Source organism: Patella vulgata, chromosome 1 (genome assembly GCF_932274485.2).
Source record: "Patella vulgata chromosome 1, xgPatVulg1.2, whole genome shotgun sequence".
NCBI lineage: Eukaryota > Metazoa > Mollusca > Gastropoda > Patellidae > Patella > Patella vulgata.
The window spans coordinates 91332390-91476568 of record NC_065879.2 but is presented as its reverse complement, the minus strand read 5'-3'; the positions used below and the strand labels follow the sequence as shown (position 1 = coordinate 91476568).

Sequence of the window (144179 nt, the reverse complement as noted above, 5' to 3'; positions counted from 1 at the left end):
TTCACGCGTTTCGCAACATAACGTCGAGAATTCATGAGTCGGCAATCATACGGTATTATCTATGGTTAATTAGATGGTCAGTTGATAAGAGTTCAGGAAATTGTTCATTAACAACACTGGGGTACGAGTGTTGTATTGTTTGTCGTTATAAACCAGATATTTTAGCTCACTGAAGCTGTACGTTTGCTGATGTTCGGCACAGTAGAAGATCGTAGACTAGACGTAGAGACTTTAGGTACAAACAATTTTTCACCCGGTTTCTATCGGCTGGACTGTGACCTACCAAACGCCCTCCCCCCGGAGTGATAAGAACATACCCTTCGTATGTCCTGCGTGTCGTAAAAGGCCACTAAAAGGATCCCTGTAATGGGGCAACGTGTTCGCCGTGCTTTGCAACCCGTGTCGGTGGAGAGTGGAATCCTGGTAATTGTGTGGGGATTTGGCTTGCGAGCCCTTTCTCTGCAACATATTGCTTCGGCCCACAATTCACCTAGACGGGAGGTTAGAGTGGCCCACTTTGATCAATCGGATTTGGCCGTATTTAGCTGACGAGTAGGCGCATCCTTCCCATAAGTCTGTAATGTATGTATTGCAGCTCTACCTTATTGTCCTGAGTGCCTACTCTAAAGCAGCGGCTTGAGTCAACTGGATAATTCTTTATTTTGTCTAGGTATATCCCTGTCTGTCCTCTTCGGGCGTATGCACTGGATATCCGCGCAGTAGCCTGTTTTCATTGTCAACGTTTGGTAAAAACGTGCGTAAGGGGAAAGCGGTGTGTGCTCGATGTGGACAAGATGGTCACGAAAGTACCTCTGGTCAGCTCGACCACCAATATGGAAGAAAGAAAAACAAATTCAGCAGGTGAAAACAGAAACAAATATACCATACCCTGAAGCAAGGAAGCTGGTTGAGGCTGCAACCCCAACATTTGCAATGTCTTTTGCAAATGCAGTAAAGCCGAAAACCGCTTCTATAGCTTGCCAAACGCCTGCTGAATTTCCAGCTACGGCAGAAGATACCTCGTTGAAACAAAAACCGCTTATTCCTACAAAACCCACAATTATTACTCTCAAAACTCAGACTGTTGATAAGTCTGGGGAGTCTGCGAAAGAGGAGATTGTGCCCCCCACTCCTCTACCAAATGGTGGAAATCCACACAATGAACGTTCTGATAAAGACGTTCCTCGAAAGTGAAATACCTTCCGTAGTAGGAAGGGTGACGAGGATCCTGTCGGAACCTATAACAAGGTCGGGATTCAAGACACTCTTACGGATGTTATTGTTGAAATTCATGACCCCAAACAACATCATATAAGTCCTGTTAAACCTCCCTGAAAATGGCAAATTCCATTTTTCAATACAATTGTCGTGGTCTTAAACCAAATTTTAATGAAGTTCAAATCTTAATTCAAAAATTTAATCCCTTAGCTATTTGTTTACAAGAAACTTTTTTTTAAAGAATTCGGATGTATTATCACTAAGACATTTTGTTGCCTACCATCATTTTGCTAATAGTGATGGTAGAGCACACGGTGGTGTTTCCATTTCCCTTAATGGAAATATTCCGCAGAGTAAATTCGCCCTCAACTCGCCTTTACAGGCAGTAGCAGTTAGGGTGACTCTGCATATTCATATCACACTATGCTCTGTATTTCTACTACCAAGTTTACATCTGAACCCCAGGGATCTTGATGACCTCGTTGCGCAACTTCCTCTCCCGGGAGTGGTCATCATTCACTCCGGGGAAGTCCGTATGATAATAATAGATGTAAACAAATAGTGGAATTTATTAACATTAATAATTTGTGTTTGTTAAATGACGACTCGCCTACTTATCTACATCCAGCAACTGCTTCTTTTTCTTCCCTCGATCTCACCATTTGCTCTCCATACCTGTTTCAGGATTTTATGTGGGGAGTCAATGAAGATCTCTGTGGCAGTGATTACTTCCCGATCTTGATAGACAATAATGGACCCGCTCCGGTTGAAAGGCCGCAGAGGTGGAAGTTGCATAAGGCTGATTGGGCTCTTTTGATGCTAAGGACTTAGAAGATGCAGATGAACCCATGGCCTTATTCACTTCAATTCTTCACGATGTAGCTGAGCAGGCGATTCCAAAGACCACGACTAAGCCAAAACGTTTCAATAAACCATGGTATAATAATGATTGCAAATCCGCTCTTAAAGGACGTGATCGTATCCCGAGACGATTAAAGAACCATCCTTCCATTTAGAATATTGCAGCATATCAAATGATCCGGGCGAAGGCCCGTAGAACCATACGCCAAGCAAAGAAATCTTCATGGCAGAGTTATGTCTCAAGGATAAATTCCCGTGTCACTTCCAAATCGGTATGGGATAGGATTCGTAGGATTAAAAGGTAAAAGTAGTGCATTATCAGGAAACCATCTAAATGTTGATAATACCACCTTAACAACATTTCCTGATATTGTTTCATTTTCAGAGGGCATTAAACATCACGAAGAGAAAAGACGACTGAACTTCAAGTCCCGTAATGAAGAATGCTACAATAATAATTTTTCTATTGCAGAGCTCCGTGATTCGCTTAAGCGAGCTCGGGAAACTGCAACTGGTCTAGATGAAATTCACTACCAAATATTAAAATTAATATTATTAGATCTTTATAATCGGATTTGGGTTGATGGAAATTTCCCTCCTTCGTGGCATGAAACCACAATAATTCCCATCCCTAAACCGGGTAAAGATCCTACGAATCCTACCAATTATCGTACAATCGCTTTAACTAGCTGCATTTGCATAACCATGGATAGATTGATCTATCGAGGTCTTGTTTGGTACCTCGAGCCCAACAACCTCATTACAGACCTCCAATGTGGATTCCGGTCCCAAAGGAGCACTCTTGATCATCTCGTTAGATTTGAAATGTTTGTCAGGGATGCTTTCATCCAGAAACAACATTTAGTTGCTATATATTTCGATCTGGAGAAAGCTTATGAAACCACATGACAATATGGCATCATGCGCGACCGGCATAACCTCGGTCTGTGGGTAGCTTACCTATTATCCTTAAAATCTTCTTAGCAGTAAGGTGGTTTAAGCTACGTTTGGGATCAATTTTCTCTGAAGGGAAATGGGAGTTCCCCAGTGAAGTATATTATCTCCCACTATTTTTTCTATCAAAATAAATACCATACCAACGTGCCTTAAACGTGGGGTCGACGGCTCACTTTATAATGACGACTTTCAAATGTGTTACTGATCGACAAGTATGCAGACAACCGAACGTCAGTTGCAGCTTTGTTTGACTTCTATTCAACGATGGGTGTAACATAATCAGATCATCTAATAACTGTGGATTGGACTTCTTTAATTCAGCAAGACGGTAACAAACATTAAACTACACTACATGCAGAACAACCAATAAATATTATAATATTGTAATCTTTACGGCCATCGTCTTAATTCACGTCTGCCTCCATGGTTCTAACTCACTGACTTCATCAGAAACCTAAACCAATTTATAGGTGAGGTATGAAGTTACATATTATTGATATTGAATAAAAAGAATTATGATGACAGCTGAATACTAATAAATAAATAAATTAATGGTCGGCGGGTTCTCTTAACAATAATCATATCGATGTTAGAAACAGCGGTTAGGTCAAAAGGACAGCAGAGATTTCACCCTTTGTTACATTTTCCTCCAATGCCAACAAGTTTGTGAAACAAACAAACAAAAATATAATCACCCAATCTTCAAATGGAAAAAAAAACGTATGTGAAAAGTTCTTCTATAAAATTGTCATTACAAACTATTCATCTACGGAATACAAAACGAAATAATAAATACGCATCACAGCAACAACAGGACCAAGGATCTTGTCAAATTGCTTTTACTCGAGATAAGCGATTATGAATATTTTGAACACATATATTATCTTCAAAAAGATATTTTCTGTTTTATAACGCATCAAATTTGTAAATGATTTATCTTCCTATACAAAACAAATAACACAAAATCTACCATATTGCTCTTAATCTGAGCCAACTCCACCTCTGAGGCTAATACATATTAAAAATCTTCCATAATGCCCGTCTTCATTAGCCCAGGTTAGGAGCAGAACAGTAGGACGTTAAACTCCATTTCATTTCATTTCTTCCATAATGCTCTTAACGTGAGCCCATAACCCTTCCGCTGGGGTTACATATTCCTCTCTTTTAGGAATTCAACATAAAATACGTCCCATTGGAAGAAATCCACTTTTTCGATATGCTAAGTTCAATGCCTTGTAGTGCACTCTGTGCAGTGGTTGGTAGAAGATTGTCGAGCTGATTATGTTCATCTACCCTCCTATCGGTATTCTTTGTTTTTGTTTTGTAACGCACGTAAAGAGGGCGGTAGAGAGAATTCAATATCATGGTCAAAAAGACTGCATGTGTGATTTTCTAATGTATTAAGCCTCGAACTATATCTAAAAGCCACCTGCTAAGAACATTTTCAGGGGGTATACGGGCCGGCAGTAACGATGAGAGGCTAGCCTCCATCAGACATCGTTAAACTATGTTACTACATAGTGAACGTATGCAGAAACTGTTTCTGGTGTAAACCATGATTATAGCTGATTTGCTCAAAATATAACTGACTGAAGTGACGAGTGATAACAGATACACTGATAATTCCCTCCAACACCAAATGGGAGGATATCTGACAATTTATAAAAAGAATTGAAGACGAAGAAATATAGAAAGTCCGTGCATTGCCATGTTTTTATTAAGTATGGTCTTCGAAGGAATTATTAGTGAGCAGAAATTCGCCCTTACATCTGTTATCGAGAGAGAGAGAGAAATGGGGTTTAACGTCCACACGACACAAACTCGGTCATTTCGGGACTAATATATGTTATCACTCCTCACTTTAGTCGGTTATATAGGTGGATAACTCGTGTTTTCTTTTGCGTTCGTCACTTCCAATTGTTGAAACTTTAATAACGCATCTATCGTAGTAATGATCTCTATGTTAAAATTATATTTGGAACGTGTTTAACGAGTTCTATCAGATATGTGATAATGACTGACACCAATATTGTCCTTTAATAGATGAACATTTGGTGGATAATGTCGATTATTAGCGGCGATTTTAGCACTGATTTTAATTAGACGAGTTCTGTTCAAACGGCGCATCTTGCACGCTTTAAATTTATGAACATTTTAGAGCGTACAGAGACGTCTAAAAACAATAATTTATTGTTTACCTATGACAGCAAGATTAACGTTGAAAAATTTGTATAAGACCATGTGTTAAGTTTCAATAATCTACTTGAATATACACTGTATTATTAAGTGTGAGTCGATTCATGATGGAGATAATCTTTCTGATGATGCACCTGTAAGTTTGGATAGTGTTATGATTACCCTAATTTAGACCCCATACATCGTTCTCTAAAATGACATGAAGCTAGTCAAAAGCAAATTGAGTACAAAAACAATGTCGATGTTTTATTATCAAAAATTAGTATCCCTACTGATGCTTTACATTGTAAAGGTATTACTTGTTCAAATCATAATGAAGCTTTAGAAGAACTTTGATGTACATAATTGATATATTTTTACTTTGGCGGGGACATAAGCCTCACTGTTAGTTTGTTTCATCAACAAATGCATTGCTTGATGTACATAATTGATATAATATTACTTAGTCTTTAAGTGGCATTACTTTAATAGTTATATGTCTTGTGCAATATATGTCTTGTGACCTACCCTCATTTGTTTAATTCGCAATTGATATACTGTATATACACACATTTTACTGCTTTTGAATTTAAATCGATCATTTGTTTAGTCTATCTTTGTTTTTACACTAATAACTTACGGTTGTTTTTATTTGCTGTAAAATGTATGGTTAGTTTGCTAATTATAACAAGCAAATAATAATATTGCTGTTGTTTCCATACCAGTGCATGTGTTTATCATCATTTTATAATTCCCTTATATATTGTATTTTTAAACAATAACTACTCATTTCATATCATTATTATGTTTCATACCTGTATCGGCAATATCATCGTTAAAATCATACGGTACACTGTAATCAGACCATCGTTCTGAAGGGATTTAATTCAGTGTCCAGGGACTAGGGGACGAGTATTTGTGTTAAATGTATCAAATAGGTTTAGCAATTACCTAGTGTTTATTATAATACCATACTCGAATCTTACTGTATGCAACTTGCTTGCTATATGCTGGTAATATAATATATATATGTTTATTTTGAATACCGATGAATACATAATTTGTTGGGTATGGGGTGTAGACAATATGCAATTGTGGTGAAAGTGATTTTCAAATGCCCGAACCCACTTGAACCCTAGCTTGTCTGTTAGACTACAGATGGATACAACCCACACTGTATTTATACGGTTCTTAACTCGAAGTTGAATTCACTCACTCCAACTATATAGTCATACATTAGTGTTACTACCTGCCACATATTTTCAAATTTATTAAAACAAGTAAAACGACATTCACAATGTGTAACATTTTATCTTCAAATCTCATAAAACTCAAAACACAAATGTAAACGTGGAGTCTATTTGGCTTAAATCGTTTTTGTTTTCATACATTGCTCTTAATTTCATACGTTGCTCTTAATGTCATGCGTTCGAAAATACCCTTAAATTGTTTGTTTTCATTAATTTTACCTTGCTTTATTATTATTACTACATGCTATACTTGTAAGCCTATAAACCGATTAAACAATCTAATTATGTATGGTTAAAAATCAGACAGCTAACTAGTAAAGAATATGATAATGTGTTGTTAATAATATCAGATATAACTACTAAAGATTATATATGGTTAATAATTAATATCAGGCAGATAAGTAGTAACACATATAATTATATATAATTAATAGCAGGCCGATAACTAATCTAATATTTAATGCCATATGGTTAATATTTAATATCAGGCATATAAAAATACTAGTAACAAGCCGAAGGCAGCATGAAGGGTGTGTTAATTATTTACAGTCAAAACGGATGTAATATCGGTGTCGATTCCTTAAATCAGACCATTTTGGCGCCATAAAGCATGTTCATTATGTCTTTTTGACTTTTACAATCGACTAAACAAAATGGTTTTAGTGTCGGTGGAGATTTCCAAAACAACTTACATTATTCAAGTTATTTTAAGTCACAGGCATTTAATTAAAAATGGTTTTAAGTTCGTAATGTAGCTTATTTACCCTTTTCAGATTCATTTTGTAACTGACGTTGACGTAACAACGGCGGAAGTGACGGTGGTTTCCCCTATCTAGTCGTTCGGAAGAGTAGTCCATAACGCCGCTGTCCGGGAAATATTCCACTCGTAGCACCCTGCATGGCGTATATCCGTCTTCATTATCCCAGTCGGAGCAGAACAGTAGGGCGTTAAGCCCTATTTCAATTCAACGCCGACAGTTCGGCAAATACATAAATATATACATTATTACCCTGTTGCATCCCAACCTGGAAGATAAAAATTGGATAGTTCTTCAGGAAAGTATCGTAGAGATTTATATCCATATTAGCCACTAGCTCGCTAGTCTGAAGGTCGCAGGTTCGCTTCTGGTGTTGGCCGGGCAAGTTCAACCAGATTTTCTGGCGTGGTTCCCGTTGTCTGTGGTGCAGGACTGAGGGCCTGAAAAGGAAAGCTGTCTAGTCATTCGGATGGGATGAAACACCGAGGTTCTATGTACATATTGGAGTGCACGTAAAAGAACCTTGGCAGTTGGAATTGGATAGCGCCGCTGTCTGGGCAAAATTTCCCTCATAGCACACTGTATGGCGTATGCCCGTGTTTATTAGCCCAGTCTGAGCAGAACAGTAGGACGTTAAACCCCATTTCATTTCATATACCCACTAGCTCTACTCACCATATTTTGATGTCAAGCAATGTTTTGTTATATGTTAAGGCTATGGAGCGAAGAGAGAAAGAGGGTTTAGCGTTTTTGCACAATTTTCTTTCAAAAATTGACTTGCGCGTCATTAGCAGTGTGAGGAAACCCGAGACAAGCCACGAGGTTGGACGTGTCACGTGGAAGCTTGACTCAGTGATAGACTTTATAACAGACAAGAATTGGACCCCCACCCACATTAAAGTTATAAATGACTGAACACATGTATCATGAAAACAAATATATTATTATTCAAGACGAATCTTCAAATGATCAATAGTGTAATGCTTTCAGAAAATATGTGATTATAACTATTGACAATTCAACCTTTTTAATATCATTGTGACACGTGTCAAATATGGCAAATTATAGCTGTTAACCATTGTGATAGATCTATTTTTAAAATAATAGTTCAGTCTGAATACAATTTACTATTGACAAACAACTCGCACACCAATAAAGACATGTATTCACAACTTTAACAAAAATACATTTTATTTTCTCTTTATGAAAAGATCAAAGTTGACAAATTATTTTTCAATAAAGTTTTAGTTTGTTCGATGTCATGTTTGTGGTGGTAAATATGTGCCTCAATATTTCTCCGGGAATAGAAGTTTCGAAGAATTGTGTAATCTCGGAGAATATAGTTTATTGAGATATGAATAATACAATAAAGGTGGCCATTGTTAAATTATACCACACTCTATGTGAGTAATCTACTGATGAATAGTAGTCATTCGTTTGATGTTGATATAAATCAGTTTATGTTTTTCAAGCTTTATATATAAAACTAAAAAGAACATCGTAGGATGTGATCTGCATTTAACATTGACTGTATCTGTCAACAGTTTGTTTTGTAAATGAAACAATGAGGACGTGAAATGTTTTATGTTAACATTATCGGTCTAACACATTGTACAAAATTTATACATCTTAATTGTATAGTTTGTTTTGGGGTGGTTGGCGTAATTTCATTATTTTCTAGTGGAAACGACCACATTTCGATCTTTTAAATATAATTTTTTTTGGGCTGTTGCTTATGGGTGCTAATGCTGAAGTCTTTACAAATTGTTAATATTCTAAACATTGTAAGGCGCTGGTAGTTTGATGTGAAGGTGTAGCACCGGCATCACATATACCAAAAGGATATATCATAGCTGTGAAGCATAATGTGCAATTTCCAAATCATCTATTCAAACCGGTTTAATTGTTTTAGCACTATAGAGATATCATTATAGCATCCAGCACTAGAGCAAAGGTCCTAGTACACACGATACGTAATGCCTTCTAATCCTGTGCTCGAAATACAATTGTCCCAAGTCCCCGACAATCACATCTACCCGATGAACGGATTTCATAAAATAAGAAAGGCTGTTAAAGAGGAGGGTGCTAATTCGGAACAATGTCTTCTTCTTTTTAGGGCTGACACCCGACAGCCGTTTCCATATTTACATCATCTTGGTCGGCCAATCGGTTATTTTTATTCAAAAGTTCAATATCGTTAAATAAATTGAATGGACTGAAACATAAATGTTATTAATTTTACTTGGGACTGAGTTTTGAGAAAAGTTTTAGTGGGGTAGGGAACGTGGAGACTCATCGAAAACAAATGCGTGCTAAAAGTACGGTTGAACAGGAAACTCAGAGAAAGAGGAATACAAAGGTTGGACTTCGCAAAAAAAGAAAGGGGGAGGGGTAAGGTTAGACCAATAACCCAGCTTCTTTTACGCCCGTGACAATAGATACATATTGATTGTTCATGACACATGGAGCTGCATGTTACCGTGTCCTGTCCTAAGACTTGTACAATATTGATTACTGGAATTTTGAAATAATATAATTAACATTCATGAAAAATTAAGCGAAATATCTGGTGATCTCCGAATTTTCTAATTTATAAAGGGAGATAACTATCTTTGTTAACATTTCTTGAGTTTGTTTACCCTGTACACAATTATTTTTCATAATTCTTAACATTATTTTACCGAGCGTAATCTCTCACCCGTATTCCAGCACCCGGATTCGAGATCAAGTTAGCAGACATATTGTCTCACCGTATACCAGCACTCGGATTCGAGATCAAGTTAGCAGACATATTCTCTCACCGTATTCCAGCACCCACGTAGCGCCAAGAAAATAATTGTTACCTTTATATTAGAAAATAAAATTTTAAAACATATTAATGCAAAGTATATATGCAATAGATCCCCAGATCACACCCCAAAATATAATATTACCGTAAACATACTAAAATATCGTACACTAGGCTAACTGAGCATGCCAAAGAGGGTTACGTCCATATTGCATCCTAGCGCCAAGAAAAACCTAGATATAATTATCACGAAAATAATTGTTACCTTTATATTAGAAAATAAAATTTTAAAACGGAATCAAGAGATGAATAAACTACTAGAATACAAAATTTCAGAAGGCTCCTATGCTGGCGTTTCGAGATATATTACTGTAAACATGCTAAACATATGGGGGAATCGGGTTTGGGGTAGGCTGACTGCGCACGCAATAACTTCTAAACTAGCTTTGGTGGCTTCAATATCTTTATTTCACTAAATCGCCAGATGCATAAAGTATGCACATGCCGAATTTCATTAACTTTCTATGTTGGTGTATCGAGTTATACCACCGCACAGTTCCTAGCACCCGGATTGGAGGTGGAGTTTGTGGGTTCAATAAACAACGAGTACGCCCACGCTGCATCACAAAATTTCAGAAGGCTCCTACGTTGGAGTTTCGAGATATATTACCGTAAACATACTAAACATATTGGAGAATCGTGTTAGGGTAGGCTCACTACGCACGTAATAACTTCTAAACTAGCTTTGGTGGCTTCAATATCTTTATTTCACCAACTGGATAGATTCATAAGGTATGAACCTGCCAAATTTCATTAACTTTCTATGTTGCCGTATTGTACCACCGTAAAGTTACTAGCATCCGGATTCGAGGTGGAGTTTGTGGGTTGAATAAACAACGGGTACGCCCACGCTCCATCAAAAAACGACCCAAACTAGCTTTGGTGGGAAAATGTTTTTTATTTCACGGAATCAAGGGATGAATAAACTATTAGAATACAAAATTTCAGAAGCTTCCTATACTGGCTTTTCGAGATATATCACCGTAAACATACTAAAAATATGGGGGAATCGTGTTAGGGTAGGCTCACTGCGCACGTAATAACTTCTAAACTAGCTTTGGTGGCTTCAATATCTTTATTTCACCAACTGGGGAGGTGCATAAGGCATGCACATGCCAAATTCCATTAACTTTCTATGTTGGCGTATCGAGTTATACCACCGCAAAGTTCCAAGCACACGGATTCGCGGCGGAGTTTGTGGGGTCATTAAACAACGGGTACGCCCACGCTGCATCAAAAAAGGATCCCAACCCGCTTTGGTGGGAAAATGTTTGTTTGTTTCAGGGAATCAAGAGATGAATAAACTATTAGAATACAAAATTTCAGAAGGTTCCTATTCTGGCGTTTCGAGATATATTACCGTAAACATACTAAACATATGGGTGAACCGGGTTGGGGTAGGCTAACTGCGCACGCAATAACTTCTAAACTAGCTTTTGTGGCTTCAAAATCTTTATTTTACTAAATCGACAGATGCATAAGGTATGCACATGCCAAATTTCATTAACTTTCTATGTTGGCGTATCGAATTATACCACCGCAAAGTTCCTAGCTGGTTTTGGTGCTTTTTGATGCAGCTTCGGCGGCTTACCCCTTGTTTATTGAACCCACAAACGCCGCCTCGAATCCTGGTGCGAGGAAATTTGCGGTGGTATAACTCGATACGCCAACATAGAACGTTAATGAAATTTGGCATGTTCCTACCTTATCCATCTGTCGATTTGGTTAAATATAGATTTCGAAGCCACCAAAGCTAGTTTAGAAGTTACTGCGCGCGCGATGAGCCTATCCTTACCCGATTCCCCCATATGTTTAGCATGTTCTCGAAACGCCACCATAGGAGCCTTCTGAAATTTTGTATTCTAGTAGTTTATTCATCTCTTGATTCCGTGAATCAAAATACTTTTTCCCACCAAAGCTGTTTGGGGTACTTTTTGATGCAATATGGACGTACCCCTTTTTGCATGCTCAGTTAGCCAAGTGTGCGATATTTTAGTATGTTTACGGTAATAGTATATTTTGGGGTATGGGGTGGGATCGGGGGGTCTATTACATATATACTTTGCATTAATATGTTTTAAAATTTTATTTTCTAATATAAAGGTAACAATTATTTTCGTGATAATTATATCTAGGTTTTTCTTGGCGCTAGGATGCAATATGGACGTACCCCTTTTTGCATGCTCAGTTAGCCAAGTGTGCGATATTTTAGTATGTTTACGGTAATAGTATATTTTGGGGTATGGGGTGGGATCGGGGGGTCAATTACATATATACTTTGCATTAATATGTTTTAAAATTTTATTTTCTAATATAAAGGTAACAATTATTTGCGTGATTAATTATATCTAGGTTTTTCTTGGCGCTAGGAATACGTGGGCTATCTTGATCTCGAATCCGGGTGCTGGAATACGATGAGAGAATATGTCTGCTAACTTGATCTCGAATCCGAGTGCTAGTATACGGTGAGAGAATATGTCTGCTAACCTGATCTCGAATCCGGGTGCTGGAATACGGGTGAGAGATTCCGTTCGGTCATTATTTTATAACCACCTTTCGGGTGTGTTATGTATAGTGCACGTGCCATGATTAATCTACATCCGATTATTGCAAACAAAGCTTCCGACACCGTCCATTGACTACGGATTACATCCGATTACATCCGATTATTGCAAACAGCTTCCGACACCGTCGATTGACTACCGGTACGAGTAGATATTCCCTGAGAATATTAGATTCGCGTAAGTCCTTTCTTTATACGTAAACCATATTCCCAGAGATTTTACTATTGATCTAATTCGCTAATGTATTTGAAAGTAAACTGTTTTCCCGGAGATTTAGATAAAGGCTGTATGTGTGTAAACGAGTAAGCCATCAAAACCATGTCATCAAACAAATAAAAATCTTTTGAAAAAGCTTTTGTCAACTTTGATCTGTTCATGGTTGGTGTATTGTGAATCATCATAAAAGATTTATTCAGAGTTGGCGTTCATTCAAATACGAATACCTCACATTGAATGATTATTATAGTTTATTATCGTGTTAAACTATTTATCTCCCGGATCCATGTAGCAAATGACAGAGTTCACTTATTAATGTACCGATATTCCCTTTAACAGAACGTACTTTACTTTAGTTATTATGTATAGATCCACCTAAATGGATAAATATTTTGTTACAATATACTCTTCAAACCCAATATCATAAAATTAAACTTAGAAAGTTCCCAGAAAATTTCAAGCGTAGTTAATTCCCCTTGTCAGTGGTGGAGTCTGACAAGAACCATCTTTGATGAAGAGATGAAGAAAATACATAATTATGAGGGAAGGGGGAGAGGGCGGAAGAGGCTGAAAGTGTCAATTAATATATCAATAGTATACTCAAAAACGTTACTGATCTCTGTAAGTTAGAGACGGAGATAATACATTAGAAGAGCTAATTCAGTAACCGCTAATATTTAGACTTGGTACCGGACTGTATGTCATACTATAGAGAACCATTACTTCATTTCAGAACTTAAAAAAAACAATGTCACTTTCTCTATTATAATTAAATGATGATGATATTTATATCTATGAATACTATACAATGGATAAGAAAAGACAAGATAAAACATCAGAAGAACTAATTCAGTAATCTGTAATAATTAGACTTGGTACCGCAGCTGTTTGTCATATTATTGAGAACCATTAGTTTATTTTAACTCACAATTACTGACTGTATTAGAGAGAGAGAAATGGGGTTTAACGTCCACTCGACACAAACTAGATCATTTCAATTTTATGGTATCCATAATTCGCTTACACGTAGGGGTCTTTAGCAGTGGGAGGAAACCTGAGGACCCGGCGAAAACCCACGAAGTTGACAGGTGACCCTACTTCTTGTCACCTAAAACCGGGGAATCGAAACCACGCCAGTTGACTCAATGACAGACCTTATGATACAGCGCGCACGTGCTCACCATTCCCCCCCCCCCCTCAAGAGCCCTTAGCAGTTGGAATTCAACTTTGCCCGGATAGCGGCGCTTCAGCCTATTCTCGTGTAGAGACTACATCAACTTTCGAGGCGAAAAGTCGACAGCACGCCAGCAAGCCAAAATCATAGGTCGCCAATATCTCCATTAATACTAGACTTTATCATACAGACATGTATTCAAATGTGACCTGGAATGCAGAGACTTGAACACATTTCGAGGCGAACGTCGATAGTACGACCGCAAGCCAAAATGATTGGTCGCTAATAGCGTGATGTGTTTATTTCCTAATTTCTACTTTTCGAGTTGCATTATGGCTTGTTATGCTTGTTGGCTCCTTTTTACTGACATCAATAAATACAAAATATGACTAAGTCGAAAGTCGGCTCACAAGCCAAAATGTAAGTTGAAAATAAGGTGTAATCCATGTAAACTGCACGCTACGCCGTATACGGCTATAATTATGATACATGGACATCACTATTTGCGATCGTCTGCTATACTACTAAGTACAACATATTGGCATTGAGAGGGAGATGAGTTGATACAGTTCTGTCTTTTATATTAATAAACAAATAGAATAAGTCGTGTTTACTACTTTATTATTGAATTCTGTGTATCGTTAATGTTCTAATTTTATTTTATCTCAGGAACTGAGATTTGAAATGCATAATGTTTATAAAGTACGAATTTAGTAATAGATTTACATATAAAAGATCACACCACATTTTAATCAATCCATACAAAGGACAGGTATATTTTAAAATTAACACTTCAGAGCTGTATCGGAAAAAAAAATATCTTTTAGTGTGTGCTTTTTATTATGAGGTTCCAGGCCATCCCCTCGGAATCATCCCTCTGAGCCCACCCTCTAAATACCGTCGTGGATAATACATTTTATATATTTTAGTCGAAGACGGGGTTGAAAATTTGAAAAAGATATAAAAGATCACACTGTGATGTGAATTGTCAATTTAAAAGCTAGGTCTTATTATTAGGCGATGAAAACAATAATAAGTACAGTATGGATCTGATAGACCATTAATTACAGTAAAATGTTATTGAAAACATTGATCTCATAGACCATTAAGAACAGTAAAATATTGATGACAAACTGGAGATTATGTACGATTAATAACAATTAAATATTGATGACAACATGTAGATTATGTACCTTTAATAACAATACATATTAATAATGACAAATTAATAAACTATTAATTACAATACATATTATTAAAGGCGGCAACATGGTGTTGATAAATCATTATTGACAATGCAACTTAATAATGGCAACATGGTGCTGATATTAATTACAGTACATCATATAAATAAATAATGGCAATATGGCGCTGATAAACCATTAATGGCAATACAAATTAATAATGACAGTGCAATATGGTGCTGATATAGCATTAATGACAATACTAATTAATAATCACTATATGGAGCTGATAAACAACACGGTGCAAATAAACGAAAGCATGATCACATGGTTTTAATTAATTATTAATGATAAACTGATAAAACATATAATACTAACTATGTAGACTACAAACTATAAACGGTAGCACATTGATGGTCAAATGTAAGTGGAAAAGCCCCATTTTGCAATTTGATAATAGTCAGTTTATCAGTTCCATATAAAGGTTCGTTATAATCTGATTATAAGTGTGCAATAAAATGAAATGAAATGGGGTTTAACGCCCTACTGTTCACCATCAGCCAACACCTGAAACGAAGCCGGGACTTCCAGGTTAGCTAGCAAGTGTCTTCCTCACTGAGCCACCATAGCTCGCACTTGCATTAACTTAAACCCCAGAACCCTGATAAAATACATGTAATGTTTTATTAATGACCGTTTGTTCTAATACAGTACAGAATTCTCAGCATTAGCACGCATTACGCGTATTATATATATTCTGTAGCAATTATATACATTTTATATAATTAAATGTAATTTAGAATACTTAAGCAATTAAATCCTGTTGTGGACAATAATCTTATATAAGCACGTGGTCCACATCTATACCAGGGAAAGTAATCATTCTGGTCCATGTAAAACCTATGCCGTTTTACAAAACAATAAAAACAATAAAGCAAAAAGCAGATACACCATTAATTACGATAAAAGATTAGAGATAATATGGAGATTATAAACAGTTAATAACAAATCAAAATTATAAATGTCAATACAAATTAATAATCACAATATGAGGGTGATAAATTATTAACTACAATTCAAATTAATAATGGTGGCACCATGGTGTTGATAAACCATTTAATGACAATACAAATGAATAATGGCAATATGGAGCAAATAAACGATTAATAACAATACAAATTAATAATCGCAAAACGGTGCTGATAAATGAAAGCATGATCAAGTAGTTTTAATTGATTTAATGACAAAATGATGCTGATAAATGAATGATGCAGACTATGAACTACAAACACTACAGATTAATAGCAACACAATGATGATGCTGATTATCAAATTATACATCTAATGTATAGCAACACAAAGATGGTAAAATGTGAGTGGAAAAGCTCCAATTTGAAATTCCGAAACAGACAATTTAGCATCTGGGTACAAGTAAGTTGAAAGATTGTCGTATGAACTTTTGTTAGAATCCGATTATAAGCGTGCAATAAAATGAAAATGAAATGAGATTGAAAGTTCTACTTTTCTGCATCGGCCAACACCTGGATCGAACCAGAGAGTTTCAAGGTTAGCGACCCCCCTTCATATTCACTGCGTCACCCGCTTGCAATAATACAAAGAGCCCGGATTATATAATGTTTATTGATAACCGATTTGTTATAATAATGTCTGTAATTTTCAGTGTCAATCGTTTAACTCTAATAGAGGCATTGATAATATTTAGTCAGTTTTGAAATGAAGTAATAGTGAGCTATAATATGAAAAACAGCTACGGTACCAAGTCTAAATTCGTTCTTCTCATGCGTCATTTTGTCTCGTAAATACAGAGATCAGTAATCATCGTCGTAATCATCATCACAATCATCAGCATACTCATCATCATAGTCATCGTTGTCACCATCATCGTCGTCACTATCATTGCCATTTTCGTCTTCAAGAAATTCTTTTAATGCCCTATTCATTTTATAGTATTTATAGTTATAAACGCCATTACCACGTTGATGCGCGATACCATCCTTACTCCGACCAACCCTCGTCCATGCTAAACCATCGTCCCGTCCATCGTCATCATCATCATCACTACATTGAGGTGCTTGCGGGATGAAACTATTAATATCCATGTGTCGATCATCATAAATAAAATCCTCTTCATCTCCAGAATCCAAAATATCATCATCCTTGAAAACATCATCAATACTATCGTGGAAATATCTTTTAGGAATGTAATGAATGAGACGGATGTCATCTTTTAGCTCTAAAGGGATATCTAACTTGTGAACCTTTCTCTTTATATCAAGTCCAATATGTTGTCTAATAACCCTTACACATTTTTCCTTCAGGGTTAAGCTGACACAAAACAAATTAAACCTATCTCTAATTGGTGAATGTAACGCCTCGTCTGTTGTCCTCGCCTTATCCTCCATTTTAAAGTTAACAACGGAAACAATTTCTGCCTGTGTTGCTCCGCTTCGATAAAGAAGTTGTCGAAGTTTATGTCTCTCTTCGCTGTTAAAGTTCCCTAAAGTAACATGATCATTGTAGTGATTGGTTTCGGTAGATGAAGACTGTAAATGTTGAAGGCAACAGTTTTCAGCAACTAAATACCGAATGAAGCTGGTATTGTGGTTTGATTGGGGCCATGGGAAGAGTAACATTCGTTGAATCAATCGGTTTCTCTGTCTGTTTGGTAAATTTAGGAGATACCTACAATCTTTATCTAACAGAAGTGTCAAACACTTTCGTCCAAAACCAAGATCAAGAAATTGTAAGGCTGATGATCCATGTTTATAATCGACAATATGACGATCCGCTCCTACATCTAGAAGTTTATTGATAATATGTGTATCATTGATTTCGGCAGCTAACATTAATGCTGTTTTACCATCGGAGTCTTGAATATTGACATCTCCTCCAGCGTTAACAAGGATATCTACACATTCATTAAATGCCTTGTAATTCACACGCAAATTGTTCTGTAATGAATCAGTTAACGGTATGTTTTGCTGCAAACGTGGATGTTTTTTGAATGCATTCATACGATCAGTTTGCGACTTTTCTTTTAGCTTTTCGTTGCTGACATTCCTCTTCAACTCAGCTATTTCCGCTTGTTTATACTGTCTGTTCAAATGCGAACAAGCAATAACAGCAGCGTGTAAAGCAGTGTGTCCTAATTTGTTCTGTATATTAACATCACATACACGACCTTGTTTGGTTAACAACTCTAAATATATGTTGTTAATCAAATACCCGGCAATAATAACCGGAGTGTTGCTTTTATAGTCTGTGTGATTTATGTCAACACCGTAACCAAACAGCCAGTTAAATTTATCAAATGTAAATTTATATTTCACTTGGGCAAGGAGATGAAAAATATTTTTATTTGTTTGATCAGTTGCATCTCCAACTGGTGACTTTAATCCAATATAATACTCAAAGATTTGTAAATTACCGAGTGTAAGAATATCATGAAGTAATTTAACTCCATTACTAACTATATTAGCACCAGACTCAACTAAAAGTTGGAAGATGGTAAGAGTAGTCCTATAATCCCTTTTTGTAGGATATAAGTAGTTCCGTTTAAAACAATATCTACATGCTGATAGACCATCATCATCAATACTATTAATGTTATCTTTATCACCCAATACAAGTTTAACGATGTCTGTGTCAGTAGCGTATTGTGCCGCTGTCATTAATGGTGTAATACCTGATTTAATCTTTTGTTTTACATCAGCTCCATGTTTGATTAATGATGATACTAGTTTTATACATGTATCTATATTATCACCATGATCTTGTACAGCAAGTGTTAAAGGAGTATCACCAAATTTGTTAATTCCATTAATATCAGCACCATGTTTGATTAGTGTTGATATTAGTTTTATACATGTATCTATATTATGACCATGATATCGTATAGCACATGTTAAAGGAGTAAAACCATCCCCGTTCATTCCATTAATATTTGCGCCATGTTTGAATAGTAATGATATTAGTTTTATATCTGTATCGATTTTATCACCATAATATCGTATAGCATATGTTAAAGGAGTATTACCATCCCTGTCCTTTCCATTACTATCAGACCCATGTTCGATTAGTAATGATATTAGTTTTATACATTTATCGATATTATGACGATGATATCGTATAGCAAGTGTTAAAGGAATATCACCTAGCTGGTTAATTCCATTACTATCAGCTCCATGTTCGATTAGTAATGATATTAGAGTTATACATGTGTCGATATTATCACTATGATATCGTATAGCAAGTATTAAAGGAGTATAACCATGCCCGTCCATTCCATTACTATCAGCTCCGTGTTCGATTAGTAATGATACTAGTTTTATACATGTATCTGTATTATCACCATCATATTGCATAGCATATGTTAAAGGAGTGTAACCATCCCCGTCCAATTTATTAATATCAGCTCCATGTTCGATTAGAAAAGATACTAGTGTTATACATTTGTCTATATAATCATGTTTCATAGCACATGTTAAATGACTATTACCGTTCCCGTCTTTTTCATTAATATCAGCCCCATGTTGGATTAGTAATGATACTAGTTTTATACATGTATCTATATTATCACCATGATATCGTATAACGCATGTTAAAGGAGTAAAACCTATCGCATCCTGGTGATTAATATCAGCTCCATGTTCGATTAGTAATGCTATTGCTTTTATGTTATCTGTATCATCACTATGATATTGTATAGCATATGTTAACGGAGTAAAACATATGTTATTGTGCTGATTAATATCAGCTCCATGTTCGATTAGTATTGATATAAGTTTTACACCTTTCTCTGTATTATCAACATGATATTGTATAGCATATACTAAAGGAGTATAACCATGCCCGCCCTTTCCATTACTATCAGCTCCATGTTTGATTAGTAATGATACTAGTTTTATACATGTATCTATATTATCACGATGATATTGCATAGCATATGTTAAAGGAGTATTACCATCCCCGTCCACTGCATTTATATCAGCTCCATGTGTGACTAGTGATGATACTAGATTTATACATGTATCTATATTATTACCGTGATATCGTATAGCATATGTTAAAAGGGTATTACCATTCCCGATCATTCCATTAATATCAGCCCCATGTTTGATTAGTAATGATATTAGTTTCATGCATGTATCTATATTAGTACTATGATGTTGTATAGCATATGTTAAAGGGCTATTACCATTCCCGTTCATTCCATTAATATCAGCCCCATGTTTGATTAGTAATGATATTAATTTTATGCATGTATATATATTATCACTATGATATTGTATAGCACGTGTTAACGGGGTGTCACCATCTTGGTTCATTTTATTAATATCAGCCCCGTGTTCAATTAGTGATGATATTATTTTTATACATTTATCTGTATTATCACGATGATATTGTATAGCACATGTTAAAGGGGTATCACCATCCCTGTTCATTCCGTTACTATCAGCTCCACGTTCAATTAGGAATGAGATTAGTTTTATACGTGTATCTGTATTATCACGATGATATTGTATAGCACCTGTTAAAGGAGTATAACCATTCCCATTCTTTCTATTAATGTCAGCCCCTTTTTCTATTAGTAATGATATTAGTTTTATACATGTATCTATATTATCGCCATGGTATTGTATAGCACATGTTAAAGGAGTACAACCTATCTTATCCTCCTGATTAAGATCAGCACCATGTTCGATTAGTAATGATATTAGTTTTCTACATGTATCTATATTACCATCATGATATCGTATAGCACATGTTAAAGGAGTAAAACCTATCGTATCCTGCGGATTAATATCAGCTCCATTTTCGATTAGTAATGTGATCAGTTTTATGCATGTATCTACATTATCACTATGATTTTCTATAACGCATGTCAAAGGAGTAAAACCTCTCTTATCCTGGTGATTAATATCAACTCCATGGTTGATTAGGAATGGGGTTAGTTCTATGCATGTATCTATATTTTTACCATGATGTTTAATAACATAATGTACAGACCCCATCAAATTCAATCCAGCTTCTGTTAAAACCTTGATACAGTTAAGACAATCTGATGTATTATCAGCGTTTTTTATACAATAATATAACGCCGTGTGACCCTCCACAGATTCATAATCAACCATATGTTTAATATTATCATTACTTAATAGAATCGATAACATTTCACCTGATTTAGCAAACATTAGAATGGAATAATCAGGGTCTGGTTTAAGGTCAGTTTCAATAATAGATAAAATATATTCAACTGTGTTTAAACTGTTAATCTTGATAGATTCCGTTAAAGCACTCCAATATTTACCTTCATTTTGAATTTGTAAACTTAATCCCTGAGAAAACAGATACTTGATACCTTCAACAAAATCAGATTTTATAGCACATGTTAGTAATTCCAATCTGTGGTTAATATCAGATTGTAACAATAGACATTTAGTAAATAAACATTGCAATAGTGTTAAATTCCCCTTAGCTATGGCCTGACTAGTCAATTTAATAAAGGCATAGCTTAATCTCCCGATATCATCAGGTTGCAGTTGATTTAGTAATGTCTCTATTTCATCCATGTTCTCAGATTCTACATTCTTCTGCAATCTAAAATAAACAAGTAATAAGTGAGAATGTTTTACGTGCCTAAATCCCCCCAATACCACCAATATTATCAATTTAAACAAAATAATTCACAATCAATGTACATAATACAACCTCCATGTTGTAATATACAGTGTTGTAATAGTGTATATTATAAACACAAATATGAATCTCTTTGTTGTGTAATTCAGGTATATTTCCTTAATAAAATAATATGAATTAACAACCCATGTTGTATTACACAAGAAGTTGAGTTTTGATACGCACCAAATTCAAACTCATTCAATAGTAGGGTAAATGAAGTTTCCTTATCAATCTTGTTCAGAATTTTAACACGTCCCACATGGCCAAAATTGAAGAAGAAAAGGGTATATTTTGTACGTTTTCAATGTGCTTTGAATTTCGAGACTGAATATTTGGAACAGTATATATCCTATCGACTCAAATCTTTCGTAAATTGATAAAAGACAAACTGACTGTGCAAATTTTGGAGTTTATGTATACTATAGTGACTTTGCAGAGTCTGTGGAAATCCTGAAAAAAATAGTGAATAGTGCATTTGTACCACATTTTGCCACCTGGTGGCACAAACTGTGTGAATCGTAGATTGCATGTGACGCGACATTCGTAATCTACATCTAAAGTTGTCTCAGATTACAACGTTAGAGAGTTCTACTCCTATTAGCAATGTGAGTTTAAAGCACCCGAAAACCCGAAAAAATTAACGAACTGATGACCCTTCTCAGAGAATTTTGGACCTAAGAGGTTAAAAAATCGGATTTGTTAGTTTAAGGTCACATACTAAAACATATATTTTTATAATGTTTTCGGGGGGGGGGGGGGATCATATTCCCACCATTGGTCCAGTTGATATGGAATGACCCAGGAGGATACCTCTAGCAAGGAAGATCTGATCTGTACGAAACAGTCCACGCATTTTAACTAAATTGAAGCACACAGATGGATCCCGATATGGTTTTTTTTCTAACACTATTTATTCAATAAATATTTACATAATATAAAAATAATATATATAAATCTGTGATCTGAAAACAAGCCGGGGCTTACATAAATTCATCTCCCTATTTACAGTGTTTGAAATTATAATCATAAATTATATAACGTTTTTTTAATTTACAAAGAAAAATGTACATGTAAACTCTCAATGTTGCTATATTATATCGGACATATCGTAGTTTAAGTACAAATGGGGTTAATATACAAAAAGTAATGTAATATAATGTAATGTAGTGTAATGTGGTGTAATGAGGGTAAGCGAAGCAATTATTTGATGATGTTGATAGTAGTGGGGAGGTGTGCGAACCCAAAATTGTGGATGGGAGAGAGAGAGAGAAATTCTGAAGTCTAATATCTAAAACGAGCAATTAAAACGGTAGATAAAACCAAATGAAAACAATAAGTATCATCATTCAAAAGGAGGTAAGTAGAAGAACCAGCAGGACATATTAATTGTTACCATTCGAGCAAGATGGTGTTAGTAGAATCAGCAGGACATGATAAGTATCAACAGTCGAGAGACAGTAGGTGAATACAGCGGGTGCTGTAAATAAGACCAGCAGAACAGGATGAGTATCGTCAGTCGATAAGTATCAGGACATGGACGGATTATCAATCAGGGAACAATAAATAAAATAAAATAAAATGAAATAAATGAAATGAAATATGGTTTTATGGCACGTCAGCTCCAACCGGGCTATATTGCGCCAAACATATGGTAATTATTTCGAGACAGGCTAAACTATATCACAGAACAAATTACATGCATAAATAAAAACAATATCACAGTAAGTAACATTAAAAATAAAATCTATCTTTTATGCATATAACTATCTAAAATACAAAAATGAAATGATATATAAATACAAATTAAAATTTACGATAAAAACCTGTCTCTTTTAAAATTCTAACACTTTCCCATATAAACCCGGTTGGGCAAACATATGATGTAATGATTGACAACGGTAAAAAATGAAATAAAGTAAAATAAAATCTGGTGACGGTAAGTAAAACTCACCATGACACGCTATGTATAATTAATGAGGAGACGACAATTTAAACCAGCAGGACAACACGATAAGTATCATTAAGACACGATAAGTGTCACCAATCTAGAGACCCAAGCGTCTCACAATACGTATCAGGACAGGATATGTATCATGAGTTATATAACAATAACTAAACCCACCATCACGCGATAGGTATTATCAATAAAAAAAAGACGGTAAGTATCATCTACGATAAAGGACGTCTATCAAAAGGTTGTAAATCAAACCAGCAGGACACGATAATCAGCAAGATACCGTAAGTAAAAATATCGGGACACGATATGTAACATCAATTACACCAGCATGACACGATAAGCATCGTGGGTCAGGAATCAGTAAATAGGACAGGCATGACACGATAGGTATTATCATTCAATCAATTACACAACAAGTATAATCAATGGAGAGAAGGTGAATAAAAAACCACATGGGTGTGGTAAGTATCATAAATGAAGAAGCGGTAGGTACAATCAGCATGGCACGATAAGTACCATCAGTCGAGATACACTGGGTAAAAACCAGCATGGCAGTCAAGAAAACAGGTAAGTATCGTCAATCAAGACAACAGGTAAGTAGCATCAATCAAGAGATGGTAAGTATGTGATTTACGCTATCTATATGAATAATTACATTAGGCGAATGTATACGAATTGTATGGCGTGGACATGAACACGTTATATGATACGTACTTGTCAAAATATATATGAATAATAATATCGTTTGTAATGAATTTATTTGCAAACACACTTAGTCCACTTCCTAATACTGTGTGAATAACAAAATGGGGGTTCTGAAGTCCAGGCTAAGTTGTTATTGTCAAAACACTCGTGGGAGGAAATTACCGTTTCGTCAATAAGTGTAACTGACCAATCACCTAATTAATTGCAGAAATCTAAGCACGATCTGCGCATGACATATCCGATACCATTTAGATTCTTTGGGAAAGACCCCGTCTGGATTGGGTAGACCCCGTTGATTCGTAGTGTAGGAGATCCATGGTGTAGTAGGATCATCCAGTAACTCGCCCTGCGGCTTAATGGGGTTTACATAGACTGAGAGACATGCCATTTGTATGTAGTCTATGTTCCTGGATCATAAACAAACCTTTTAGCTGATGATATAAATGCGTACACAACAAGTGAAGTTTAAAGCGAAGTCCAAGCCACAAAACAATTACAATAAAATACGTCAGAGACAAATCTAGACGATCACCGGTTAACAAGATGTGTGGCAGAGAATAAATCAGATGTCGGGTATGGTAAACCATTCGATGGCACGGCTTTCCCATATCCTACCTTCGACGGGCTGCATTCTACACCTCTGACCATGAATAAGTTCAATAATGAGCGGAGATAACAATTTCAATGACAGAAAATTTAGGATACAACTAGGTGTATAGTTCGACAATGGGCATTTTTTGCTGATTTTACACAGAGTGGTGAACCATTTTATTGCTAGATGCAATGTTAGATGTGCAAGTAATTCATAAGTGTCATCTATTTAGGAACACCAGCCTCAGTGTTTGATAGATACAACTAGATTAATGTCCAGTCAGTAGTGGGGGCCTGGGTACAGCGCCTTTGGCGCGCATGCGCAGAAGCCCTAGCAACGGCGTTGCGCATGCGCAGGTCACTTCCGGTGCCCCTAGCAACGGCCACTTCCGGTGATGATATCACTTCCGGTGATGACGTCATAAGATGACGCCACTTCCGGTGATGACGTCACTTCCGAGAGTGCGTCACTTCCGTTTCCGGCGATAACATCACTTTCAGTGATGACGCCATCCTTGGCAACGACCATATCCGGTGGAGATGTCGTGACGTCATAATGACGTGACGTCATAGGGTATTTCCCTGGGGGATTCCCCTTTTCTTTTGTCCATTCGCCCTTTCTTGGGGGTTTAAACTTTTTCTCGCCCTAGTTCCCTACCCTTTTCTCGCCCTTTCTCGGGAGTTAAACTTTCTCGGGGATTCCCTCGCCCTTTCTTCGGGGGACCCCCTTCCCTTTGCTCATGTTCTCTCGTTCTTTCTTGGGATTGCTCTCGGGGATTCCCCCTCCCTTTGCTAGTTTTCTCTCGTCTTTTTTTTTGGGGTGTTCCCTCGCCCTTTCTCGGGACTTGCTCAGTGGGGTTCCCTCGCCCTTTCTGGGGAGTTCACAAGCACGCTTTCACGAAAAAGACTTTTTAATAACATTTTTAATAACATTTTTAATGAATAGAACAATCGAACAATCGAACATTAGAACAAATCAACAATTGAACGTATTTACATTTTTGAAAAAGAACAACACGTTTGTCCACCCAAACGATTTAAGGATGGAAAATTATTTTGAGCCCATTGGTTCACCAGAACATCATTTTGCCGGGTATTGGTGCCAAACAATTGCAGGCACCGTTTCGAATGGCAGATAAAAAATAAACAGTAATGTCCACACACAAAACTCGTTAAACTCTGTAACCATCGGGGTTGATGGGTAGTGGGTCCGTAACGTTGACTGAAATCGGCAAAGGCTTGTCCATAGGTCTCGGGTGGGCATCCGTAAGAATAAAAAAAATACAAGTGTCCAGGTCCTTGACACATAAACACGGTCCAGTGGGTGCCGGGGTCTTGTTCGTCGTCGGTATTGACAATGTAGGCTAGAGGATAGGTATGGGGTTGCAGTTGGTACAGGTGATTCCGGGACCAGACGCCACCAAAGACGTCCGAATGATGACGCAGGGCCTCTTCCAATTGTAACGTGGATAAAGGACTACCAATCCATGATGATTTGGTGGTTACAATCGATTTCCAAGACATTGTCGTATTCGGCAAACATCATAAGATTGAGAGCGTTAGTGGGGGCTGCCGAGAAGCGTAGTTCTAGAGACAGGTTACCCGTGGTTCTGGGATGTGAATAGGCCCGGTCTGCTCCTCGGTCGTTGGTCAAATCAAAACAAAACAGCGTGTAACCCTTGATATAATCGTGGAAACTGAGATCCAAATCTTCTCGGGTATTGAGAACACCCACACGATTCATTAAATCCATGTACGGTGTGATGGCCAATTTATCGCCAAAGTTGAGATCGGCATAATCATCCACGACTATTCCATCTATGGTCAAGTGGAAAGGTGAGTTTGCCGTTGTATCGAAACGGGAGTACGGGGTGGTAGTGTTGACGGGGTGGAAGCACAGAACACTGAATGAGACCTTCGTACTGTTCCCAAGCTTGACTAGGTCGTGTGATGATGTTTGGTTCTTTGAGAGGAAATTTACCGTATTTACACACCCAAGGGTAAAGGGATACCACGTCCACGTATCGGATCTCTTCGTCGGGATGTTCGGCTTTGGCCATCAATTGACAGGCATTGGTTCTTCCTCCAAAAAAGCCAGCTCTGGGCGACAGGGGATCCGGACAAGGCCATCCCTGCGCTTCTAGACTGGCAAAGAATTCTTCCATCTCGGGATTACGACGACGTTCTTCGTTCAGTTCACATTCCCACATGACTTTGATCTCAGATAGTCCATACACGTGACGTAATTTGTAAAGCCGATCTTGAGTGTGTTGATACAAATCACGCATGGTTCTAGACGGATCATAGGGGTGATGATGTTTCACGTCTTGTATGGGTCCGGGGTAGCAGCGAGGACATCCGTGATAGGCACATCCCATGAATTCGTAGCCCGTGTTATCGTCGTAGCCATCTAAATGATACGCGCAAATTCTCACTTCACCCTGGTTACGAGCATGTCGAATCTGTGGAACGCGACTTCCCTCTCGCAACGCTTTGAGAGTCTGACCGTGCTGTTCCCATTCCAACCATCTCAAGGCTATGTTAGATTGCTGTCGCGGTCGAAACTGTTTCCAATCTTTTCCGGCTTCGGGTTCCTGCATCAGGGCTCGGGGAATGATGGCCACCGTATCGGGTTCCAAATAATGCGTGCGAAATACTTTATTACAGGCCAAAGCCAACGTGAGACTTTCAACAAAAGGATCGAGACCCGTGTCCATCATAAACAAGTCTCTGAAAGCAGCACCGCCGCGTTTGAGTACATCCACATCGCTCTTGCAATACGTCAACAGCTCGTGTTGAAAATCAAATGGTTCGTGTTTGTGTTGTTGGTACCAGGCGTAAAAGGCTTTACGTTCAGACACCCCCATGCCTTCAGGATCGTATTCTTCGGCTGGTGGATATGGACCCACGTACGTGTAATGGTCTGGCTTGTTAAAAAAGTGTGGAAAATAGCCTTTCTTCAGTTCCGTGAGGCCAAACGTCGTGGGTACATCTCGTAAAGGCATGGGTAAAAAGTTTAGCGAATCGACAAATTTTACGGCTCCCAAGGTCACTGTCATCACTTTTCCACCACTCATAACAACTTGCGGAGCGGCTATCGCATGGTCGTGTATCGTTTGCAACATTAGTAACCCATCGTATCCCTTAAAATTATGTGCAACGGCTATGATGTGTGTAGACTTGCGAGATTTTCTTCCTCCGGGAACTGTACCGTGTGCCGATAAATAGATGAACCATTTTCCGACGTCGTCCAACGTCCGAAATATCCATTCGCGTTGACCATTCCAGAAAGGATCACAGTAATCACAGGGGTCCGATGATGCCATGCAGAAATGACAACAGCATTGTAACACACACAAGTTTACTACATGTTCTCCCGTATCTTGACTGCATTCGAAATCATAAAATACAAAACGAGTCAATTCTTTTTCTTGGAGTCTTGCTAACTGCTGTGGTCGGTCCGGCTGAGTCATATCAATGGGCGATTTGAGTTTTTGAATAGAACACCAATGGTCTCCGCGTTGATGCCATTTCTTACAGATGGAGCACTCGTATTCCCCACACACGTGTTCGGCCAATGTCCTGTGTCTTCTCAGAATATCCCACTCTTTGCCGCACTGTAGACATTTCGTCCATCGTTGACAGATCGTTGGTGTTCCTGGTTGCCGGGGTTTTAGGTGCCGGTCATAACACATCTGATTCGGAAAACGTCGATGACATGTGTCACAGTCTCGACGAGTGGCGTCTTCCAAACACGGGGGTCCTGACTGTTGACAACTGTGACACATGGCATGACACTCGTGTAGATCCGGATGATCGTAACCTTTTTGACAGGCCTCACAGAAATAGTTTCTTTCAAAAAAAGCAGGCATGGAAGTGATGACGTCATAATGATTGGCGTGATGGTATAAATGTAATATTTTAGGCTGACCACCTACGACGTACTTGGTTCCTTTGAACATGAGTTTTCCAAAGAGTTGTCGGGAATAAACATTGATCTGGTATCCCTGGGGGCCCAGCACACGTTGGTATTGTTCCCAGGTCTCGGGACCACGACAGGCTTCGTAGGCACCTCCTACCTCTTCAATTAATCGGCGGGTCTTTCGTGTCTGCCAGCTGTCGGGTCCACAATGCTTGACTATTCTTTTTCTTTCTGCTTCCCATTCTGGAGTGTCGTTTTTGTTGGCATAGTGTTTGGCCACCACCAAAGCACGTTGGAAACAGAGCTGGTCCCGATTTTTAATCACCACGATGGCTCTCTTCCGTTTCAAATACTCTTCAAAGGAACTCATGTCTTTCTTTTTGATAATAGGCTGCCCACTTCCGGATCCATTAGGCGAGGCTACGTGACACACATGTAGTCTCAGGCGTTCGTCCATCTTAAATTCTTCGTTGGATTGTAATATTCGGGCCAACGGATCCAATATGTGATTTGGTCTGACATCTTGCCACGTTTGAAATGGTATCCATGCCGACGTCTTGAGTCCCGGGTGCGATACACTAAATCGTACAAAGTCGTTGGGTTGACAGCCAACCAAATTCCGAAGATCATTTAATATGTTGTCAAAGGTATCATATAAAACTTCTGGAACGTCCACTGGTGAAATTTGGTCCCAATTCTGATGAAAATCAACGTTGACATACAAGCTTTCCGTGTGAAAACGTCTGGAACGACGCTGGTGTCCTAAACGTAGAGTGTAGCCTGGTGTATTCGCCATTGTAGAATGCTATAACCAGTAAACGCTTGCTCCTTTATATAGACACGGTTGATGACGTCAATATAGAACATGACGTCATTTTAAGTATATGCCTACTTTTATAGCTTTTATAGCTTAAAGTGAGGCTTACAGTGAAGTCCGCGCGATTTCTTTTTTTTGCCTTGTAAAATTCTAAGAACAATATTATAAAATGTTTTTTGTCCAAAAAGTCAAGGCTCTCTCACAGGTCCGCGATAAAAGGACAAATAGGCGTGAGAAACCCAACACTTCAATCATGGGTAATTCTCTGAAGAGAGAGAAACGTCTGACAAGCCAGTGGCAGGGGGAGTTCCAGCAACTTCTCTCTGAGCAGTGTGCCGAGAGGTCGGCATGGGAGGCCGAGAAAGCGGCATGGCAGGCCGAGCGGCAACGGTTTTTGGAGGAGCGAGGGTACCTCCAAAAACTGTTGCGGCAGACCCGCCGTGAGCTTCATCGGCTGGAGGCCTTAGAGCTAGATGCTCACAGAGAGGAACTGTTGAACCTCTATCGGCTGCAAGCCGATGGGGTACTTCCCCTACCACCACCCCCACCGCCTTACAGTCTATACCCTCGGCTGTAAGGCAAACCGGCCATCGGCCATCCAACGGCCCTTTACAGGGCCACCCAAACGGTCCTTTTCAGGACCACCAACTCATTCAAAAAGAGTTTTCATATTCTAATAATAGTTCTATTTTGATTTTAAATAGTAAAAGTTCTATTTTGATTTTAAATAGTAAACAAAACCAAAAATCATATTAAAATCATATTAAAAAATCCTATCAAAAATCTTAATAAGATCCTATTTCGCCCATTCGTGGCCATATTTTAAGATCATATATTAAATTTTCTCGCCTAATATAGTATACATTTCAAATACATTTTAAATTATTTTAAAATCTGTTTTTAAGGAGGGATCATTGCTCTCTATGAGGTCCGCGCTGAGGGGGGGGGGGGAGGGGGGGCTCGGAAATTTCGATCCCGTTATTTTGCATAAAAGGCCGACCGATCGCGCTTTTCTGTCATTCCATCATGGGTTCTTATATTATGTTGGACGGAGAAGACTGGTTTGAGGTGATGGAAGAGGTGTTGGTCATTCCAGAGTGTGCAACACAAACTGTACCAGAAACAGAGATCGCCCTTGAGCCAACGGATGTTATAGTCGTGGATGATAGCGACGACGACGAGTGGTTAGTGGCCAGTGGCCAGACACCAGCACAACCCTTCGAGCCACTGGTCCTCTCTGAAGATCCATTCTGGGGATATACACCGGCCACTCCACCGAGACCATCAACACCCTTATACGACCCGTTTACTGGTACTTGGACGCTGAAGACTTGGCACCAAACCAGCACGCCATCCCATACCAGGTACCAGGACGAAGACGACGCAGAATTTATTAGGCGTATCTGCCTTGGGTAGGCGATTAACCAACCAACGGCCCTTTTCAGGGCCACCCAACTTATTCAGAAAGAGTTTTAATATTCTATTTTAATTTTAAACAAACAAACAAAAAAAACATCTATAGCTAAACGTGCTTACTTTGACGTCCGCGTTTGACGTCGTTCGGAGATTTCAATCCTATTTTCCAATCCTATTTTTTTTTCTTGGGTCTGTTTTTGAGAAGGAGGGCTCGTTGCTCTCTATGAAGTCCGCGCTGAGGGGGGCTCGGAAATTTCGATCCCGTTATTTTGCATAAAAGGCCGACCGATCGCACTTTTCTGTCATTCCACCATGGGGTCTTTCGAGGTGTTTGAAGACATGATATTGGGAGATTGGCAAGAAGAGACGGTAGCAGTCCACACGACGGAGACCCAGTACGAGGGAGACGACGAGGACAGCGAAGAAGAATGGATGTTTGGGGACGAGGAGTGGTTGGTGTCCGACCCATTCCTGGCCGAAATGGCGGACGACATGTATAGTTGGTTGTACGAGGAGACGTTCAGGCCGAACGTTTCCTCTACACCAGTTAGACCAGCCACTCCACCACCAACCGATATTTTCGAGCCCTTTACGGACATCGAAACATTGAAGAGGTGGTACCAGCCAGACTCGGCCACGCCACCATCAACACCCCGTAAACGGAAGATTTACGACGACGACGACGACGACGACGACGCCATGAGGCATGTCCGCCAACGCCTCGGTTAGACAGTCTAACCACCAACGGCCTTTTTCAAGGCCACCCAAACGGCCCTTTTCAGGGCCACCAAATCATTCAGAAAGAATGTTCATATTCTATTTTGTTTATATCTTTATAAGAGCCTTTACAAGAACCTTTCATAAGAAACTTTACAAGAACGTTTATAAGAACCTTTCATAAAAAAACAAAACAACTTTTATAACAACCTTGTATAAGAACTTGTCTCCTACATCAATGTAGACTACATCTATATCTCCCCTTAACAAGGAACACCCTTAGTATAGAATAATCGATGTCCTTAGTAACTAGTAGTATAGAATAATAGATTTACCACTGTACCCTTCTCCCATCCCTGAATTCTATTATAGATTAATGATTATACTATAACTAGTGGGGAATTTTATTATAATTTTCGCTAAATCCAACCTTAAATAGATATACCAATGGGCAAACACGAAAACTCAACAGGGATGACCAACATGGATGACCAAGGGAATCCCCGAGAAAAGGGAGGGGACTCCCGAGATCACCGGAAATGGTCGTTGCCAAGGATGGTGTCATCACTGAAAGTGATGTTATCGCCGGAAACGGAAGTGACGCACTCTCGGAAGTGACGTCATAACCGGAAGTGGCGTCATCACCGGAAGTGACGTCATCACCGGAAGTGACCGTTGCTAGGGGCACCGGAAGTGATCTGCGCATGCGCAACACCGTTGCTAGGGCTTCTGCGCATGTGCACCAAAGGCGCTGTACCCAGGCCCCCACTACTCAGTCGTCATTTGTTTTGGCAATCTCAAAAAATAGTTGTTGCTAGTTTTACAATTTATTGTTTTAACAGCGGGCACCGATTTTATCTGCTGTACTGGGCCGTTTACTAAACTTTCCTGCAGACCATGTAAAAGATAACTGTCCGCAAATAGGAATATGTTGGCACCTCGATACAGGCTCCTCACTCCAATAACCCTACAACATTGTGCAATATTAGTGGAATGATTGTGAAATTTGCGACATTCCATCTGGTATTTTTCACCGAGCTCGAAATCAAGACTATAATATCTCAGTTTAGCCACCTTTTTAAATCCTCCAATACCTGTTAGTTTCGGAATGACGGTGGGCTGCTCATTATCAAATGAGTCACTGCATATCTGACAAAGATACTGTATCCATCTGTGTCTCAACATTTGAATCACCTGGACGACTAGACAGCCGCCTTTGTCAGGCCCTTCGTACTGACATGGAGAAACCACGTCGGAAAATCTCGATAAACTGTCTCGGCCAATGCTGGGTTCAAACACGAGTCAGCGTATTACCCACATAGCCACCGTGGCTCCACATCACTTAAAGGAGGCAAGTCTTTAACTTAATACCATTCACAGTCTTCGTCATTGCAAATGCCAATTAATGGTAAATTTAAATCAACATTGATGTTATCTTATACCTACTGATATCCACTATGTAAGAGACAATGAAAATATTAAAATTGGCACACGAATCGCTTGCCAGAATGATTTCTAGCGCCATTTGTAATGAACCGACCCTATGAATGAGACTAAACATATCCCACAAGAGAATACTACCGATGTTGATTGGAATAACAAGACGCCAAAAAACTGCCATTCAATTTGGACTCTTCGCGTATTTCGGCCAACATAACTGATTAGAGATTAGAGTAAAAAAAACAGACGCACTAGAATGTAATACACATTCATCCGTGTGTGTCCATTTCTAGGTGCCAAAGAATATTGATTTAGCTTCGGTAACCACTAAACATGCACAAAATTGGATTCAGCTACCTCGAAAATGTATATTTTGATACCAAACTTGATCCTTATGTACAATTCGAATTTTCCCGCCAAAACTGACCCCGATTTTGAATGACCTCCCCTTTATTGGCACAGCGTCATCACTAATCACAAAAATGTGCATGGAAATCAATTAGGTTACCCCGAAAAACGTATATTTTGATACCAAACTCGATCATACTATGATAATTGGGTGGAAATTGAAATGTATAAGCCAAAACTGACGGCCATGTTGGATTTGTTTTTGCCAATTTGACCCATTTGGACACGGATTTCGGACTGAAAATTTTTGATCATAATATACGTCTAGACCGACCATAAACCGCAACTAATTTTATAGGCCGTGGTGTGAAATTTCTAGCTAGCTTGCTTCTGTTTCTCCGTCCCGACCATTTTCGGGTGAAAATCCAATTCTTCTAGTATTACTTTGTATTGTCACACAACTTTTATTTTATCAATTCTTTGACGTTTGATAGAAAACGTAAATTAAATATGGGCTTACTTGTCAATGTGCAATGGTATTTGAATTTCGCGGTGACTCGGTGTAAACAGATCACGTGACATAATTGGCCAATCAAGCATACACGACGAAAAGTTCAACAGGTCGTGTGGTGAAAGGTCACCTGCTCTTTGTTTACGTTTTGTTATTAACGGTACATGGCGGAAGGATAGCTAAAGTAAAACTGCATACTTCATGAACGTTTAGTTAAAAACACTGAACTAAAACCGTTCACTGCGACACGCTGGGAAACTTTTAAGGTATGTGCTAACCAGTAGATCAAATTAGATGGAAATGGCAGGCTCGTGCCAGAGACAAATGCCGATTTGCTGGACAAGGAACTCCAGGCAGGAATGTGCAGACAAAACTCTCACTGGGGTATGGTAGAGGTCACTACTTCTCACATTCCACGTTACCAACGTTAACAAAACTGTGTATGAAACATTATCACGATTCCAAAATTGTTGAAGAAAGTGATGTTTAGAAACAAGCAGCAAAAAAAAGAGAGAATAAAATAATAGGTCTGGTTAATTGGTTAAGGGGATCGGATCATATCTTACCATTTTCCCCATTTTCCTGCAAATGCAAGCTGATAAAGATATTCTCCTAAATGCATGACAACCCATGAAGAATGAAGAATTATTTCTGCCCTTGCATCACCAGTCAAAAAGGGGGCATATTCTGGCGCATTCCTCCCTGGTTGCCTGACTGTAGCGGTGGAAATTTAAACCCCTCTTGTTAAACTCTATTGAACAAATGACAGGGTTAGGGTCATTAGAGATCAAGAACCAAACAAAATTTTCAACGTGAATGTAAATCAACTTAAGCTGCATTATACTTTTACAGATAGATCAGTAATAGATGTACTTGTTACAAGTGAAAACTTTCGTGTATGGATTTGTGTATATTGTGCGAATATAAAAGTGACAGCCAAACATATGCTGACAGTGACATTGATTTTAATAGTGATGATGATATTGATGAAATTACCTGTATTACATATTTTAAATATGTTTTACTTAAATGTACTGTACATGTCAATAGATTTTCATATTATATTTTGTCACTTTATGCTTACTGTATGTTTTTATTTTACTTTTTTATTCTAATTATTTCCGACGGTTTCCCCTTGTCAGTGGTGCAGGCGGAGGGGCTGACAAGGCACAAGGACAGCAGCCTAGTCGAGGTCCCGTGTATACATTGGTGTGCACGTAAAAAGAACCCTTGGCAGATGTAATTCGATATAAACGTAGGCCCTAGTGCTGTGCCCAGGCAAAATTTGCCATATAGCACACTGTATGGCGTATATGCCCATCTTCATTAGACCATTTCATTTCTAATTCATTTTACGAGAACCATTTTACTTACGTAACTGTTTGTTTTTCTCTTATACCGGTGTGTACTTTTATTTACTGGTTGGTATATATCTTTTAATTTTGTACACTGTATATGGGCACAAGACCTGATCTCTGTGTAAATACATGTATTTTGTGAATATAAGAACCTGGCGGACTGAAGTGAACGTGATGTAGATCGAGGGGACAACTACTCCATTATCTAACTTAATACATAACATAAGACTATAAGATTCTTCAACGAGAATTGAGGTACATCACAGCAAGTATGTATGTTGTCGTCTGAGAAGCAATTTTGATTTGATATAGTGATATATTGAAACATTTTATAAAAAGAAAAAATCAACCTGAGATATCACATGACTAGTGAGCTCAGCTCACAGTCGTCTGCCACCCAGAGTGTTTATACAAAGATCAACCTAGCTAGTGACCTAATCATATCAAGTTAATTTGTTACCCGTAGTTAGTGTGTTAAAATAAAATAATGGGTAGACCTAAAGATATTAAGACGAAAGATAAAGAGAGGCGGGCAGGATCGTTAAAACGACCCCGTTCAGATAGTTCATCAAACTATGATTCAGCCAGTATAAATGAATTTCTTGACTCAATGATGAAAGATAATGTAAGTTTTAAAATTTTCATCTATGAACTTTTGAAGCGCGACCAAGCTAGGGGTTATCTAATTTCATGCTTACAGCCGGACTGTATTGAATCCATGTCCAACCGTATCCACCTGCTCGAAAATCGAGTTGATGACATGGAGCAATATTCAAGACGTACATGCCTCAAATTTAGTGGCATACCCGAACCACATACACATGATACAGAAGACACTGATAAAATCGTCCTAGATGTGATAAATAATGAAATTCTAAAAGATGACAGGTCACTAAAAATATCAAAAAACCAAATCGGCCGAACACATCGTGTTGGTAAAAGAAAGCAGGGATCCAACCGTGATATAATTGTTCGTTTCATAAGCTGATATATGGCAAAAAAAAGTAATTTAAAAAGTAGAAACTCGGACCCAAATAAACCGACAAAGTTATTTATCAATGAAGCTCTTACAAGAAAGCGTTCCTTTCTCTTCAAATCTTGCAGGGAACTTTTTAAAAAGAAAATCATAAAAAACTGTTGGACCTTTGACGGAAGAATATATGCTAAACTACTTAGTGAAGAGATAATCCTCATCAAATCTGAATAAGACCTTAACCAATTTCATAATCGTGAAACAGATATCCCGCATAATGCCACACGTAACCCACGATCCTTCTTGGATGAAAATTTACAAGGACGCTCCAATCACCGGACACCGCTTAACTCAGATCAAGAATTGATGTTTACATCAACACCTAGACATGGAGCTATAGGCAATCTTCCTTAGATAAACCACCTTATATGAGTTGTTAACGTTTAACTTAATGTCCTCAACTAGTCTTGTGTTTATTATACATGCATGTTTATATGATGTAATAGCATTAGTACAATTAATATAGACCTGTCATAGGAAAATGTCAACAAAGATACTTCAGCTATATGCACGCCTCAAACATTAGGTGGTATAAGATGCTCTACAAAGAGTAGGACATCTTCAATAAACACTTTATCCTCTAAATATAAATAAATGGCCTCCATTATTCGTGTGCTGTATGATATAATAGCATTACCACGATTAATATCAACGTCATGCATAAAATATTTTCGTTAGCAATACACACGCCTCAAACGAGAAGTGGTATAAGGTGCTCTTGAAAGAGTAGTACACCTTTCAATGAACCCTTATCAACAGCGTCTGTCAATTTGATTCCTAGCTGATATCTATTCTTAGCATTAAATCTGTTATTAATGGGGTACTTGGTTATAGCCATAAAAACCCTGTCTGTATGTAATGTTTTTTACTGATATATTTTATGCTTAATACAGATGATTATCTACATGTATAATTAGTCCCTTATAGTAGAGATAAAGAATCTTTTTTGGCTAAAATATTGTAGTAATCCTATATGAAAAGTCTTGGTACATATTAATGCATGTAGATAACTACCAATAACATGTCTATAAGATTATCACCCCATATAGCAATCATGAAACGCCGAAAAATATTACTAATCGAGGCGTCAGCAACAAATTTACTTATGTGCTGATATCTGCAAAATGTTTGTTCTCTTAATATGTCTGTAGATCATATTCCTCTTTGAGAATGTTATAAACTCCGATATATGAGTTATCCCCCTCACACACCGTGGACATGTGATGGTTTTCCATGTCGCATATAGTATGTGAATCTTTATTGCGTATTAAGCACACTTTGATTTCGCACAATGAAAATGAAACATGTACATTCAAAACTTATATGCAAGTATAGGGAATATATAAAACTTGAAAGTATATTATCGTATTTTCTTGGATATAAGAGCACTTCTATGTATTCAACGCACAGAGAAATAATGTATTATTATTATTATTATTATTATTCCTTACAATTATGTTCTCAAAAAGGGCTTTCCTTCACACAGATCTATTATCTCATTCATAGCTTCAAATTTGCTTATTTACTTTTAAATAATATTAAATGACGTCTATTAATCTTCTATCCATCAATGTAAGAGGAATTCGAAATGCCTTAAAGAGAAAAAAAGATATTTAATTGGTTACATGAACAATCATGCGCTATTAATTTCCTTCAAGAAACTCACAGTAGTGTTTGCGATGAAACCGACTGGCAAAGCGAATGAGCGGATCGCATATTGTTTTCACATGGTATAACTAACTCAGCGGGGACAGCTATTTTCTTGAAAAGTAACAACAACATTAATGTTATTAAGAGCCATTCCACGAGAAAACCATGTAGAAGGTTCGAAGGTGGGGGTCGGCCGATTGAGTTCATATTTACAGGGTTTGGTCGACCCATCGAGCCTACTCCACAGCCAAAATCGCCGATTTTAGAAATCAACCGTTTCTGAGATACAGCCCGATTACGTTTTTCGCCTAATTTTCGTCATTTTCCGGTCAAATTTCGACCATTTTGTAGCATTGCTATAGCCGTTAATCGACCAATGGCGAACAAAGTTTTGGTTGGTGATTATAGTCCGGGTCTCACCCTACCATATTATAATGGTCACCCAGTGCAACCTCTCTTTCCGTAGGTGTCATGACACTACACAAAATACGTGTCTGCAGACACCTGAATTATACCCTTTCTTCAAATTGCGATAACTCCACTGGAGGAGGGTTTACGATAAAAATGGAAATCGTTTTATTTGCAGCTTGACCTGTTCTAACAACATAAAAAATAAAATTGTTGTCAACTAACCTTCAACAGTATTAAATTTGTGTCGAAAGTGGCGAAATTCGTCACTTTTCGCGTCGAATTTCCGCTTTTTAAGTGTTGGGATTTCGTCCGTACATTCCGGACATGTCCTACGCTATTTCATCAATCTAGTCTTGAACAGAAGTCATTGCTTCTCTTTTGTAGGACTATTTATCAATCCAATAAGAGTGAGTATCAACCTTATCTACGTGATTACCTCGGTGGTTTCTCCATTGCCGGACAATTTAATCTCATTGATATCAACCGACAGCACGTAGAAACTAGTCCTTGATGTGACATATTATCCTAATAGTATATAGCATCGTATTAAACCTTTAACTTATTTTCCGTAATGAAACTACACCATATATAAGTTCCCATCTACAGTGGCACTTTCCTGCTATCTCGATTATCGCACACCATATACGGCAGTGCTTACTACGAAACTACTGTATGTGTTATATGTTAACGGTGTCGTACGCCATATGCTAAAGTTCTGTATGCCTTTTAGAAGCGATTTAACTATCAATGTAATTTTAAAATACCATTTTACGAAAATGATTTGACATCACCACCTTAATTCTCATTTCGGACGTCCTTCTTTCATTTGCTGCCCTTTAAACACAGACTCGTAATTTTGGAGGAACATTACTGCCGTGAACTTGGTTGAAGCAGGCACGGATCGGCAAATTTCATTCTATCGTACAACGAAAGCACGTAATTTTGTAGGAATATTACTGACATAAATTTGAATACCATACTGGAATTAAATAATGAATAAGCGGTTGCCATGCAAGATACGCCTACATTTTTAAAGAGATGGACAGAGAACAAGCAGGGGCCATCATCCAGTATGTTACAGTCCGACATGCGACAATATCAAAAGAAATGAAATGAAATGGAGTTTAACGTCCTACTGTTCTGCTGCTAACCTGGGCTAATGAAGACGGGCATACGCCATACAGTGTGCTATGAGGGACATTTTGCCCGGACAGCGGCACTACGGCCTACTCTTATATCGAATTCCAACTGCCAAGGGATCTTTTACGTGCACGCCAATGTGTACACGTGACCTCGGTTTTTCGTCCCATCCGAACGACTAGACAGCTTTCCTTGTGAGCCCCTCCGTCCTGCATCACTGACAAGGGAGAACCACACCGGAAAATCTGGATGAACTTTCTCGGTCAATGCAGGGATCGAACACCCGACCTCCAGGCTAGCGAGCTAGCGTCTTACCCACTTAGCCACGTGATCCCCCAATATCAAAAGGAACCAAGATCTTTGGGATATAAAAGTATATATAAAAGTTTCATCAAGATGAATAAAAATTGTGACATCAAGAGGGACTACAAGCTAAAAAAAACGCGTGATTTTTCGTATATTCAGGGGTCATAACTCAGGGAGTTACGGTGTGATATGAGCGAATATCGAACGGAACCGAGATCTTTGCAATATAAACATACATTTTAAGTTTTATCAAAATCGGATAAAAAATTATATTCTCTAGAGTGTCCACACTCTTGGAATTACATATTTTTACACTATTTGCGTATGAGGAGCAGCCATTTTGTCCAGCAGGTTCGGTCCGATTTTCATGAAATTCGAACTTAGTCGTCATTAAGGCGTAACGGTGATATATTGAAACGGTTTTTATAATTGGATAAAAATTATAACATCTAGAAGAACTTCAAGGTAAAAACGCGATTTTTCGTAAAATCGGGGGCCATATTCCACGAAGTTACGGTGAGATATGCGCGAATATCGACAGGGACCAATATCTTTGGGATCTTTGGGATCTCATCAAAATCAAACAAAAATTGACCTCGAGCGTGTCCACAACCCTGGAATTACATACTGTTAGACTATTTGCGTACGAGGAGCGGCCATTTTATCCTGCAGTTTCGCCCGATTTTCACGAAAATAGAGCTCCGCCAGCATTAGCGAGTAACGGTGATATATTAAAACGTTTCTTGAAATCGAATAAAAATTGTGACCTCTAGAGGGGGCTACAAGCTAAAAATGCGACTTTTTGTACAGTCATGGGCCATAATCCTGGACGTTAACGTCCGATATGCGGGAATATCGAAAGGAACTGAGATCTTTGGGTTATAAACACACCTTTTAAGTTTCATCAAAATCGGATAAAAATTGTGACCTCCAGTGCCCACAAGCTAAAAACATAATTTTTCGTAAAATCAGGAGCCATAGTACACGACGTTACGGTCCGATACATGCCAATATCGAAAGTAAGCGAGATCTTAGGGACATAAACCTATATTTCAAGTTTTGTTGAAGTGGATAAAAATTGTGACCTGTAGAGTGTGCATAAACAAATTGTGGGCGGACAGGGGCAACGACAATATACGTCCACACGAAAATCTGGAAGAATGGACGGACAGGGGCGACGACAATATACGCCCACACGAAAATGTAGGCGTACAAAAATAGTGAGGTGTTTCTATTTTTATTACGTGCGGATCTGAATATTTTGTCGACATTTTATAAAGAAGAAAACGATGTTTTGACATCACCAACTATTCTTATTTCGGAAGTTCTTCATTCATTTGCTGTCGTATAAATGAAGACACGTTATTTTGAAGGAATATTACTGCTGTGAATTTGAAGCCGAAGCAGGATCGGCAAGCTTTCATTCAATCAATGTATTACGAAAACACGTAATTTTGTACGAATATAAATAACATAACTTTGAATACCATAGAATAAATAGAATGAATGAAATGAAATGGGGTTTAACGTCCTACTATTCTGCTTCAACTGGGCAATACAGGAGAATTAAATGAATGAATACAGGAGAATTAAATATCAAAAATATCGAAGTGCAGTATTGTTATTACGTACAGGATTTGAATATTTTGTTGACACGTGATTTTTAATTGTGGTATAAACCGTCTGCTTAAATAACGATAAGAGTTATGCCACTTTACTTTCGGTAAAATGTCCGACAAGAAAATTTTTGAAATCCCAACTCTAACTCATTTGTTTTTCGATATTTTCGAATGAGATATGGTTTGTTGATGAGCAACGTGTGGACTTCAAATTGAATGTATCCTTGATGACCTCGCAATTGTAGGTCACGGCCAAGGTCAATTCGGCGATTTTCATGAAAATTGGGTCTGTTTTGCATAATTGTCGACTTTCATCATTTGAATGTAGAGTTGCAGCATCATCTGCTTTTATAACCAGCGGCTGCCAGACAGGATACGCCCACATTTTCGAGAGATGGATAGAGAACAAGCTAACAAGAAAGTGATTTTTCCTACAATCAAGGGCCATAATTCAGGAAATTACAATTCGATATGCGCATATATCGAAAGGAACTAAGCTCTTTGTGTTATAAACTTACATTTCAAGTTTCAACAAAATCGGGATAAAAATTGTGACCTCTATAGGGTCCACAACCTTGATATACCATATTTTTACGCTATTTGAGAACGAACGGCGGCCATTTTGTCTGTCAATTTTGGGGCGATTTTCACAAAATTCAAACTCAACTGTCCTTAGGGTGGAACGGTAATATAATAATACGGTTTTTTAAATCGGATAAAAATTATGACCTCTAATGGGTCCACAAGCTAAAAACATGATTTTTCGTACAATCAGGGGCCATAATTCAGGAAGTTACGGTCCGATATGCACGAATATCGTAAGGAACCGAGATCTTTGGGTTATAAACTTACATTTCAAGTTTCAACAAAATCGGATAAAAATTGTGACCTCTATAGGGTCCACAACCTTGATATACCATATTCTTACGCTATTTGGGAACGAACGGCGGCCATTTTGTCTGTCAATTTTGGGCCGATTTTCACGAAATTCGAACTCAGTCATCCTTAGGGTGTAACGGTGATATAATAGAACGGTTTTTTAAATCGGATAAAAATTATGACTTCTATAGGGTCCACAAGCTCAAAACGTGATTTTCCGTACAATCAGGGGCCATAATTCAGAAAGTTACTGTCCGATATGCGCAAATATCGTAAGGAACTGAGATCTTTCGGTTATAAACTTACATTTCAAGTTTCAACAAAATCGGATAAAAATTGTGACCTCTATAGGGTCCACAAGCTAAAAACGTGATTTTTCGTACAAACAGGGACCATAATCCATGAAGTTTCGATCCGATACATGCCAATATCGAAAGCAGCCGAGATCATTTGGGGATAAACCTATATTTCAAGTTTCGTCGAAATCGGATAAGAATTGTGACCTGTAGAGAGTCCACAAACAATTGTGGACGGACGGACGGACAGGGGCGACGGCATAATACGTCCACACGAAAATGTGGGCGTATAAAAATGACGTATTGAACTAATATTTCAAAGAAAGATTGTCCATTGATAAGTTCTTGACTATGATGACACCAAATATTTTGATAGAATTTGAAGGAGTAACGTTTTAAAGTGGGTTATATCAACCTTTTTTTTCTAAAAATCAGTTGAAACATGGAAATGGGTCTGTTTTGCTTAATTGTCGACTTTCATCATTTGAATTTAAATTTCTCATTTTTCATAGAAAAAAAAAATGTTTAAATATTCACGATCGACATTTTAGATCGAGAATTTGCGAAAATCCAAATTCACTGGGAGACGCCATCTTAGATTTGTAGACTGGATACCAAACCACACCGAGACTGAATATTTTGGCAAAGCGGGTTGAAGGGGAGCTGGAGTTGATATATTGACCCGTTGAATAACAATATAAGCGATTGAGTACCTGAATAATCCGCCGATGTATCCCAATAAAAACTGAAGTTTTTGGTAACTTTCGACACGAATTTTCATACTGTTGCAAGTTAGCTGACAAAGATTTTATTTCTTATGTTGTTAGATTGTTAGAACTGGTCAAGCTGCAAATAAATTGATTTTAATTTTTATCGCAAACCCTGCTCCAGTGGAGTTATCGCGATCTGAAGATAGGGTACATTTCGGGTATCTCCAGACACGTATCTTGTGTAGTCTCCTGACACCTATGGAAAATGAACTTGAACCGGGTTACCATGATAATGTGATCGGGTAAGACCCCGACCATCACGAACAACCAACACCTAGTTCTCCATGACCATATAACAGCGGTAGTAGTGCGACAAAAATAGCTAAAATTTCGCCTAAAAATAGCTAAAATTTCGCCTAAAAATGGCAAAAATCAGCCGAAAAACGTAATCGGCCAGTATCTCGGAAACGGTTGATTTCTGAAATCGGCGATTTTGGCTGGGGAGTAGGCTCGATTGGTCTACCAAACCCTATGAATATGAACTAAAACGGCCGACCCCCACCTTCGAACATCTGCATGATATTGCATGGTTTTCTCGTGGAATGACTCTTAAAAACCAATCTGATGAAAATGGTTATTTCAACATCTTAGTAATAAGTATCTATAATAATATCTCAGTTTTAGTCAATACATATAGTCCTATATCTGACAGTGACCAATACACTTATTATACAAGATTACTTAAATCTTTACAGCAGCTATGTGGTGAACTTGACTCGTTCTCAATGATAATTGGCGGAGATTTTAATAATATCCTAAATGTTAAACTTGATAGATATGGCGGAAACTACAAACTGAAACGAAAAGGCCAAAATGCCATTTTCAATATAATTAATCATTATAATCTCTTAGACATATTCAGAATTTTAAATCAAAATAATAAGCGTTTTACTTGGAAACAAAAGAAGCCTTTGATACAAAGTCGAATCGATTTTTGGCTCATATCGGAAAAACTCCAAGATTATATAAAATCATGTACAATAAAACCAACTTCTTTTACTGATCATTCATCAATTCATATACATATCAAAATAACTAACTATCCTCGCGGACCAAATCTATGGATTTTTAACTCTTCGTTAACAAAAGACAAAACATATACTAAATTGATAAAATCATCTATACCGATATGGAAAAGTAAATATTTTGACAAACAAAATAAAAATGGTTTATGGGACTTCATTAAATTTAAGATAAAGGAATTTTCTATAGAATATTCCAAAAAGAAACACAAATTTAAAAAAGCTATAAAAAATAGCTTAACTCAGGAACTGATCGAGCTTGAATCCCTTATCAGTAAACAGGAGCCTAGTAACAACAAAATTATCGAAAAACTTTATGATCAATATACCGAGGTTAAGCAATCATTAGACAACATTTACCTTGATGAGACACAAAGAGCAAAATTATTTCTAAACTTAGAAAAAGAAAGAAAGTGTGCTACTACAATAAAAAAAGCTCCAAAAATCTGACGATTCTATTATATTTGACCCCATTGAAATATCGGGAGAAATATTCTTATTTTATAAAAACTTATATGCGTCGAAAGATTCGTGTTTTGAAAGGGAAAGTAATTTTATAACAAATTTTAGGCCTGTAGGAAGGCTAAATGATTATCAGAAAGATTTATTTGAATTCAAAATTGACTACTTCGAACTTCAGAAGGCCTTAAACGCGTTTAAAATAAATAAATCTCCAGGAAACGATGGTATCACAATTGAATTTTATCGACATTTTTGGTCTGATATTTATGTATTATTATTAGGCTCATATAACTGTATCTTTGAAGAAGAATCTTTATCCGTAACACAACGTCAATCAGTTATTAAACTCATTCCTAAAGGTAATAAAGATAGAACATGCTTAACTAACTGGAGGCCCATTACGCTTGTTAATGTCGATGTGAAGTTGGTGAGCAAGGTTTTGACGAACGGATTAAAACCATTTCTGAACCAGTTAATACACCCTAATCAATCCGCGTTTATACCATGTCGCCACATTCATGAAAATACCCGTATTATTTCCGATTGTTTTGATCTTGCAAAACAAAAAAGAATAATAGGCTTTCTTTTAGCTATAGATTTCCAAAAAGTCTTCGACACATAAATCATGATTTTTTAATCAAAGCTTTATCATCGTACGGTTTCGGGCGTAATTTTATTAGATGGATAAAAACCCTTTAGAAGAATATCACCTGTTGTTTAATAAACAATGGATTTACAACCCCTTATTTTGATGTAAAAAGGGGTGTTCGACAAGGCGATCCAATGTCATCCAATCTTTTTAATTTAATCATAGAACTGTTACTATACGCTATTAGAGACGATGTAAATATAAATGGAATAAAATTTGGACGTAAATCCATAAAAGTTGTAGCTTTTGCTGACGATATAACGGCATTATTAAAAGATTTTAGCTCTGCGCGTCATTTGTTTGAGATACAGAGACTTTTTGGTTTAGTCTCAGGACTTATAATTAACGTTAATAAAACAGAGGCTATAGATTTAAACAGGTGTGATATGAATTTAATGCAAAAATTAAAATCAACCGGTATAGTTTTATGCGAAAAAGTCATAAAAATTCTCGGGATACATTTTTTACAAATAAGATAAATGAAATAGAACAAATATTAAAAATATGGGATAAACATAAATTATCTTTAATTGGAAAAATACAAATAATTAAAACATTTTGTATTTCAAAAATTCTTTACCCGGCAACTGTTAATCCAGTGTCGGACTCTACTATTCAAAAACTAAATTCAATATTTTACAAATTTATATGGAACGGACCTGATAGAATAAAGCGAGATATTCTTATACAGAACAATAAAAATTGCGGATTAAAAATGATTGACTTAAAAGAATTCCGAATATGTAATAGCATTTTTTGGATTAAAAAAATATACCAGTCACCCTTTCAAACATGGCTCATACCATATGAATTCATTATGGCTGAATATGGTGGAAATTTATTACCTGCTTGCAACTTTCCAGAAAAGCTAAATTTAAACATTCGTTTTTATAAAAACCTTTATGCCAACTGGTATAAAATTTACACAACACATATAAAGAACTTTGTCCAAGCTAAAAATCAAATTATTTGGAATAATACAAATATAAAGATTAATAATAAAATTATATTTTTAAAAGTTTTTTTTAACAAGAATATTTGATATGTTAGTGAATATTTTGATAAAATGAATAGGATCGATGCTCAATATTTAGAAAAACATCAATTTATCTTAAATGGAATAGAAAAATGTATTTTGAGGTATGTACAGGAACCGAACGAATTTGAAAGTGCGATACATACCAATTTTAATTGTAATTGTAATATAACTCCTTTGGAAGATATAAATATTAACTTTAACAAAATATATAATACCGGTTTTCACAACGTGGATTCAAAAGATATTTATGATAGCCGGATAAAGTTTAGCAGGCCAAAAGCCATTGCAGAATGGGAATACATTCTAAATACCGAGCTAAGCGATCTAGACGTAGAAAACACATTTAAAATAATAAACACTGTATGTCTTAGTACAAAACTGAGAAGCTTTGAATACAAATATCTCCATAGGATTATATTCACAAATGATAAATTATTCAAAATTAGAAAAGTAGATAACACACTCTGCACTTTCTGTGAATCTAATATAGAAAATGTAGAACATCTCTTTGTTTTCTGCCCTTTTTCACAAATAATATGGAATCATTTTCATACCATTTTAGATCGCAGCAATATAAATATAGATATAAAAACACATATCAAACATCTTGAACAGCACATTAGAAACCGTTCTCCAGTATTAATACACTTTATAAATCATGATGTTATTATTATTATTATTATTATTATATACAGTTTTCATTAATACTAGTGTTGTATGGTATTGTTGTGTACGAGGACATTTATATAATTGCATTTGTTTATTTTTTTAATTTCTTTCTTTAAATAAATGTAATCTTATACTCTCTTATAGGGGGTTGGGTAGCCGAATGGGTAGCATCATCCTCGGTTACCCACTGTACTCATTCCGTTCTACTCCACTTTTCCCTGGGTTAATCTATGGGGGAGACACGTTTTCAGGTTATCCGCCCTTGATGATTCTGCTATTTTTATCGACCAATCCCATAAATTGTTATTTGAAAAGGAACGTTATATATTACGTTAATGAAGACCAGACGTTCATATATACCATTCAAAAAAAGTAGGGGATATTTGATTTTTAAGTGTTATTAAAGTCACCTAATGAAACTGACGAAGAAACAAATGACAAAATGAAATGAAGTTCACATTCATCGATTTATTCCAAATGATCGTTAGACTAAGTAAGGCACAGACTGACCATTATAAGGGTAAAATGATACCCGGGGTCAAACAGCAAAGTTACCACAGCATCACAACCAAGTCAGTAACGGGTAAATCCTCCTCTGTTTGCCAAACAAGCATTGATCCGACGTGGCATACTCCTAATGAGACGTCTAAGGTCATTTTGGTCCAGATTGTCCCATTCCTGTTGCAACGCAGCAGCAAGTTCTTGGACATTGGCAGGACGTTGTTGACGTTGACGTAACCTCTGTCCAAGCATGTCCCAGACATGCTCGATGGGGGAGAGGTCGGGACTCAGTGCTGGCCAAGGTAATGTGGTGATGTTCTGTTGTTGGAGGTAACCTGTAACGATCCTGGCCCTGTGACATCTTGCGTTGTCATCCTGGAAGATGAAACGGCGGCCATGACGTCGTGCGAACGGCACAACATGGACTGCCAAGATGTTGTCCCGGTAGTACTGGCCTGTAACACGCCCTGCAACAACATGTAAAGCCGTTCTTCCAGCAACAGTGATGCCTCCCCACACCATAACAGAACCACCCCCAAATCGATCATGTCTGATGACGTTAACGTCTTGGAAGCGCTCGTTTCGACGACGCCACACCCTCCTACGTCTGTCCAAAAAATCAACAGTGAACCTTGACTCATCTGAAAACATCACATTGCTCCAGCGTCGATTATCCCAGTGTTGACGATCCCTACACCAACGACGTCTTGCCTGAATGTGATGATCTCTCAAACAAGGGATCACGCGAGGACGTTGGGCGCGAAGGTGACCCCTATGCAGTCGATTCCGAATCGTCTGGCCACTCACTCTCACACCAGTGTCTGTTTGAAGACGAGCGCTGATCTGATTTGCTGTGATGACACGATTTCTCAAGGCCAAGGTACGGATAAATCGATCCTGGGCTTGAGTTGTCGCCCTTGGTCGACCTGAGCGTGGTCTGTCCTGTACAGATTGTTTATCACGGTATCTGGACCATAGCCTGCTTATGACAGACTGAGAAACATTCATCGTCCGCGCCACAACCGCCTGTGTTGTGCCGATCTGTAGCATGCCAAGGGCACGTACCCTTTCATTTTGGGTAAGCCGACGCATATCAAAATTTGTTTTCTGGTCACTAAAACAATTAAACTGATGTTTCCACCCTGGAATTCAATGCCACAATGACTGTAACATTCAAAGTCAGAGTCGTGCAAATCTTGGGTTGGACACCCATGATGATCCCAAGCATCACCTGCATTCCATGCGGTAGCTATTGGTGCGTTTGGGCGTCACATGTAACTGGAAATGTTTCTTCTGTTAGGTTCTATAGTGACTTTTTTCGTAGTCATTTGCATATTTTAGTATTATGCCTCCAAAATCAAATATCCCCTACTTTTTTTGAATAGTATAATAATGTAGGGTCATTAGTTTTATTTAGAATCGTTCTTTCCCGAAATTTTATGTCCACGTAGACAAGTTATTGTGAATCAAATTACCAAGTATAACTTCAATAATAATAAACTTAACAGAATGACATATTTCAGACAAAGAAAGATTAGTAATAATAATAACAAAAGTCAAACATATAAATGTTATACATATTTGAAATCAACAACACATACTACAGATTTTGATAATACAATTAAATATAAATAAATTATAAATATATACATTATTTACATAAATCATTCAGTAAACTGTTTTCTGATTGGTTCGTAGACTGTAGCTTCATTCTAGGCCAGGGCAGATAATTTGAAATCGTGGAAACCCTATGGATTAACCCAAGGTATAGTGGAGTAGAACGGAATCAGTACACTGGGTAACCGAGGATGGGGTAGCATATGCGCACTGTATCATAAGACCTGTCATTTAGTCCACTAGCGTGGTTTAGATTCCACGGTTGTACTTGACAAGGAGAAGGGTCGCCTGTCCAACCTCATGGGCTTTCTCCGGGTCCCCCGGTTTCCCCCCACTGCTAAAGACCACTACACGCAAGCGAATTATTGGAATACAATTGAACCAAAATTACCTAGTTTGTGTCGAGTGGAAGTTAAACCCCATTTATCTTCCTCTATACTCTTATAATAAGTCTATTGTTTTCTTTTTTAAAAAAATAGTAAAATTGATGAAGGTGAATTATTATTAATTGTATCGATCAGATCACATGGTATTATTATTTTTCTTATTTCTTAACATTATATATAATTATAAGACCGAATCAGTATTTCAAGCATCAGTATTTCTCTTGGATATTGTTTCACTGAAATAGTTTTGAAGAAATACTTGTTCCAGAAAATAAAAGATTTATTCAATCATTGGGGCTATTTCCCAATTATTGACCATATTTATGCCACAGATCAAGGGTAAGTCGTCTTTACAGTGTCAATGCAACATTTAACAGGTGGTATTATCCAAGAATCCTGGCATATTTGCAGAAAATTCTCTCTGACAAATGTAAACAACCCAACGTGTTCCGTCTCATAAAAGGTATTCCCTGGTCTATTTAGCTATTGACCTATGACGATCTTTGCTTTTATGGTTTCTGATTGGCTTAGAATTTAATTTTTTCACCTGATTATGGCTACACGTGACAAATATAGTTCGAGACGTAATTCGAGTGCAAGACGTATTGTGCAATGCATCAGAACAGAAATGTATGCGACAGTGACGGCCTACCGGTTAAATTATGTAACAAAGCGTCAGATTTTCACCCGGAATTTGCAGGGACGAGATGAAACGATTTTCGGGGCTAAATCACAACCTATTATGCTATCTTGCCTGGTGTTACACAATTTGTAGATGTTATGGATACGTTATCATACCATATCTTGACACATAAAAGCGGAATTAATTAAAATATCCTTATGTTGACTATTGACACCCATGGTTGTCCAGATGGCACTCATTAGTCATTACCATAATATAAACATATAGCTGGCCCATGTTATGCAACGCGTTTTGTCTTGTAAAGCAATCTGTAATAAACATTTAGTCTGCTATGATACAATATAGCCAGCTGTATAATCTCTTCGATCATTCTTTGTCTAGAAAGGGATTATAAGCAGAGATGTAATTGATAGAAAGTGAGTTAAGATCGGAATTCGGTCATGTAAGTTAGCTGGGAGTTGGCACTCAAGGGTGCCAAGCCAAGCTAGGACCATGGCACCCTAAACACAAGCTAATTACGGAGTCTTTAACTATAAGACGTTTTGTACATGATATGTTTGAAGAACAATAAAAGTATCATATGAAGTTAAACCAGGTGTTATCATCATAAAGAACAAATAGTGTAGCACTGGACTAAAAATCGAATCTCATCCGCGATCATTTAAAAAATTATTGTACGATTCCTTTAATTGCTTTTTGATTATTTACGCAAAAGGCGAGCTTCCATTTTGATGGGAAATTCTGTCTGATTTTCCAGAAATTGGAACTCAGTTATTGTGTAACGGTAATATGTTTGAACGGATTATAAATTCAAATAACAATTTGATCTCTAGATCGGCTACACATTAAAAACGTGATTTTCGTACAATCCAGGAAGTTACCGAGATCTTTGGGTAATAAAGATATGTTGTAAGTTTTTGCAAAATGAGATATAAATTGTGACCTATTGAGGTACCACAAGCTAAAAAACACAGTTCTGCGTACACACAGGAGTCATAATGCATGAAGTTACAGCACGATACATGCCTGTATCACGAATAACCGTATCTTTGGGATATATTTTAGGTTTCGTCAAAATTGGATAACAATTGTGACCCGCAGAGTGTCCACAAACAAATATGAACGGACAAAAAGATGTCCCAATGGATAGTCCATTTGAAAATGTGGGTGTATAAAAATATTATCATGGAATATCTATCTGGAAACCAGACCCCAGCTACAATAATTTCATTCTTTTAATGCTAAATAGGCTGCTTATTTAGTGGTAGACAATCTTTGAGCTACGTATAAGCTATGTTTATTTGGCCATTTATTTTGTGTTTGCTGTTCGAAATGACACCAAGATTACGACGTCTGAAGCACAAAATGTCGTATACTGGAACATTCAATGTGTACACTGGAAATCAGGTTCAAAATTCAATTGTTCCTCATTTTCAAATGAGAATGTCGGTAATATATTACAATATATTTGTTTACAATACGTCCAAAAATAAACTAAATGAGATCAAAAAAATATTCGAGAAATTCCTAAATTTATTGATATAACTTATTGAAATAAGGATTGGGGAACCTTTCATGGCGGTCGCACTATATTCAAATCATAATTCACCACATAACAATAACTATCTTTTAATATTTGAAATAATGTGGGGGTCATTTCCTGTAACACAGTCTCTGTTCAGCATATGCATGTTATAAACGGGCCAAACAAACAACAAACATTGAAAATTGGTCCCTGATCTTCTTAACCAAATCAATTAATTTGGTGAAAATGTTTGCCATAATAGATTAGGTAAATATTTAACAATCAGTTCTGTCCCACAAGCCTGTGCGCAATTGTCCCTGAATATATCTGGTAAATTTACATTAAATAGAAATACAATGTATACATACTGATTGATTATAGTATATGTATGTTCTGTAATTGTGTCTGCCTCTCTTTCTTCGTTTAACCACTCTGAAAAGAAGTTTATAGTTTTTAAGTTTATATGTTTTGTTTTAATCGAAAAAACTAACTTGACAATAGTGTTGGATTCTTCAAAGCTTGTGTCAGATGCGGCGAGAAATTATTCACGGTGAAAATTGAAGGTAAGGGAAAATTTCTGTGAGCTGGGATTAGGGAAACACTACCGTGTTGGATTCACGTTTATGGTGTAATTAATAACTGAGCGAATGTTAAAAATGTGTTTGCTTAAAGCAATATTTATTAAAAAAATATCAAATATAACATGACAATTTTAAATATATGATACAAAAACAAGCAAAAAGCTCATATAAATTTGCTTCATATATTATTGCTATATCATTTACTTTTGATACTTCAAGAATATAATACAGTATGCGTGAATAAGTAACTATAAAAATGAATAAAGGAGTAACGGGTCGTTCTTACCACCACACCAACCCCCTAAATTGCATTAGTGATTCAGTTAATGTAAAAGACGTGCTGTTTTTTGAGGTCAAAACAGTGAGATAGTCTTTTAAGGAAGATATAAGTTGAATGTGTTTGTTGCACTGGAATCATAAGCTTATCCATTAGTAATGCACTTACATGGCAATAAACAAAAACTAATTATTGAAAATGGCCATAAGTTTTTCAATTTTAAAATATTATACAAAAGCCTGATCTCCTTTCTAGTCTGAACAACAGATTAAGTGGCGCCTGTTAACACTTTCGCAGACACAGGCTCTAACAATTTCCTGGCTTCAAAAGATGGGATGTAAAATCTTCCAGATATTATTTCATGTATATCCGTGTATCATTGGCAAACAGGTGAATATTAGGATCTAAATCATTCACGTCAGTCACACCATATTCCATAATGACTTTGTGATATATGCTCGGAACACCCAACATGAAACATGCTGACTTAATGGAAGATCAAGGCCCGTAGCTAGCGGTAGGGGCAAAAGGGGGGGGGCAGCTCTCCCCCCTTGAAAGGTTCGGTACCCCCGATGGGCGCCTTCGGTGCCGTTTCACCAATGGACGCAATACGAAGCCAACGACAAACGTGCCTATATTAGTATGGGTGCCATATCCCTGAGGGGCACCCATAATGACATGGTGAGACTTGATGTTCGCGATGCCCGAGGACTCCCAGGCCGGGTCAGTACGCAATCGAATATGCTCGAGGACTCCAAGGCCGGGTCAGTACGCAATCGAATAAAAATGGACGATGCGATTTTTCGCACAATCAGTGGTCATAATACACGAAGTTGCTGTCCGATATGCGGGAATATCGACAGGGACTGAGATTCTGGAAAACATACATTTCAAGTTTCATCTAAATCGGAAAAATTATGACCTGTAGAGTGTCCACAAGCTAAAACGAGATATTTCGTACAGGGGCCAAAATCAAAGAAGTTGCGGTCCGATACATGACATTATACAAGAACCGAAATCCTTGGGATAAAAACCTGTATGTCAAGTTTCGTCAAAATCGGATGAAAATTATGACGGACGTATAAAATCAATAGAAACCTTTGGCAAGCGTAAATTCCTGGTCCGTATCACGTATGCGTATCGATTTTGCTCGTGACGTGATCAATGTGTGTGTATTTATCATACGTACTAAGGCACACTTATACGGTAGTACGTATAGAACAGTTTTCATACGGAAAAGGGGCGTATAACATCGTCATATTTTTACCGCCTTTTTTGCTACTTTTAGACGCTGAAATGTCGTGCCATAGCGTGTTTATGAATCTATGTGTATCCTAGAACGCAAAGATGTATATTTGATGTGATTTTAACCATGATAAAGACTGGAATTTAATCATTTTTTTATGAGTTTTTCTTGGAATGTTCATATTTTTCCTGTCTGTCTGCATAAGGGTATAAACATTCTGAAATGATACATTATTGAAACCAAAAATTGCTGTCGAGTCGAAGTCGAAGATTTTTAATAAGAATGTTTTTTTAATAACTCAGCGACTGTCAAACGCCTTTACTCCCTCCAGGAATTTGTAGGCTAGGCACTTGACAAGTACTGATGGTGATTTTGGTAGATTACTGCCATGATGCTGTAATAGAACTAAACTCAGCTCAGTTACTCATGCTACGCGGCGGGAAAATCTGCCAAAACTCTAAAACTACATTGACGCAACGTATCACGTGACGATACGGATGGCAAAAAACCCACTTGCCAAAAGTCTCTAAGATCTCACGTACAAAGCCGTTTTTGCTTTTGTTATAGAGGGAATTAATATCTTTGAGTATATATTTTAGATTTGTGGAAACCTTGTTGAAAATCGTTGTCATCCCCATTAAATTCCAATTATCTTTCATTAGAATTTTCACGTGACGGTCGTACAAATGCACCATAGGCTTCCAAGCAGTGATTTGAATAGCTTGTGAACGATAAAAGTTTTAAAAATATAACCTTACCTTCAGTTTGTGTCTTCTGTAATTTTTCAGTGGTTTTCTTTGGTAATTTGCTGGTTCCTTCCACCAATAATTGTTCAGTGTCTTCTTTCTGTAATGCTTCAGTTTCTTCCTTTTGTAATAGTTCAGTTTCTTCCGTCTGTATTGGTTCAGTGCTTTCCTTCTGTAAATGTCCAGTTTCTTCCTTCTGTAATTCTTCACTTTCTTTCTTTTGTAATTGTTCAGTTTCGGCTTTCTGCATTTCATCAGTTTCTTGTGTTTGCAATGGTTCTATAAAAATATTACATACATATATTAATTATACCGCATGTGTTGCTGTAAAAACTATTTTTAGATTAGCTAACAATCTCCCGCTTTAACAAATGAGAAAGCCCGTTGTCTATATGAAAATGTCTTATGTTGTCTATACTCTTCATTTTAATGATGGGGCTATATCCAATATAACAGGGTCAGAGTACAATGAACGCCACAATAGAACTATGCATCACACATAATACATACAATTATGATACTATAATCTGGGCATGTCTATGGAACCAATTATCCACTAAAAGTGTACTCGTAGCGCTTAACAAAGTATATCTACATAAAGAGCCTTTGGCTCTCAGGTATAACTTGCTTAAAACACTTAAGTTTTTAAAAGTTTCTTGAATGACGATAATGAGGTGCAGTGACGTTAGTTGATATGTAACGAATGCTACATTTTAGAGATAGCTACTACAAACGAACGATAACTAAAAGTCGTCATTCTGTAGCTTGTTATGATCAACTGTAGCTACTTCAAACAAACGATAACTAAAAGTCGTCATCCTGTAGCTTGTTATGATCAACTGTAGCTACTACAAATATAGTGGCTCCAAGTTTTTCAATGGATTTTTTTCAAACAGAGTGGAACCCTGCTATACCTATCCACACAACTGTCAATTCCATAGAATCTTACGAACGCGACAGGAATAATATGTGTAAAAGCTGGATGTAAGAGTGTTTATATAGAGAATCTCCTAAGAGGCTTCTTTGATATCAAAAAATATTAACACAAGTTGATAAAGTAACAAAAAACCGATAAATATAATTCTTTGCTGTAGATTTCACTTTTATGGCGTAGTGATACATCATTTTTGACAGCAATTCAACCATTGCAAAGTCCTTTATATTGACCCAGTGTTTCCATCAAGGTCAATTGAATAATAATAGTTAATTTTTAATTTAAAAAAAGTACTTTTAATAATAAATGAACTGTTCTTTGAAAATAAAAAAAAGTAGTTCCTGCTGAACTATCGCAGTAGATTATGAAATATATCACACAAGCGATATCTACTGTAGAATGTATTATTGGGTGATAAAACGTGTTTCGCAAGTTATCTTTAACATTTGTAGTCCTACGTTTTGAGACATACTGGAATTATTATAGTTTGTATTTGTGGTTCTACTTGTGGTGCTTGTCAGTTAGCTAACCCAATTCAAATCCTACAACATTTGTCTAAACGTGAATATTCATTTTTTCATAATCTTAAGTTGAAACTGGAATTGATTGGCATAATGTTCTAGCTTGGCAATGTTAAGTAACATTTTGGGGTTTTATGACATGATTAGACCAGTTGGAACTCCATGATGGTCACTTAACTGGAAGAGGCTCTAGCAAGAAAAGTTTTTGTGAATGGTATACGTCTATTAAGACTTACGGTTGAAAATTACGTCGACTTTGATATAACGTTTGTAAATACATTATTAGGTGATTAACAAGATCATTATTTGGTGATTATTAATATCATTTAGTTACAGGGGAAAGTCATCAACTACATCTAGCTATACAAATAGAAAAAAACGCAAGGTAGACCAATTGTATTTTGTGGGTCGGGAGCTTTTATAATCGATTAAATGTGTGTCCGATTTTAATAACAATTCCGTTTATTGTCTACCCACAATTCTGTGAATCTTTTAAATAAAGTTTTAGCTACGATAATGCAAGACACATGTTCAAAAGGTGTTATTTATTAGGTTATTAATTTTATTTTCCGAAGTAGACCGTATTCTATGGCCAAACGATCTTTTGTTTTACACCACACTAGGCTAGGGTTGTCCCGGTGCGAATGTCGTCAGCCGTAGTAAGTTGCTGGATGGCAACGTTTGGTTATCTTTCGTTTAAAGTAGCCATACTGTTAAATATTGGAACTCGTTGCCTATCAACCAACGTCAATGCACCACGCCCATTATCGTCATTCATGAAACTTCTAAAACTTCATTGCACTATGGTTATTATTCTTTGTTTGAAGGGGGTGGATTGCTGAATGGTTAGCGCAGTATCATAAGTTCTGTCATTGAGTCAACTGACGTGGTTTCGATTCCCCGGTTATACGTGACAAGGAGTAGTTTGTGTCGTGTGGACGTTATCCCCCTATCTCTCTCTCTCTCTCTCTCTCTCTCTCTCAACTTAACCAGTTGATCATAACTAGTTACAGTATGACGACTTTTAGTTATCGTTCGTTTGAAGTAGCTACAGTTGATCATAACAGGCTACAGGATGACGACTTTTAGTTATCGTTTGTTTGATGAGTAAGTGGGTAAGACGCTGGCTCGTTTTGCTGGAGGTCAAATATATAATTATTTGACAAAGAAAGTTCAAATAAATAATTTAAATAAGTAAATATTATAGATAAATAAATGATTAACAGGTCGTCCTGCCCACCATACCAACTCCCTAAATTTACCAGTGATACATTTATTGTTAAAGAAATATTGTTGTTTGAGATCAAAACAGTGCGATGGCGTTACGTTTAAAGGCAGATATAAATTGTAACTGTTTGTCTCACTTAGATCATATGCGTATTCACTAGTAATGTATTTATAATATATATATAGAAAAAATTAATTATTGAAAATGACCATACGTATTTCAATTTATAAATATTTTACAAAAGTATGATCTTTTTTCAGGAACAGCAGATTAAGGGGCATGGGTTAACACTTTCGCAGATATAAGCTTAAAACTAAATTTTTGTCATCACTCCACCCAATAAGTAGTAAAATATTATGCCGCGATTGGCACCAAATCTCCTCGCTTTAAGTGATGGAATTTAAACTTCTGATGTCTTCTGTGTGCTAATTTTTTTACAAACAATATCACTTCAAGAAAAATTTGGCAAGGCAAATATCCGTGTATCTATGACATACAGGTAAATATTAGGACCTAAACCCGACCCTTGAGTCACACCATATTCCATAACGACTTTGAGAGATATCCTTGAACTCTTATCCAATAAACTAGACAACACACGGCATCGGTGTTTTTACTTTGGCTAGGCAATCTCGTCTACCGCCATCCCTTCCCACGTAGGAAAGGACGTTATGGTGCTACCTGCCATCTCCACCGTTAATAAACAAAAACAGAGTAGGTACAATAATAACATCCTTCGATACAAAGACTTTTTTGGTATCTCCGCATTGAACTTGATATTTTGCAATGTGGTTTCAACTTTAATCCGAATACTGATATACACTCGCAATGTCTCTTTGTTATTTTGTTTTGTTTTGGAGAATGTACACACTGTTCGACACCCCACTGGAAACATGAAAAATAATATCTTATTTATAACATCCTAATAAACAGTCCCTTTGATCTGATTTTTAGCCAAACGACGATGCGTGATCATAATATGGTGACAATCATATGACAAATCTGCATGCTTTCCTACAGAGACCAGCGAGCTTTTGAACCAAATTCACCACTTTCGGTTTTAATACAAAAACTTACAGAGAGAATAATTTTTGCCTATATTATTATTTGATGGAAACCTTGCTGAAAATCGTTGGTATTCTCCTTTAAATTCCAATAATTATCGCTCATTTTCATTTTCACGTGACGGTCGTACGTTAAAATGGAACACATCCGCAGAGATTTAAATAGGTTGTCAGCTGAACAAAATAAAGTTTACAAATATAACCTTACCTTCAGTTTCTTCCTTTTGTAATTTTTCAGTGTCTTTCACCTGTAAATGTTCAGTTTCGTCCTTCAGTAATTGGTCAGGTTCTTCTGTTTGCAATTCACCAGTTTCATCTGATTGCAATCGTTCTATAAAATTATTATATACATATATTAATAATACCGATTGTCATTCACCGCTATTTTGAAACATTTCTACTTTTTATTTTCGATTTATTATGCATAGTCATTTTAATAAAATGAAATGGGGTTAAAGTCCTACTGTTCTGCTCCGAACTGGGCTAATGATGACGGGTTCATTTTAATGATAGAAATACATTAATTATTACAGGGTCATAGTAACATCAAAGCCAGAATAGAACTATGCATCATACATAATACATATACTTATAATAATTTAATGTCCATTTCTATAGCGCCAAATCCCCACTAAAATTGTACTCGTTGCGCAATCATATGTTATTTATATATCATCTTTATAATATAACTCAAACAGTATCACCATATAGGGTTAACTGGGTGTGCTGCCCACCAAACAAGGTCAAGAAAATGTCCAGGTCCAGACGTTTGGTACGACGCTTCTCGATCACTAAGAGAACTAGATTCCTCTTCCGATGTTGCGTCAGTTAGGTACGATAAGCTCAGAACCGGACAGGAATGGAATGCGTGGTTTAAGGCCCATCTATTTGGTACGACGCTTCTCGATCACTAAGAGAACTAGATTCCTCTTCCGATGTTGCGTCAGTTAGGTACGATAAGCTCAGAACCGGACAGGAATGGAATGCGTGGTTTAAGGCCCATCTATTAGGGGGTCGAAGGTGGTGGGGTTGGGGTGGGGGTGTAATAGCATTTCTACACCATTTTAAAGTGCCAGGTGCCACGTACCGAAATCAATACTCCACATGATGATCCCCGACTGCTATGTATTTAATTTAGTGGGTATTTTAGAACTATGGTGGACAACTTTTTTTAGGTGTGGGGGGGGGGGGGGCATTTTTCACCCCTAAAGCAGCCGTGAAGGTCATTCATATCTAAGATGAGTGAGTCCGTCATTCGTATAACGTAATCGTCTGTTTTGTTGCTAATGTTTAATTTCTTGAGGCGAGCAAGGCTACATCAGCGACGCCGGGTCTTGCACCTTCGGTATCTTGCCGTTGGGCGTCGGGCACGATTTCGTCTGCACCAGAATCAAAGGTGAATGAGGAAATTACTCTTCTGGTCACGTTTGCTATGCATCAACAAGTCTGTACATACACTTCACTCTCGACTCAGTACTAGCAAAGATACATTTCATAATCAAAATCCTTTCAGCAGGATACATGCACGGTGGAAAGCAACAAATTTTGTTGCCATTTCCGTCCAACTATACACAGTACATGCAAGACTAGACTCTACTAAGCCCAAGACGCCTGGAGCTGGTAAACCCGTTGATCTGAATCAAGCACCCCACATTCAAATTTTGATTGCGAATAACCTAATTCTGAATAGTTGTCCCAGATTGAATTCGAAAAAAATATGCGAATTCGTTATTTCAGATTTTAGCGAGTGTGGCGCCTAAATCCGGAATAAGACTTTATTCTGAATACAATTCAGATTAAACCCCAGTTTGAACGCACCTTTAGTGAAACTATAGCCTGTTACAGTTAAGTGCCCTCGCGGGGAGGGGGGGGGCAACTTGTGCAATAATGTCAAAATTTGACACTGCCCATGCTAGAACATTTTGACATGTATAATTCCATTTGAGACATTTTGTTGATTTTTCAATGTTAATATTTTCGTTTTAAAATAGATCCAACTTCAGAAGAATAATTCTTCATTGAATTTTTTTTTAATTCAAGTTTAAACAAATAATGTAGGATTGTTCTTACTGGTTGATAAACAGATACGTTAACTGTTAAAATACCGAATGGAACTCAGTGTAACCTCAAATAGCTATATCATGTTTTTAGTTTTATCATATTATGGTAATAGAAGTCCGCAAAAACGAATGCGCAGTGGTGAATAATTTGTTTTTAGGGTATACATATTAGCTTTAAATATGAATACCCAAAATTAGAATTTTATTTTGTTTTTCATACCTTGTTTTAGTTTCTCAACAGCTGGGAGAAGATAACATGCTTCTAACGCGGCCGTTATTACAACTACAACATTTTGATCACGACGTTGTAAAATATCAACCAGTTTCTCTGCGCCATCAGCTGTGCTCTTCTTCTCGGCTACTTTAACATCTTCAACGTCGTTCTCGTCCAAAATACCTCCTTTAGAAAAATATTCTAGTAAACAGGACAGGTTTTCCGTCATTATTTCGATTAGACAGGTATCAATGCGTGTGATCCGTCTTGACGAACCTGAAATAATTTGTACCTTTGCTATAGCCGTCCTTTAAGTTAATTTTTTTTTATAAATGTATATATATCAATACACAGATAAATTACTATCGCAACGCCAGAATGTTATATGCACACAAGAGAAATTTATTATGTAAATAAATACATGCGAAAGTGAATTGAAAATTGTGATTTATTCTGTCCTCCATATATTTATAAATACCATTGATGCAGGATGAAGGCCTGACAAGGACAGTATCTAGTTGTTCTGGTAAGACCAAAATCTAGGTCTCGTGACACATGGTAGTGCACGTTGTCCCACTGGGCATTTCTATCCTTGGGGGTGTACTCCGAATGGAAATTGATGAACATTGGATGGCGCCGGGAACAGGTTCTCCCGTGTCCCGGGGAAGTTTATTTAGCAAGGTTTGGAGACGTATGGAAATTTCTATTTATTTTGATTGAACATTATTAGTTTATCCTATTATGTATTCCACCAGAGTTTATTCTGTAGTGTTTTTTAACACAAGGATTCCACAAGATATTGAACTTAGAAAACAAAATCATGGCTCTCTTCATATTACTTTGACAGTCCAGTCACATGACAAACAAGGGTTGATAAAATGGATTTTTACGGCTTAGTTAGTTCCTCAGGATTCAAATGTTTTTAGAGGATTTATTTGAAACAAACTTTTGATAGATATTTCAGTTTAAATTTCCAATCACACAGTTAGTATATTATTAGCAATTAATTACATGTCATGTATTTATTTTTTTCAGTTTCAATATTAGATGACATAGCAAATCACCCAGGAAAAGATCATACATGTGTATAATATTAATAAAATAAGTCAAAAAACACAAAAAAATGGAAGAAGTAAGAGCTGAAATGATAATTAGAACACATATGATTTCTGCTCGGTGTTTTGGAGGGGTAAGTGTTCAATTCTAATAGAAAAGATTGTCATTATGGTATTTTAGAATCTCATTATTGGCATAATATATCCTGGTTGAGCTGATGTGACATAAAATTCAATTCCATTTCAGTTTAGTAAAACTTTGCACGTACATAAGATAATCGTGATTCTACCTGAACATTAAGTGATGAAACTTAATGTATAGTTTGATTACTCGATACTTTTGAAAAAAAAATGTGCGTTTAATTAATGTGTCCTCCCTATTGGCTTGTTTTTCTTCTTATGGCAATGCCTAATATTCTGCTATTTCAAGTGTAGGGATTCTAGATTTGGAGACATAATACATGTTTGATCTGGGTGAATAGCTGCCCTATTATTTGACTTTAATCCTACATTTCAAGACATTTGTTCTGACTTCTGACCGATTTGAACATAATAATCTGCCTGGGTCTGTAACTGGACAAAACATGGCATGTTTTATGCAAAGCTGTAACAAAATAGAGACTCAGTCTCGATGTGGCAAAATAAATTGTTTATTTATACATTGTGACATTTGGAATGTTAATAGAAAACGTTAATTCCAATAAAATTGTGTTATATATTGACAATCCCTGCATAAGTTATAAAATGATGGAATTCATTCCTTTTTTTCAGAATCTTGGAAGAGTATAATGATGTATGATAACAACAAGGGAACTCAACGACACCTTTTGAATATTACACCATCAATTTAATTCTGGAAAAGAATGCATTTGACCTAATTTATTTTTTTGGGGGTGGGGGTGGGGGGTAATGTTAAATATATCTGAACACAATTATATTTTAATTCTCTCCAGAAATTTGTGTATAATATAGAAGGTAGAATTCAGTCAGAAACCAAAAAGTGTCTAATAGGTATTTCTGAAAACAAAATCTAGATCAAATATTACAGAATTACAAAAAAACCTTTACATTGCTTATGAGATCAAATAGGTTTTAATATCCTAGTTTTCTGTGTTATTAATTCTGCCCTACAACCTACTCTTATATCAAATATCAAATATTTCAACTGTTAAGGGTTCTTTTAACTCTTAGAACCCGAAATGCCGCAAAACCGGCTTTGACGTTGTAGCGCATATACCCGAAATGTCTGTTTTGCGGCTTGTGGGCGTGTCTACTGACACGCTTCCTTAACAGTAACAAAATAGCCAATCAAAACGCCAATTACCGTTTGCCCCGGGTCTGTTGTAAATAGTGACTTCCTTCCACTTGTTTACATTTCAGTTTTGCCAAATCTTTCGTTGAATTGTTTGTTCTAAACGACTAAATGCAACGGATGCACTAACTCTTATAACGAGCGATAATTGCGAAGATATTGATGGGTCGAATTACAGCAATGGAAGCGATTTTAAAAGTGAATATGCCCTAGATTCGGACGAAAATAACAAATAAAATGACAGCGATGATAATACTCGTACGTGTAATCAGTTTGTAAATAATGAAATGTTGATCTACAGTACATGGCCGGGGATTGAAATATTGGACTTAGGGCGTGGTCGCGATATTAGCAGAGTTCAAAAACTGTTGGCATGATTGGAACTCCAAGTTTATGGATTGGAGATAAAATTGAATAAAAGTTAAATTTTCTGCTTAAATATCATTGTTCCATCATTTCACACAATTATAAACATATATAATATAAAATTCACACCTAACATTTAGTTCCAATTAAAATGAAGTCACTTTTGCAAAATCGTGCTGTAAAGTCAGGGTAGGATATGCGTCACCCAAAATATTTTCAGGGTTCAAAGGGTTAACGGAACCCAGGGAGGGGGGGGGCAATGGTTAACATGCGCACATTGGATCAGAAGGTCTCTCATTGAGTCAAATAATTCAATTGTCACGGGTTCTTTAAAGTGAACGCAGTGGGGGTGGTTTTGATCCGGGCTTTTGTGATGGGGGATTTTGTCATTATATAACACAATTTTATTAATATTATTTCTGTTTTCCTGTTAACATTCAAAATGTCTATTTACTTTTGATTTGGTGGTATTAATTTACTTTTTCCTATCATTTTATGAATAAATAATAATTTAACAAAAATAATTAGTGTTACTTCATTTATCAGGTTAAACAGAGCAAAAGGAGTTTTGCTGAATGGGAAAGGTTGCTATACTGGATAAAAATTGGGGGAAAATACAACACAAGTTTTTGTTGATGGTTATACACAAGTCTGTTCGAACCCACACAGGTTTCAGAAATTTCAACACAAGTTTTAGAAATTTCAACACAAGTTTCAGAAATTTCAACACACGTTTTGTGTAGATTTTCACACAAGTTTCAACAGAAGTTTTTTTTTTTTTTGGCACATTTTAACACAAGTTTTGTGTTTCAATATTTAACACAAGTTTGTGTTGTTTCAACACAAGTTTGTGTTGTTAAATAGAGACACCTAACTTGTGTTGTTTTCAACACAAGTTTTATTTCAGTGCAGGATGAAGGCCTGAGAAGGACAGTATCTAGTTGTTCTAGTAAGACAAAAACCTAGGTCTCGTGAAACATTGGAGTGCCCGTTGACCCACTAAGCATTTTTATCCTTGGGGGTGTACTCCGAATGGAAATTGATGAACATTGGACGGCGTCGGGAACAGGTTCTCCCGTGTCCCGAGGAAGTTTATTTAGCAAGGTTTGGGGGCGTGTGGAAATTTCTATTTATTTTTATGGAACATTATTAGTTTATCCTATTATGTATTCCACCAGAGTTTATTCTGTAGTGTTTGTTAACACAAGGATTCCACAAGATATTGAACTTAGAAAACAAAATCATTTTTTTCAAAAACTTCTTCTCAGACTACCCTATATGCCTATGTTAATGTTACACAAGAAAAACAAGTTAATGTAATTATGGCCATTAATTTTTTAAGGTAATTATTATTATTATCTTATAATATATGAATTAAATACTATATGTCCATCCTCCATCACCTTATTGAATCTATATATATATATATATATTCCACATTCCACAAAGTTTTTTAACTCAATATCATCCACGGTCTTCGATATTACAAACACGACTTATGGTCAATTTAAATCAACATTGTTGTTTTTTTGTTATCAACATTGATTTGTTTTTGTTATCTTACCGTGAAAGGTTGGGCTTCTGATATCCAATATTTAAGACAAAATGAACATTTTAAAATTGGTATACGAATGCTTTCGAGCGCTAGATGTATGAAGCAACTCGGTGAACGAGACTAAACATATCCCATGCAGGAGAATACTACCGGAATATACTGGAATAGCTAGACGCCAAAGATTGCCATTCAATCCAGACTCTTCGCGTATTTCGCCGAATATAATCGATTAGAAATTACAATAAAAAACAACGATTGAATGTAAATCAGATTCATACATTCATGTAACCGTACATTATTTCATGCCTTGCGGCCCTTTTGTTTCTATTTCTAGGTGCGAAAGAATAGCGATTTAGCTCCTTTAACAGAACAATAAGGACATTTTGGACAATATCTGCCATCTTGTTTTTCAAATTCACATTAAATCAAAATCTCACACTGATGTACACACATAATTTAACTTTTAAACTTTGCTTTAAAATTATTAAAACTATTACTAAAATCGATGTTCACTGACAAACTGAACCTTACAAAGATATTTATAACAATAATCTAACTTACAAATGAGTGTATGAGTCTCGCAGTATTGGCTTCATCCGTGAACTTCGTGATGTTCCCATTGCAGAACAAAGTTTGAATCGCAACATATCCTCTACGTTAATTTGTTATCTTTCTCAGGCCATTGAATACCTTCCAGGGTTTAAGATAGTCATCAAACTCTAGCACTTTATTCAAATAAGGTTGTCGAATTTGTTTTATCGCAAACTTACACTGGTCAAACCTGCCATATTTTAATAAACGCCGACGGCCCGGCTGTCCAGTGAGAATTAATGAGTGGTTGACGGAATGTAGAGTCGTTGACTTTGATCAGACCGGTCATTAGCGAAGTGTTTCTCACCTTTGCGTATCATGATATCTTCAGTTATAAAAATATACACTTACTTTTAGATTCTTCTCTTGGTATTAGATGTATTTCGTCTTCTATTAAAACATAATTCATATTAATTAGGGTGTGTGTTCACTCATTGTTGGTTTTATATATCAGATAGACTGTTCCATTAATACACTATATATATAATTTAATAAATGTATGTTGAACTGTTGTTCACAATTTCGCCAACCAAATTTGATCACTTCTCAGACATATATGGTCTCTGGTAATGTCGTGGATATAGAAGTGATCAAATTTGGTTGGCGAAATTGTGAACAACAGTTCAACATACATTTATTAAATCTTGATACTGAATCTTTAGTACCAAAAGGAGATTTCGGCCATTTAACTTTTTTCCATTATTGTATATGACTTCCTAAACGTACCCCTCAATGTCATACCTGTACTATTTGTAACCATTTATGTTCGTTTTAAAGGAATTGACAAGAATAAAGGCTAAAATACAGAACTATACATCAGACATAATACATATCAATTATATAACATTAAACAGTTTTTATAAGATAAATATAGGTTAATTAAACTACAATAAGCCCACCTGCATTCCGTACAGCTCTATAAAGATGTCTAGTATGTCGTTCTGCAAGAAAATATATCAATTCAATACAGATTCGCAAAAAGTACACGATTGGGTGATGATAATTAGCTAGATCTGAGACATAGTGGTGTAAGAAGGTTCTTTCAAATATTCAGAAAGTAATATGAATAATTATGAGAAATGGCCCACAACTTTTTTCCAGTTGGCCGTGTAGGGAAGGGCGAAGTCCTAGAGTTATTCTCTCTAAAGAGACCAAACAAAAAGACAATAATTACTTAAGTATTATGGTTTATAACAGTAAACAGAAGATTGAAATATTTTATAGAAAGTATTATCTGGTTTCCTGCCACATTTATCCCAATTGGTTTTATCATTTAGGCCAGGTAGGAATTGCAGATCCGATATTAATGTTCGTAATGAAATACACATGTCAAATAAAGCAAAGTTGTAAACTACTAAAATGGTAGTGAGCAAATTACTTTCAAAGAAATGCATAATTATTATTACTAGATCACTTTTGAACACAGTAACTTCTAGTACACATTATGTATATTTTATAATACATATTTATTCATTAACATCAAGGCTTTATGTTTCAAATCAAATATTAATTGTTAGACATACAGGTTTATTTCATTTAATGATTCGTGCCATTAACAAGAACTGGTTGGTACCAGTACCTATTAATTCAGTAAATTACATCTGATGAACATAGTCAATCAAAAGTTTTACACCACTATGTACACATGAAATATTCAGATCTGCAATATTTTTTTTCCAAAATCACACAAACCCCTATCGTGCTTTTCACAAATTAGCCAAGCGTCTAGATGATAGCTCCATAAGCTAATTTAATTGTCGACAAATTGCTTTTGTCTTGATCAGTTGCCGCCATGACAGCTAACAGTGCATGACGCATGATAAAAATACATCAACAGGGGGACAGTTAAGGATGCATTATTCAAGAGCTAAATTTTCCTATCGCAGATCTTTTTAGTCGCAAATGTTTCATAAATTATAAATTTGACATTTATTCAAATGGCAAGCCCATAATCAACTCTCTAGAACATCATTGGTCGAGATAATTAATGGAATGAAACACGATCATCATTTAATAATTTAATTTAACATCAACATTTTGCGAGAGGAACAGGGAAAATCGATAAGGTTCGTCCTCTCATTGTCACATCGAATATGAGGGATTCTTGATGCGCACCAAAATCAACCTCATTCAATATCCTATATTATTTTAAGTAGCATTTACATTGGTCAGACATCGTGGCCTAGAGAATGTCGACAACCGTGATATTACATGCGTTTGCACTATTGTCGTAAAGGCGAGTGTCCATTTTGTCGGGAAGTGTCAATCTGATTTTCATGAAATTTGAACTCAACCATAGTTAAGGTGTCGCGGTGTTTATCTGAACGCGTTTTAAAATCAAATAAAAATGGTGACCTCTAGATAGTCCACAAGCCTATAAAGTGATTTTTCGTACATTAACGGTCTATAATCCCGGACGTTACGGTCCAGTATTTGTCAATATCGAAAGGAACCGAGATCTGTGGAATATTTTCATGTTTTAAACTATTACAACGAGAACTGTAGGCTCTTGATCCAAATCTTACCTAATTCCTCTGTAATGTAGACTCATAATCCGCACCCACCACCCATATTGCAACCCTTTAAAATTAAATACTTACTTCTCCTTTTAACCAACAATATTATGCAGGTAACTAATATTATAACAATAACCACAGCAAATGCTATACTAAAGATTGTACCAAGATGTAATGATGAGTTGGAAAATGTTTGGTCAAGCATGGAATTGTTTTCTGCAATTGAAAAGAGAAAGTTGATAACCGGTACAATTTAGGTTTATTTTAATAGGAAAAGTACATTGATAGTGGTCGATGATGATCATTCTCTGTCTAGACTAGTTCAGGATAAGCATTTTGATCCGTCGACGCTGTGAATCACGGTAAATTTTTTGATTGTAATTGAGTGATAGCGGTGAAACGTAGTGTGTCATAGGCGTTGGAGCGGGGGGTGGGAGCATCCATGCTTTCTGGTCATGGGGCTTAGTATATATATATATATATAAAACAAATAATGTATATTTTGTGAAAAACAAAAACATTTTAATTCCATACGGCAAAATAAAGTACCCGAAATCCCGTGGCTGTTTGGTCTGTAGTTAGTCTGGGTTGTGCGACAGTTTTCGTGTTTCGATCATTATTTGTGTGATATAATTTTTCTGGAATCGAAATATCCTACAACTGACTGATGGATAAAACATTTAAAATCAATGTAAGAAATAATGAGTTATATTGGACCATCTTCGAGTTATTGTATTCACGTTAGCGGCTGGGTTGAACAGGACGTTTTGTTCGGCCAATATTATTTCTGTTCCATCTCACCTAAAATCTTGAATTCAGGTGGGCCGCACAGAATGATATTGTGGTTCTTTCCAAAGTCACATAAATAAGAGTGTATCTTGCTGTTCTACTGTCGAGCCGGAATAGAAGGAAAACGCATTTCCGACCGTATACTTCGACAAATTTTTGGGGCGAAATGCTCGCTGCTGGTCGGGTCGCAATTCAGGAATCCAAAATGACTTTGGTTCGGCCATTACCAGTTCAGTCCACTCTCACTGTAAATCTGGGTTTTAGATGGGCACAAGATGGGATTTCTTTTCGAAAATCGAATAAATAACGCTATATCTGACTGCTTTTACTTTACCAACGGGTCGGAATTGCAAGAAAACGTTTTTGCGACCGTCTAATTTTTAAGATTAACCAATCCTCTCAAACGTCAGTGATCCACGAACTTATGAAAAATTAATTGTTAAATATTTTGACCTAAAATTACCCCACACATTATCAACATAATGATGGGTTTCGAATCATAGCCAATGACCAAACTATCGTTAAAAATCAATTCACCAAGCCTACTTTATGAGATGAGTAGCTATACGTTGTTTCCCAAATACAATACTGAGTCGGTTTCCCCTTGCCAATAGCTTAGGACGGCGGCCTTGATAAGGACAGCTGTCTAGTCGTTCGGATGGGACGAACAACCAAGGCTCCGTGTATATATTGGCGTGCACTTAAAAGATCCCTTGTTGGAATTTGATATAAGAGTAGATCATAGTGCCGCTTTCCCGACAAAATGTCCCTCATAGCACACTGTATGACGTAAGCGGGTATTCAATAGCTCAGTATTGGAGCAGAACAGCAGGACGTTAAACACCATTTCACACAGTTTTGGTTAAATGTAATTTTGAATAAAATCAATCTTGTGAGATATTTTAGATTTTATTTCAGCAAAGTACAGGACATGAATTTTTTTTTTCAAAATACGCCGCCATTTTGTACAGATATAATTAGTTTCACCTTGGTACTAATTACGGCAATATATCCTTGTTTAGTAGAGTCTATATTTACGTTCGTGAACTTGTTACCTTTATTAAGCAGTGAACAGGCTTGGCGCTATTGGACAACGGGCTTAGATCGGAATAAGAATAAAAATTCAGGACGTCTCCCTGGAACATTTCATCGTTATACGCAAGTGTAATACTAGAAAATATTCCTGCTAGTAAATTGCGAGAGACATTACACATATGACTTTCTTTTACTTACGCTACCAAGCATGGGCGATTGCTTAATAATAATTAATTTAATAAAGCAAAATTATAAGCATGTGACTTGCCTTTAAGGGTGATGTACCTCGAACTTTGTTGGTCATCAGGAAAGATAATGCGACATACATAGGTGTAATTAAAGTCATCTATTGATGCATTATGTAACGTTAGAGTAATCTTCCCTTCTATACCATTAGCCACGTTTCGTATTGATATATTAAACATAAATAGTTTGCCATCACTATATGATGTAGAGTGAAACGTACCATTTAACCAATATCCAAAGTTGATCTGTTAAACATAAACATGCAATCTACAAATTATATATACACTCAAAGCCATTAAAAACGCAATGGCATTTTCAAAGTTTATTTAGTGCAACAACTTTTAACATTACATTTGTTTTTACTATTATTTAACTTCCCGAGAAAATGTGTCCGTTCAATTAAGGTATGGGACTGGATGCGTTTCCGTATAAGAAAACTACCTCGACGGCAGTCATTATATACATAGGTAAGTGTTGACGAAATGAAATAGTAATATTAATTACACCCGGTTATCAAAAAGCCCACGAAATATATTTTTGGAAAAAATGAAATGAAATGAAATGGGGTTTAACGTCCTACTGTTTTGCTCCGAACTGGGCTAATGAAGACGGGCATACACCATACAGTGTGCTATGAGGGAAATTTTGCCCGGACAGCGGCACTACGGCCTACTCTTATATCGAATTCCAACTGTCAAGGGATCTTTTACGTGCACGCCAATGTGTACACGGGACCTCGGTTTTTCGTCTCATCCGAATGACTAGACAGCTGTCCTTGCCAGGCTCTCCGTCCTGCATCACTGACAAGGGGAAACCACGCCGGAAAATCTGGATGAACTTTATATTTTTGGAGTTGACAAAATGCTTTCGAATTTTGAGTAGGAAATATGTATTTAAGTACGAACACGGTTGACAATGAAATTGATATTTTATAATACTTCAGTGCGCACTGTCACACATTATCAAATCGAACTTTTTATTTTAAAGGACGTTTAGCTCTAACGTCTAACTCCATAGTATCTATAATATGTGCCCCAATTCAGTATTTGATGCACAATGTCATGGACATGAACAGTAGTACGTTAAACCCCATTTCATTATATTTCATATCAGTTCGAGAGATTGGGTTCTCTATGGTTTGTAACACCATTTGTAATGTGAAGGCTTGGTGTACGAGTCAACACAAAAGTAATTAAAATGACTAATCCACAACGACAAAAAACCCCCAAAAAACTGTTAGGATTAACCATGGACCAAACGATTGTAACCTAGTTTGACTAAACATACCTGATTGAAAATTATAATAAAACAATATAAAAATAAATGTAAATCAGTTTGTATAAGCCTAAATGTATATAACATTAATGTGTGCTTTCGACCACTTTTGGTCTATTATAAGGCACCAACAAGTTGAGCTATAAAATAATTATATATTATAAGGCACCAACAAGTTGTTCTAGCCCATTAAAATAATTAATTAATCCTACCCGATGGTTTGTGTCATTTGTTCGAGTGAATAATATCATATATACGGGATATATATATTTATAATACCATACAAAATGAACAGATTCTTGAGGTAGAGCTTTTATAACTGCTGTTTCACTGTACATATGTAGTAGTACCTGCTCTATAGTATAAAAAACCCAATAACAATACATATAAAAAGTGACTTAATGAAATGAAATAAAAAGGCGTTTAACTACTGGTCTGCTCTGACTAGGTTAATGAACACGAGAGACGCAATAAAACAATACGAATAAAATATGCTGTCAAGTTACGATTGTCATTTAAAAAAAAACACTAAGGTGAATCGGGTGGAACTACTTTTATCATCCATGCCCTTTTGTGGTTAACCAAGAATATGTTACAATATGGATGAAGGAATTCAAGATACAGAACGACCAGTACATCAGCAAAATTATCAAAGGATCATTTTAATACCCCATGTTTTGTTTGCATATCATTTGATATTCCACACTGAATCCTCAATAAAATATCAAAATAAATATGCTTTCATTGACCAGTAACCCCGACCTGTCACTTTACGAAATGAAAGTAACGGGCTTATTAAGCCGTGTTCCGGCCAACAGACACATTGCTTTCATCGTTACGCACGGCATAGGGTGACAGTAATATTATAAGCTTCAATTGAAACTTACTGTCCATTAGATTCAAGGGTTTTTCATACTTGTAGCAGTCGTCGTTGAATTGTAATTTGATCATGTACTTGTATTTTGTATCATCCATAGTTATTCCTCGCACAATCAATTTTACTATGTTCGTTCCATCGCCATCGTTGATCAGATGAATGGTCATTCTCTCATCAGTGTACGAAATCGTCTTAAAATCCTTATTCCAGAAAGCAAGATTTTGCTGTAAATCAAATGTTGATACAAATTTAGATCCCCAGAGAGAGAGAGAGAGAGAGAGAGAGAGACAATAATTAAGTTAATGCTGTGATTTCGGGAAATATAACTGTGGTAGAGGGGTGGGGTAGGACACGCTGTTCTTATGTTCTTATCCACGTCGCTATGAGTTAAATTATAGAAAAATAAATATGGTTCAGATTACATTAAACATGTATAGTTTCTAACGTTTAAAGGCTTTTTTTTAAAAAAGAAAAAAAAAACTAGTTTCAAATGTGGTGTTTTTAACTGTTATCTTATCTGATATATAGACTTATTAACTGCATAATGCTAACATGCGAAATACATTATCATATACGGATCCTTATGGCATTGCAATGTTCTTGAATTAAAACAAAATGTATTATTAGAACTACCTACCTCGATGTTGTTTTGTCGGTATAGCCAAATCTTTCTTGCTACCTTTTTACTAAAATATTTCCACATAATAGTGACATTTCCACCAAAAGCAACAGGTCTGGTATAAATGTCATTTTTCCAACGGAAATCTATATTAAAATAAAAAAAAACAGACGTCAAATTGGATGTGTTTCAAAGATTAAACATTGGAATATACATTTTAGCACTGAATTTAAGTTTAGCAGCGAATTCCTCTAAAATAAAGGAGTTACAAAAGAAAGGTAGCATACCTGTAATGGTGAGATTAATATCTTTATATTCATGTGTAGAACCAATCTGACATCTATATAACCCAGCATCTGCGAATGTAACTTTCCTTATACGTAATATCTGTTTACCATCAAGTTTCTTGTGGATCCTGTATTTCTTGCTGTTGTACAATTCTCCATGATTTACCTTTGATGATACAATTTACAGAACAATTTAAACTACATATAAAAGTGGAGTATAATTATAAGACATTTTCCATTATAATAATGGTACTTTTAAAACACCACCATCTTTTCACTAAAGAATTGATCAGGATCGTAAATCATCATAATTAATCTGCTAATGAACACATGCGCAATGTGTTACGAGAGACATAGTGCCCGGAGAGCGGTTCTTGTACCAGTACGCCAACGTGTACACGGGGTCTTGATTTGTGCACCACCCGAACGACTAGACACTGCCCATGTCGGGCTCTCTGCCACTGATAATGGAAGGCCATGTTGGAAATATTCAGGGAAAATATTTTCGACAGACACTTGAATCGAACCCCGGGCATTCTAGCAAGTGTGTTAAGTCCTCAGCCACCGTATAGATCTAACACCGGGGCTCAAGGTTAGCAAACCAACGTCTTACTCATTGAGCCACTGTGGCTCCCCGTTACGTTCTAATGAACGAATGCTTAATATAAAAGTTTCATTAATAATAATACTAATAAAGTCACTCATATCGGGGCACACAATTTCTGATCGCGTCGTGGTATATAAATGGCTACCATGTTGGCAGACATACAAATTCTTATCGTGTCATTTACTATCGGGTTATTTACCATCCTAGGTTTGACATTAATGATTTGTTTACTGCTGATTGTCATTACCAACAAGTTAACTAACCTTTCTAATAGATGTTTTATAATTTGGTTTATCTAATGTCCAGATCAGCGAGGCGTCACACCCGACTACAGGTGAACCGGGCTCTTCTGTGGTGATATTCTGAGACCGGTAACCTGCATCAAAAAACTTAAAGCTATATATAACGGTTCACACAAAACATAAATCAAACAGAATAAAAAGATATGAAGGGTTATTTACAGGGACAAAATAAAATGGCAGAGTGCTTCTCTTCTGAGACCGGCAACCAACGTCAACCATTTTAAAGCTGTATATGCTGGTACGTATAGATAAAAAATCAAGCACAATCTTAAGATGTGAAAGTTCATTGTCAGACATGAAAAAAGCTGATGGAAGCCCAAGAACATTGATACAAATGGCGTGAAATTCTGGAAATCTCACACATGAAAACAGGAAGGCAATTCGAAAAACTGAGGGTCAACATTTTTATTTTTGACTTTTGTATCCAAAGCCCACTATGCTCTGGTGGAAAATACTGCGTTCACCCTTGTTAGTGTCGGGACTAGTTTGTAACAAGATTGTTTCACTTTATCGTGACCTTAAATCCACCAATAAGGTATTTCTTCTGTGAAAGGGTATTTGGTTTATTGATTAATACTATTTAAGTGGCATTTCACCATTGGGAAACACATCAATAGAACGCCGCTTTTATTCTAAAAGCACAACGTTTCGTAAAGTATACGATTGTTGCCTAAACAAAATGAGTTCTGTTATTAATATTGATTCAATTTAACTTAATATATATCATATTTACCTTGTAATAGTAAGCAGAATAGCCAGATATATGAGCCACCACTACGTAACATTGCACTTGGAGATACCTTTAAGCCTAGGTGGTGGCTTCGGTCCCCATCCTAATCTGTTATAAATAAGAGAGATAGGGAAGTCATATTCAAAGGGAAAGTGTTGTTGTTAGAAGTCTTAATTAATGTTATAATTCCATGGTCAAACCGTTTTACTCTTGGATATATTATAAATATGTGGTTGCTATTCATTATTGATCATTGTTTGATAACGATAACTGTAAGAGTATTGAAATGCATGTAATAAACCAAGAAATAGTAAATCCATAAAGTTGGTTTATTATGAATAGTATACTTCTACTTCTAAATTTGAAGCCTTTTTTGAATAAGCATATTTAAAAGATTGTACGGAGGGGCTGGTACGAATATCAGTATTATAACCGACGGGTTTTAAACCATTCCACGGGTTTGAGGCTAAAAACGAAAACGATCTTTCAACCTTGGGTTGAGACGATAGATGTCATTTGAACTACGGAGACTACGAGCATTTGTTGGTTTTTCAATTAGATGACACAAATAAGACTGGTCTAAGCCATGGAAACATTTATAAGCAGTTAAAATAATCTTAAATCGAATACGATATGGAATGGCTCGTCAGTGAAGTTGTTTAAGTATGGGAGTGATATAATCACGCCTTCTTGTGAGGGTAATAAGCCGCGCAGCCGTGTTTTTAACTTTTTGTAATTTGTATATTAATTGAATGCCAAAAACAATTAACAGGTGTAGAGATTTGTTAAGGTTCGATATCACAAAATTGAGGCATTCAAACAAGTTGAATACCCCATTTGTAGACAAGGCAAAGACCACCACCCCAAGACGCACGGGAAATATGTAGAAAACTGTAGCCTGCTGGAAGTATACCCGAAATAGTCACTGAATCTGAATTCTGGCTAAGCCATGTTTCAGTAATCGAGCACCGAATACTTATTCCTCATCAAAATAAAATCATTGATATCGCTGGTTTTATTCCTAAGATTAATTAATCCAGCTTTTAAATAATTGCTAGTTTGATATGAAACTGAAGATCTGGATATTGGAACTTTAACTAGGTTGTTCAGTCCAAGTTGACCCCTTGTCTTGGCTGGATGCTCTGTCAGAGATGAGTACAGGAATACCATGGATATTCTTTCGTCAATATGGTGAACGGATTGTTTAATATTATTATTATAGATTTGGCTATTTAATTGAGAGTTAATCCAATTAATTTTACCTTTCAAGTTGATACTATTGACAAATACACAAAAGTAAAATGTTAATTCATCATAAGAACTACCATAAAAGATGCAGCATACAGTTCCAAACTTTAGTACTAACATTAATCCAATTAAAATCCATAAATCAACACTAAATACAAAAAAAAACTTGGAAGAGATCTGAGGAGCTGTATACACACGCGAACTCAACTCAACTATTATGTCGTGGAAAAATGTTGGATTTCCGAAACAACTAACCTATTCTGAATTGAAAGGGCACAACTGTGTGATTAAACGGAATCCAATCCACATTTTAATATACCAACACATCATTAAGTACTGGTGGTTGTTCTATGGTCAAAATTTTAAAAAATTCTAAGGGTCCACAGTCAATAGACCACAACGGTAAAATATGCATAACATAATAGGGCTGATAAGGTATACATTGAATAAGTTATGTTTACAAAATTTAAGAAACACGCACAGATCTTGAATTTCTTGAAATACGTTTTATTGGCCAAGAAACCTCAGACAACATAACTTGGGCTCAGTTTAAACTTAATTCAGTTAAAGTATCATCACTTCCATCTATATCGAGTGGCCAGAAATAAAAAAAAACGAATACACTATTTTAAGTGGAATAATTCAAAGACTACAACACATGTATCATTTGTCATTCGCGTCTAATATTCTGATAGAGGATAACTTCAATCCAAATTGTGGGCTAATGTTAACCCGTCGTCCGTCCGCGCCGAGGGTGCAAAAAGCTGCCTCGACAGATATTGGATGTTGGGGTGGGGCTGCTATACGCATCGTCAAAGCGATCTAATATGGCCTAATTCCAATTAACCCAACATTCGTTTACAGTCCATAGAGAGGCGACGTCAGGCGAATATTCGGCGCGTTAATACAGCAACTTCAATGTGGTCAAGTGCGCTGGCCTCAATTTCAAATAAACAATCGTTTAGTAGTCGCGGGGTCTAATGGTTTAGCAATCGAAATCCCAATCTTTGCTGACCTGAATTCAAATCAACCAATTTGACTGTCGGAGCTGCATTCACAAATTATAATCTATGCCCGGGAAACGTCGCACAAAGCAGAGTGGTTCCGGACAAACTGTACACCATAGCCAACTTAGTAAAAATTAGCGGTATTCAATTAAAAGAAAAGTATAAATAGTATTTTATTAGATTTCGGATTTTGTTTTCACTTTAACCGTCTGTCGAAAAGTGGGATTGCTCGGACACGAATCATAGGACAGATTAAGATAATTAATGGACAATATCCCCTTGCGGAAAACCTTATGTAAACGCGACAGAAGCTATTGTCGTTGCCCCTGTCCATGCGTCCATAATTTCTTTGTGCACGCGCTACAGGTCACAATTCTTATCCGATTATGATGAAACTTGAAATATAGGTTTATCTCCAATAGGTTCCTTTGGCGTTTACCGGATCGAAACTTCATGGATTATGACCCTTGATTTACGAAAAATCACGTTTTTAAGTTGGGGACAGTCTATGCATGTGAAATGCATGTTTATAAATGTAGGTTTTTTTCCCAGAAGATCTCGGCTCCTTTCGATATTGGCATGGATTATGACCCCTGATTGTACAAAAAAAAAATCACGTTTTTAGCTGGTAGACACTTTAGAAGTCACAATTTTATTTTTATCCAATTTAGATGGAACTTGAAATATATGTTTATAACCCAAAAGATCTCCATTGCCCTCGATTACGGCCCCGGCTTAACGAAAACACGCGTTTATAGCGTGTGGTACCTTTAAAGATCACAAATTTTATCCTATTTAAAAACAAAACGTTAAAATGTATCTCCTTTACACCATAATGATGCTTGAGTTAGAATTGCGTGCAAATCGGACCGAAACTGCCGGACAAAATGGCCACTCTATGTACGCAAATAAAAGTATGTAATATCAAAGTTGTGGACATTCTAGAGGTCACAATATGATCCGATTTTGATGAACCCTAAACCATGTGTTTATGTCCCAAAGATCTCGGAGCCTTTCGACATTTGCGCATATCGGACCGTAAGTTCCTGGATTATGACGCCCGATTATATGTGCAATTGTGATGTCACAATTTTTATCCGCATTTCGTGAAAATCAGACCGAAACTGCCCGACAAAATGCTCGCAAATCGTGTAAAAGTATGTAATGGTTATGGACTCTCTAGAAGTCACAATATTTATCTGATTTTGATGAAACTTAAAATATATGTTTATATCCCGGATATTTTGATTCCTATTGATATTCGCACATATCGGAACATAACTTCCTGGATTATGTCCCCTGATGCCTGTTTTTTGTCCATCCTTTGCAAAATCTGGGGGTATCTTGCATTACAACCGCTTGTTAACATAATGTAATAGTTTTTAAATCTTATAACCCCTCATGTTGTTTTAAAGATTATTCTACAGGCTACCTTAATTAGATGAATTCTGTTATAACCTGTATTGGAGTATAGACAAGTATTGTGAGGGTGGCGTCTTTAGTTACAGACAATAAACTTTAATTGGTGTTTAACTAAATTGGTTTTTATAAACTAGTTGCTATATGGTGTATTCCCGCGAAGGCGCAGTTACAGAGCGTGACCAAAATTAATCCTTCCCGCGAAGGCGCAGATATGGACGTGTCGGCTTTCATTTGAAGAGAGACATGCTGTTATTAGGACCCAATTATCGGTGTTAAAGATTTTATGAATTTATGTTCACTCTGAATTTTATTCACCAATTGACAACTAATGATGAATATCATCAAATCACCCAAGGAGTGTTAACCTATTCGCTCACTAACACAATCAGTGTCATTTTAAAGATATAAAATCCCGTTGCACTATCCGAAATTCAGATAATATTCTACAAAGGCACACGCACAACTTGAAGTCAGCTTTGTACCTACAAATCGCGGAGGACGATATCTTTGCTCAGGAAAACACCCAGAAAACACCATTTTATACTGAATACCGGAAAACACCGGAAAAACACTAAATACCGGAAAACATCCTAAATACCGGAAAACACCCTAAATAGGTTACCCGGAGCTTCAACAAAACCAATCCCTTCTTTGTTTGACGAAGAACTGGGTAAGCTTCGTGGCGGAGAATGGACAGATGATTCTAAAATGGTATGTATTTCTTATCTGATGCTAAAATGTTGGTTAATTAGTTACAGTTGGGATTATGAAAGTGTAAATTCTTATCATAACAATCTATAACACCATTTTTACGCGAAGTCGTCGAAAACGACCTTTTTTAATCCGTTATGGTCAATAACTGCGCCTTCGCGGGAATAAACCTGCTATATATATATATATAATTGAAATTAAAGATGGCAAAATAAAACTACATTTTTATGCTAACGTTTTCACCGCGATAGCATAAAAATGTAGTTTTATTTTGCCATCTTTAATTTTAATTATATATATATATATATAGCAGGTTTAATTAACTATTCTTTAGTTATAAACAATAAACTGTAATATGTGTTTAACTAAATTAGTTGCTATAAACTATTTGCTAGGAATGCATAATGTAGCATGAAAGAAAGACATCAAGTAGACCCCTCATTAACCTGCTATACATGTAATACAGTGTTTGTTTCATTTAAGGTAAGTGTATTTTTGTATATTATTTGTTTTAAAACTATCGATGCACTCCAGCGAGTAAGAAAGCTTTTACACCTACCCCCCCCCCCCAACTTAGGTAAATATTAATATGTCAATTTATTTTAATTATATGTTTCTTATTAGAATATATATATATTATTAATACTTTATTTTATGTAATTATATTTTTAATTGTCTCGTATAAATATGATTATGAATAGATATACATCCAATAGCTTTTACAACTTTAGCTTTTACAATATTTTGTTTTCAAATTTATTGTGAAGCTTTGAGTTCATCCAATGACGATCAGCGTTCCAGAACCTTCCTTTATGGATTTATTTCAAATTTGATGTGACGCAATGAGATCATTAGAGGACAAACATTACCGACATTCCGTGGTCTTCCGTTCCGGATTTATCCGCTCTTTCCCACATACCTTGTGATAACGATAGGGGCTACACTTCTAACATAGTTTTTCATATTTGAAGAACAGCATTGGGGCAGTGAGGACATGAGCCCTATCTTATGCGAAATATGTGCATATGTTACATGACAATCACTTGTTCATGGACAATACGTCTACTGACTATAACATGTACTGCGAAGGAAAACCTTTTAAATTTTAGTCGTCAATAAAATTAGCTTTAAAAATAACCCAGATATGAATGTATTTATTTCAGGAACTGTTTTAATACATAGCCAACTTAGTGCAAATTAGCGGTATTCAATTAAAAGAAAAGTATAAGTACTATTTTATTGGATTTCAAATTTTGTTTTCACTTTACCGGTCTGTCGAAAAGTAGGATTGCTCGAAGGTAGGGGGACAGCCGACTCCCTTCATCTTGGGCTCGTACGCCTACTATTATTTAGAATTACAGCTGCCTAGAGTTCTGTTACGACCACGCATAAGTGTACACATGACCCCTTGTTATTATACTGATGCGAACACTTGACATACATTATATGAATTACTTGATAGTATCGTATTGTTTATTATTAAACGCCCAACTTTTCAGTATAGGCGTATTATTTCGTTACCTTTTTTGTCAGGTCGTCAACATAATGGGCTTTGAACACGAGAAAGACTATGTTTTTAAAATTTGCTAAGATGCATTGTTGTCATGAGGGGACGAACGATTACTAACTATACAATTTTGCAATAGTCTGTATACAATTGAAATGGGGTCAGTCTTCTTTGATATGAAATGTCAAACTATTAAATACTAAATAATTGATTGTAACCAATCGAAAATATTGGCAATAAAGAATTCTTCTGCATTTAATACAACTTGTCACCATATAAATATTTACTTCGTCACTAAATATAATTTATTCTTTTATAAGAACTAAAAATACATTAGTAATTGAAATACGTTTAACCTTTTCGGCGACTTTCCACATAAGCTGTAATTTAAGGTGCATTATAAATCTTACTGTACGTTCTAACTGTGCTGGGTTTGTATTAAAGGGGAAGACCAACGATTTTCAATAAGGTTTCCATAAATAATAAATATATATTTAGAAATAATCCCTCCTATAACATATGCAAAAAATAATTTGCAAGCGAGAAATTAATTTTTATTAATACCGGAAGTGACGTAGTTGGTTCGACACGCTCACTGATCGCTATAGTAAACATACAAATTTGGAGCAAGTTTAGCGCTGTATTTTGTGATCGTTTCGCCGTTTGGCAGAAAATCTGATGAAAGGTAATCTTTATTAGGATATTAAGAACAAGAACTTACGGTGTTTTGAAGGTATAATATACAACGCGTTTGTTTACATCACGTGATAGCTGGCACGTGACAGATATTAACCGAACCAAATTGGCGACCTATTCGGCTAGCGACCTATTCGACCGATCCAGCTGGCAACCTGTTCGTTGGCAACCTATTCAGAAAGAGAGCGCACCCCTTTAATATGATTGTGCCAACTTTTACTAATAATATTTCGAAAGCTTATTTAATCAGCTTTCGGAATATATTTAGTTGGATGTCCAGAATTTTGTAAGATAATGCGAAATTACATCTCTATTCTGAGCTAAAGGAATGAATAAATGATAATATATTCTACTTTCATTTGATAAACGTTACGTTGGATTTTATTGGTTGATAAAAATAGATGAGTTTGGGCGACTGTTGAATTTATTCTGAATAGGTTGCCAACGAACAGGTTGCCAGCTGGATCGGTCGAATCGGTCGCTAGCCGAATAGGTCGCCAATTTGTGTTCGGTTAATATATGTCACGTGCCAGCTATCACGTGATGTAAACAATTAGACATGTGGCTTAAATTGTGTCACAGTGTCCAGTTTAGAAACTTAATTTACACAAACGCGTTGTATATTATACCTTCAAAACACCGTAAGTTCTTGTTCTTAATATCCTAATAAAGATTACCTTTCATCCGATTTTCTGCCAAACGGCGAAACGATCACAAAATACAGCGCTAAACTTACTCCAAATTTGTATGTTTACTATAGTGACCAGTGAGCGTGTCGAACCAACTACGTCACTTCCGGTATTATTAAAAATTAATTTCTCGCTTACAAATTATTTTTTGCATATGTTATAGGATGGATTATTTCTAAATATATATTTATTATTTATGGAAACCTTATTGAAAATCGTTGGTCTTCCCCTTTAAGATCCACGATTGTATCAATATTTTTAAAATGTCTTTAATATACAAACAGTATCTTGCCAGATCATTTCAATAAAATCGTCACACCAGCCACAATTCCATACTGTATAAAATAAGACACCATTGGAACCTTGTCCATACATTGTTTGAAATAATGGTACACAAAACATCAAAGGATGGTCAAGCTGCACAACCTTGTTTCGCGGAAAGCAAATAAAAGTTAAAAGGTATGACGACACAAACCAATTTCCACACTTTAAGGTACCTTTTCGCTCATCTGGGGATGTCGTCGGACAATTACATGTTATATGTACAGAGTGAAATTATTTACAAGGTGATTAGCGAAAAAAAATTAAAAGATTATTAGATATTTATATATATGTACAAAACGAGTAGAGCAATTAATGACGGGACCACAATTTTTACGTGAAATTTGTTACAGGGCGATTAGCGAAAAAAATTTAAAGGCGTATTAGATATTTATATGAACAGAAAAAGTAGAACAAATGACGGGATGATAACAGTGCGATAGAGGCTATTAGCCCAAATTTTCACGTGAAAGTATATTGTCTTCACCCCTGTCCGTCCGTCATATGTTTGTGAACACTCTACAGGTCACAATTGTGATCTCTCACGCCTAAACCCGGCATAAGTCGCACTAATTGATTTTGCGCTATGGCACGTTAAACCTATTATTTGTTGAAAATGCATTGAGATGTCAATTTTTTTTTTTTTGTCTAATTAGCAAGATTAAACACTAATTTACCGAATAAATCATCTGAAATGTTGGAAATGTATTCTTAAAAGCTCTTAAATTATGTTTTTGTAAAGGGTACGCCTTTAAAACAAAGGAAAATTGACTTATAGCAATGCAAAATTCGCTTGAATTCACCGACATTTACCACGCTGTTGGTATATCCTAACCCCCTTATATGGGTGTAAACAGTAAGCTACGTCATTCTCCTTGTCTATTTCGAGTTGGGATTCCCAGATAGCATCCTTTTTGACCAATAAAAGATGGTTTTAGTCACCACATTCAATATAAACAAACACAGCTTGTTGCTAGACAACGGGCCAAAAAGACCGCCGCTGATTGGCCGAAAGGCCGGTGCGGTGTATTGTGGGAAGATGGCGGCGCCCATGAAAAACCAATGTGATCGGATTTTTCGTCCTTTTTCTACTTCACGTAAATACCTGGTCAAACTAATTAATAAGTTGGATTTAAGACACTTCAGAACGAGAGACCGGTGCGGTGTATTGTCTGAAGATGGCGGCGCCCATGAAAAACCAATTGTTGTCGGATATTTCGTCTTTTTCTACAAAATACGTCACGCTTTGTTTACTTCCGGATAACTGTTTAGCGCGAAATTCGTTCTCGTTTAGCAGACGCAATCCGAGAAGATTTTTTAACGAAATTTTGGATGAGCGATGTTGACAATTTCCACACCATTCTATACAGAAAAAAAGGTAAACAATTTTATATTAATAAATTGTATATTAATATTAATCCTCCCGAATCACCACGAGTGCTATTTATAGAAGGTGCGCATGGTAGAAGTCGGTCAGTGGGTCACAAATGTCAAAATCATTCACTTGGCTATCCTTGTTTGTAGGCTAGCCAACACAATTTAAACAATTGTTTAAATATCGATAAAAACCCACTAACATCATCCAACCTTCGATTCAGGGTGATTACTACTATACTACCTATAGTAAAATAGTTATATAGGCTACTAGTACTAGCAGGTGCCCGTGGGTAAAGAAAATAAAAAAAAATAGTTGGTTAGTGGGTCACAACTGTCAAATTCATTCCCGATTTAGTTATTCTAGGCCTAGCCATGCGATCTTTTATTTTTTACAAAAATTCATTATGCATTTGTATTGGTCACAATAAATTTGTTACCTGTGTGTTGGCTTTCCTTTATTAAAATACTGAGTAGGCCTATGTACAGCTACTGTCTGATACATTGACATAATCACAATAATAGGCCTATGTTAACTTGGCTATGTACTGCAGGACCTAGCAGTAGCAGTCCAGTCGCAATATGCATGGTACAACAATATCATTTCATATTATTAAAATATATATAGTACTATACTATTTATATTATATCATTCTGTTTCTGCAATCTGAAATGAATGGGTTTTTTTTTTATTAGATACACCCCTACATTTAGTGAAAGTATTACGTAAATAGTTATAATAAGCTGTACACCTCATTTAAAATGAAATACAATGAAGCAAGATTTAGATTACTGAATTTCATGAATAATCATTGATATTTGTTTTTACTGATATTTTAACTAGTTTATAGTAATAATGTAAATATGACAATTAATTTCTTTTTCAGATGTGTTCAGTTTGGGCCTAAATTTCAAATACAATAACTATAACATGTATGATTGGCCTTATTAATAATAAAACTACCTTTATGTGATGGTAGGGTAAGTTTAAGAATTATATTTTTCTGCAGCTATCCAAAATAATTTTTTTTTAAAAAAAATATAAACAATATCATTTAATATTATTAAAATATCTTGTACTATTATTATATCCTATAATGAAGTGAAAGCATCACAATAATTCATTATGCAGTTGTATCGGCCACAGTATAAATTGGTTACCCGTATTTTGTCTTTCTTTTAAAATACTCAGTTGGCCTACTGGTACATTGACAATTAATTTCTTTTTCAGATGTGTTCAGTTTGGGCCTAAATTTCAAATACGATAACTATAACATGTATGCGATTGACCTTATTAATAATCAAACTACCTTTATGTGATTGTATGGTAAGTTCAAGAATTATATTTTTCCTTCCTTTTCTGCTGCTATTGAAAATAAATTATATTTTTCTGCAGCTATCCAAAATAATTTTTTTTTTAAAAAAATATAAACAATATCATTTAATATTATTAAAATATCTTGTACTATTATTATATCCTATAATGAAGTGAAAGCATCACAATAATTCATTATGCAGTTGTATCGGCCACAATATAAATTGGTTACCCGTATTTTGTCTTTCTTTTAAAATACTCAATTGGCCTACTGGTACATTGACAATTAATTTCTTTTTCAGATGTGTTCAGTTTGGGCCTAAATTTCAAATACGATAACTATAACATGTATGCGATTGACCTTATTAATAATCAAACTACCTTTATGTGATTGTATGGTAAGTTCAAGAATTATATTTTTCCTTCCTTTTCTGCTGCTATTGAAAATAAATGTTGTTTTTTTAAAAATATAAACAATATTATTAAAATATCCTGTATTAATATTATATATTCTTCTTTCTGCGGTCTGAAATAAATGGGTTTTTTTTTTGTATTAAATACAACCCTACATATGATGTAGTGAAAGCATTACAAAAATTCATTATGCAGTTGGCCACAATAAATTTGTTACCTGTATTTTGGCTTTCTTTTAAAGCAAGAATTTCATATTTTCTAAGAAAGTAAAAACATAATTATTACTATTTCTTTTGCTCAATAGGTTGTCAACGCCCATAGATAGTTAACGATGCCTAGAATTTGTGGGACTGATATTCATGCAGCAAATGCCCTGAATGACTTGCGCCATTCGAACATTGTTAACAATGTTCATGAAAATGCATTGTATGAACTTGTCAGTGAATATTTCGCAGATTCTGTTGATGACATGAATGGTGAGGATTTTGATATTGATCATGAGACTGGTTATGATGAGCCTGATGAAATCATTAGTGTCTTGGACAGTGCAGAGGACCCGTCTTTGGCTGACGATTTTGATGTACCAGTGGTCCTTGGTGCAGTTGACAGGCATTATATGGACAATGTCCATGAAGATGATGATATTCAATCTGTTGATGAGGATAATGAAGGTGATGTTATCCGAGAAAATGATGCGCAGACTATCATGGGAATGGTAGGAGAGTTGATTTGCGACACAGATAAAGAATGTGAACTTCGTAAGATTCAAGATTACCAGTGTTCATGTGCTGCATTTAAGAAAAATGGAAAATGTCTGAAGCAGCTCAGCGTGGAACTCATTTATGAAATGCGTTTGAATATGTCAGCCATGACTGACTTTGAGAAGGACTTAGTTATCCTTGGTAAATTGAGTACCACCATGAATAGGTCAGAGATGACAACCTGTACTAAACGTTCAAAACAGCAAAAGCGTCAACGTCAACGAACCAGCTACTTTGTTGAGGGACACCAGATCTGTCATTCAGCGTTTGAATTCATTCACACGTGAGTTGATTTTTATTCAAAAATATGTCAGCATGTTTTTACATTTGTCTGCTTTCATTCTACTAGTAAAAAATTTCTATATCTAGGGGGAGCCATCTCAATATTTTTCAATAAAATAGCAATTACCTATCAATTTTGTGTAATAAAAGCCTGGTAGAATAATAATGTCCCGGCCATCTAGACTTCAAATCGTTGCAAAAACTGACCTACTAATGTCATGCAAAATCTGACCAAGATACTTGACAAGACATTTTCCATTGGTCAAAATACCGGAAGCCATCAATTTTACTCAAATTAAATCACATTTGACACTCATTTCATCTTTGCAATGCCTGTGGTCTTTACGAAAAGTGTTAAAATTTTTGTATAACTTTTGACGATTTTTTCTTTGGACTATATTATGTCCAGGTCCTGTAGTAATTACGCTGGCTGCATCTTACTGGTCAAAAGTGTAGGACCGTTTCGTTTTTTCTGTTACCTTACGTAAACAGCAATAGGAATGTCAATGTAAAGAAATTTCAGTCTGCAAAATATACCTACGTCAACGGCAACAGGAATTTCAATATAAAGAAATTTCAGTCTTTAAAATATGTCATACCCAATTAGGCTATACATGTACATGATTGTTTTCATGTATGTGTACCTGATTTTTGTTTGACTTGACTTTGTCCGTGTGACTGGGTAATTGCATACTTAATTTTGTATCAGAGATTGTGTATTTTGATTCAGTTTGAGTAAAAAAAGTGCCAAAAATACTATATAATATTGATTTGATTTTATCTATGATTCATAAATATAACTTTGAATCCATTTGGTAAAAACGTGTATCGTGATGCAGCCGGGTTATTGGGCTAGTACATGATACTGTATCATATTGTGGCACAGTGTATCATTTCCACACTATTTTGTGGTGCAGTTCCCACTTATCAGTGGTGCAGGACGGCAGACAAGAACAGCTGTCTAGTCGTTCAGATGGTACAAAAAAATGAGGTGATGTGTACATATTGGCCAACACTTAAAATATTCCTTGGAAGTTGAAATTCAATATAAGATGTTAAGCCCCATTTCATTTCATTTCAGCATATCTGGTGACAAGCTTGACAGTTGCATCAAACATTACAAGGAGCACGGCCTCACACCACGAGTAAAGAAATCTGGTGGAAGACGAGCTGAACGTCGATATTTGACCTATGATGATATCAAGCGTGTTGTGTCGTACATCACCTCCTTCACAGAAACTCATGGAATCATCTTACCAGGAAGGATTCCAGGGTTTAAAGATTTCACAATGAAACTGCTTCCATCATCAGAAACTAAGGCCTCTGTCTTCCGTAGTTATGATACCGCTATGGATGAGTTAGGTAAGATTAAATTGACATTCTGTAAGATTAATACATAAAGGGCTGACAGTTCTGCCTATAATAGTTAAAAAATAGACAATAGACATTTTCTTCCATAATTTATTTACATGTTCCAGAGACCAAAGACTCAAGCATTTTAAACTTAAATTTATCTTCACTTTTATCTAACCTTTTCGGCGACTTTCCACATAAGCTGTAATTTAAGGTGCATTATAAATCTTACTGTACGTTCTAACTGTGCTGGGTTTGTATTAAAGGGGAAGACCAACGATTTTCAATAAGGTTTCCATAAATAATAAATATATATTTAGAAATAATCCCTCCTATAACATATGCAAAAAATAATTTGCAAGCGAGAAATTAATTTTTATTAATACCGGAAGTGACGTAGTTGGTTCGACACGCTCACTGATCGCTATAGTAAACATACAAATTTGGAGCAAGTTTAGCGCTGTATTTTGTGATCGTTTCGCCGTTTGGCAGAAAATCTGATGAAAGGTAATCTTTATTAGGATATTAAGAACAAGAACTTACGGTGTTTTGAAGGTATAATATACAACGCGTTTGTTTACATCACGTGATAGCTGGCACGTGACAGATATTAACCGAACCAAATTGGCGACCTATTCGGCTAGCGACCTATTCGACCGATCCAGCTGGCAACCTGTTCGTTGGCAACCTATTCAGAAAGAGAGCGCACCCCTTTAATATGATTGTGCCAACTTTTACTAATAATATTTCGAAAGCTTATTTAATCAGCTTTCGGAATATATTTAGTTGGATGTCCAGAATTTTGTAAGATAATGCGAAATTACATCTCTATTCTGAGCTAAAGGAATGAATAAATGATAATATATTCTACTTTCATTTGATAAACGTTACGTTGGATTTTATTGGTTGATAAAAATAGATGAGTTTGGGCGACTGTTGAATTTATTCTGAATAGGTTGCCAACGAACAGGTTGCCAGCTGGATCGGTCGAATCGGTCGCTAGCCGAATAGGTCGCCAATTTGTGTTCGGTTAATATATGTCACGTGCCAGCTATCACGTGATGTAAACAATTAGACATGTGGCTTAAATTGTGTCACAGTGTCCAGTTTAGAAACTTAATTTACACAAACGCGTTGTATATTATACCTTCAAAACACCGTAAGTTCTTGTTCTTAATATCCTAATAAAGATTACCTTTCATCCGATTTTCTGCCAAACGGCGAAACGATCACAAAATACAGCGCTAAACTTACTCCAAATTTGTATGTTTACTATAGTGACCAGTGAGCGTGTCGAACCAACTACGTCACTTCCGGTATTATTAAAAATTAATTTCTCGCTTACAAATTATTTTTTGCATATGTTATAGGATGGATTATTTCTAAATATATATTTATTATTTATGGAAACCTTATTGAAAATCGTTGGTCTTCCCCTTTAAGATCCACGATTGTATCAATATTTTTAAAATGTCTTTAATATACAAACAGTATCTTGCCAGATCATTTCAATAAAATCGTCACACCAGCCACAATTCCATACTGTATAAAATAAGACACCATTGGAACCTTGTCCATACATTGTTTGAAATAATGGTACACAAAACATCAAAGGATGGTCAAGCTGCACAACCTTGTTTCGCGGAAAGCAAATAAAAGTTAAAAGGTATGACGACACAAACCAATTTCCACACTTTAAGGTACCTTTTCGCTCATCTGGGGATGTCGTCGGACAATTACATGTTATATGTACAGAGTGAAATTATTTACAAGGTGATTAGCGAAAAAAAATTAAAAGATTATTAGATATTTATATATATACTATTCAAAAAAAGTAGGGGATATTTGATTTTGGGGGCATAATACTAAAATATGCAAATGACTACGAAAAAAGTCACTATAGAACCTAACAGAGGAAACATTTCCAGTTACATGTGACGCCCAAACGCACCAATAGCTACCGCATGGAATGCAGGTGATGCTTGGGATCATCATGGGGGTCCAACCCAAGATTTGCACGACTCTGACTTTGAATGTTACAGTCATTGTGGCATTGAATTCCAGGGTGGAAACATCAGTTTAATTGTTTTAGTGACCAGAAAACAAATTTTGATATGCGTCGGCTTACCCAAAATGAAAGGTTACGTGCCCTTGGCATGCTACAGATCGGCACAACACAGGCGGTTGTGGCGCGGACGATGAATGTTTCTCAGTCTGTCATAAGCAGGCTATGGTCCAGATACCGTGATACACAATCTGTACAGGACAGACCACGCTCAGGTCGACCAAGGGCGACAACTCAAGCCCAGGATCGATTTATCCGTACCTTGGCCTTGAGAAATCGTGTCATCACAGCAAATCAGATCAGCGCTCGTCTTCAAACAGACACTGGTGTGAGAGTGAGTGGCCAGACGATTCGGAATCGACTGCATAGGGGTCACCTTCGCGCCCGACGTCCTCGCGTGATCCCTTGTTTGAGAGATCATCACATTCAGGCAAGACGTCGTTGGTGTAGGGATCGTCAACACTGGGATAATCGACGCTGGAGCAATGTGTTGTTTTCAGATGAGTCAAGGTTCACTGTTGATTTTTTGGACAGACGTAGGAGGGTGTGGCGTCGTCGAAACGAGCGCTTCCAAGACGTTAACGTCATCAGACATGATCGATTTGGGGGTGGTTCTGTTATGGTGTGGGGAGGCATCACTGTTGCTGGAAGAACGGCTTTACATGTTGTTGCAGGGCGTGTTACAGGCCAGTACTACCGGGACAACATCTTGGCAGTCCATGTTGTGCCGTTCGCACGACGTCATGGCCGCCGTTTCATCTTCCAGGATGACAACGCAAGATGTCACAGGGCCAGGATCGTTACAGGTTACCTCCAACAACAGAACATCACCACATTACCTTGGCCAGCACTGAGTCCCGAGCTCTCCCCCATCGAGCATGTCTGGGACATGCTTGCACAGAGGTTACGTCAACGTCAACAACGTCCTGCCAATGTCCAAGAACTTGCTGCTGCGTTGCAACAGGAATGGGACAATCTGGACCAAAATGACCTTAGACGTCTCATTAGGAGTATGCCACGTCGGATCAATGCTTGTTTGGCAAACAGAGGAGGATTTACCCGTTACTGACTTGGTTGTGATGCTGTGGTAACTTTGCTGTTTGACCCCGGGTATCATTTTACCCTTATAATGGTCAGTCTGTGCCTTACTTAGTCTAACGATCATTTGGAATAAATCGATGAATGTGAACTTCATTTCATTTTGTCATTTGTTTCTTCGTCAGTTTCATTAGGTGACTTTAATAGCACTTAAAAATCAAATATCCCCTACTTTTTTTGAATAGTATATGTACAAAACGAGTAGAGCAATTAATGACGGGACCACAATTTTTACGTGAAATTTGTTACAGGGCGATTAGCGAAAAAAATTTAAAGGCGTATTAGATATTTATATGAACAGAAAAAGTAGAACAAATGACGGGATGATAACAGTGCGATAGAGGCTATTAGCCCAAATTTTCACGTGAAAGTATATTGTCTTCACCCCTGTCCGTCCGTCATATGTTTGTGAACACTCTACAGGTCACAATTGTGATCTCTCACGCCTAAACCCGGCATAAGTCGCACTAATTGATTTTGCGCTATGGCACGTTAAACCTATTATTTGTTGAAAATGCATTGAGATGTCAATTTTTTTTTTTTTGTCTAATTAGCAAGATTAAACACTAATTTACCGAATAAATCATCTGAAATGTTGGAAATGTATTCTTAAAAGCTCTTAAATTATGTTTTTGTAAAGGGTACGCCTTTAAAACAAAGGAAAATTGACTTATAGCAATGCAAAATTCGCTTGAATTCACCGACATTTACCACGCTGTTGGTATATCCTAACCCCCTTATATGGGTGTAAACAGTAAGCTACGTCATTCTCCTTGTCTATTTCGAGTTGGGATTCCCAGATAGCATCCTTTTTGACCAATAAAAGATGGTTTTAGTCACCACATTCAATATAAACAAACACAGCTTGTTGCTAGACAACGGGCCAAAAAGACCGCCGCTGATTGGCCGAAAGGCCGGTGCGGTGTATTGTGGGAAGATGGCGGCGCCCATGAAAAACCAATGTGATCGGATTTTTCGTCCTTTTTCTACTTCACGTAAATACCTGGTCAAACTAATTAATAAGTTGGATTTAAGACACTTCAGAACGAGAGACCGGTGCGGTGTATTGTCTGAAGATGGCGGCGCCCATGAAAAACCAATTGTTGTCGGATATTTCGTCTTTTTCTACAAAATACGTCACGCTTTGTTTACTTCCGGATAACTGTTTAGCGCGAAATTCGTTCTCGTTTAGCAGACGCAATCCGAGAAGATTTTTTAACGAAATTTTGGATGAGCGATGTTGACAATTTCCACACCATTCTATACAGAAAAAAAGGTAAACAATTTTATATTAATAAATTGTATATTAATATTAATCCTCCCGAATCACCACGAGTGCTATTTATAGAAGGTGCGCATGGTAGAAGTCGGTCAGTGGGTCACAAATGTCAAAATCATTCACTTGGCTATCCTTGTTTGTAGGCTAGCCAACACAATTTAAACAATTGTTTAAATATCGATAAAAACCCACTAACATCATCCAACCTTCGATTCAGGGTGATTACTACTATACTACCTATAGTAAAATAGTTATATAGGCTACTAGTACTAGCAGGTGCCCGTGGGTAAAGAAAATAAAAAAAAATAGTTGGTTAGTGGGTCACAACTGTCAAATTCATTCCCGATTTAGTTATTCTAGGCCTAGCCATGCGATCTTTTATTTTTTACAAAAATTCATTATGCATTTGTATTGGTCACAATAAATTTGTTACCTGTGTGTTGGCTTTCCTTTATTAAAATACTGAGTAGGCCTATGTACAGCTACTGTCTGATACATTGACATAATCACAATAATAGGCCTATGTTAACTTGGCTATGTACTGCAGGACCTAGCAGTAGCAGTCCAGTCGCAATATGCATGGTACAACAATATCATTTCATATTATTAAAATATATATAGTACTATACTATTTATATTATATCATTCTGTTTCTGCAATCTGAAATGAATGGGTTTTTTTTTTATTAGATACACCCCTACATTTAGTGAAAGTATTACGTAAATAGTTATAATAAGCTGTACACCTCATTTAAAATGAAATACAATGAAGCAAGATTTAGATTACTGAATTTCATGAATAATCATTGATATTTGTTTTTACTGATATTTTAACTAGTTTATAGTAATAATGTAAATATGACAATTAATTTCTTTTTCAGATGTGTTCAGTTTGGGCCTAAATTTCAAATACAATAACTATAACATGTATGATTGGCCTTATTAATAATAAAACTACCTTTATGTGATGGTAGGGTAAGTTTAAGAATTATATTTTTCTGCAGCTATCCAAAATAATTTTTTTTTAAAAAAAATATAAACAATATCATTTAATATTATTAAAATATCTTGTACTATTATTATATCCTATAATGAAGTGAAAGCATCACAATAATTCATTATGCAGTTGTATCGGCCACAGTATAAATTGGTTACCCGTATTTTGTCTTTCTTTTAAAATACTCAGTTGGCCTACTGGTACATTGACAATTAATTTCTTTTTCAGATGTGTTCAGTTTGGGCCTAAATTTCAAATACGATAACTATAACATGTATGCGATTGACCTTATTAATAATCAAACTACCTTTATGTGATTGTATGGTAAGTTCAAGAATTATATTTTTCCTTCCTTTTCTGCTGCTATTGAAAATAAATTATATTTTTCTGCAGCTATCCAAAATAATTTTTTTTTTAAAAAAATATAAACAATATCATTTAATATTATTAAAATATCTTGTACTATTATTATATCCTATAATGAAGTGAAAGCATCACAATAATTCATTATGCAGTTGTATCGGCCACAATATAAATTGGTTACCCGTATTTTGTCTTTCTTTTAAAATACTCAATTGGCCTACTGGTACATTGACAATTAATTTCTTTTTCAGATGTGTTCAGTTTGGGCCTAAATTTCAAATACGATAACTATAACATGTATGCGATTGACCTTATTAATAATCAAACTACCTTTATGTGATTGTATGGTAAGTTCAAGAATTATATTTTTCCTTCCTTTTCTGCTGCTATTGAAAATAAATGTTGTTTTTTTAAAAATATAAACAATATTATTAAAATATCCTGTATTAATATTATATATTCTTCTTTCTGCGGTCTGAAATAAATGGGTTTTTTTTTTGTATTAAATACAACCCTACATATGATGTAGTGAAAGCATTACAAAAATTCATTATGCAGTTGGCCACAATAAATTTGTTACCTGTATTTTGGCTTTCTTTTAAAGCAAGAATTTCATATTTTCTAAGAAAGTAAAAACATAATTATTACTATTTCTTTTGCTCAATAGGTTGTCAACGCCCATAGATAGTTAACGATGCCTAGAATTTGTGGGACTGATATTCATGCAGCAAATGCCCTGAATGACTTGCGCCATTCGAACATTGTTAACAATGTTCATGAAAATGCATTGTATGAACTTGTCAGTGAATATTTCGCAGATTCTGTTGATGACATGAATGGTGAGGATTTTGATATTGATCATGAGACTGGTTATGATGAGCCTGATGAAATCATTAGTGTCTTGGACAGTGCAGAGGACCCGTCTTTGGCTGACGATTTTGATGTACCAGTGGTCCTTGGTGCAGTTGACAGGCATTATATGGACAATGTCCATGAAGATGATGATATTCAATCTGTTGATGAGGATAATGAAGGTGATGTTATCCGAGAAAATGATGCGCAGACTATCATGGGAATGGTAGGAGAGTTGATTTGCGACACAGATAAAGAATGTGAACTTCGTAAGATTCAAGATTACCAGTGTTCATGTGCTGCATTTAAGAAAAATGGAAAATGTCTGAAGCAGCTCAGCGTGGAACTCATTTATGAAATGCGTTTGAATATGTCAGCCATGACTGACTTTGAGAAGGACTTAGTTATCCTTGGTAAATTGAGTACCACCATGAATAGGTCAGAGATGACAACCTGTACTAAACGTTCAAAACAGCAAAAGCGTCAACGTCAACGAACCAGCTACTTTGTTGAGGGACACCAGATCTGTCATTCAGCGTTTGAATTCATTCACACGTGAGTTGATTTTTATTCAAAAATATGTCAGCATGTTTTTACATTTGTCTGCTTTCATTCTACTAGTAAAAAATTTCTATATCTAGGGGGAGCCATCTCAATATTTTTCAATAAAATAGCAATTACCTATCAATTTTGTGTAATAAAAGCCTGGTAGAATAATAATGTCCCGGCCATCTAGACTTCAAATCGTTGCAAAAACTGACCTACTAATGTCATGCAAAATCTGACCAAGATACTTGACAAGACATTTTCCATTGGTCAAAATACCGGAAGCCATCAATTTTACTCAAATTAAATCACATTTGACACTCATTTCATCTTTGCAATGCCTGTGGTCTTTACGAAAAGTGTTAAAATTTTTGTATAACTTTTGACGATTTTTTCTTTGGACTATATTATGTCCAGGTCCTGTAGTAATTACGCTGGCTGCATCTTACTGGTCAAAAGTGTAGGACCGTTTCGTTTTTTCTGTTACCTTACGTAAACAGCAATAGGAATGTCAATGTAAAGAAATTTCAGTCTGCAAAATATACCTACGTCAACGGCAACAGGAATTTCAATATAAAGAAATTTCAGTCTTTAAAATATGTCATACCCAATTAGGCTATACATGTACATGATTGTTTTCATGTATGTGTACCTGATTTTTGTTTGACTTGACTTTGTCCGTGTGACTGGGTAATTGCATACTTAATTTTGTATCAGAGATTGTGTATTTTGATTCAGTTTGAGTAAAAAAAGTGCCAAAAATACTATATAATATTGATTTGATTTTATCTATGATTCATAAATATAACTTTGAATCCATTTGGTAAAAACGTGTATCGTGATGCAGCCGGGTTATTGGGCTAGTACATGATACTGTATCATATTGTGGCACAGTGTATCATTTCCACACTATTTTGTGGTGCAGTTCCCACTTATCAGTGGTGCAGGACGGCAGACAAGAACAGCTGTCTAGTCGTTCAGATGGTACAAAAAAATGAGGTGATGTGTACATATTGGCCAACACTTAAAATATTCCTTGGAAGTTGAAATTCAATATAAGATGTTAAGCCCCATTTCATTTCATTTCAGCATATCTGGTGACAAGCTTGACAGTTGCATCAAACATTACAAGGAGCACGGCCTCACACCACGAGTAAAGAAATCTGGTGGAAGACGAGCTGAACGTCGATATTTGACCTATGATGATATCAAGCGTGTTGTGTCGTACATCACCTCCTTCACAGAAACTCATGGAATCATCTTACCAGGAAGGATTCCAGGGTTTAAAGATTTCACAATGAAACTGCTTCCATCATCAGAAACTAAGGCCTCTGTCTTCCGTAGTTATGATACCGCTATGGATGAGTTAGGTAAGATTAAATTGACATTCTGTAAGATTAATACATAAAGGGCTGACAGTTCTGCCTATAATAGTTAAAAAATAGACAATAGACATTTTCTTCCATAATTTATTTACATGTTCCAGAGACCAAAGACTCAAGCATTTTAAACTTAAATTTATCTTCACTTTTATCTAACCTTTTCGGCGACTTTCCACATAAGCTGTAATTTAAGGTGCATTATAAATCTTACTGTACGTTCTAACTGTGCTGGGTTTGTATTAAAGGGGAAGACCAACGATTTTCAATAAGGTTTCCATAAATAATAAATATATATTTAGAAATAATCCCTCCTATAACATATGCAAAAAATAATTTGCAAGCGAGAAATTAATTTTTATTAATACCGGAAGTGACGTAGTTGGTTCGACACGCTCACTGATCGCTATAGTAAACATACAAATTTGGAGCAAGTTTAGCGCTGTATTTTGTGATCGTTTCGCCGTTTGGCAGAAAATCTGATGAAAGGTAATCTTTATTAGGATATTAAGAACAAGAACTTACGGTGTTTTGAAGGTATAATATACAACGCGTTTGTTTACATCACGTGATAGCTGGCACGTGACAGATATTAACCGAACCAAATTGGCGACCTATTCGGCTAGCGACCTATTCGACCGATCCAGCTGGCAACCTGTTCGTTGGCAACCTATTCAGAAAGAGAGCGCACCCCTTTAATATGATTGTGCCAACTTTTACTAATAATATTTCGAAAGCTTATTTAATCAGCTTTCGGAATATATTTAGTTGGATGTCCAGAATTTTGTAAGATAATGCGAAATTACATCTCTATTCTGAGCTAAAGGAATGAATAAATGATAATATATTCTACTTTCATTTGATAAACGTTACGTTGGATTTTATTGGTTGATAAAAATAGATGAGTTTGGGCGACTGTTGAATTTATTCTGAATAGGTTGCCAACGAACAGGTTGCCAGCTGGATCGGTCGAATCGGTCGCTAGCCGAATAGGTCGCCAATTTGTGTTCGGTTAATATATGTCACGTGCCAGCTATCACGTGATGTAAACAATTAGACATGTGGCTTAAATTGTGTCACAGTGTCCAGTTTAGAAACTTAATTTACACAAACGCGTTGTATATTATACCTTCAAAACACCGTAAGTTCTTGTTCTTAATATCCTAATAAAGATTACCTTTCATCCGATTTTCTGCCAAACGGCGAAACGATCACAAAATACAGCGCTAAACTTACTCCAAATTTGTATGTTTACTATAGTGACCAGTGAGCGTGTCGAACCAACTACGTCACTTCCGGTATTATTAAAAATTAATTTCTCGCTTACAAATTATTTTTTGCATATGTTATAGGATGGATTATTTCTAAATATATATTTATTATTTATGGAAACCTTATTGAAAATCGTTGGTCTTCCCCTTTAAGATCCACGATTGTATCAATATTTTTAAAATGTCTTTAATATACAAACAGTATCTTGCCAGATCATTTCAATAAAATCGTCACACCAGCCACAATTCCATACTGTATAAAATAAGACACCATTGGAACCTTGTCCATACATTGTTTGAAATAATGGTACACAAAACATCAAAGGATGGTCAAGCTGCACAACCTTGTTTCGCGGAAAGCAAATAAAAGTTAAAAGGTATGACGACACAAACCAATTTCCACACTTTAAGGTACCTTTTCGCTCATCTGGGGATGTCGTCGGACAATTACATGTTATATGTACAGAGTGAAATTATTTACAAGGTGATTAGCGAAAAAAAATTAAAAGATTATTAGATATTTATATATATGTACAAAACGAGTAGAGCAATTAATGACGGGACCACAATTTTTACGTGAAATTTGTTACAGGGCGATTAGCGAAAAAAATTTAAAGGCGTATTAGATATTTATATGAACAGAAAAAGTAGAACAAATGACGGGATGATAACAGTGCGATAGAGGCTATTAGCCCAAATTTTCACGTGAAAGTATATTGTCTTCACCCCTGTCCGTCCGTCATATGTTTGTGAACACTCTACAGGTCACAATAAATTATGTGATTTTGACGAAACTTGAAATATAGGTTATCTCCAAAAAAATCTCGGTGCCTTTCGATACTGGCATTTATCGAATCGAAACTTCATGGACTGTACGACAAATCACGTTTTTAGCTTGTGGTTAGTCTAGAGGTCACAATTTTTATCCAACTTGAAATGTATGTTTATGACCTAAAGATCTCGGATCCTGTCGATATTCGCGCACATATGACCACAATTCTCAATATTATGACCCCAGATTGTACGAAAAATGGCGTTTTCAGCTGCGGTCCCTCTAGAGGTCACAAGTTTTATCCCATTTAAAAACAACGTTCAAATGTATTACCGTTACACCATGATGATGCTGGAGTTAGAATTTCGTGAAAATCGGACCGACACTGCCGCATTATGTACGCAAATAGTGTTAAAGTATTAATATCAAGGTTGTAGAGGTCACATTGTGATCCAATTTTGATGAAACTTGAAACATGTGTTGATGTCGCACAGATCTCGGACCTTTTCAATATTCGCGCATATCGAACCGTAAGTTCCTGGATTATGACCCCTGATAGTACGGAAAAATTGTTATTTTAGCTTGTGGACTCTTTTTGACACAATTTGTTTCTGATTGTAAAACTCGTTTAATAAATATATGACTGTTGCACCCTGATGACAAGTGACTTCGAATCGGACCGAAATTGCCTGACAAAATGGCCGCTCCTTGAACAATACCAATGAGGTGGACCCGCTAGAGGTCACAATTTTTATCGGATATTGATGAAACTAAAAATATATCCCAGATATTTCGATTCCTTTTGATATTCCCGCAAATCGCTTTTTGTAGCTTGTTTGCTGTCCATATCTGGCAAAATGTGGGCGTATCTTGCATGTCAACCGCTTGTTAATATATTTTGTTCACATTAGGTGTGAAATGAAATAGAATGGGGTTTAACGTCCCACTGTTCTGCTACGACTGGGCTAATGAAGACGGGCATACGCCATACAGTGTGCTATGAGTAATATTTTGCCCTGGCAGCGGCACTATGTCTTACTTTTATATCGAATTCTAAGTGCCAGAATATCTTTTACGTGCATGACAATGTATACACGGGACACGTCCCATCCGAACGACTAGACAGCCGTCCTTGTCCGGACCTCCATCAAAAAATTAAGCCTGAAGCATTGGGTTCATCCAAGGACGATAAGAGTTCCAGAACCTTCCTTTACGGATTTATTTCAAATTTGATGTGAAGCAATGGGATCATGAGAGGACAAATATTACCGACATTCCGCTGTCTTCCGTTCCTTAGTTATCCGCCCTTTCCCACAGACTTTGTGATAACTATAGACGCTACAGTTTTCTAACATAGTTTTTCATATCTGAAGGACAGCATTGGCCGGGACAGTGAGGGGATGTGCCATTTTGGGCGTATGTTTCATTACAATCACTTGTTCATGGATAATACGTCTACTGATTGTAACATGTACTGCGAAAGAAAACCTTTTAAATCTTAATTGTCAATAAAATTAGCTTTAAAAGAATCAAGATATAAATGCATTTATTTCAGAAACCGAAAGACGCAGAATGCTGAAAATTAATAGCGTTCATACTCTCATGGCCAATACATCACACACAATTTTAAAAACTTCAGCCTGTAGGCCAATCGCGTTTTCCGGCACGGAAAATTAAGTAATGCTGTAGGGTGCATCCTCTCATGACCACATAATGCTTCCCACCGCATCTTAAAAAGAATCTGTCAAAACCTGTATCCTCTATCACGTTCACAAGCCAATTGTTGATGGACCTAAAGATGGACGTACGTGACGACATACCTCCATACTAAAATGTGAACGTATACAAAAAGACAAAAACCAAAAACAAAATCACAATTACCCTATGCATATAACTATTTAAAATGTAAAAATATTGCATAAATTAAAATTAAACTTGTATCCTTTAGAAATCTAGCATTTTGCAATGTAACCCCGGTTGAGCAATTAAATGATATAATGATTGCCATTGATATTTCTTCGATCGTACACCCTTGAGATACTTGTACTCAAACAGAATGGAAGATTAACATGTTCAAAGCTTATTTGTTGAAAACAATTGAAGAATAAACAAATACATTAAACAAAAACAATAGTGTCCTGGATTTATAAATGACGGGAAGAATTGGTACCGTAGACGGTGGACTGGGGGCTCGTGAGGGTGGATCTTGTGGGTATAATATACGGTTACATCTATGCAAAAGCTTGACCAACATTTAGCTCTATTGTGTTTTCCCAGTAAATATTTATACAGTTGAACTGCACATGATAATTATCCTAGTACCACAGACATAATGTGTAGGAACGGATTAACAGTAAAGTGCAAAATTTATATTTAAATTAAATAACATCGTAATGATACCAAACTACGCCACCCAGCCCTTATCGAATCATTTAAACATATTAAGGTGGAGAAAAACAAAATCCTGCAATTTAAAACCAGAAGTTAATCTTCAATATCGAACTTTTTGATATAAGTATTAGTTATTAGTAGATGTCAAAGATCACTTAAGTGTTACATTAAAGCTGATAAATTTAAAGCTGGAACCGGAAGTATACAAAATCGGATCACTGAGGGCTGTTGTTTCCGTGTCGGAGAAATATCGATTTGAAATTTAATGAAATGAGGTTCAACGTCCTATTGTTCTGCGCCGACTGGAATATCGATTTGAAGCTTTTTTGGAAGAATCCAATATTAGGGACGGACGGGCGATGACTATATACACCCAAACTACATGTGGTAAGGTATTCAATACTGCATTGATGGAAGGCACCGCATCCTTTGATAATTTAAAAGCTTGTAGCCCCCCCGCCCCCAAAGCACTGGTCAACGCATTAGTATAACCAAACAATCCTAAAAAGGTCACAATATAAAGGTCACGCTAATATTTATTGGTTTCAAGCTGCCATCTTGATCGAATAAATGTGGTATAAATGTATACCAAGATGTGTCTGACTACAGAATAGAATAGTAACTATTCAAATCTCAGGATATGGTAACAAGATGTACATCAACCTGTGTTAAACATTTGGATAAATCTCTTTGCTAATAAACCTTCCAATGCTGTTTAATATAAAGTAATACTTACAAGTTAGAAACTCTCGCATGAGGGTAGACATCGGTGTGATATGCAAATAACTTAAATAGCATAGTTGTTATGTATGAAACACCACATACTGTCGGGATATATTATATTTCATTGAATAGATATGTCCTGCGTTTTAATGAATGGTCATATTGTTAATATTGTAAGAGTTTTCAATAGTATTTCGGCTTATGACTTGTGCCTAAAATTACACATGCCCTGTTAACATGCAGCAATCTGAGTGTAACATCCATCAAAACATTAATTAAAACGGATTGTCCTTGGTGGAGGTGGTGTCCAGAACTTTGAGTTAAATACCCTATATATAGTGCCGACCCATACACAATACAACTAGAATCGAGTTTGAATTTTATAAAAGCACGATAAAATCTGGGTAATATTTTACGGTTAGGTCACCCTGCAGTCAGTGTTAGATTCTTAATATAATATTTTAAGGTCAAACACAAATTTCTTGTGTTATTTTTGGTATGGGGTGTAATTGATACTTTGAAGTAAATTATCAAACCCTGGAATTTCGTTTCATTTACAACCGAACAGAGATGCAAACAGTTATGGTTGCTCGGTGCTGAAGAGAATTTAGACAGACTTATTACTCGTGTTGGGTTTTCTACATGCTTGTAGACTTACAACATATTTAAAACTTGTCAACATAAAGAAAGACACCAAACCCTTCAAGGCATATCAGAATAGTATTAATGTTAATAGAAAAGGGTGTAGTACATATTGTATTTTCCTGGGAATTCATATTACCTGATAATCAAACATAACCTAGGAAAATAATTGTGGGTGATATCTGGATACAACCGGAGGTGGTAGATAACAACGTTTGAAAAATGTCAAATCCCAACTTTCTGAAAATTGACCGACTTGACATGGAAGGACCCATATATATTTTGTTTCGAAAACTTATCGGTAAATCATAAAACTCAAATGACCGTATCGCAGTAAATGTTCAAGCTACAGCCCACAAATTTTGCACAGTTTCTAGTGTGTTCTTATGCAGGCCGATTTCGCACCCCTGACCCACTTGACATTGAATGAGTCTATATGTAATGACGGTGTAGTGTGTAAAACAGGGTAGGCTTAACCGTATTAGAACACCGGATACCTCTTTTCATTTGAAGAATTTACACATCTACCAAACGTTTGTTTGACTTTGATGTATCAAATTAGTGATCTACCCATGTGTAAAAATGACCGGATGTATAGTGGGGTTTTTTTTGTGTTCGATGGAAATGGGTACAGAATTGTTTCATAAAATTAGATCTAATTTCCACTCTAGCAGTTATTCACCTTTCGTTTAGATTATTTTCAACATGTTCTGACAAGATAGATTCACAGTTAAAAATATACATGCATATCAATGGAAAGCCTAAATACAATGGTATGAGTAACGGTCGTAGGCGTGTATAATAAACCGACAATATCATTCACGAAGCCTTTATACAACTTAACACACGAAAATGTATAACTTGTAAGTAACCATCTTAAATATTTGTAGATTAATTGAGATTAATTGGTCTTAATACAACATATTTGTTTTATACTGGTCGTTAACTGCTAGTGTTTAGTAATATTGAAATGAAGAAGTAATACAGTTTTGTTTAAAAGTATGCACAGCTTTTATTTATTTGTGGTTTCTATCAATTATGAAGTCTTGAGCATAGTCAAAATTGAAACATTGAGAGACATTTCTTAGTTCCAAACCCGGGGTTTCACTGTAGCTTATTTCAATGTTCACAAGGCAAATGGCAGATCTAGACCGAACAAAGTCGTCAATATGTGAATGTACTAGCGCCACATCAACCAGAACAAATATGTCATATTTTAAAGGAGCTAAATTGCTAATATTTGGGACCTAGAAATTGACAAAAATGGGTCGCAACGCATATAATAACGTAATATGAATGTATATAAACTGATTTACATTCAATCGTTTCTGTTTTTACTGTAATTTCTAATCAGTTATGTTCGGCGAAATACGCCAGAAGTCTCATCTGAATCACGATCTTTAGCGTCTGGGTTTTCCAGTCTACACCGATGGTATTTATTGCGCATGCTCTCCAGATAAGAATATAGCGTCACCATTTGACATGACTTGTGGAATATGTCTAGCCCTGTTTTTTGAGTCCCTTGTTCCAAATGGCACTGAAACGCATTATGGTACACGATTCGAGTACCAATGGTAAAATGTTTATTTTGTCTTGAATAATGGATATCAGAAGCTCATCTTTTCCCTGTAAGATCACAAGACCAATGTTGATTTGAATTGACAAATAATTCGTGTTTTCAATGTCGAAGATTTTTGATGATATTGAGTTAGAGACTTAGCTACTTTAAACTAGAATTGTACTGTATTTGACATGTGAAGTTTTCTTGGGTGCCTTGAATACCATCAGCAAAATTCCGTCAAACCGCAACACCTTTTTATTTTACTGTTACCGAGGGCACTCTATAGATGGTCGATTGTTAAAACAATACAGTTAGATCTAGTGTTGCAAGTAGATACAATGTGAATACCTGCTGCGTATCCAAACCAATTGTACGCCAGCCAAAGATAAAAGAAACGATTTGAAATCTGGTTTAACGTACTCCTATGGAACACCAAACAGCTCTTTATTCAGTGTTCTTTATTCATAGTCCTCAATTCTTAATTCTTCATTTGTTGCCGTATTTCGACATGTGTGCACTAAAATTGACATTTTGTATCCTAAAAACAGTTGTATTATTTAAAATCTAATTGTAGTTTAATATGAAGAATAGATACATTTACTTTTCATCAGAGACATACAACTTAAATCAAATCTCTAACAACAAGTTTCCAAATTCCAAATACAAATCTTGCAAAACATTTCACCAACAACATTTCTCGAAATTCATCGAACCGGAACAATATGACGTAATCAGCGGGAAAACGAGCAAATATATATATATATACAATAAGAAAATCGCTTGATGACCGTGGCTACACTAAAACTACGTGACGTACGTGGTATGAATAATCGGCCGGGCCTTCGATAAAGAAAATAAATTGAAAGTGGTCTATTTTTCAGTAATTAGGTTTTGTCTGATGCCAGCATATTTCTTTTCTCAAACGAAAGAGTGCCCTATGTCATCTAAATTATGTATTGCTTTATGGTCGAGAGCGTGCCATTAAGTAATATATTGTAACAACAAGAGGGTCGTGTGGCCTGAGTGATTTTACAATATATTACGCAATGTCTTAAACTCGAGACTATTAAACAACTTAGAACACAGACACTTGCGCGTGCTTTGGCTACACTAAAACTACGTGACGTACGTGGTATGAATAATCGGCCGGGCCTTCGATAAAGAAAATAAATTGAAAGTGGTCTATTTTCAGTAATTAGGTTTTGTCTGATGCCAGCATATTTCTTTTCTCAAACGAAAGAGTGCCCTATGTCATCTAAATTATGTATTGTTTTATGGTCGAGAGCGTGCCATTAAGTAATATATTGTAACAACAAGAGGGTCGTGTGGCCTGAGTGATTTTACAATATATTACGCAATGTCTTAAACTCGAGACCATTAAACAACTTAGAACACAGACACTTGCGCGTGCTTTGCAATGATATACGTCACCCGGGTTCAATATTTTAACTAGTTGCACTATTACGAATATTTGAAATAATGGTACGCCAACATCAAAGGATGACGTCACATCTGTATTTTAAGTAATCCTGAATGTGCCAGGGAATAACTAATATATATACATATTGAAAGAGCGATAGAAAAATACTTTACGGCGAAGAATTAAACGATTAACTGCATTCACTGAATGGCGTTCAGTGCGATTTGAATTCGATCTGTTTATGGTACGTCAATGTGCCAGAAAATAATTTACATTTTTGAAAAGGACATTAAAATATTTTCCTACAATAAATGAAAAACATTAGGAATTTCATATCAAGACCTGAATTTTTAAGGTATGTAAATCTGAATGTGTCAGGATATGATTTACATTTTGGAAAAGGTGGTATTCATTGTGATATCTGGAATGTCGTTTTGTTGGTCCGTATTTCGACTGGAAAGACCCCCCACACACACACACACAGGCCCAGTTTCTATCAATTAATGCAGTTTAGTATCGTACAACTTTTTAAATTATTTTCTGGCACATTTATATTTACATACCTAGTTACTAAAAATAGACTACTTTCAATTTATTTATTTATTTATTTTTTTTGGATCGCCTTAACCAATTCAGTTATGTATATAGAAACATAACTCTACGGAATAGCAATACCAGAAACGTGATTTCACTATAGTCACGGGCATCGTTCGATTTTTCGTACACAGTGCTTGCTCGATTCCCCATTATTGGCTGGTGATTTATTGCATGCCAGGTTGATTTCCACTCATGTCGTCATGATGTTCCGGTTTGATGAATTTCGAAAAATGTTTTTGAAGAAATGTTTTTGGTGAAATGTTTTGCAAGATTTGTATATGGAAATTTGTTGTTTGAGATTTGTTTTTCGTTGTCTGAAATGTAAAAGTGGGCTATTTATTTGTTTCCTAAAATAAATTTATTCTGTATATTAAACTACAATTAGAATTTAAAAAATACTATAAACAAATCTGATATGAGAAGTTAATGATCGATTTGTAAAACAAATATAAGATACAATGTGAAGTTTATAGTACAAATGTCGAAATACAACAAATGAAGAAATAAGAATTAAAGACTACGAATTAAGAAGAACTAAGAATTAAGAACACTGAATAAAGAGCTGTTTGGTCTTCCATATACTACTATTCTGCACCAACTGGGCTAATGGAAACCAGCATCGCCAAATAGTGTGCTACTTGGGAAATTGTGCCTGGAAAGCGACCAACTCTTATATCAAATTTCAACGGCCGCGAGAATTCGGGTTTTCCTACCATCCGAAACGATTAACCACTGTCCTTCGCCCGAAGTCAAACTGTGAAAAAATCTGAATAAGTACAATTGCTATCATATTGGGCCGAAAACCAAACAGGTAGTTTGGAAGATAAATTGCAAACTCCCAAATTAGTCCTATTTAGCATATACCCGCCAAAGATAAAGTGGAAATTCCCAAATTTGTCCCACTTAACATATCCGCCTAATTAGAAGTCGTAAACGTAAATCGTTACCGAAGGTACGGACTCCCATGAGCAGCTTTTTCATTCCCCCCCCCTTTTCCACACACACACACACACACACACACACGAGTCAATGTTGATGTTTCATATTTCAATTTATCTTCTAGATGATTAATGTACTATTAGTTTATGGTATGTTTTTTCTCTCTTTCAAATGCATCCAGTGTCATGAAAAGTTGCGTTTACTTGCATTTCCCATTGGTGTGCCTAGTTTTACTACAAGGTAAATAACGTTTTACACATTAATTATAACACGCTATTTTAAGCTGTCGCCGGTTTGTTGAAAATGGGGTTTATTTTGACAGTGATTTGAATATACAGCAACATTTACAAATCGCTAGGGCGTAGTCGTTTTAAGATACCTAATATTGTCCAAATATTTCAATTCGTGTATGTAGATATTTGAATATGACATTAATTGCATTTGGTTTATTTCCAACGATTTCAAAGCTTCTTAAATGATATGTTTTTTTCTGGTTATTTCAAATCCATGCCCAAGAACATATAATTCTGTTTCAAGGAACCATTTATTAAATTAGTGTTGACATATATACATGTGCAATGTAGGTTGTTTGGCTCTGAAAATCACTTCAGAAAAATCTGATTCACCTTTAGTTGGCTGTGACGCCTCGCTAATCTGGAGATTAGACAAACAAGATTACAAGACATCTATTACCAAGGTTGGTTGATATATGTGTATATGTGTATTAAAACTATTACACAAAAAATCCCGGAACTTTCTCGGTCACCAGTTGATATATGTATATCTGTGTTCTTTAAAGCGAAATCAAAACCTGTATCGCACTTAATACATGTCATTACTTCTCGTCATGGTATTGCAAGCTAGTACTAGATCCTGCTGGTTAACAGTTAAACCCCGAAAAACACCGACCGCTTACATGCCAGTTCTTTAAATTCAAATGTATCGTGCCTATAATGACATTATCAATAAACATATAAACCAGTTATTTATATCAATGGATGTTTAAGGATAAATGTACTTCACACCTGTGTATTTTGTAATATACTACTCAAGTTAAGGGTCAACCACTTATTTTTGTTTGACGTTTTATTAGACACAGGGAACATGTAAATCAAAACTTTTAAGCACACTTTTGGTCAGAATGAGTTCAATATGTCTCAATGTTGAGTCTGTTATGCAAAGCATATGCACTTTTTATACACAACTATTCTGAGGATCTGATGAAAATTCGCCATTTTGAGCATAATGAGGTCCAACAAAACTGAGTCAAATTCTATAACTTTGTTAATAACGAGTGAAACCACCACGTGCTCGTAAGCAGTCGACACAACGACGAGGCATGCTGTCGATCAGACGTCGAAAAAACATCTGGGGAATGGCATGCCACTCTGCCTGAAGGAATTGCTCCAATTCGTGAAGATTATCAGGTTGCCTATGATTGTCTCTCACACGTCTGCCCAACTCATCCTATGCATGCTCAATTGGTGCCAAGTCAGGAGAGTATGCAGGCCAATCCATTCGTTCAATACCATTGTGGGTGAGAAAATCATTAACAACTCGTGCTCTATGCGGTCTAGCATTGTCATTTTGAAGAACAGAACCTGCTCCAATTTGACGAAGAATTGGGATGACAAAAGGCTGTAAAATTTCGTCTCTGTACCTGATACCCGTCAAATTTCCTTGCACGACGAAAAGAGGAGTCCTGTGATGTACCGAAATTCCAGCCCACATAATTACCGTACCACCTCCAAAGCGATGACGTTAACATCAGCAAATCTTTCTCCTTGCCGCCTATAGATGCGAAGTCTGCCATTATTGAACTGTAATGCAAATCGGGACTCATCAGTGAAGAGTACCCGCCCCCATTGTCGCCGTCTCCAGTCTCTATGACGTGTGCACCAGTCACGACGTGCTGCCCTATGACGTTGAAGAAGAGGTGGTCGAACCTCCTGCGTCGAGTTTGAATGTTGTGGGCTCGCAGACGATTTCTTATGGTCTGGTCCGATACCTGAACACCACTTGCATTTCGCAGTTCATCTCTCAGACATCTCGCTGTAACAACGCGCTGACGTAAGGCCATTTGAATGACATGCCGGTCTTGGCGTTGCGACGTTGATGTTGGCCTACCAGATCGTGGGGGATTCTGAATTAAATTGGTTGCCTGGAAACGCTGGCTACAACCGATTCTCTGTACCTCCGTGTAAAACCCTGTTGAAGCCATGCAATGGGTCTTCCTCTCTCAAGTTCACTCAGCTGACGTCTGACCATGTTGAAATTTCAACTGAGAGCAGCACGGTCATGGAAGTATTTTTTATGCCAAAACTGTTTATAGAAAATGCATAGTGCACGTGCAAGGACATAATCAACTCCAAAAAGTCGTACCCTACTGCGTTTGGGCGATACAAACAATTTTGTGGAGCCTTGTTTTGAGTTTCAGTTTATGGTTTCTAAGGAGACTGTCAAAATCGCTTTTTTTATAATGACATATGCCTTGTACACAGGTTTTGTCGTCAGGATATCGTGAACCAATTTTGACACGATTTCCGCCAATAATTTTATATATACTATTCAAAAAAAGTAGGGGATATTTGATTTTGGGGGCATAATACTAAAATATGCAAATGACTACGAAAAAAGTCACTATAGAACCTAACAGAAGAAACATTTCCAGTTACATGTGACGCCCAAACGCACCAATAGCTACCGCATGGAATGCAGGTGATGCTTGGGATCATCATGGGGGTCCAACCCAAGATTTGCACGACCCTGACTTTGAATGTTACAGTCATTGTGGCATTGAATTCCAGGGTGGAAACATCAGTTTAATTGTTTTAGTGACCAGAAAACAAATTTTGATATGCGTCGGCTTACCCAAAATGAAAGGTTACGTGCCCTTGGCATGCTACAGATCGGCACAACACAGGCGGTTGTGGCGCGGACGATGAATGTTTCTCAGTCTGTCATAAGCAGGCTATGGTCCAGATACCGTGATACACAATCTGTACAGGACAGACCACGCTCAGGTCGACCAAGGGCGACAACTCAAGCCCAGGATCGATTTATCCGTACCTTGGCCTTGAGAAATCGTGTCATCACAGCAAATCAGATCAGCGCTCGTCTTCAAACAGACACTGGTGTGAGAGTGAGTGGCCAGACGATTCGGAATCGACTGCATAGGGGTCACCTTCGCGCCCGACGTCCTCGCGTGATCCCTTGTTTGAGAGATCATCACATTCAGGCAAGACGTCGTTGGTGTAGGGATCGTCAACACTGGGATAATCGACGCTGGAGCAATGTGATGTTTTCAGATGAGTCAAGGTTCACTGTTGATTTTTTGGACAGTTAACGTCATCAGACATGATCGATTTGGGGGTGGTTCTGTTATGGTGTGGGGAGGCATCACTGTTGCTGGAAGAACGGCTTTACACGTTGTTGCAGGGCGTGTTACAGGCCAGTACTACCGGGACAACATCTTGGCAGTCCATGTTGTGCCGTTCGCACGACGTCATGGCCGCCGTTTCATCTTCCAGGATGACAACGCAAGATGTCACAGGGCCAGGATCGTTACAGGTTACCTCCAACAACAGAACATCACCACATTACCTTGGCCAGCACTGAGTCACGACCTCTCCCCCATCGAGCATGTCTGGGACATGCTTGGACAGAGGTTACGTCAACGTCAACAACGTCCTGCCAATGTCCAAGAACTTGCTGCTGCGTTGCAACAGGAATGGGACAATCTGGACCAAAATGACCTTAGACGTCTCATTAGGAGTATGCCACGTCGGATCAATGCTTGTTTGGCAAACAGAGGAGGATTTACCCGTTACTGACTTGGTTGTGATGCTGTGGTAACTTTGCTGTTTGACCCCGGGTATCATTTTACCCTTATAATGGTCAGTCTGTGCCTTACTTAGTCTAACGATCATTTGGAATAAATCGATGAATGTGAAATTCATTTCATTTTGTCATTTGTTTCTTCGTCAGTTTCATTAGGTGACTTTAATAACACTTAAAAATCAAATATCCCCTACTTTTTTTGAATAGTATATATATATATCTGATATGTGCATAGGCAATTACCTGGTAGAAAAAAGGTTTGACCCTTAACTTCTTTTGGGTAGTATATGTTTACATCGCCTTCTAAATTTATTATATTATTAGCAAAATCAACAGTTGCAAAACAACGAGAAATACAGAATTCACGAAACCCATGATAGTAAAACGATATTAACTATAAGGAATGTTACATTGGAAGATGCTGGGTTTTATAGATGTCAGATAGATTCTACTAAAGAATATACAGATATCAATCTTAGTATTTCAGGTATCCGTAACTCCATTCTTATTCATTGTGTTTATTCGCTCATGGTCCACGCTTCATTTTTAAACGCCCACGCATATTTGTATATCTTCCAGGCTTCCCTCCAACCAAACATGCAAACATACACACATCCATTTGCCCAAAACAGACACTCTTCAAATTTGTAGTGATAACCGCGTAACACCACCTTTCCGTCTGGAGTTACACTGTAATCGTCATACAGGCAACTGTACGGGCCCCTCTTAAGTGCACGATTCCACTCTTGTATAATTATATGTTGAACGATTACATTCTTATATAATTATTTCGTTAAGACGAAATATTAATTAGTTACAACGAAATATTAATTCGTTAACACGTATTAATTATTTCGTTAAACCGTATTAATTATTTCTTTATAATTAGTTACAACGAAATTTTAATTAACACGATTTAATTATTTCGTTACAACATATTAATTATTTTGTTTAAACGAATTAATATTTCGTTTTAACGAATTGATATTTCGTTTTAACAAATTAATATTTCGTTTTAACGAATTAATATTTCGTTTTAACGAATTAATATTTCGTTTTAACGAATTAATATTTCGTTTTAACGAATTAATATTTCGTTTTAACGAATTACTATTTCGTTTTAACGAATTACTATTTCGTTTTAACGAATTAATATTTCGTTATAAAGAAAAAAATATATAATAATGTAATCGTTGACCAGAAAAAAATATATAATAATGTAATCGTTGACCATATAATTATATAATAATGTAATCGGTCATCATATAATTATATAAGCGTGGAATCCTGCACCTAAGGGTATCCCAAAATTTTCAATTCCCGTTACATCAAGTCCATATTTTTCTCCGTCCAGACAGGACGTAACTTTAGAATTATTATCTCGGAGGATTGTGGAGATAGCACCACGTGTAGTATTTTGACTGGCATGTAATGTGAAATGATATAATTATGTGCAGTCGATGCACGGTCAACTAAGAACCAAAGACCGAGAAGAGAACTGAAATCATTTGGTAAATATTATTGTAAATGACCGAGCTTGGGAGTCGACTCTCGGTATTAAGTACAGGAATCTCAACATGTTTTTTTTTTCTTCAAACTAGATTTCCAGTGGAAAACTAAAATTGATACCAAGACTGTTGTTGTGGGTGACGGTGTGTCTATAATATGGAAATATCAACTCGATGGCAATATACCGCATAGGATTCGAATATACCGGCACAACGGTGTTATGGTAGGTCATTCCAACACTACGAAAACAATATAACTTGGAAAGTTCGAATAACTAAGCAACTAGTTCAAAGACAATGGCCCACCACATGCTTTTGAAAGGCACGTGACAGGATGGGTATACAGATGATTTAGCCTGCAGGTCAGACATAGACACCTAACAACTCCACCCGTGCACACATTGTATTATGGAACCGTTTGTGGTTACCGCAAAAAACTTTATGCAATGTGACAGACCGGTATAGCAGTTGTCAGACAATGTCAAGACTGGTGCTTGCGTACCTTACACCCCACGAATCACTTGTCAAAGGTTTCCAGGCGACCCACTGCTTACAGATCCTACCGAGAACAGATATTGATAGCCGAAAATCTTTTTCTGGGATCGATATTAGTCGGAACTGTAAGACGCAAGCGGCGATGTTGCTTGTAGATGGTCGTCTTTCGTGCAAGCTGGTTCTGTTTGTTCAGAGCTGACAGCGTGTGTATCATCGGTATTGTCGGTGTGCAATATATAGTCACACACTATAATGAAATTGGGTGAGTTTCTGTGAGCATATTGAAGAAAAGAGTTCGGGTTTCTGACTCCATCTCACCTTGGGCAACTTTAGTGTCATTCTCGCATATTGATTGGCATCTTAATCTTGCAATACACTTTACTTCGGGTGGTTATCTGCTGTGTTTTGTTAGCTGGGGTCATAGAAAACTGAGGTAAAGTTTATGTTTCGTTTAATTTGGAATAATCCCGATTAATATTATTTCGACGTAGGCTCTTACGATGATATAAGGCTACAATTCTCCGGAGCCCTAACAAAGTAAGTCAGCTTTATACATAATGACACCCCGAATTACTCACTGTAATCCCATTTTGAAAATAAACAGCGACACTCATTACCGGTTTTACTTTATCATGGAAATAAAATCAAATCGGTTTTAACGACCTACTGTTCTACCCCGATTGGGCTAATGACGACGGACATGCACCATATAGTGTGCTATGGGGGAACATTTGCCCTGACAGCCGCGCTACGACCTACTATTATATCGAATTCCAACGACTAGGGGTTCTTAGATGAGCACTCCAATGTGTACATAGGGCCACGGTTTTCGCCCCAGACCCCTCCATCCTGCATCACTGACAAGAGGAACCATGCCGGAAAATCCGGATGAAATTTCTTGGTCAACAAATGGATCAGACACGGGATCTCCATAAAGCAAATATGGCTCCACTTTATAGTGGTGTCTGTTTAGAACGTTGAAATACTGTACCATATACATTTCTTTTATTACAGCAAGATCTTTTTGTTTGGGAAAATGACGATGAAACCACGATCAAAAGTAAAATAAGAATGTCAGTTCAGCGGACAAAAGGAGAAGATGGAACATTTACACTGAATTTGATGGTTAACTATACCGTTATGGTTGATCTGATTTACATATACATGGTACAATTAGAATTCAAAGATGGCTGCTCTAAGAATAGTGAACCTGTGTCTCTAACAGAAAGTAAGTTTTTCGTAATGCTTCTTATGAGAGTATAAACTAAATGAAATAGTTTACAGACAGAAAAACATTGAAACTTGACCCATTTGTATTTTGCTTTTTTCTTGGTAGAAGCTCTCTCTCGGCATGATTTGTTCAGCAGCATTGCATGGCGTTTTGTATAAAACCAGTATTAATGTTACTTTCATGTCTTATATTACAGAACAACTAATATTCCCCGACACCCCAATTATGGAATCTTTACCCCAAGAAGATGTTACATTTGTATGGAGATATAGATATACATATCCTGCACTTATGGTATTCCTTACTCGTATGAAAGCAACAAACCCAAAGGTATGTCTAGGAGTATTTATGTTTACATACACATTTATGTACGCCCACATGGGCTTGTGAATGCAGGTTTTTTTTTGGTGTTGTTTTTTTGTGTGAAGCATTTTGGTAATAAAATTGCACAATCCATTCAACATTTCTCAACTTTCCAATCATAGGCTAAACTCACACCAATCCTGCAGAACCTCTTGCCAACATGATAGAGTGTGAAGGGGTCATAAAGGGCGAACAGTTTTGATGTTAAGTGTTAAACCTACTGAGCGCGATAGAGTCTCCAGATTTTAATCGTTTCATTTTTGACAAAGCGGTATTAGGATTAATGACACCACATAACATCCAAAGTTATATAGGGCAACTAATACTCGTTTCGAATGCGCAAAGATTTTACATTTTGGTTCAATTTCATCCATATTTTTTTCAATCTGGTTTTGAAAATACGAACTATGATTCCTTTATTTGAAATGACGAATCCGACCAATATTCGGCTTTCAGCAACCTTGCTTTCAAGCGTGGCATCCCTTTTAAAAATTCTTGAGAAACCGATTGATTTCAAGTATTAGTGTCATCATGGGACAAACAAAGCATATCGATATCTTGATTTGGGGTAAGGGTTACAAGAGGACAAACCCAATCAGCGCTCTAAAAACTGCCGTTCAGTGCGTAAAACTTTGTTTTAAAAAATTACTGGCTTGTGGGGCTATTATTGAAGATAGCTAATGAAATTCAAGGATTCCGTAAAAGTTACCGTCGCTGTAAACGTTGTACGCGGTTTTGTTACAACTTGCTGTTCTGAAGGATGGACCATATAGAGATGGTACTCGCCGAAACCTTGTAAAATTACTACTGCAATTGTACAGGGAATAACTGTTACCTATTATCAAATTTAATGTTTTGTTTAACAGGTTGATTCAATTGGATATTGGCATGCTGAAGAATTTGTATCATCATTAGATAATGATACAAATAGGCTTACTTTAAATATAACAGAACGACATGTTGCCAGTGACATAGAAGGGCAGATTACTGTTAAGTTACGCAATGCATCCACAGGGGACTTCAATTATGGCTATAAGTGTCGCATTATCTTTCCTAATCAACATCAAAGTTCAAATATCATTATACTGAAAGGCAAGTCTCATGTTATACAGCTGTTTGTGCTTCAGATGTTGGGGGGGGGGGGGCGAATGGTTAGCACGTGCGCCCTTTATCATAAGGCCTGTCATTGAGTCAGCTGGCGTGGTTTCGAATTCTCGGTTGCACGTGACAAGGAGTAGGATTGCTTGTCCAACCTCATGGGTTTTCTCCGGGTTCTCCGGTTACCTCCCACTGCTAAAGACCCATACGCCCAACCGAATAATTGAAATAAAATTAAACAATATGTTAGTCCCGAAATGACTTAGGGGCGAATGGTTAGCACGTGCGCCTTTTATCATAAGGCCTGTCATTGAGTCAGCTGGCGTGGTTTCGAATTCTCGGTTGCACGTGACAAGGAGTAGGATTGCTTGTCCAACCTCATGGGTTTTCTCCGGGTTCTCCGGTTACCTCCCACTGCTAAAGACCCATACGCCCAACCGAATAATTGAAATAAAATTAAACAATATGTTAGTCCCGAAATGACTTAGTTTGTGTCGAGTGGACGTTAAACCCCATCTCTCTTACTCTCTCCCTCGCTTCAAATGTTAGCTGTGTATGAGTAGGTTCTAAAGATATCAAATATAACTCGTGAATTTTATTTATTTCATCTCTAAGCAAGAAAACGTTTATATTTTCACTCATGCTACGCATTCGTGAAAATATAAGTTTTCTTGCTTCTCGATGCAATAAAATATGTTATTAACTCTAAAACGACAAATATCCTCTATTTATTAAGATGAATTATTTTTCTCCCCACGTACTGGGTTATTTCTGCTATTCCGAAGGAGTAAACCTAGCGCAATTCAAACAACGATATTTCACAGAGCAAGTGGTCCTTTCATTTAGGGATTGATCGTCTAGTCAGGATCCCGCAAACATTTTCAACCAGTAAACACTCTACAGTTTCTGAAAACGGAATAACCAATCTTCGGAATATGGCCGATAAGACCTTTCATTGTTAAAATTATGATGTTGGAATTATCTTGGTTCAGTTTTAGAGAAACAGACCCGGACGGAAAAGCGACGCACTAAAACAGATGATTCTAGATTACATAATGGGGAAGTTGCAGCCATCATATTATGGGTGTTGTTTATTGTTGCAGTCGTAGTAGCAGCAGTAGTAATGTGGCGGAACAGAGAAAGTAAGCCTTTGTTTAAGCAATTGATTTAGAAAAGGTCCATTTATGAAGTGTTTGGTGTGTTTTAGGTGCCTTCGCGATTCAGTCTTGACTCTCATTTACTCTATGAATTAGAATGACGTCTAAAGCGATTTCACATTTCATAACCACGGCCTTTTTGGTTCATTTAGAAATTTTGGAAAATACCATAATTTATGACAGTGAGATTCGGTACTAATAAGGAAACTGGTGATGCACGTTGAATAATCTTCGCAATCACCAACACTTATGAAAAATCACTAGGTAGTTTTAATTCCACACCACGTGGTCTTAGTGCGATTATAATTAAAATTAAGGATTTTGGGAGTGTTCCGCAAAATAAAATAGATGCGATGATATCCAAGGAAATGTAACTATTATTTAATAAGGCCGCTGACTGATAAGCACGGCGTAGATTTCCTTCACTGTCAAACGCTCAGTTCGCTTAATTATGATCTCTGGAATTTGACTCCGTTGTATAGGTGCAACATCTTGCGTAACAAAATTAGTCAACGTCTTGCTAACAAGTGAATACCAGTCAATTTGCTCATCTCAACTTAATATGACTCTACATGCATGTTCTCTAAGATAACGTTTTATATTTTGTCTTAATTTTTGTTTTCTATTGATTCGAACTGTTGAAACACAACACAGCTAAACATGTAATTGTCTATTTTTAGAATTGCGTAATTGTATAAAACAGAGGAAAAAAGCTGAAGATAAGGTAAGAAAATATAATATAGTATATGATGTTGCAAAGACGGTGTGCTTATTTTGTTCCCCAATTCCGCCGTTGTTAGGTTTAATGTCCATTCATGTATTTTAATAATAATTTAATGTTTTCCTTATTAAAATGTTTCTTTTGATCGATACAAGAGTAGGCCGTATCGCCGATGTCAGGGAACAATCACCAAGACCACACGGCATGGCGAATGTCCGTCTTTAGTTTCCCAGCCGGAACTGCAAAGTAGAACGTTAATCTCATCAATACATTTACTTGTATTTATTCCAGAACGGTTCAAGTATTCCACTGAAGACACTGCAACAAAATGCTGAGAGCAACAACGAAGTTTGATACAATACAATAGACACACAGGCTTAAAGAGTTGCTGTATTGTGACTTAATTTTAGTTAAATTATTATGTATATTTTTATTACTAGCATGCTTAAGATATGTAAAATTAAGATAACTCTTATTGCCCCTCCACATCCTTCATAACAACATAATTAAAGTCAAAATATCAACGTGTATATGTTGATCGTTATCGTTGTATTGTTTGTTTTCAGGAGCGAGAGGCTACTGGATAGAAATGTGCAATTGTTTCAGTTTACATTCTGCGGATTTGCTTTCTATTAATTGCTTTAATATTAATTTACAATCACATCTTATCCCCTTAGCTCCCCTTGTATCGTCCCTATACGTAAATTCTTTTAAATACGGCGTTGTGTTATATGGTATGCTTTTGATAGAAAATTAAAAATAGCCGCATGTATTAAGTGTTTATTACGTATGCATTTAATATGTTCATGTGTTAAATAAATATAATTAAATCCCAAATTTGATTTTGGTTCAACACTACACTAACTATGTGATAGAAACATGATTGTTCCTTAATTATTCCGAATGACGACAATGCTTTAAACAATGACGTCTTGTAATTGTTGTAAATTTTATTTTTAAGATTGATACTAGCTTTAGTAACACGTGTTGTGTGTTACTGACAGGGGAAGTATGCATAGTGAAATTGGGATAAACATTGAAGTTAATACATAATAATACGATATAGTAATCATATCACAAGTTAATTACTTCTGACTTTCTAAAAGTTAAGCTGTGTATATCTTATCTGAAATGTTAAATAGCACGTGTCGAGTCTTGTTTGAATAAAACAAATTTTAAGCATTGCCTTACAAAACACTTACATATCCACCATTCTGCCCAGCGTTTTGAAACGAACTGGACACATAACTAGTATGGAATAACTTTTTGACTTGACTTGAAGCAATTTTAATTTGTGTTAATTTTCTGCCCGATCTCTATGACGTCTGGTGCACAAATATAGAGGGTGAAAATATGAGTGAAAGATATATCGGTAAGATTAGAGACTGGGAAATCTAAGTGGCAGATATGTCAATAAGATCTGAGAACTTCATAAACGAAAATAAGTTTTTGCTTGCGCCAAATAAATTATCTAGATACCTGGATGAGAAGGGTAGTAGTGGGCCGTGGGGGGGGGGGAGGAAGGGAGGTGGGGGGGCAAGTTGGAGTTACTATTTCTGAATCCAGAGCCAAAACGGTGTTATTTCCATGAATGCAGAAGATAAAAAAATATTCTTACTAACAGCAGGGTGAGACAGACAACCTGCCTCCTCCCTTTCTCTGGACACGCACCTGGTGAGATTGAAATCCGTTACGAATAGGCTATAGCAATGTGGCCCATTTAACACATTCTTTTGTAATCCACACATTGAACCGATCCGCTCATGTTAAGACAAAATGACCAAACCCATATTTTTAAAGAGGTTGAAATGCATTTTAAATCCCGAAGGATACACGATAGAAATGTTGTGATAAAAGAGAGAGGGGAAAGGGGTTTAGTATCAACTCGACACAAATGTCAAGACTTAACTTGTGACTGTTTTCTTTGTCTTACGGCTTTTCCGCGACGCCGATCGGCTAATTTGATTGATATAGCTCTTTTGTGTAAGGCGCGGTAGCACTGGAAGAAATGCTCAACATCAATAGGGTTCGTTTATCAAGTGGTGGTGATAATTTAAAATATAGTGCGTGGGATAAATGTTATAGTATATTAGGGCATGCGATTCAGATGTTTAAGGAAACCTTCAATTTCGACCAAAAGACGCATTTTTGGCACATGGCATTTTAGCAAAACCAACCCACCGTCACTTAAGTCCTAACAGTTGGCAGATAAGGGAAATGTGTGTTTATAGTTAATTTAACTTATGGGCTACAGTCGAAATGAAATGGATTTAAAGTCCCATTGTTCTGCTCCGATTGTGGGTAATGAACACATTAGTCCCGAAATGTTCTAGTTTGTGTCTACTCTTATATAGAATTCCTTCTGCCAAGGGTTATTTACGCGTACTCCAATGTCTAGGCGGGAACAAGTTTTTTGTCCCATCCAAACGACTATAGGTTGTCCATGGCTAGGCGCTATATATTCTTGAATCGCTGACACACGGAAGTGCCACGCCGGAGAATGCAGATGAACTGGGATCAAACCAAGGGACCTCCTGGCTAGCGAGCCTACGTCTTACTTACTGGGCCATCGCGGTTAATCAAAGACAACCGTCCGGGTAATATATGTTTAGATGAGCAATGCTTAATTAATGGGCAGTGTCCCATTCGTGTGGTTGAAAAATGTACATGTCAATAGTTTAAATATTCATTTCGGGGCTACTCTAATCGCAATTCAATTTTACGTATATTATGTTCCCCACAACACATTGAAACGAAACAAATCTAAGGGTGAACCATATTTAAAATACATCATATGAACGTATATTTTACAAAAAGTAAACCGGAAACTTTATTCCGTTACACAACACATCAATTGAAATAGTCACAAATAAAACACTAAACATAAAATTAATTAATCAGTTCAACTGTTGACAGGATAAAGATGAACGTCTTTGTTTTGGTCATTGTAAGTTTAATTTGGATAGCTGGTAAGTTCAATCAATACTTAATATTAGTATGCGTAATTTATACACTCTACCGAGTTACTGAATTCATCAAATATTGTTGGAAAGGGGTTCCGTCTTTTGCCAGTTTTGCTTAATTATTTTTTCCAGAACTAGTTTAAAAGGGGCTAATTTGGGTTTTGTTTTGCGTGTGCAAATCTGCAGCGTTTTATTTTCTGGAATACATTTCAATCTAGAAGCGAAACCTTCAACGAGAATCTGAACACCTTTGATTCCTTTTAAATGAAATGAAATGGGGTTTAACGTCCTACTGTTCTGCTCCTAAACTGGGCTAATGAAGACGGGACCTTTTTAATAAATAAGCACATTTTGATTGAATGCAAGTTTCTTAATGTACTACATTTGCCAGTCAGTGAGTCAGTTATTTCCTAAACCTGAGCTACATGATAGCGTACTAACATATATATCATGTTTCTCATTTTTTTGTGTACATGATTTATATTTTTAATTATTTAATATTCTGTGATATTTGGTTTTATTTATGTACATTGCGTATAGTGTATCTCACATTATCCACGATATGATAGCCCGATATGAGCTGACGTGCCATAAAACTCCATTACATTCATTCATTTGATTACATTAGATCTGGAAGGACGAAGGGTGCCATATCCACGCAACAAATCTGTTATTATGGGCTGTATGACTGAGTTAATATGGTCATTAGAAGCGGACAATTTGAACGTGATCATACGTAAGGTATACTTGTTTTAATATTTACACACATCCCATACTTCGGCCAAGATTTTAACGAACGAGAAAGTCTTTTGTCAACAAACCCCGGTCACTGGATGAGCTGATATTTTTTGAGTGCAGAATCACAGTACACAATTATGGATGTGTAAGACTTCTTTGGGGAATATTACATATCAAGGCACCACTTTGACGAAATCAGAGATTAACAAGTGCCACCACACTATGGACCTTGAATGACGTCATCGCAGCCATCTTAAAATTGTGTGACATCAAAAGTAGCATCTTTTGTTACAGACCTGGTTGGATGAATGAATAATAAACGGTTATATTTTTTTTCATACATACTGATACGCAATGAAAACACGTGACCTAATGCAGCCGATATTGGATTTTTGGTTTGACCGTCGGCTGCATATGTACAAACAAGAAAATCACATCGAACTCAGGAGGCCATAACGACTTTGTATTACACTAAAAAAAACAAGACAGATACGCCGAGACAAGTCAGAATATTTGAAATGTTTGCACTCATAATCCACGCCAGATAATGATAGTAGGGACAGTTGCTGCAATAGAAATGCTGATCACGGTAGATCATCAACAATTAAAATCCTAAAATTCAAAATTGTCAACGGGTTTGAATGGAAAATGTCAATTTTCAATTACCTGTCAAAATATGACCGCGTTTGGTATCCAAATATACGGTTTCGGGGTAGCTGAATTCATTTTCATACAAATTGTGTTGATTAGCTACACCAATGCGTCAATGTTGGGTGATCATTCAATATGATCGAATGTGCTATTATAATAGTGTTGGGTTATTGATTCAAACGTTATCTAAATATTATTTTCTAGAATAATAACATAACTATTGAGGACGACTCGAAATACAACATTGGAGAAAGATACACGAAAAATGGACCAGTGACGGTACTAACGATCTTAAATACAACGCTTGACGATACTGGGCTGTATTCACGTCATTTAGCGTTGACACCAAAACTGCATCAAAATGACATACATCTTTCAGTGCTGGGTAAGAAATTTTGAATTTAACAGCACCTACAAGTAGTTGATTTGAAACATACTGCATTTATTTTAACATACTGCATTTATAAGTATGTTTTCTTGTATATAGACTTGGTGGGGGTGGGGGTGGATGGCCGAACGGTTAGCGCGTGTGCGCTGTATCATAAGATTTGTCATTGTGTCAACTGGCGTGGTTTCTATTCCCCGGCTGTACGCCGTAAGGCGTATGGTCGCCTGTCCATTTACTCTGGGTCCTCCGGTTTCCTCCCACTGCTAAAGATCCCTATGTACAATCAAATTATTGAAATAAAATTTAACCTTGTGTTAGTCCCGAAATGACATAGTTTTTGTCGAGTGGACACTAAACCCGATTTAACTCTCTCTCTATAGACTTCAAATGGAGAAATGACATAAAGCCTGTAAAAGTTAAAGTTGAAGATGATGTAATGTTGAAATGGGCGTACGACAAGATAGATTTAAGCTATGAGATTTTTGTATATAGAAAACTACCAGATAGTACAAAGAGATATGTAAGTATATATTATTATAGTTTTATCAGAGTGTGTGCTTGGAACTTGGCATATTTATTCCTTATACCATAATAATAGCAACTATTTGATTTGGTCCATGTCCCGACCCCCAGAGGCAGTGTCACACCCACTCTTCGTTAATTGATTAACTACGTTCGATGTTTCTGATGATTCAATTGGACGATTATGATTTAAATGGGTATCAACACACATGAAGCTCGTGATTATAATTTGACTATTGATGGCCAAAGACTGGTAACTTAATAGCAGACTAGCTGATGGCTGAACTAAGAAATATCCCTATCATTGCATTACCTTCCGCTCAATAAACAAAATCATGATACATGGTTGTTCTATTATTTGTCACTAGAACTAGGCGAATGACTGATATAATAAAGATATATTCCAGCTTTATTATCAAATTCCAGTTACTAGAAGTATAACTAATAATTCCAAAGAAAAAAGTAAGATTGAATTTGTTCCCTTGGTTGCAATTCTTCTATGAGAACTAAAATCCACGGCTGTTAAAATGGCATTGTTAACTTTAGCTAGAATTTGGATGCTATTCTAGAATCGATGTACTGTTATTTCAATGATCTTAGGTCATTAATTTCATGACAAATTCTAACCATTTTTAAAATATATTGCCAAGACTCTAGTTGTTTCTTTTCGCTCATAGACTTGCTTTTGAATTCGTACTGAATGATTACAGTTCAACAGTTAATTTCACTGAAAATATAAGTGTTATAATAAATAAAGACCAATAATCACTAATACTATTTTTTGTGAAGCTTTTGGTTGATGCCAATCTTGTGGGGAATGGTATTTGGAACAATGCACAGATGGACCCACGAATTCATTTTCATAAAACGTCGAATGGTTCCACAGAATTCGTAGAGTTAACACTGCAAAATATAACTGAAAATGATATGAGTTATGTTTATATTATTGAACTCGATTTTGGGAATTCCTGTTTTATGAGGGAAGAAACGGTTATTTTAATAGAAGGTATGTGTAGTTATTGCTTGGATAATAGAAGAATGCCCCTGGTTCCGCTTATAGTCTTGTTACACCTGCAGGCAAAGATTTTCATTTTAAATATTCGATTCTCATCTTTTTCTGGTTCAACAATAAGCATATTCATAATTGTTAGTAAAATCAGGGAATGGACCTCGGTGGTTCAGTGCGTAAGCTGCTGGTACATTAACCAGTAAATCAGGGGTCGATCCCGGTCTTGGCCCAGACAGTTCTTCGGGATTTTCCAATGTGGTTCTTCCTTGTGAGTGATGCAGTACGGGGGACCTGACAAGGACAAAGAGCAGCCGTTCGGCTGAGACGAAAAAAAACAGTCCCTATACATATTGACTTATGTACTGGTAAAAGAAACCTTGACATTTGGAATTCGAAAAGAGGATAGGCTGTTTCGGTGCTGTCCTGGCAAACGGTTCGCCATATCATACTGCATGGAATATTCTCGTCTTCATTAGCTCAATCGGTGTAGAAAAGAAGGACGTTAAATTCCCATTTCTTTTCGAACCGGAGAACACACAAAGCTCTGTTTTATGTATGTAATCATTTAACGGCAAAGTGTTTTCTATATGTATTCTAGAACCTCGATGGAGTTTTGAGAAAGAGATTGAAGGTCAAATGAAAGAAAATGTGTCATTAAACTGGAAATATTATTATAGCTACCCGTCAAAATACATTAAATTTAATCGAAGAGATGACCATATGGATGTACGTATTCTTAAAATATATAAACCCAAACCATTTTACTCCTTTACAAAAGTCCATATACTACTGTGGTGTAGGCCTTGTGGCTCTGTAATTTTCTGTTGCTGGGTTACTCCCTTTTTGGTGAAAGCGGCTACAGTTTTTAACATATTTTTCCAAGCGTCTGTACACTTTGGAGGTTAGACTTCTTGGCGGCATAAATCATCTTTATCAAATTTGACGAACAAACCAAGTTGTCCTTTCGGGAAAGTTGTTTTCGAAGGCCATCGTTGTTTTCTAGACACGAAGCTATGTCCGCCCCTTTCCAGGCTATCAGAATACAATAGTATGACTAATTCTAACTAAATGGCTAAATGCGATTATGTACATGATTTTAACTTTTGAGACTTAATATGACATCATGTTTAATTTGAGCCAAAGTTTAATTTATCAAAATTGTTCAAAATTGTATTTCTGTAGATATAGTCACTGATGAAACGAAATATACAAAATAATCGGAAGATCTACAATGTGCTCACAGAAAGAAAGATCAAACCAATTAAACGCTTTATGTTGTTCCAAATTAATATGATTTAACACCTAAACTTGATTTAATAGCTATCTTGTGGCGTACAGTAATCGTGCTTTCTTTTGCTTTTACTACAATTAAGGAGTTATTTCCGAACAGGTGTGGTTTCACCTTTATCATTGGTGAAAGATAGCCTAGAAAGGCACAGATGCTTGAATATTACAAAAACACGAGAAACCGTATACACTATGGTGTAAATAAAGCATTGACAGTTGAAATTTGCAAGGCGCCTGGCAGTCTTCAATATCCCGGTTGGTCCAGACAAGTAGCACGTTAAACCTAGGTCTATTTCGTTTACTTCTTCCTTAAATTGAAAATCAATTTAATTTCATGTTTCAGTATCATATACTAGGATACTGGAATGGAAATAGGTTTTTTCGGGGTGTGGATGTGGACAAATTCATATTCAAAAGGAATGTTGTATTAGGCGGCGAAGAGATAACCTTAACTATACCAAATACAGTAGCTGACGATTTTAATACTACATATGGTTGCAATGTTACATTTAGTAATGGCCTGACGAGTTATAAGGAGTTAATATTGAAGGAAGGTATGTAAAATTGAGATATGCTGTCAATATTGATTATTTCAAGATATGGTTCAAATCGCACAGTGTCTCAAGTTTTTATGATAACTAAGATGTTAAATCACAACTCCCCAAGACATTCCAATATATATAAATAATGTCCGCCGATTCATGTTATTGTGCTGGAGCGGCCGTTTGGATACAATTAGACCATTCTCATGATATGAAATATGTTAATAACTACTAAAGTTCGCATTTTAAGTCCATATTTTGTGACAAACAATTTCCATAATACAATAACATTAGTATTTCCAGACTCCTTGCAAATTGTCGGCATTCCGTATACAGTAACTTATAAATTTAATATGCTTAGACATGGTAATAAAACATAACTGATAGCATTGGAAAATGTAGAGATTACATATTGCTTACATCTTATATGTACATTCACAATACATGTTCATTGATTTTATAGGACCTAGGGTGGATGTACCTAACATATATATCAAGGGAGCAATCGGTGACACTGTAAAATTAATATTTGAATATTACTACAGATTTCCAGCCACCAGAATTAACGTGATGCGTAACACTAGCTCGGAAATAAACGTAAGACACAATAGATGTTTTTTTTTTATTTTATTGTGTTAGAAAATCTTAAAATTAGAATATTTGAGGATTACTTCTTCATCTCACTGTCGGGAATTTTATGGACACATTATACCCCCACCCCCACATATAATCTTCCTCAGACAAGACATACCACTTTTATGGCGAACCTGATTAAAATTTGCCCGACTCCATGAGTTCAATGTATAGCAATATTAGTAGACTGTTTCAGAAATCAAATGCATTTAATTATTATCGTCTGATATATTTATTTACTAAATATAATATTACCTTTACTTTACTGCAGTTCAAAAATGTGGGATATTGGACGGAATCCGGGTATAATTCTGTATTAGATGACGACAGACTGATCTTTCAAAAACAGGCAATATCAGATGGAGGAAAGATATATCTTGGTATACTAGATACAACTTCTACAGATTATAATACAACCTATATATTTAGTGTCCTTTTCGAAAATCGACAACATGTCTCGATAGAGATTCATTTAATTTTACAGACAGGTTAGTGTAACTGAATCTGCTATTTAAATACAGTTGCTGTTATAGAATATATTCACATATCCTGGGATTAAATCCCGAAAAGAGCCAAGAAGATCCTATTGGATATTTCAAGTCCGGTTCTGACTTCTCTTGGAATTTGGCGAAACACTTATCTACTTTGGACTTTATGTTAAATTAAATAATCCTTGAGTGGATAAGGCAGGTTTGGTACAAAATTCCCTTCCTCGCATCATACTCTTAATTATAAGGACATGATCAGAGGTTTGTGATGACGAGACTATAAAGCCCACCCGATTTGGTACCCAATGCTGGGTACTGAGCTAACATAATAGTTAAGTCACTGTTTAGTACAGCTTGTAAAACAAATATATACTATTCAAAAAAAGTAGGGGATATTTGATTTTGGGGGCATAATACTAAAATATGCAAATGACTACGAAAAAAGTCACTATAGAACCTAACAGAAGAAACATTTCCAGTTACATGTGACGCCCAAACGCACCAATAGCTACCGCATGGAATGCAGGTGATGCTTGGGATCATCATGGGGGTCCAACCCAAGATTTGCACGACTCTGACTTTGAATTTTACAGTCATTGTGGCATTGAATTCCAGGGTGGAAACATCAGTTTAATTGTTTTAGTGACCAGAAAACAAATTTTGATATGCGTCGGCTTACCCAAAATGAAAGGTTACGTGCGCTTGGCATGCTACAGATCGGCACAACACAGGCGGTTGTGGCGCGGACGATGAATGTTTCTCAGTCTGTCATAAGCAGGCTATGGTCCAGATACCGTGATACACAATCTGTACAGGACAGATCACGCTCAGGTCGACCAAGGGCGACAACTCAAGCCCAGGATCGATTTATCCGTACCTTGGCCTTGAGAAATCGTGTCATCACAGCAAATCAGATCAGCGCTCGTCTTCAAACAGACACTGGTGTGAGAGTGAGTGGCCAGACGATTCGGAATCGACTGCATAGGGGTCACCTTCGCGCCCGACGTCCTCGCGTGATCCCTTGTTTGAGAGATCATCACATTCAGGCAAGACGTCGTTGGTGTAGGGATCGTCAACACTGGGATAATCGACGCTGGAGCAATGTGATGTTTTCAGATGAGTCAAGGTTCACTGTTGATTTTTTGGACAGACGTAGAAGGGTGTGGCGTCGTCGAAACGAGCGCTTCCAAGACGTTAACGTCATCAGACATGATCGATTTGGGGGTGGTTCTGTTATGGTGTGGGGAGGCATCACTGTTGCTGGAAGAACGGCTTTACATGTTGTTGCAGGGCGTGTTACAGGCCAGTACTACCGGGACAACATCTTGGCAGTCCATGTTGTGCCGTTCGCACGACGTCATGGCCGCCGTTTCATCTTCCAGGATGACAACGCAAGATGTCACAGGGCCAGGATCGTTACAGGTTACCTCCAACAACAGAACATCACCACATTACCTTGGCCAGCACTGAGTCCCGACCTCTCCCCCATCGAGCATGTCTGGGACATGCTTGGACAGAGGTTACGTCAACGTCAACAACGTCCTGCCAATGTCCAAGAACTTGCTGCTGCGTTGCAACAGGAATGGGACAATCTGGACCAAAATGACCTTAGACGTCTCATTAGGAGTATGCCACGTCGGATCAATGCTTGTTTGGCAAACAGAGGAGGATTTACCCGTTACTGACTTGGTTGTGATGCTGTGGTAACTTTGCTGTTTGACCCCGGGTATCATTTTACCCTTATAATGGTCAGTCTGTGCCTTACTTAGTCTAACGATCATTTGGAATAAATCGATGAATGTGAACTTCATTTCATTTTGTCATTTGTTTCTTCGTCAGTTTCATTAGGTGACTTTAATAACACTTAAAAATCAAATATCCCCTACTTTTTTTGAATAGTATATATTTTAGATGGGATCACCTGTCTCCGACACAAGCGATTTTGTTTAAAATTTCATAATATATTAAAGGACTTTTTGATATGATTTAGTTTATATTCATCGATGGTACTTGTTTTCTTGTACTATTATTGTTGATATTATTATAGAGAGTGGGTCGTTGTTTGAGCTCAACCTGGTGCTGGTGACCGTGTTACCCATATTAGCCGTATTGACATGTGTCCTTGTAGGATTGGGTATTTATGGTAAGTGCTCAGTGTAACGTGTGCTGTTCATTCTCTGATTGAACATACTTTAAACATGCTTTATAACAATTAGTAATGTATTCCTGGACATGTATTACACAACGAATATTTCTCACCTTTACATAAAGATGTATTCTTTAATATATATTCATCAATTTAAATATATATATATATATATATATATATCAGGGGTATGTGGTTGTTCTAATGTACAGTATCATATATTATAGTATAAAATATAAAAATAACACCGATTTTCTTCTACATGTTTCAATATAAATTTATGAGGAAGCCATTGATAACATTTAAATCAATGGCTTCCTGAAGAAATTATATTGAAACATGTAGAAGCATATCGGTGTTATTTTTACATTTTATACTATATCAATTTGTACAAATAAAAACATAAGAACTAATAGCAGTTTCTACTGTACGATACAAACACAGCTTGTATAATCAACTATTTTATTACAGGTTATAAACGTAAAGCTAAAAGAGTGGTAGATACCAGCAGCCATCCAACGAATAATATGAGACATTCCTACATTTCACTAAACAGTGTTGTTATATTCCATGCCAACCGTGATTCTACTGCAACCAATACTGATTCTACTGCAACCAATACTGAGTCTACTGCATCTAACGACACAGATGCATATGCTAATCCTTACGATCCAATCAACAGAGATGGTATTGATACCAGTAAAAACTTTTATATCCCACTACAGAATCCTGAAACAAGTAACATTGACCAAGGCGATGATGTCCAAGAAACAAATATTGATAGCAATTCCGTTACCAATATAGACGATATCCAGACAGGTGATGATGATGGTGATGTTGATGATGATGATGATACATCGACACATGAATCTAATCCTTACGATGCGCTGAACAAATATACCATGAACAGTGATGTAAACAGTTATATATCGCTACCACCATGTATGAGATCAGTAGATGATATGATAATTGTGAAAAAAAGACCCTCAACCATCTAGATTAGATTCTCACATGTAAGGATTCTCAAAGTAAATCAATTAGTATGCATTTATTTGGACCATGGTTAAATATACACATTTGTTTATCTAGATGAATTCTCATTTCACATTTAACACGCCAAAGAGTTAATTCCCAGCTGAATAGAGTCAGTTTACCACATAAGGTTTTCATGTAGTAGTGGCGCCTGAATTCGATATTATAATTCTGATGTTTATTTCTTGTGTTTTTTGTTTGTCTTGTGCTGTGTTATGTTTAATAACTAGTATAACTTAAACTCCGTGGCAATATGTGATTATGTATGACTTAACCTGTCATCTCTGTCTGTTGCGGACCAGTGGCCCCATCCATACTTATTTTACATAATTGATATTCTGTTACGCTTTGATTTTAAGTCATTAATTTATGTTTACATTAAGGACATATTATTATGTTATACAGAATGAATGTTTATCTGTAGCTTTTTTGTTGTAAAAATAAATTGTTATTTTCATTATTGGTGGTGTACCGTTTTGTGTGGGTGGAGATGGGGTGTATTCTCGCGAGGGGGCGTAGGGGTGGGGTTTAATTATTGATTTTTAATATATAATATTTGTTTGCTATGTATCAAATTGATGTTTTGTTATATAGTTACATGTAGTATATTTGTTTGCCTATTGTTTTAATATGAATCATTCGTGTTGTAAGATATCTGCTGGTACAACCTATTTGATGTACATCATTATTATATTATTACATTGCTAGTCATATGTTTTGTGCAATAGCAATCCATCGGATACCCTCAATTTTGTTTATTCGAAATTAATATATACATACATTTTTTTTAAAATTTAAATCGATCATTTGTTTAAATAGTAGTTCTTTGTTTTTAAACTAATAACTTAGTATTGTTTTTAGTTGGTGCACATTTAATTAAAACTTGCAAATATTGCCTTTGTTTGTAAATCAAGGTATGTGTTTTTCACTGTTTTAATAATTCCCGTATATATTCAATATCTACCCACTTTCATATCATACATATATCACAAATGATAACGTTTAAACAATGTGGTATACTCTGTAATCACACCATCGATCTGAATAGTTTTGATTTAGTGCCCAACGACTAAAGAACGAGTGTTTGTGTTAAATGCATTAAATAGGTTTAACATTTACCTAGACACAGTTGCCCTCCACCTAAGACATCATATTACGTGAGAAATGGGGTTTAACATATCTGGGCAAATTTATTTCTTTAATCTTTAGCAGTGTTTGATATTTGTTTTTATTTGTGTACATGAATACTGTGTGATATCTTTTAATTTCTCTCATACTTTTCACCATATGTTAGGTGCAATATAGTCCGGTTGGAGATGACGTGCCATTCCTTTATTCATTCTTTATCAGTTGGAGGAAACCAACGGACACTAATAAACAACGCAACTGACTCAAATAAAACGTGTTATTGACTACCGGAACCCCCTTTAAACCCAATTAAAGTTATACATAATTGAAGATATTTGTTCATCAAATGGTATAATGCTTTATAAAAATTATGTTATTGAAACTATATGGCCACTTCGTTAACACTGAACACTCAAAACCATTGTGACTTGTGTTAATTATGTCAAAATGTAGCTGTTAACATTGGAATTTGATACTATTATGGCAAATCGTTTTTTTTTATACTATTCAGTCCCCATTGATCTGAAAAAAATTACTATTGACATTTCTCAACAACTTAAACATAAATACACTTTATTTTCTTTTTAAAAAAAGATCAACGTTCACAGATCATTTTTTAAACAAGTTTTTGTTTGTTTGATGTCATGTTTATGGCTGTACAATCTGATTAAAATACAAATATTAGTCCGGTCGTCAAACCCAATATTTTGAGTCAACCTGGAAATTGTCTACAAAGTTTTTTTTTATGATTGGTTTTAGTAGCCTATGGTGTCCTCTTTCAGAATCGGCCGAGCGAACCTCGGTCACCCTTGAGCGTTTTGACAAATTCAACATGGCGTCCAGGACGGACGCCATTTCAAATAATACTCTATAACTCCCATAGTATTTAGTCTAGGATGATAATGTTGGTGTCTAAACGTATGTTCCAGGAGTCAAGGGATACACTGAAATCATTCATTGTGTTGTGGGTTGATTAGATGATAGTAAAATCTAAAATGTCAGACAATATGGCGACGGTTGAGGGTCATTATTTAACCCAGCCAAACTATATCTAGACACAAACTATATATTTCTGAATAAAGGAGCATATGAGAGATACGATAACACCACATACATGCCTATCAGGGGCAGGGGCGGATTGGGGCTGGGAAACGGCCCGGGCTTCAGTGTGGGAGCGGTCCCTTTTACTGACCGCGGAGCCCGGATGAGGGGGTCCGGGAGCTCTCCCCCAGGAAAATTTTGAAAAATGAACCCCAAATATGCGATTTGGTGGCATATCTGACTATAATCTCTGTCAAATAATATATCTCATAAATCGATTAATTTAGGCCAAAACCCCGACCTACAAGTAATTTACAACCATCAACCTGTGAAATTATTATATTGTCATATTATTAATTAACGTATTATCATTGTATCGTCAAGAGTCAAGATAATTTAACTGGTTAAAAAATGGGACTAGTTGAGAAAATTTTGACCATTTGATTAACCAGGAAGGAATATTGAATAAGTAGGAATATTTTCATTGAAAAATGTCTCATTTTTGTTGGGGACGGGGACTGGGATAACGTTCTTTCCCTGGTTCAAGGCCGTATAACAGGTGGCCTTGACGGAGTGGGAGCGGACATACATAGGCGTACGGGACACAATTCATTTTTGGAAATGGGAGGCCATTTCCCGCAATTTGAGACCATTCCCGACATCACAATTCTGAAATGTTATCTCTGAAAATAACGAGTTAATAATAAAAATGTCAAGGAATGTTTAACACCAGCCTCAGGAAATCGTCCCGCACTCATATTCAGCCAGCAGACCAGTTATCATCAAATTTTGCCGAGGCCTTAAAATTGAATTTTTTGGGAGTTACGAACCATCGGCAGACGTTTCTGGCGTATCCCCACAAACAGGGTGCAGGTGACGTAATAATTAATAAATTTGCGGGCGACAGTGTGGGGTGAATCCGATGAAATTTTCGGCCCACACCCAGCACACCCGGCCCAGAAAGTCTATTATACCAGCCCATTCCAGACTCAAGTGATGGCCGGTTAAAGCCACCGGCCATATACATGTCATCATCGCTCCATGGTCGGTCCAATAATCCCCCCCCCCCGCCCATATAATGTTCTGCAGAAAAGGGCTTTTCTTTAGACGAATTGGACCAAATTTTTTTTTTATTTTTTGTCCCGATGGCCCAATCCGCCCCTGATCAGGGGCTACAGGGCCACATGTTCCGGGGAATCTATAATTCTCAACCAATCAAAACTAAAGTTAACAGTTACGTCGATAAACTGTTGACGTCAGAGTGCACTAGCCTTACAGATGATATACGTGAATTTACAGCGTTTGGGTCTTTATATAAGACCGGTGAAATCGATAAGTGACGTGTTTTAATATTTATACTCGGTATAATTCCTGTGATTTTCAGTTTCAACGAAACCTACATTCTCTGGGATTTTACTATTCACTCGTAGCTAAATGCAAACAGACAGCATTCTCCGATAAAAACTATGTATGCACTGGATATCTTTATACCGAAACTAACAAAAGCTTTATTGAATAATGGATTTATCACCTTTGATCTTGAAAGCTATTTATGTTGAAGTAGTTTTGTGTGTTTAAATTCACTACAATGGTTTATGCACATTAAAAGTTGACATTTGATGTGTTACAGAAACGATCTACAAAACAGAATGTAATAGTCATAAAGATTAAGATTTCTTTAGAAGGCTCTTGTATAGAAATTTGTTTGTTGTTGGGCTATTAGTTATAAGGACACAAAGCCAATGTGTAAAAATGAACTGAATTTGAATTAAATACTGTTGGTGATGAATATCATTACGTATTCAATTGTACGTATTTTATTACAGAACGTGAAAACAAAATATCCAGATATTATTATATAAGACCTTATACTTTTAAATATAATAAACTGTTTAATTCAAGCAAACAATCAATAATTCTAAATGTTCTTAAAGATAATACTTAACAAATATATATCCCTTGACCAAGGAATTAAAAGCCTCCATCTTATAAATAACCTATTACTCATATGTCATGTATTTGATATGAGCTGTAAATAAAGTTCTGTTCTTTTCGTGGATTTCATAGTTTTCTGCCTTGTCACTGGTGGAAGTGTTACGACCACAGGGCTCCTGTCCACATGGCCCACTCTTTCGTAACTCGTAGGGGTGTTACAGGTTAACCGGAACCAGAGAATAATGATATAAATATAATAAAACAACATGATAGCAGTTCATCCCCATCTTTATTGGCGTCTACCCCACGTGCTACCAAAAATACAAGAGACTTGACAATCTCGACTAACAAGGGAGGTTACTACAATAATAGACTTAGGTCATCAGATCAATATATTCACACCGCGTTAGTATTTAAAGGAGAGTGAACCATAACAATAAATGTAAAATAGAACTAAACTATGTAAGGCGTGTCGACTTGACATCGCTACAGAAGAGTCTGGGGCAGTTGACTGTGACAGGGTTATTAGATAGCGTGTCGGTGGTCAAAATTGAATGCCTGGATCTAGCAAGTTATTTATTATTATCTTTTCGTATGATACTCCACCATTTGATAATTTCTTGCCATTGCTATTCAATTTGGGACCCCATCTATTAGATAGCGTGTCGGTGGTCAAAATTGAATGCCTGGATCTAGCAAGTTATTTATTATTATCTTTTCGTATGATACTCCACCATTTGATAATTTCTTGCCATTGCTATTCAATTTGGGACCCCATCTATTAGATATCATAAAAATGTTTGTAACTTGTTTAGTTGCCAATAAACAGGCTATTTTCCACAAATTACTGTTCAAGGGTTTGTGTTTGTCCATACAATGTCAATTATTATTCGAATTTAATAAACTTTTCACCATTTGATGCCTAATTGTGTCATTTTTCGGAAAGCTATATTTTTATCCTCCAAAATAATATTTTTTTTGCAACTGAGTATTATTTTTATTGAAATTATGATATAGATGTCGTAAAAGTGTTTCTAAAATTTGCTGAGAAAGGACAGATATCTTTGTCAAAACAGAAAAATGCACACAGCAAATTAAAATCAGCATGCTTAAATTAAATGATGATAAAAACGGAAGTTTATGGGTACAAGACATAATCTGCAGAAACATGATACATCAACACAACATAAATCATGGTCGAATGGTTAGCACGTGCTCGCTATATCATAAAGTCTGTTATTGAGTCAACTGGCGTGGTTTCAATTCCCCGGTTGTACGTGACAAGGAGTTGGGTCGCCTGTCCAAACCCGGTTTTCTCCCTGTCCCCCGGTTTCCTCCCACTGCTGAAGACCCCTACGCACAAGCGAATTATTGAAATAAAATTGAACCATATGTTAACTTACTCTTTTTAATATGAATATACATAGAACTGTGTATTCATAGTAAAAAGAGTATGCTCTAAGCATAAAATAACAGATTTATTTTATTTAGTAAATGTCACTGTAATGGACGACGCTATATTCCGGAGAATCGATAATTCTCAACCAACCCAAACTAAAATTAATAGTAAAATTACGTCGACAAACTGTTAACGCCTGAGCTAGTGCACTAGCTTTACAGATACCATGCTTAGATGTGCAGCTTTAGGTGGATTAAAAAAGACCGGCAAAATCGGAAAGTGATCTATTTTAAAATTTGAATTGGTTAGTATTAAGTTTAATATAATCCCTGGGATTTTCAGTTTCACCGAAACCTATATTCTCTGGGATTTTACGATAAAAACTATGTATACACTATATTTCTGTACACCAAACTAACAAAAGCTTTATAGAGTAAAGGATTTTTCACCTTTGATCGTAAGAGATATTTTATGTTTTAGTTGTTATGTGTGGCTATATGTAATGCGCACAAAACAATTTGTCAGTTGATGTGTGAAAGAAACGTGTTACAAATAAACAGTTAACCATTAATATTCACATATTACTATCACAATGAGATCACATTTCTTTAGAGGGCTCTAATAGAAATATGATTGTTGTGGGGATAATAGTTGTTAAAGATACAAAGTCAACGTGTAAAAAGGGGGAACAGCTCTGGTTTTAATTCTATTTAACCGCATAAGAAATTGCTTCACCGTGTTACCCGAATGTAATCCGTGTCTATTGGCATCCACGTGGAAATCATTACAAATCAATTATAGTCTTCATATCGCATTCATATTTCTAAATGGTCGATACATAATGAGGACACACAGAGGGCAGTTTAGATCGGATTCTTTTTCTGTTTCTTCTTATGTTTTACCATTTTGATAATATGCCAGCAACTACTTGTCGGATCGTTACGATGACTTCGGATTGACTGGAAAAGTGGATATGACTTGGATGATAAAGCTATTTCCATCATTCTGCGACAATGCGAAATGTACGAAATCACCGACGGTATCGATGTTTTAAAACATAGTTGCCATATTGCTCGAAAAAATCTTTAGAACATTTCAATTTTTGGTGTATGAATATTTCTTTTTGACATTGATCACAGGGGTTAAATGGTCATTTGAGGAAAAATGTGAATATATTTCGTCTTGGTAATTTTCATTAGCCGCCATTCGCTATTTCATTTTTTGAGTCCTAGATTAATTATTTCGTGTCCCATTTGTATAAAACAAAGTTAATATGCCCTGTCTTCCCATCTGTCAATTTGTTTCATTTCACATAAATTTTGGGAACCGTCATTTCGAAGCCAATTACTGTTTTTTTACAATCTGATATAAGGTTGTGACCATTAATGGAGCAAAAACACCACCCTCAGTTTTTTTACTTTCACTTTCATTGTCACACATTTTGTTTTAAAGTTAAGCCAAAGGGTGAAAAATATGCTATTGAAAATCCATTTAGCGTATTCATATATTTTACATATATATATGTAACTTCATGAACAAAAACAAACTGTGTCAAAATTAGTTTGTCAGTTTTCAAGCCATGGGACTGTAAAAGAGCCAATTGTTATTTGAGTTTCATAAGAGTGACGCCATTTTATTCTATAATGCCAATATACGTTAGAACAAATTGATTACCATAACACATTGACACCAGACGAGACGCCATTTATTTCAAAGAAATACGCACTGGTCAGTAAGCATTCCATGACGAGATAAAAGGAACCATTGCGTGTATACATGACCATGTGTCCGAAGGTATATAACGAGGAGTTTGCTGACAGTTAGGCAGTCGACTAGAGACGATCACAAGACAGGCAGAGAAGGCTTTGACGAGTGCATGGACTCACCCGAGTTCAGCCGCTGCCTTGGCAGAGGGGCAGAATGGTGGATTTAATATTCTTAGATGTGTTCCTGTCGTAGACTAGTTTTTGTATAGTTTAAGTTCCCGTATTGTTGTTGTATTATGTAACTGTAGGTGTTATATATACCTGATGTAAATAAATCCTGTATTTACTAAACTGATCTCTGTTACCACTTAGATAGTGTTACACTGTTACGAACAATACAAATGTGTAACATCCAAATAAGAATAACTCAAAAATTTCAAGAACCGTCAACGATTTATCTACGAAAAGGAAAACGTTTGGATTCGGGACGATTCGTGGCATTCCTAGCCCACATGAAATCCGAGATTATCCGTTGTGTCAGTTTGTTTTATTTCGGCTCAATTTTGGGAACCGTCTTTTCGAAGCCAAACACTATTTTTTTTTCAGTCTGGTCAGAAAATTAACGCCTTTACATTCAATATTATACCCGAATAATTTATTTCAGGCTTTAGTGACATCTAAACGAATAAATTACAGACCGGATGTCATATAACTTATTGAAGTATGATATCGGATGTAAGAAGCGCATATATAATATCCTAAAGTTAGGTTCACACCAACGGCACTTTGATGGCGCTTTAAATGGGATATCCCACCTTTAAATAAACAGTCATACTTTAACAAAATTGCCTGTAAAAGAAAGTAATAGTAGACTTTGGTCATTCCCTGGGATTTGCCGGTTCAACGAAATCTATATTCGTCACTATTTTACTATTCAAAGAAACTCTTTGCTCGATGCATATCAAAGTAGAGTGCATATCTCCGAGAATCAAATTAAAGCTTGTAAAGAAATAAGTTTTGTCAACCAACCCTGTTCTTATAATTAAACACTCGAGGGTGTATTCATACAAAATTGAATTGAAGAAAGTGTATAATGTAGTACTATTAAACTATAAATAGTAACGGTTAATAAGGTAGAGAAATTATAACGGAACGGACGGGTGAAATGGGGCTTCATATTGTGCTGCTCCAGCCGAGCTCCTACCGACTTCAGGCTTTCTTTAACACGCACGTTAAGGTGTATAAAGTTGTGGTGTTGGCCACACCCCAACGACCAGACGCTCTGACCTGCACGGCTGAAAAAGGGGAACAACGCCTGAAAATACCGAATAACTTTCTCAGTCAGGGACATCCAGGTAATTACCTTTCCGTCGACTCCACGATGTTTGTTAATGTCTAAGGTCATTATAAAAAGTGGGAGGAGCTATAAGTCTTTGACGGAACGGTCAATTATATTTGTCACACTGCAAGAATGATGTCATATAATCTAAGTCTGAACTAACACACCCTTTTATATATAGCCGCCGCTAGTTTATCAGAGATCGGTCGACTTGATTTACCAATGCAAAGTCAAGCGAGTCGCACTATGAAAGAGTGAACAGTTCAAGTGGATCGTTATAAACGCACACAATTTGATCAATGCAAGTGTTAATGTAAATTCAAGTAGGTTGTCACATGCTGACAAATGTTATGTAAATGTTTCTCCATTACATATTAAACGGAGAACCGTAAAACATCTTGAACGATGTGATGCGGTATAGTAACTCAACCATGGGTACTATATTAAACCCCACTTTATTAAAATGCGATATTTACGACTTTAACCGTTTATATAGTTTATATTATTTAATAGAAATGCGTACCTAAGAATGGCTGTTAGACACAGTAGGGGTTTGGGTTAAAGAAGATCGGAGCCACGGTGGCTAAGACGCTGGCTCGCTAGCCTGGAGGTCGTGTGTTCGATCCCTGCATTGGCTCTGAAAGTTTATCGGGATTTTCCCCTTGTCAGTGGAGCAGCACGGAGGGCATCACAAGGACAGCTGTCTAGTCGTCGTTCGGATGGGACAAAAAGCCAAGGTCCCGAGTATACATTAGTGTACACGTAGAAGATCCCTTGGCAGTTGTACTTCAATATAAGACTAGGCCATAGTGCCGCTTCCCGGCAAAATTTCCCCCATAACACACTGTATAACCTATGCCTATTTTCATTAGCCCAGTACAGGAGCAAAGCAGTAGGACGATAAACCCCTTTTCATTTTCATACATTGTATTATATAATACCCTATATTTTATTACATACATAGCTTAAGGTAACTCACCTTAGTCAAGCGTCCTTGACTAATTGATTAAAAAACCCTTCTAGTGTAACAGAGAGAGAAATAGGGTTTAACTTCCATCTAATTTTATTATTAAGGTTAATTATATTATACCTGTATATTTCATACAAGTTAGCAATTAAATATATGATTTAAAATAGTATTTAGATGTTTTATTATTAATATGTAATATATCATTTTAATGAATATGAATGCGTTAAATTTAGGTGTTTGATTATAGTTATACAGGTTATTTATATTAAAATTGTATAATTTCCGTGTTTTTTTATACAGTTATAATAAACTGTAATAAACTTGAACACTTGTTTGTGTGGTTAATTTACCCGCATTTCGACCCCTTCAACATTAGCCTTGTTGGATGTATTTATTTTCAGCAGTCTAATATCTTGTGTAAGTTCCACACAAATGCCCCAACACCTTGCCATACATGTTTTTAAGGGCACCTGTTTCAACACGAGGTAGGCCATGTCGAACAAAACACATGGTAAAAGATGTATTTCAATAATTTACTTGTATATAGGATTTATTAGCAGTGTGGATGGTGGTGGGAGGGGGGGCGAGGGTCCAGGAAATAATTCACGATGTAAGGCAGGCGGCCCTACAGCCAGGAAATAATTCACGATGTAAGGCAGGCGGCCCTACAGCCAGGAAATAATTCACGATGTAAGGCAGGCGGCCCTACAGCCAGAAAATAATTCACGATGTAAGGCAGGCGACCCTACACCACCCCGACCATTTCTCTCTTAACTATATATTTCCACCCATTGCATTTGTAAACAAGGAATGGGTTAACATATTCATATTGGATTATTCCTTGTGACTGGCACAAAGCATGGCAACAACAGCTACCCAGAAGAATCTGCTATGGCAATTTTTTTAGAAAAGACATTTTGAATTTCAAATAAATTTGTATATATTTTATTCCTTATGCAGTTGAAACCTGGCAGAAATCTGATCAAAATCGGCTGGAATGTGACTTGTTGACTGTGCCAAACGATACCCGGTCTTTGCAGTGCTTTGTAAATGTTTCAGATCGTTACATTTGTCAAGTAAACTAACGCAATCATTGTAAGTAACATAGATGGGTAGGTTGACATTTGAGAGAGAGAGAGAGAGAGAAGAGAGAGAGAGAGAGAGAGAGAGAGAGAGAGAGAGAGTGAGATGAGGTTTCACGTCCACTCGACACAAACTAGGTCATTTCGGGACTAACATATGGTTTAATTTTATTTCAATAATTCGCTTGCGCATAGGGGTCTTTAGCAGTGGGAGGAAACCGGAGGACCCGGAGAAAACCCACGAGGTTGGACAGGCGACCCTACTCCTTGTCACGTACAACCGGGGATTCGAAACCACGCCAGTTGACTCAATGACAGACTTTATGATACAGCGCGCGCACGCTAACCATTCAGCCATCCAACCCCCCAGGTTGACATTTGACATTACAGAATTCATCTTTAGGTAAGCAAAATAGCAACAACATGCTATGACATTTTTAAAAAGACATATCAGCTATGTAAAAATGTTTTCTGTATTTTGTGGACTAACTTTATATAAATTTTATGCATTATGTAGTTTGAACCAGGCATACCCCTAGTTTACTACCTTTTGCTCATACCATTATTGATTTTGTATTTTTTCCATTTTTGTATTTCCTCCATTTCCTAAATTAACAAATGTGGAGTGGCGTTGTAGTAATACCTGTCATTTTCTAAGTTGATTTAGAACTCGATTTTCTGAGAAAACATGTTGATATTGCAACGTGTAATTTGTAATTTAAATGTTCCCGTGTGGATGAAAATTAATTTGAAAGGTCCTCATGCGGATACTCTGACAAACATTTGATTACCCCAGGTTTTTGTTATGAGCAATATTGTTCATTCAGATTTGCATCTAAATAGGGATTGGGTAACAGGCATAGCCTATATTACCCCCACTCCTTTTACCCTGGTTAATACGTCACATACCATATTCCTAACATATTCATGTTCCATACAGCAGACAGTATTTTCGTGGAACAATAAACCATGGATTAAAGACAAAGTATGGATTGGGAATGAAACCGTCCTGTTACAGATCTAATTCCATGCGCACTCCAATAATACCCGGTTAGTACTAAATGATAAGGTCAGCTCAAGTTTTCGTCATAAGTCACAAGATGTAACAGCTAGGGCTAGCGATAATCCAAGCCCTAACCCTAACCCCAATGCTTACCCTAACCCTAACATACAATATCGCCAAAAAGCATGTGGCCTAATCATATTTACATCTCAGCAACCTTGAAAATAATTGAGCTGACCTTAACAAATAGATTTAGCTAATAATACCCACTATGGTGTGTAACAGTGGCTGGAACCGGAAACTGATGGAGTGAAGCTATTTTGAATGCGCGTGACAGTTGAGTATAATCCATGTAAACTGTAGGTTACGGTTATATATACTTATAATACATGTGCATCACTATTTGCGATCGTCTGACCTAGTTTGTGTCGAGTGGACGTTAAGCCCCATTTCTCTCTCTCTCTTGTGGTGCATGTCCAACGCCCAGAGGCAGAGCCACGCCCATTTTCTTTTTGTATGTCTGTGTGTCGACTACAGGCCACAATTCTTAATCGATCGCCTTAAAAAAATTTCGTATGAATTCCTTATACTCTAAGAATGATCCCTATTGTTTTTGGTGCATGCACGACCCCCTGCGACAGAGCCACACCCATTTCTTGTATTTGTTTGTCACCTACAGGCCGCAATTCTTAACAGATCATTTTGTAACTTTGCATACCTATTCCTTATACCCTAAGGATGCCCCCTATTTTTGGTGATTGCCCAACCCCCAGGGGCAGAGTTTTATATAAATAAACAAATAGAATAACGACAATTAATGTTCATAATCTATTTTTATACAAAATAGTAACTTTTAGGCAAACAATCCAAAAACAATCTTTTAGATAATAATATGTATCTAAGACATTGAAGTGATACTTTTTGGCCAATAGTTTAAAACGAATACATTTTGGTCAAGTACTAATACTGGACATTTATCCTCGTGGATAATACATTTACATATTTTAGTTAAAGTTAAGCATTTGCAAAAAGAAATATAAAAGAGCCGACCACATTTGAACCACTCTATCCAAACAAAGGACAGTTATATTTAAAAATAAAACCCCCAGAGCTGTATCGAATGAATGTATATTATTATATTGTATATTAAGGCTTTATTGGAATTTGCATATTTAAGTATTATAAAAATTCTGTCCTCGTGATTATCAATTATTAGTAATTATTCTTAGAAACTTAGATATACACAAAATCACTTGATATTAAACCTAATATATTTACACAACAGGTCAGGTTTATAGTTTATAGTTAGTAAACGTAACTAAATAACTGGTCAGGTTTCTAATAAGTTTATAGTTAGTAAACGTAACTAAAGAACTGACTGTTTCTTGGGTTAAAATATCTTTGAGTTGTTATAAGTTCCCAAATCTATAGAAACAGTTGCTAACTTATAAATCTTATAAATAAACCTACCAGTTGCCTCACTACCAATACGTAGAGTGTTTAATCCCCAACGACTAAAACAATTCTAATTACTATATTGTTAAGTTGATTATCACTAGAACAGTAGTTATAATACCTAAATATGCAAATTTTAATAAAGCCTTTTCGGGTGAAAATGTACAATATAATAATAACGTTTTATTTCGTACTTTTTATTTGGGGGTCCGAGGCCAACACCTCGTAGTCCCCCATTTAGAATACATAAACACGTGGTCCGCATCCATGCCAGGCTCTGTGATGTGAATTGTCAATGTAAAAACCAGGTCGTATTATTAGGCGATAAAAATAAGTACATCATGGAGCTGATATACCATTAATTACAGTAAAATATTTTGACAGACCATTAATAACAACAAAATATTAATGACAACATGAAGATTATAAACCATTAATAACAATACTAATTAGTAATCACAATATGAAGGTGATAAACTATTAATTACAATACAAATTAATAATGGCGGTACCATGGTGTTGATAAATCATTAATAACAATGCAATTAAAAGTATTAGTACCATGGTGTTGATAAATTATTAATTTCAGTAAAATGAGATTGACAGCATGAAGCTGGAAAAACAACAGTGACAGCGTGGAGCTGATAAACCATGAATTACAATACAAATAAATAATGGCAATATGGTGCTGATAAACCATTATTGATGCAAATTAATAATGACAACTTGGAGATAATAAACCATTAATGGCAATACTAACTCACAATCACACCATGGTGCTGATAAACAATTATTGACAATGTAAATAATGACGAAATGGAGCTAATAGACCGTTCACTATAAATTAATAATGACAACTTGGAGATGATAAACCATTAATTACTAATTAATAATCACACCATGGTGCTGATAAACAACATGATGCAAATAAACGAAAGCATGGTCGCGTGGTTTTATTTAATTATCTATGATAAAT

General features: G+C 36.4%; 5 protein-coding genes across 8 annotated transcripts in view; 2 read left to right on the top strand and 3 right to left on the bottom strand.

The window, feature by feature from the left end:
- Positions 1-15116: 15116 nt before the first annotated feature.
- On the bottom strand, positions 15117-28820 carry LOC130012898 (ankyrin repeat domain-containing protein 54-like; the record flags this gene model as incomplete). Its single annotated transcript, XM_056101005.1, has 4 exons — positions 15117-15154; positions 18975-19097; positions 20838-20946; positions 28767-28820. Coding segments are annotated over 4 exons (324 nt in total), but the record flags the coding sequence as incomplete, so codon positions are not given.
- Positions 28821-70626: 41806 nt separating this feature from the next.
- On the bottom strand, positions 70627-102260 carry LOC126831631 (uncharacterized). The gene is made up of 8 exons (XM_050562258.2): positions 102188-102260; positions 75343-75447; positions 74571-74683; positions 73701-73866; positions 73432-73559; positions 72805-73018; positions 72130-72272; positions 70627-70887 (listed from the first exon to the last, which is right to left on the bottom strand). The coding sequence occupies exons 2-8, from the start codon at positions 75392-75394 to the stop codon at positions 70627-70629; spliced, it is 1077 nt and encodes a 358-aa protein (XP_050418215.2). The 5' UTR covers positions 75395-75447; positions 102188-102260.
- Positions 102261-103583: 1323 nt separating this feature from the next.
- LOC126818039 (uncharacterized) lies at positions 103584-118930 on the top strand. Its single transcript, XM_050545219.2, has 11 exons — positions 103584-103679; positions 107515-107573; positions 107918-108030; positions 111498-111660; positions 112775-112905; positions 114191-114404; positions 114604-114737; positions 115637-115862; positions 116861-117010; positions 117706-117749; positions 118038-118930. Exons 1-11 carry the CDS (start codon positions 103669-103671, stop codon positions 118098-118100), a joined length of 1308 nt encoding a protein of 435 aa, XP_050401176.1. The 5' UTR covers positions 103584-103668; the 3' UTR covers positions 118101-118930.
- Positions 118931-119674: 744 nt separating this feature from the next.
- Positions 119675-131039, top strand: LOC126817152 (uncharacterized). Of its 4 annotated transcripts, XM_050544001.2 has the most exons (11): positions 120666-120715; positions 121338-121450; positions 122303-122483; positions 122867-123006; positions 123798-124014; positions 124616-124743; positions 125648-125858; positions 126310-126443; positions 126751-126967; positions 129015-129110; positions 129585-131039. In XM_050544001.2, exons 1-11 carry the CDS (start codon positions 120670-120672, stop codon positions 130109-130111), a joined length of 2010 nt encoding a protein of 669 aa, XP_050399958.1. In that variant the 5' UTR covers positions 120666-120669; the 3' UTR covers positions 130112-131039. The 4 variants fall into 4 exon arrangements, with proteins under 4 accessions (XP_050399965.1, XP_050399958.1, XP_050399969.1 ...); XM_050544008.2 differs by having other exon boundaries at positions 119675-121450; XM_050544012.2 differs by lacking the exons at positions 120666-120715; positions 121338-121450 and having other exon boundaries at positions 121996-122483.
- Positions 131040-142562: 11523 nt separating this feature from the next.
- LOC130012893 (putative ankyrin repeat protein RF_0381) overlaps positions 142563-144179 on the bottom strand; it is a gene marked incomplete at its 5' end in the record, with an annotated part of 5109 nt that continues 3492 nt past the window's right edge. Inside the window, one exon of the mRNA XM_056100999.1 lies at positions 142563-144179. This exon is cut by the window's right edge and continues 3492 nt beyond it.

Coding starts and splice junctions, on each gene's coding strand:
- LOC126817152 (XM_050544001.2), top strand. CDS start 120,670: ATGAACGTCTTTGTTTTGGTCATTGTAAGTTTAATTTGGATAGCTG. Junction 124,744..125,647: donor GAAGAGATGACCATATGGAT/GTACGTATTCTT, acceptor TTCATGTTTCAG/TATCATATACTAGGATACTG. Junction 126,444..126,750: donor ACACTAGCTCGGAAATAAAC/GTAAGACACAAT, acceptor ACTTTACTGCAG/TTCAAAAATGTGGGATATTG.
- LOC126831631 (XM_050562258.2), bottom strand. CDS start 75,394: ATGTTACGTAGTGGTGGCTCATATATCTGGCTATTCTGCTTACTATTA. Junction 74,684..75,342: donor ATTCTGCTTACTATTACAAG/GTAAATATGATA, acceptor TTTTTGATGCAG/GTTACCGGTCTCAGAATATC. Junction 72,273..72,804: donor ACCCTTGAATCTAATGGACA/GTAAGTTTCAAT, acceptor TTTATACTATAG/AGCAGGTACTACTACATATG.
- LOC126818039 (XM_050545219.2), top strand. Junction 112,906..114,190: donor ACCGGCACAACGGTGTTATG/GTAGGTCATTCC, acceptor CTTTTATTACAG/CAAGATCTTTTTGTTTGGGA. Junction 115,863..116,860: donor AAATATCATTATACTGAAAG/GCAAGTCTCATG, acceptor ATCTTGGTTCAG/TTTTAGAGAAACAGACCCGG.